Source organism: Anomaloglossus baeobatrachus, chromosome 3, assembly GCF_048569485.1.
Source record: "Anomaloglossus baeobatrachus isolate aAnoBae1 chromosome 3, aAnoBae1.hap1, whole genome shotgun sequence".
NCBI classification, from domain to species: Eukaryota; Metazoa; Chordata; class Amphibia; order Anura; family Aromobatidae; genus Anomaloglossus; species Anomaloglossus baeobatrachus.
In genome coordinates this window covers 355,378,573-355,522,751 of record NC_134355.1, presented here as the reverse complement: position 1 = coordinate 355,522,751, position 144,179 = coordinate 355,378,573, and positions in this window count along the sequence as shown.

Here is a 144,179-nt window from a genome sequence, read left to right as displayed (position 1 = left end):
GTGGCTTGAAATCCAAATGCTTTGGTTACTTGAGCAGGTCAATGGTGGTCTCAATACTGAGCTCAGATCTCATTTAAATTAATCACTTGTGGGCAGAGGTGAGGAAAATCTGTATACGTACCCACGTGAGTCAACCAATATGCACTAACAATTGGGACCTGGAATCAGATTTCAGTTGACACTTGCTTGAATCTGATGAAGAGATTGGCCAAAAAGATTCAAGCAGTGTTGAAAGTCAATGGTGGATTTGCAAATTACTAACAAATACTACAAACTAAAATTTAGATTTTTAGTTGCAAAACAGTAAAAATGAAGTGACATAATAAGGATCTGCATAAATAATCATATGCTAAATATATATATATATATATATATATATATATATATATATATATATAGTGAAATAACTAATGAACAAGTCACCATTTTTTTAAGTGCGAATACAGTCATGGCTGAAAATGTTAAAAAAAAAAAGTTGGCACCCTTAAAATTGTTCCAGAAAATGAAATATTTCTCTCAGAAATGTAATGCAGTTACACATGCTTTTGCATACATATGTTTGTTCCCTTTGTTTGTTTTGGGACAACACAAAAAATCTGAGGAAAGATGGCATTTTACTCATACACCAAAAAATTGGACAGACAAAATTGTTGGTACCTTTCCAAAATTGTGGGTAAACAAATTTGTTTCAAGTATGTGATGTTCATTCAAACTCACCTGTGGCAAGTAACTGGTGTGGGCAATATGAAAATCACATCCGAAGCCAGATAAAAGTTGACTCAATATGTTCATTGTATGTGTGTGTGTGTGTGTGTGTTTTTGTGTGTGTATGTGTGTGCGTGCATGCGCCACACTAAGCATGGAGAACAGAAATAGGAGAAAAAGTTGTATAAGGACTTGAGATCGCACTGTTAAAAAAAATATCAACATTCTCAAAGTTATAAGTCCATCTTCATAAATCTTTATGTTATTTTGTCTACGATGTACAATGTATTCAAAAACTTCACAACCCATTGCACTGCAGCTAATCTTCCTGGCTGTGGATGAGGGACAAACAATGATGAAAGGTTGCATTGCAGGATAGTCCAGATGGTGGATAAGCAGTTTAAATAAAGTTCCAAAGAAATTCAAGCTGCCCTGGAGACTTAGAATGCATAAGTGTCAGTGGAAAATATCTATAAACATTTTAATGAAATAGAACTCTATGGAAGGAGACCCATGAGGACCCCACTGCTGACACAGAATCATAAGAAAGCTTAATTGCAATTTGCCAAAATGTACATGAGTAAGCCAAAATATTTCAGAGAAAGCATCTTGTAGAAACATGAAAGCAAGATAGAGCTTTTTAGTATAGCACATCATTCTGCTCTTAACACAAGAATGTACACAGTACCTACAGTAAAATATTGTGGAGGTTCAAAAATGTTTTGAGGGTGTTTTGCAGCCTCTTGGGCGGGGTGCATTGACTGTTTGCAAGCTATCATGAAATCATAAAATCTGATGATTATCAAAGTATTTTATTTTGCAAATTAGTGCCCAGTGTCAGAAAGCTGGATTTACATCCTAGTTCATGAGTTTTCCAGCAGGACAGTGACCCCAAACATACTTCAAGAAGTACTGAACACCTGTGGAGAGATTTTAAAATTGCTGTTGGGAGAAGGCACCATTCAAATAAATAGCAGTTTGCAAAAGAAGAGTGAACCAAAATTCTAGTTGAGAGTTGTAAAAGCTTGTTGTTATGGTTATAGGAAGCGATTGATTTCAATTATTTATTCCAAAGGGTGTGCAACCAAATATTAAGTTGAGGGTGCCAATAATTTTGTCAAGCTCATTTTTGGGAGATTGAGTGAATCCAATTTGCCATTTTTTTGTGTTTTTTCCAATACACACAAAGAAAATAAACATGTGTAATTGCAATAGTTTTTTTGGAGAAACATTTAATTTTCTGGAACAATTTCTAGAATGACAACACTTTTGGTCATGACTAGAGTTGAGCGCGGTTCGCGGTTCGTGGTTCTCCAGTTCGTGGCTCGAGTGATTTTGGGGGCTGTTCTAGATCGAACTAGAACTCGAGCTTTTTTGCAAAAGCTCGATAGTTCTAGATACGTTCGAGAACGGTTCAAGCAGCAAAAAGCAGGGCTTTTTACAGCTACAGTGTGCAGGAGCCATCGCTGGCAGCCTGCCAGAAGCTGGTAACCAAGATAAACATCGGGTATCCAACCAAAGCGCTTTGGTTAGTAACCCGATGTTTATCCTAGTTACGTGCAGGAAGCCCACACTTCGCCGCTCAGCTCGCTCCGCCCCCTCCTGCCCGCGGCATGTACACACGTACACACACACACACTCTGCACACATGGCCCCGCTCGGCTTACCTGCGGTGATGAAGTCCCGCCATCCCGACCTCAGCGCTGTCACTGTCCTCCATGGCCGCCGCTTGTCACATCACCTTCTCTCGCTTCCGACACAAGACTGAATAGCGGGGACGTCACGGGCCTCTCGCGATACTTGGCTGTGAAGGCGGCGGTCATTGAACTCAGTGACTGGTGCTGTCGGCAGTGCAGGAGATCAGCGCAGGTAATGTACCTCGCTGACAGAAGCACTTTTCATGCCCTGCAGTGACCTGGGCTGACCTATTAATGTTAGCTCAGGTCACTGCACTGCTCTCCCAGCCAATGGGGAACATTCTGCTCTTCATTGACTGGGACAGTGTGGATCGTCATGGCAACCCCTTGGATTACACCAGACCTGTATTTGTTTTTCTTTCTAATAAATTGGTTAAAGAGGGAATGTTTTGGGGAGTGTTTTTTCAAATAAAAATGTGTTTGTCGTCTATTTTTTTTATTACTGACTGGGTTGGTGATGTCGGGTATCTGATAGACGCCTGACCTCACCAACCCCAGGGCTTGATGCCAGGTGACATTACACATCTGGTATTAACCCCATAAATTACCCTATTTGCCACCGCACCAGGGCAACGGGATGAGCTGGGGCGAAGCACCAGGATTGGCGCATCTAATGGATGCGCCACTTCTGGGGCGGCTGCGGCCTGCTATTTTTAGGCTGGGGAGAGTCCAATAACCATGGACCTCCCTAGTCTGAGAATATCAGACCCCAGCTGTCTGCTTTACCTTGGCTGGTGATCCAATTTTGGGGGGACCCCTACGTTTTTTTTAATTATTTATTTAATTTAAAATAACAGTGTTGGGTGCCCTCAGTTTTGGATTACCAGCCAAGGTGAGGTTGCCAGCTGTGGTCTGCAGGCTGCAGCCATCTGCTTTACCCTAGCTGGCTACAAAACTAGGGGGAACCCTACGTCATTTTTTTTTTCATTTTTTTGGCTAAATACAAAGCTAAGCACCCCTTAGTGCCACATGAAAGGCACCAAGGGGTGCAAAATTGCAAAATGCAGGAGAGTGGGACATTATGCGTCTTTCTGCCATTATAATGACAGAAAAGACTGATATGAAGTGCACAAGCACAGGAAAATCACCAGATCGCTCTACGCTGTGAAAACCAGTAGACAATGGCACTGGAGGGAACATGTGACCGCCTCATGTCGGATGAAGCTATGGATCCTGGGTAAATTTATGCATTTACCCTCCTTCAGTTTTTTTGCAGTACACAAAAAAAACGGAAGGCACACGGATGACAAACAGATGACATACGGACCGTCTACGGAACGGAAACGGATGCCACACGGATGCACCCGTGAAAAAAAACGGACTGTTTTTTGCAGACCGAAAAAATGTATCGGTCGTGTTAATGTAGCCTTATTCTGATCTGCCGTTTATAAACAGCAGGCAGAAATAAGTGAATAACGCCCCCCGGCGTCAGAAAATCTCCAGGGTTTCAGGGCTAGCTGAGACCCTGGAGATCATGATTCAGGACATTTTTTCCGGACCCCGCTCACGTGATCACATGTATACACAGTACACAGATGATCACGTTACAGTAAATGACAGCGCCGGTAAAAAATTATTTATCTCCCATCTGGCATGAAAAAACACTTCTTCTCCACTTCTTCACTTCTTCTCCACTTTTTCTCCACTTTTTCTCCACTTTTTCTCCACTTTTTCTCCACCTTTTCTCCACTTTTTCTCCATTTTTTCTCCACTTTTTCTCCATTTTTTTTCTCCATTTTTTTCTCCACTTTTTCTACATTTTTTTCTCCACTTTTTCTCCACTTTTTCTCCACTTTCTCTCCACTTTTTCTCCGTTCTTTTTCTATGGTCGGTCTACCCATTAGCTCTGCCATGCATAGTGTAGCTCTACACCTACTGCACATGTTACTTTATGATTGACATCTCTTTTGTACCAGAGCTGTCTAAGCCTACTCTGACCCCATATTTGTCATTACTATATGAAATGTATCTGTCTGTAATCTGTCTGTATGGAGAAGAGCAGACAGCAGCTGCAGAACTACAAGGCTCAGCATACTATATCCAGGACTGTATGCAGACGTTTTTTGCCCACCAAAAAAATGACGTGGGCTTCGCCATATTTTTGTATGCCATCCAGGTACAGCAAGCAGCCTCGGGCTTCCCCCAACCCCCAGTTGCCTATTTGTACCCGGCTGGGAACCAAAAATATAGGGAAGCCCGTTTTTTTTAATTATTTCACTTATTTCATGAAATAATTAAAAAACAAATGACGTGGGCTTCTCCCCATTTTTGTGTCCAGCCAGGTACAACTAGGCAGCTGGGGATTGGAATCCGCAGCACAGGTTAGCCCGAGGTTTCTGGGCGCCTCTTCTGCGAATTGCAGTCCGCAGCCGTCCCAGAAAATGGCGCTCTCATAGAAGCGCTATCATCTGGCGCTGTATCCAACTCTTCCAACAGCCCTGGAGCCGGGTGGCTTGTTGGGTAATCATGAGTTAATACTGAATTTGTTTTACTAGCCAGTATTAAGCCAGAGATTTTTAATGACACGCACGTTTGACCCGGCCATTAAGAATCTCCAATAAAGGGTTAAAAAAAAAGACACCACACAGAGAAAATATACTTTAATAGAAATAAATACACAGACACATTAGAGACTCCATCTTTATTACCCCCTGTCAGCCCTCCACGATCCATGGTCTTCTGTCTTTCTCGTTCAACAAATGCAGCTCTGCTACATCACTGCTGCATGGGGGAAGACGCTGCTTCCCGTGGAGCATTCACTCCGTGAAAGCTGCACGAGAAGCAGCGTGCAGCCTTCACTCCGTGAGTGATCAGTGCTGCTAGCGGTAACAGCGGTAATGCTGACAGACACGTTACCATAGCAACGGTGCTCCCGGAGCCGCGGTTAGCGGTGACGTCACCGCTAACTGCGTTGCTATGGCAACGGTGATCTCCGTTAATGACCACAGCCGGTCAGCCGGTCCCTAACGGAATGGGGAGTCGACCGTGTGCTAGAGCATGTCGCCGGTACACGGCGATACACAAATGTGCACCGTGTACCGGAGAGATGCACTCGCAGGTCCTACATGACGCGTCATAGTCATGTGACCAGTCTGTAGCCAATGAGATAATAGCCACGTGACTGGTCACATGGCTATTTTGACGTCACGATAGGTCCTGCATCTCTGCTGGCAGTGCCGGTCACTGGGAGGATTCAGCGATCATCGGATGGAATAGCGGCAGGAGACAGAGTGCAGGAGGGATCGCGGGGACCGGTAAGTGTTATGGCAATGTTTATTAACTGTATGTGTACATTTATAATGCATTTTTATGTGTTTGTGATTGCCTCCCATTATAGCCTATTGGTTCGAGTTCGGTTCGTCGAACCTTCGACGAACCGAACTCGAACGGGACCTCGGCTCGGCGAACCGACCTCGAGCCGAACCGCGACCGGTTCGCTCATCTCTAGTCATGACTGTATATGTAAAGGTTCCATTGACATTAATTTTACACTAGATGTTGGTAACACGCCACCAAATCCACACAGGCAAAGAAACCAAACCATACATGTCCATAAATTTAGCAATGTGTAATAATGAGAGATGACAGGGAAAAAATATTGAACAGGCTTCCTGAAATATGTTTAATTCTCTGTACAAAAGCCTTTGTTGGTGAAGACAGCTTCAAGACATTTCCTGTAAGGAGAAACTAATCACATGCATTGCTTAGGTCAGATTTTGGCCTATTCTTCCACATAAACACTTTTCAAATTCTGAAGGTTCCTTGGGTGCCTTCTATGATCTATGAGCTTCCATAAAATTTCTATTGGATTCAGGTCAAGTAATTGGCTGTCCATTCTAACAGCTTTATTTTCTTTCTCTGAAACCAGCTGAGAGTTTCTTTGGCTTTGTGTTTGTGATCATTGTCTTCCTGGAATGTTCACTCTCATTTCAGCTTCATCATCCTGGTACATGGCAAAAGATTTTTGTCAAGAATATTTTAGTACATTTGTTAATTCATCCTTCCCTCAATTACCGTAAATGAAGTTTCCAGTACCATATGCTGAAAAATTGCCCCAAACCATGATGCTCCCGCCTCCAATCTTTTATGTTAGTATTGTATTTTTCTGGTTTTATGCAGTTCCTTTTGGCCTAAAAACATGGTTTGTATTATAACATCCAAAGATTTAAATGTTTCTTTCATCTGACCAGCCAATATTGTCACAGAGAAAACCTTAAATGAGCTTGAACATGCTTTTTGCTCAGCAATGGAGTCTTGTGTAGTGAGCGTGCACACAGGTCTTGGAGGTTTAGTGCATTACTTATTGTTTTCTTTGAAACAATTGCACCTGTGGATTTCAAGTCATTCTGCATCTCTCCACAAGTGGTCCTTGGCTCTTGGACAACTGTTCTGATAATTCTTATCACTACTCTGTCTGAAATCTTTCAGGGAGCACCTGATCATGGCAGGTATTACGAATAGGCTCCGCCTCAGCCGCAAGCATCCTGCTGTGGTTCCAGTTGTGCCGAGGCGACGTCTGCCATTTTTGGCCGTGCTTCGGGTTGTCCAGCTGGCTGCTTCCTCTTCCACGTCTAAGTGTGGAGAGGCGGCTAGTGTGCATGCGCGTGCCGATTTACCCAGTCAGAGCCTAAGTCCAGTGTTTTGCCTAGTGAGCATGCTCAGCCTGATTGTGTCATTTCTGAGACTAAGGGGTACTTTTCACGCTGCGACATCGCTAGCAATTGCTAGCGATGTCGCATGCGATAGCACCTGCCTGGTTATTGTAACGATATGTGGTGATCGCTGCCGTAGCGAGCATTATCGCTACGGCAGCGTCACACGCAAATACCTGGTCAGCAACATCGCTGTGACTGCCGAACAATCCCTCCCTCAAGGGGGAGGTGCGTTCGGTGTCACCACGACATCACTGCAACGTCACTAAGTGGCCGGCCAATAGAAGCGGAGGGGCGTAGTGGAGCGTGACGTAACATCCCGCCCACCTCCTTCCTTCCTCATTGCCAGTGAAGGCAGGTAAGGAGATGTTCGTCACAAACGACGTGACCCCGATGATATATCGTTACCGATATCGCAGCGTTTAAAGCCCCCTTAAGTCCTCCGTTCAAGCTACTGAGCATACTCCCACACATGCAAAAAGCCTCTTTGCACAGGTACTTTGACTTCGTGCCGTGTCTAAGTCCTGTGTTGTGCCTACTGAGCATGCTCAGGCACTTAGTGTATCAGAGCCCGGGTCCGGTAAGGACCTCACTGGGCATGTCTGTGAGGTGGCAGGCCCTGATAGGCCGTCAGGCATCAGGTGTCCTGATGATGTGTCTACTCCGAACTGGCTCACAAAGGCCCGCCGCTATGACCTGGCACCTCACCATTGATCGTCAGACAATGACTGGTGAAGTGTTAGGGGTGTGGCTGCCATGAGGTCATCAGTGACATGGCAGTTCTGGATAGGCTGCTGGTGATGTCACTGATGATGTAGCACTCTGCTATTGGCTCCTGGTGGTGCCATTGTGGTCCATCCTGGGTTTGGGATGGACCTAGGTTATAAAAGGGGCTGAAGACTTCATGGAGGTGTGCAGTCTTCTCCTATGCTTGTGGTTAGCACACCTCCATGTATAGAGCCCATTGCAGCTACAGATTGTTAGATTGGAAGCAGTACGAAGGGATAGGCACCCGGTGCCAGCCACGTCAAGACACCCGTGGCTAGGCACGATAGGGTAAGGAGCCGCACTTCCCTCCTACTGTCTAGTTCTGCTAGTGCAGCGCAGTGGAGTTAACTGGGCTGCGGCTGCTGCACCATCTGTCCCTTTGTGACCCCTACGTGCACGGACAGAATACCCCAGGACCCCTGTGGCGTTAACAGGGAGTTCCTGGGCTGTGTGTGGACCCTGTGACACTAACAGGGTTCACAGTCTCCTAAGCCAAGTGTTTCTTAACTTGGATCAGGCTCCTATTTAGTTCAGAGCCACCCAGCTCTTTATTCTCTGCCAAACCTTCAGGTTTCCAGCAGCTCTTTTGTCATCTGGAGCACGGTGGACTCCAACTGGCGATTGGGATATACACCACCTTATCTTAATTTGCCAGTCCCCCCATAACAGCTGGTTTATGGTGAAATGCTCTCTGGATCCTTCAGTAGTTAAATTCTTCATTTACTGATGACTCTAGTATGTTTCACAACAATAAGGTTGCTAAAGTCTTTAGACAGCTCACTGGCTTTACTAAGCTTGAGATGTTTATTGTGTGGCCTTTTTATTTGTCATGAATTGAATCAACTGATATTATTTTTAATTAAGCGGCTGGATTGTTTTCTAATTTCTGATAGATTTCAGCTGGTGTCATGATTTTCCATGGCTTTTTATACCTATTTTTCTTCCTCTATTCAATTATGTTTCCCTGTGTCATTTCTCATTATTGCACATCACCAAATTTATGAACATCTATATTTTGATTTCTTTGCCTGTATGGATTAGATGGGTTATTACCAACATCTGGTGAGACATTCATATCAATACCATTAGAGATGAGTGAACCCGTTCAGTTTAGCTGGACTTTAGATAAAATTTGGTTTGGGACCCAGACTTGACCTGAACCTTAATGGAAGTCATTATTTGGGCGGTTCTTGTCTGCACGCACATGCAGCCAACCATGAACAAATGACATCAAGAAGCAGGTGGGCGGAGGTTTTCCATTTATTTTGCATGGTGTACACTACATCCAAACGTACTGCTGTTACCCTCACTGGGCTGAGAACTGAGCATAACTGAGCACAGCGATGAGTGGTGTGCATACGTAAAGCACCCAAACTCTATTTTTTGTAAAAATCTGTGTTTGGCACGAGCATCGAATGCTGAACCTCGGGTTTGCTCAACATATCTGTACTTAAAAAAATTGGTCACGTGTTCAATGCTTATTTCACCCACTAGATAGAAGTGAAGATAATAAATTGTATAATATATCTTTAAGAGAAGTATGCTTTTTTTTTTCTCCTGGACTGACTGTAGGGCATAATCTGTTTTCAGTAATGACAGATTTTTACATTATTGAGGTAAGAAATGACAGTTCCTGCTCATAAAATTCTATGGAGAAGGTAGAATGTGGAGGGAGGATCTAGTGTAGAGACATATATTCTGCTTCATATCTATCTGAAATTACTAATGTTTAAGTGATAGGACAAAAGCAAATTTTACAACATTCTGAAAATGTCAAAGATTATGTTTCATTACAATAGCTGGATGAGCCATCTCCATTGTTTTATTTACTACAGTATTTTTTAAAAGTCTGGGATAATAATCAAGGCTAATCATTGCCACTCCTGTCCTGTGTTAAGGCCCATATATATCCTTTCAAATATAATGATATAAAGTTGTTCTCATGATGAACTTTAGAAGTGAAATGCTCTTTTCTGCTGTGACAAGAGAAAAAAAATGTGATAATATAAAGGAAATGTGTGTATACTCTGACAAGTATGTGCTCCTGGATCCTTCAGCTGTGAAAGTGAATAAAAACTGTAAGTGGCTTACATCTCATCTATATAGAACTAGCAGCTTTGAGGTAAAGACAACCACCTGCGTCCAAAGTGTTTATATATTAGATTGATGTTGCGAATCAACATCCCAGTATTTTCTTATCATCTCTTGACATGCCTTTTTCTATTTACATCCCCTAATAATCAGTATTACGGAGCCTGTAACACTCTGCCTAAGCAATAAAATTAAAACAAATGGTTATAATCTGAATTATCCCCATAACTGAATTCACAGGTTTTAACATTTGTAATTGCCACCATTTAAAAAGCATCGTAAATAATACAAAATTGCTATAAAAGTAGGTATTGATAAATAGTTGGCCTAGCTTAGTAAAAAGCTACAAGATTTCAAAGTAATTCAACAGAATCACCTTTCAACTTTTTATGTTTAATGCATCAATCAAAAAGTCATTATAACAGTTTAGAAAATACTTTGTTACCCGGTTCTGCAAACCATGACTACACAGCATAAATTACATTTGCACTTGCTATAAATTTTCTTCCTTTCATATATATTTTTAGCTTCAAAAAAGATATTAACTTGGGACCAAATCAGGAGAATATGGTTGTTCATTGTTTTTCAGGGCAATATGAGACGTGTTGGTGGGTGCGTTATCCTGCAAAAACAAGCCAACTTTGAGAAGTTTTTGTTGTTGCACCAATCTTACCTGAAATTGTTATCTTTCATTAATCACAATTTTTTACATAGTTACATAGTTACTAAGGTTGAAAAAAGACCTAGGTCCATCTAGTTCAACCTTCCTCCACCAGTTCTACATTTGGTCACAAAGTCATTTATAACCAACAATGTTGTGTGTACTGGGGGAATCATCCAGCCCTTTTTTGAAAGCTGTTATAGTATCTGCCATTACTACCTCTTGTGGTAGGGCATTCCACGGTCTGACTGCTCTAACTGTAAAGAACCCTTTCCTATTTAGCTGTCGGAATCGCTTTTCTTCCACTCGCAGTGAATGCCCCCTGGTCCTTAGTATTGTCTTCGGAAGAAATAAGTCATGTGCCAGTCCTTTATATTGACCACACATGTATTTATACATATAAATGAGATCTCCTCTGAGACGTCTTTTTTCTAAGCTAAACATATCTAACTTTTTCAACCTGTCGTCATATGGGAGGCCTTCCATTCCTTGTAGTAGTCTAGTTGCCTGCCTTTGAACTGACTCTAACTTCTGAATGTCCTTTTTAAAATGTGGAGCCCAAAACTGAATCCCATATTCCAGATGTGGCCTTACAAGTGATTTATAGAGGGGTAACAATACGTTGGGATCATGGGAACTTATCTCTCTTTTTATACTCCCTAGAATCTTGTTTGCTTTTGCAGCTGCTGCTTGACAATGAGTGCTGCTGCTCAGCTTATTTGTAATGAGAATACCCAAGTCCTTCTCCTGTTTTGTAGTCCCGAGTTTACTTCCATTTAATGTATACGCAGTTATAGGATTACTCTGTCCTAGGTGCATTACTTTACATTTATCAACATTAAATCTCATTTGCCAAGTATCTGCCCATTCTGACATCTTATCCAGATCTTTTTGTAATATTATACTATCAAGGTAAGTTTTTAATATCCTACATAGTTTGGTGTCATCAGCAAAGACTGACACTTTACTATCAATCCCATCCACAAGGTCATTAATAAAGAGATTGAAAAGATTTGGTCCTAGCACAGATCCCTGCGGCACCCCACTGCTGACTATGGCCCATTTAGAGAATGTTCCATTTATGACTACTCTTTGTTTCCTATCTTTTAGCCAATTCCTTACCCAGTTGCATATAGTTTCCCCTAGTCCTTGCTTCTGGAGCTTTAGTATAAGGCTATTTTTTGGTTCAGTATCAAATGCCTTTGCAAAGTCCAAATAAATCACATCAGCTGCATTACCAATATCCAGGTTTGCACTTACCCCCTCATAGAACCCCAACAGGTTGGTTAGACACGATTTATCTTTCATGAATCCATGCTGTCTGTCAGTTATTATATTATTTTCTGCAACATATTTTTGCATGTCATCCCTTAAAATGCCCTCAAAAACTTTGCATTCTACTGATGTCAGGCTTACTGGATGATAGTTGCCTGGATCTAGCCTCTTACCTTTCTTAAATATCGGTACCACATCAGCAATCCTCCAATCCTGAGGCACCAACCCTGTTACAAGCGAGTCTAAAAAGATAAGATACAGCGGTCTTGTCAATTACGGAGCTCAATTCCCTCAATATTCGTGGATGAATGCCATCTGGCCCTGGGGATTTGTCAATGTTTAATTTACTCAGACGTAGGCGTACTTCTTCTTGTGTTAAATTAATTATATCGGGTGGTGAACTTTGATTTTTCACTTGTTGAATGATGCCTGGTACAGTCAGTTCCTTGGTGAACACAGAAGAGAAATGCCTATTTAATATCTCAGTCTTTTGTTTGTCCTCTATAACTAACTTGTTATTATATTTTAAGGGGCCAATACTATCCTTTGTTTTCCTTTTGGCATTAATGTATTTATAAAAGATTTTGGGATTTATTTTAATGTCATTGGCGATTTTTGTTTCAGTAGCTAGTTTTGCTTTTTTGATTTCTTTTTTGCATTGCCTATTGATATCTTTATACTCCTGAAATGCTATTTCTGTATTCTCAGCCTTCAAGATTTTAAACGCCCTTTGTTTTTGTTTTATTATACTTTGTACAGTCTTATTTATCCATAGTTGTTTCTTTTTATTCCGAGACGTTTTATTACCAAAGGGTATAGGTTTTTTACAGGACTCTAGCAGTATATCCTTAAACTTTCCCCATTTATGTTCAGTATCCCCAGTTACCATGACTTTGTCCCAATCTACACATTTAAGCTCTTCCCTTAATTTGTTGAAATCAGCTTTCCTAAAATTCCAGGTTTTAGCATTTCCCCTTTGAAATGTTTTATTGAATATTACGTTGAAGCTTACCATATTATGATCGCTGGTGCCCAAGTGCTCCCGGACCTGTAGATCTGAAATTGTATCCGGTCTACTTGACAGGACCAAATCTAGCAAATTATCTCCCCTCGTTGGTTCATCTACCATCTGAGAGAGGTAATTGTCTTGAATGGTAGATAAGAATTTACAGCTTTTAGCACAACCAGAAGTTTCTATGTCTCACTGTATGTCTGGATAGTTGAAATCCCTCATAATAAGAACTCGATTATTATTGTTAGCTGCCTTTTCAATTTGTTCCAGCATTTCACCCTCTATTTGTTCAGGTATGTTAGGAGGCTTATAGCAAACTCCAATTAGCATTTTTCCATTATTCCCCTCCCCATGTACATTTACCCATACTGACTCTACATTGTTGCAGTTCCTCCCAATGTCATCATTCAACACAGGTTTTAGGTTAGATTTGATAAATATACACACCCCACCACCTTTTTTGTCTTTCCTGTCCCTCCTAAATGTACTATAATCCTGTATGTTTGTCACCCAGTCATGGCTTTCATCCAGCCAGGTTTCCGTAATGCCGACCACATCATAATCCATGGTTGACATAAGAGTCTCCAATTCATTCATTTTGTTTGCAAGACTTCTTGCATTTGCCAGCAGACATTTAATCCTATTAACACCTTTATTACTCCTAGCCTCCCTATGTTCCTTGCATGTCCCATCCCCCCCTAATCCTTCATTGACCCCTACCATCTCACTGTCTCTATCTGCTCTATCTATCCCCTTTTTTTGCTCCACTACCCTCCCTCCCCCCAGATCCTAGTTTAAAAGCTCGTCCATCCGTCTGACTATTTTCTCCCCCAGCACAGCTGCACCTTCCCCATTGAGGTGCAGCCCGTCCCTACCGTAGAGCCTGTAGCCGACTGAGAAGTCAGCCCAGTTCTCCATGAACCCGAACCCTTCCTTCCTGCACCAATTTCTAAGCCACGTATTTATCTCCCTAAGCTCCCACTGTCTTTCTAGTGACACTCGTGGCACCGGTAGTATTTCTGAAAACACCACCTTGGACGTCCTGGACTTCAGCTTCTCTCCTAGTTCCCTGTAATCATTTTTAAGGACCTTCCACCTGCCTCTAACTTTGTCATTAGTACCAATGTGCACCATGACCGCTGGATTTTCCCCAGCCCCACCGAGCAATCTGTCTATCCGATCCGCAATATGCCGAACCCGAGCACCCGGCAGACAACACACTGTTCGGCATTCACGGTCTCGGTGGCAGATGACCCTGTCTGTCCGCCTAATTATAGAGTCCCCTACCACTAACATCTGTCTAGGCATTGCTGCACTCCTATTTCCCTCCTTCCTACAGCAGTTGTTTTCCTGGTTGCTAGGAGCAACATCCTGCTGTAGTGACCCTAGTCCTGGCCCTACATTCCTAATATCAGCCAAACAGGCATATTTACTAGGTTGTGCCAGGTCAGGACTAGGCTCCCTGACACTTTTCCCCCTACTTCTTCTTCTAACTGTTACCCAACTACCTACCTCTGGGTCCTGATCTTCTCCACCTCCACCCTCCTCCATATCACTGGCCCCAGCCAGAGATCACTGGCCCCAAAATGAGAAAACCTTTCCTGCTAAAGTTCAGCATGGTAAAATGTTTCTAGAGACGAGTGGATCTTTAGAAATTTTAATTTTCCATCTTTGGCTAATTTTCCTAAAAAATGTAATTTGCAGTCAATACATTTGCACAGATTTCAATAGTGGAAAGATTGTATTTTCTCGTAAAATACATGTGCATGGCAGAGCGAGAGAACCCCACTGACTGTAAGAGCTTCCACACTACAGAAGTACAGATTAATCATGTCAGGCATCTCTCCGAGATACCTTCCATGATTAATCTGTAAATTACAGTAAATAAACAACACACACACCTGAACAATCCTTTATTAGAAAAAAAAAACACTAACAAATTGCCTTGTTCACCAATTTAATAAACCCAAAAAAGCCCTCCATGTCCGGCATACTCCAGGATGGTCCAGCTTCCAGCTCTGCTGCATGGAGGTGACCGGAGCAGCAGAAGACACATCCACTCCTGTCAGCTCCACGCAGCTAATGAAGGGAATAGCATGATCAGCTGTATTCAGCGTTGGCCGCGAGTAACCTCAGTGACAGCTCAGCTGAGGTCCTGAGAATACCAGCCTTCAGCCGTATGGCTTTATCTGGCTGGTATTAAAATTGGGGGGGACCGCACGCCGGTTTTTTTAATTATTTATTTATTTATTTTACTGCACAGTATAGACACGCCCACCGGCTGCTGTGATTGGGTGCAGTGAGACAGCTGTCACTCAGAGAGGGGGGCGTGTCTGACTGCAACCAATCACAGGCGCCTATGGGTGGGGAAAGCAGGGAATAAGAGATTGATTAATGAGCGGCCGGCATATTCAAAGTAATTGTTGCCGCGTATTCTCTGCACAGCTGTTCCTCGCCGCGCTGGTGATCGGGGAGCGGTAAGTATGAGAGAGGGCTGTTCACTTCAGTCACTCGGGGGATTAGCGGTCACTGGTGAATCCTTCACAGGTGACCGCTAATCAGTACGCGGCACACAGACAGAGCCGCGGCATGACAATGAAGTCGGGTGAAGTTCACCCGAGTTCATTCTCATCGCGCAACTCTGTCTGCTGTCATCCGACATGTATCAACGACATTGTGCAACACACAAACGGACATTCCACACGGACATTCCACGTACACATACACGAGCATTTTACACACAAACACGGACATTTTACACGTGCACACGGCTCGCATACGCCATCACACGGATGCCATACGTACCGGAGAAACGCCCCAAAAAAACGGAACACGGACCCGAAAAACGGATTGTGTCACATGGACGTTTTTTTTGCGGAAGTGTGTTTTAGGCCTACAGGAGAGAATGTCCTCTGATCATCTGAGCTTACACGCTACAGGAGAGAGCGTGCCCTCTGATTAGAAGAACATACAATTTACAGGAGAGAAACTTACCCAGTGAACTTGGAGATAGAAGAAAACTCTGCTATGGAAACTACTCCTCATTTGGAAAGACTGATCTGTGATGGCAAAGATACTAACCACCACTATATAAAGGTCTGATAATCCACTGCATGTCATAGCTGCAGGAAATTACAGGGAACCCTATGTTGCCGCACAAAAAACCATTAGCTCCTGCTCTAATACTTAACAAAAGGCGGGAAATGGTGCAGAAGAAGATTTTTTTGCAAACTGCAACTTGAATCTCAAAGTGTTTGAATACTCAGGAAAACGTAAATTTCCCAAAAACTTGCTGAAACTTGATCCTCTGCCGATTGATCCACTCATCAGTAATGACGATACTGCAGGTGTCACCTTTGGTCATGGGAGGACTCCCAGCATGCAACACAACACAGGGGGAAAATCCAGGTACTGTGACCCCAGGGGAGGACTCCTGGTGAGCATCGCAACACAGAGGATACACCAGGAAAACAATACAATGGTAAGCTCTTGTGCTTGGTAGAGGAGAGTGAGGTCACCTCCTAACACTCTCCTGAGGCTTAACATGCACTCCCTAACGTCCCTAGATGAGTACTTAGCCCCGTATGCTGATCATGTGCCTATGCCCTCACTGACCCTAAAGGGCGCTAAAGTGGATTTTCAATCCACAATGCACTGTGAACTTCTGATTCCAAAACCCCCCGAGATCACATGAGGCTGTGACACATTCATGATATCATCTCTACTTTTTGTATGGCAATGGGATTTATTTTTGTCTGCTAGAAAGAATTAATACCTCTATTCACTCTAGACTTGATAAAAAGGGTTTCAGACCTTTAACAGGTTTCAATAGGTTAAAAAAATTCTAACATGCTTACCAATGAATTGCCATTCTACAATGCTGCTGCTCTCAGTGATCCAAAACTGCATTATGTTGTCTGCACAAGGCAATGAGGTAGTAGCTAACACTATATGGACTCTGCAGCAACTCTAAAGGCTACTTTACACACTGCGATATCGGTCCCGATATCGCTAGTGTGGGTACCCGCCCCCATCTGTTGCGCGACACGGGCATATCGCTGCCCGTTCCGCACAACATCGCCCACAGCCGTCACACATACTTACCTGTCCGGCGACGTCGCTGTGACGGGCGAACCGCCTCCTTTCTAAGGGGGCGGTCCATGCGGCGTCACAGCGACGTCACTGAAACGTCACTGAACCGCCGCCCAATCGCAGCGGAGGGGCGGAGATGAGCGGGACGTAACATCCCGCCCACCTCCTTCCTTCCTCATAGCGGCCGGGAGGCAGGTAGGGAGAGTTTCCTCGCTCCTGCGGTGTCACACGCAGCGATGTGTGCTGCCGCAGGAACGACGAACAACCTCGTTACTGCTGAAGTAACGATAATTGGGAATGGACCCCCGTGTCGCCGATTAGCGATTTTGCACTGTTTTGCAACGATGCAAAATCGCTAATTGATGTCACACGCAACGGCATCGCTAATGCGGCCGGATGTGCGTCACGAATTCCGTGACCCCAACGACTCCGCATTAGCGATGTCGTAGCGTGTAAAGCCCGCTTCAGGGTGTTTAATCATGTCAATAGCCAGCTGGTAAAAAGATTTAAGTTTATTAAAACCTATTTCTAGGGTTTAGATCCCTCCTTTAGAAGGTTATTCCACACTATCCACTGAAAAAAATGATATATGCAAACTCATAGAGGTTTGATATCACTATGCTTATCTGTTTTTGTTACTTAAATGTAACTGCTTGGTGCATGCTTTACTGCTGATCTATTCACACACCTCCTACCCACTGTCATGTCACTGTGGTCAATTAGGGACCTGTAGATGCCCAGTAGCAGTCTTTCCCCTAAGAGCTCTTCTCCACTTGCGATTTCTATGTGCGAGTGCGATCAGATAGAAAATCGGATCGCACTCACATCAGTGTTAATCAACAAGGCCGTGTCCTCTTGCTAAATGTTTTACGGCATGTCTTGTGATCTCGGTAAAATCGCAGCATGCTGCGATTTTACCGAGTCTCAGCTCTCGCACCACCATGCAATCCTATGGGAGCGAGCAAAAAATCAGAATCCGGGTGGCATGCGCATGTCATACAGATGGCATACGCATGTCAAATGGATCCTTGACACTTGCATACCGCGTAAGACTGGCTACCGGAGGAATCTCCAGTAATACAAGGCCTAGCCGTGGTTACATGCACTGAACTCCGGAGCTGTCACCTGAGCTCCAGAGTGCAGCCTGAACAGCGAGCACCGAGTGATTGATTCCCCGGCGACTGCTGTTCAGTTCAGCACAGCTGCAGACAGATCAGGCAGATTTCTGGAGCTCAGGTGACAGATTTGGGGTTCAGTGCAGGTAACCGTGGCCAGGCCTCGTATTAGTGGAGATTACTCCAGTAGCCAGTCCGACACGGTATGCATAAACACTCACATAGCACCCGCATGACGCTCGCATATCATACGGATGCTATGTGAGGAAAAAAACCACACACTATACGCAGGCCACACGCAGAACACTCGACTCACATTTGTAGCCGAGTGTCACTGGGAATTTGTAAACGCAAGTGGAGAAGAGCCCCAAGCTACATGCTCTGTAAAGGACATGGGTAAAACAGCCTACTTAGGTCACGTGCACATGTTGAGTATTTGGTGAGTTTTTTACCTCAGCATTTGTAAGCCAAAACCAGGAGTGGAACAATCAAAGGAAAAGTATAATAGAAACACAAGCACCACTGTTGCCCCTTCCTGATTTTGGCTTACAAATACTGAGGTAAAAACCTCACCAAATACTCAATGTATGCACGTGTCCTTACAAATACTGAGGTAAAAACCTCACCAAATACTCAATGTGTGCACATGGTATACAAATACTGAAGTAAGAAACTCACCAAATACTCAATGTGTGCACATGGCCATACTAGGACCAAAAAGCTCATGAGCAACTCTACCTATCTGCAGAATTTGGAATTTTTAACTTTATCACAGACATCTTACAATGAACAGCACCCAGCATCTAAGCCCCACATGTCTAGCATTATTACCTGTATAGTGGATATGTGATATCTATGTATCTGGGTAGAGATGAACGGATCAACAAAATTCGAATCCACATGTCCATGTGACTTTTTCTGGGAAAATCAAGTTGTTTTCTGTGAATTTAATGTCATGTATTATGCCCTGGATTTACAAAAATGGTGTCCACGGCCAGAAAAAGAAGCACATGACAAGAAATTATTTTTTGGGGGGTGAATGCGGATTTTTGTAACATTTCAGTGGAATTAAATTTTACTCAGTTTTTGTTTTCTAATACTTGAATATCACGTGTAAACTTTACCCTTCTGTGAAATCCAAAACTCATTATCAGTTTTTCATTCAATTACTTGATAGCTAGAATGTTTAACAGTGCTGTATAAATATGTATTTTTCGCATGAAAATAAATATTAGATGTAAATGTCTGATATTTCCTTCTTTAAATTAAAGTTAGACTTGGTTGTTTTATGCGTTAGTAGAGAAAGCCAAAACTTCTGATCATATTTCCTGAGCTAGTCTTTTTAAAGTCTAAAATTTGTGTAATCATATACTGCCAATAATATAAATAAATAGATGTATATACTGAAGTAACAGAAAAAAAAATCTATCTATCTATCTATATGTGTATATATATATATATATATATATATATATAGATAGATAGATAGATAGATAGATAGATATAATATATATATATATATATATATATGCACATATAAAAAAAGATGAAAACCCAACTGTAATTCCATGACTAATTTTGTTCGATATATTTTTTATAGTAAATAAACAGAAGTTTTTAAAAATGGCAAATATATTACATTGATTCAAATTGTTCAAATTTGTATGAATATTTAATTATTTATGGCTTAGGCACTCTCAAAGAATTATTCCTCTTTGATGTTCTAGAAAATATAAAGTTTCATTTGTTAAAATTCGAATTCTTAAACATTTATAATGCAATATCTGCGTCTAATTATTGTTCATTTAATTTGTAATAATAGGCTTCACAGTTTTTGCTATAGTGATATTAAGGAATATTCATTATTGTTTGCTATTAATATAAATTATCAGTGACTAACCCCTTCACGACCGGTCGATTTTTCGCTTTCCGTTTTTTTTCACCATTCTTCTGAGAGACGTAACTTTTATATTTTTCAGTCAATATGGTCATGTGAGGGCTCATCTTTTGCAGAACGAGCTGTACTTTTAAATGATACATTAGGTTTTACTATAAAATGTACTGAAAAACGGCAAAAAAATTCCAAATGCAGAAAAATTGCAAAAAAAGTGTGATAACACTATTGTTTTTGAGATATTTTATTAACTGTGCTCACTATATGGTAAAACTAATATGTGGGTGTGATGCCTCAGGTCAGTGCGAGTTTGTAGACATCAAACATGTATAGGTTTACTTTTATATAAGGGGTTAAACAAAATCGGAAGTTTGTCCGAAAAAAGTGGCGCATGTTTTATGCCATATTCCGTGACCCATAGTGTTCTCATTTTTCAGGATCTATGGCTCAGGGACAGCTTATTTTTTGCATCTCATGCTGACGTGTTTAACTGTACTATTTTTGCGCAGATGCTACATTTTGATCGCCTGTTATTGCATTTTGCGCAAAAGTTGTGGCGACAAAAAACCATCATTTTGGCGTTTGGAATTTTTCTGCCGCTTACTGATCAGATTAATTGATTTTATATTTTGATAGATTGGGCGTTTCTGAATGCGGCGATACCAAATGTGTGTATATTTTTTATTTTTTTAACCCTCTAATTTTCAATGGGGCGAAAGGGGGGTGATTTAAACTTTTAGGTTTTTTTGGTTTTCTTAATTTTTAAAACTTTTTTTTTACTTTTTTTTATTTTATTTTTCTAGTCCCCCTAGGGGGCTATAGCGATCAGCAATCCGATTGCTCTGCCCTATCTGCTGATCACAACTATACAGCTGTAAACAACAGGTCACTTTCTGATTCACTCGGTTCCGGGCCGAGTGAAACTGAAAGTAGCTCATGTCTAGCACAGGAGTCATCACATGACCCTTTGCTACCATGACAACAATCGGACATCACGTGATCATGTCACGTGACTTCTGGTATCGGGTGGTAAGTAAAAGTTTACCGCGATCGCGATTCTAATGGTGCTGTCACATATTGACAGCGCCATTTAAGGGGTTAAACGGCACGAGCAGATAACGATTCTGCTCTTGCCTAGCAGGCACACATCTCAGCTGTGAAAATCAGCTGAGATGTACACCGATCATGGCATGCTGACGACTGCAGACCGCGGGCAGTAACATTATGACCGCTAGGATGTAATATTACTGCCCATGGTCATTAAGGGGCTAATCTTGATCCTAAATCAAGTTGTTTTTTTCCTTACATTACCCCTTACTATTTATCTTCCCAATGAGGGTTGTAGATTCTTAAGCCATGTGCGCACGCTGCAGATTTACCCGCGGAATTGCTGCGGATTTTGCTGCAGAAATGCTGCAGAAAATGTTTAGAACATTTCTGCAGTCCTTCTCCAGAAAAATCTATGGGGTTTAAAAAAAGCTGTGCACACACTGCGTTTTTTTGGCCCTGCAGATTTACCCGTGGAATTTCCGCTGTGAAATTAATGTGCATGTCACTTCTTTTCTGCAGGATCCTGCAGTTTTGCCATTAATTATTGGTAAAAACTGCAGTGACCAACCTGCGACAAAACCGCGGCAAATCCGCACCAAATCCACACCAAAACGCGGCAAAATCACGCGTGGATTTCATTGCGTTTTTGGCACGTTTTTTTTACCGCAGGTGCGATATTCTTTCACAGGGCCGGATTTTTCTTAAGAAAAGGTCATTTTCTAGTGCACACATAGCCTTAAAGTATCGTAAAGAGCTATATATATACAGTGCCTACAAGTAGTATTCAACCCCCTGCAGATTTAGCAGGTTTGATAAGATGCAAATAAGTTATAGCCTGCAAACTTCAAACAAGAGCACGATTTATTAACAGATGCATAAATCTTACAAACCAACAAGTTACGTTGCTCAGTTAAATTTTAATAAATTTTCAACATAAAAGTGTGGGTCAATTATTATTCAACCCCTAGGTTTAATATTTTGTGGAATAACCCTTGTTTGCAATTACAGCTAATAATCGTCTTTTATAAGACCTGATCAGGCCGGCACAGGTCTCTGGAGTTATCTTGGCCCACTCTTCCATGCAGATCTTTTCCAAGTTATCTAGGTTCTTTGGGTGTCTCATGTGGACTTTAATCTTGAGCTCCTTCCACAAGTTTTCAATTGGGTTAAGGTCAGGAGACTGACTAGGCCACTGCAACACCTTGATTTTTTCCCTCTTGAACCAGGCCTTGGTTTTCTTGGCTGTGTGCTTTGGGTCGTTGTCTTGTTGGAAGATGAAATGATGACCCATCTTAAGATCCTTGATGGAGGAGCGGAGGTTCTTGGCCAAAATCTCCAGGTAGGCCGTGCTATCCATCTTCCCATGGATGCGGACCAGATGGCCAGGCACCTTGGCTGAGAAACAGCCCCACAGCATGATGCTGCCACCACCATGCTTGACTGTAGGGATGGGATTCTTGGGGTCGTATGCAGTGCCATCCAGTCTCCAAACGTCACGTGTGTGGTTGGCACCAAAGATCTCGATCTTGGTCTCATCAGACCAGAGAACCTTGAACCAGTCTGTCTCAGAGTCCTCCAAGTGATCATGAGCAAACTGTAGACGAGCCTTGACATGACGCTTTGAAAGTAAAGGTACCTTACGGGCTCGTCTGGAACGGAGACCATTGCGGTGGAGTACGTTACTTATGGTATTGACTGAAACCAATGTCCCCACTGCCATGAGATCTTCCCGGAGCTCCTTCCTTATTGTCCTTGGGTTAGCCTTGACTCTTCGGACAAGCCTGGCCTCGGCACGGGTGGAAACTTTCAAAGGCTGTCCAGGCCGTGGAAGGCTAACAGTAGTTCCATAAGCCTTCCACTTCCGGATGATGCTCCCAACAGTGGAGACAGGTAGGCCCAACTCCTTGGAAAGGGTTTTGTACCCCTTGCCAGCCTTGTGACCCTCCACGATCTTGTCTCTGATGGCCTTGGAATGCTCCTTTGTCTTTCCCATGTTGACCAAGTATGAGTGCTGTTCACAAGTTTGGGGAGGGTCTTAATTAGTCAGAAAAGGCTGGAAAAAGAGATAATTAATCCAAACATGTGAAGCTCATTGTAATTTGTGCCTGAAATACTTCTTAATACTTTAGGGGAACCAAACAGAATTCTGGTGGATTGAGGGGTTGAATAATAAGTGACACTCTGAATAAACTTTTCACAATTTAAAAAAAAAAAAAAAAAAAAAAGAAATAACATTCTTTTTTGCTGCAGTGCATTTCACACTTCCAGACTGATCTACAGTCCAAATGTCACAATGCCAAGTTAATTCCGAATGTGTAAACCTGCTAAATCTGCAGGGGGTTGAATACTACTTGTAGGCACTGTATATATATATATATATATATATATATATATATATATATATATATATATATATATAATATCACGCATTGTGTTAATTTTTTGGTATAGCTTGATTATTTATTTCTTGCATACATTGACTTGTATAATATGTGCTCACTATACATAGGGCAGCTCATTGGCCTATGTCAACTATTATATCACCCATTTAAAAAAAAAATTTTTCATGTGACTAAAAGGAAGCAAAACAGAAATCTATCAATATTCTCAATATTCACTAAGGTGTTCCTTTTCTGTAAAGATGACTTTTCACCAGTCAAAACCATTACAAGCAGGTTAACAATCATGGACATGATCTCTATATACAGTAAAAAACACAGGATCCACAGTTTACAATTGGGGATTGACACAGCTCACCTCCTCCCCGTTCCTAAGCAATGATCTTTTTTCTAGATCAGCACATGCCTAGAAATCTCTCCTGTAGAGGTTAATGAGTCAGAAGCATGTTATTGCTATCTACGTCCATGTTACTACTGAAAAGCAATTTCTATATCCAGTAGAAAACACAGGATCCACCATTAACAATAGGGGTTGTCACAGCTCACCTCCTCCCCCTTCCTAAACAATGATCTTTTTCTTAGATCAGCACATGCCTAGAAATCTCTCCTGTAGAGGTTAATGAGTCAGAAGCATGTTATTGCTACGTACGTCCATGTTACTACGGAAAAGTATTTCTATATACAGTAGAAAACACAGGATCCACCATTAACAATAGGGGGTTGTCACAGCTCACCTCCTCCCCCTTCCTACACAATGATCTTTTTCCTAAATGAGTACATGTCTAGAAATATTTCCTGTAGAGGTCAATGAGTCAGAAGCATTCTTTTGCTACCTACATTCTTGTCACTGCTGAAAAGTCATTTATAAAGAAGTATAAGAAGTTTGAATGTATGATTCTTGTATTATGAGAAGGGACAAATATGAGGTTTTTTTTCTGCACTGCTGTTGAAGACTTTAGAATTGAAGAGTCTAGGAAACATTAATGGATCAATTGCAAATTATTGTATGAAATTTGAAGCGATCTTGCTTCTTCCTCCCTCTATCATGGTAATCTTAAATTATGATCAGTGGCCAATATGAAACAGAATACATTTTTATTTATTACATAGAGTTTTCTAATTTAAAAAAAAATTGATGCCATGACAAGGTAAAGCAAACAGCTGAGGGTTGCTGCCCTGAGTTGCCTTCTTTACCTGCACTGGTCATCAAAAATAGGCGGAAGCCTATGTAATTTCTTTCCTTTACTGTTCACAGCAGCGTTCAGGAATCTTCTGCATGCAATAATGCTTGTTGATCGGCTGTGCTACAGCCCTTCAACAAACTCGATTAGCATATGAACAGCACCAACACTCTGCGAAAGGAAAAGTTTTGATTTTCCTTTTATAGGTATATTTTTGAGTAAAATGGAAATTATTTTATTCTATAAACTACTGACAAAATGTCTCCGAATTTCCAAGAAATAGATTTGTATTTATTTTCTGAAAAAGAGACATGGGAAAATAGCAAAAAAATGCATTGCTTTCAGACCTCAAATAATGCAAAGAAAACAAGTTTCTAATCATTTAGAAACAATAATACTAATGCTAATGTTTTATCTCAGGAACAGTTCAGAAATGTGTTTTGGCATGCTTTCCCCCAGTCTTTCACACTGCTTTTGGGTAACCTTGTGCCACTCCTGGCGCAAAAATTTAAGTAGTTATTGTTTGTTTGAGGGCTTATGACTATCCATCTTCCTTTTGATTAGATTCAAGAGGTTTTCAATGGGGTTCAGGTCTGGAGATCGGGCTGGCCATGACAAGGTTTTGATGTGGTGGTCCTTCATCCACATATTGATTGACCTAGCAGTACAATGCTCAGTACTCATAATCATAAGTGTACAATACAATGCTTGGGTGCTCGTTACTAGTGTTGAGTAGAGATGAGCGAACCGGTCGTGATTCGGCTCGAGTTCGGTTCGCCGAACGGACGTCTCGTTCGAGTTCGGTTCGGCGAACTGGTTCGGCGAACCACTCGAACCGCATAGGAAACAATGGGAGGCAATCACAAACACATAAAACCACCTAGAAAACACACTCAAAGGTGTCCAAAAGGTGACAAACAACTCACAATACAACACAAACACATTTGAAAGTGGCAAGAACAAATTCTCATGCGAAACCAAAACAGCGTTACGAGGAAAAAGAGGACGAGACACAGATATAGGCATGGCATGCCCTTCTAAAATCATCTAAAACACCGCAAGGTGACTCCAAGCGGAGTCTTCCTTTTTTTCCAAAAATTGGGCCACACAGACACCCACCCCTTCAGTGGCAGCACTTATGCCCCAGTTGTACACTTCCCAGGTAGATTTGCCTCAAGCACATTCAAAAATACGCCATCCTTAACTGTCCCCAGGATGACACCGGGGTAGGTAGCAAAGTCTTTGCTGAACCATGACTTGTTCATCTTGGCTCCTTTTTAAAAACACAGTAAGCAAGGATTACTCCAAGCGGAGTCTCCCTTTTTTCCAAAAATTGGGCCACACAGACACCCACCCCTTCAGTGGCAGCACTTATGCCCCAGTTGTACACTTCACAGGTAGATTTGCATCAAGCACATTCAAAAATACGCAATTCTTAACCATCCCCAGGATGACACCGGGGTAGGTAGCAAAGTCTTTGCTGAACCATGACTTGTTCATCTTGGCTCCTTTTTAAAAACACAGTAAGCAAGGATTACTCCAAGCGGAGTCTCCCTTTTTTCCAAAAATTGGGCCACACAGACACCCACCCCTTCAGTGGCAGCACTTGTGCCCCAGTTGTACACTTCACAGGTAGATTTGCATCAAGCACACTCAAAATACACAAGCATTTACTCTCCCCAGGATGACACAGGGGTAGTAAATTCCTTATGGATCCATGACTTGTTCATTTTGATGAACGTTAGTCTGTCCACATTGTCACTGGACAGATGCGTGCGCTTATCTGTCAGCACACACCCAGCAGCACTGAAGACACGTTCAGAGACAACGCTGGCAGCTGGACATGACAAGATCTCCAAGGCATAAGTGGAGAGCTCTGGCCATTTTTCAAGATTTGAAGCCCAAAATGAGCAAGGCTCCATTTGCAAAGTCATGGCATCGATGTTCATTTGGAGATACTCCTGGGAGATTCACTCTGTGCACCACGTGTGTTTTGTGGAAAAGCCGAGTTAAGATCGAGTAACAGATTTTGCTGATACTCCTGCATACGTGCGTCCCTTTCTATGGCTGGAATTATGTCACAATATTTGGACTTGTACCGGGGATCTAATAGTGTGGCAAGCCAGTACTCATCATCACTTCTAATTTTGACAATACGAGGGTCATCTTGGAGGTAGTGCAGCAAGAAGGCGCTCATGTGTCTGGCGCAGCCATGCGGACCAAGTCCACGCTGTGTTTATGTCATAGAGGTGCTAACCGTTCTTTCTTCCTCTGACATCTCCCCCCAACCTCTTTCAACTGAAATTTGACCAAGGTCTCCCTCATCCGCTGAGTCTTCCATGTCCATGAACAGTTCGTCCTCCAATTCTAAATGTTCTCCTGCACCTTCTTCAACATTTCGCCTGATACCATGCCCCTTGTTGATCCCTGTCCCCCATGGTCCCATGCCTGCCGCGTTGGTGATGATGAACGTCTGGACCTTGGTGATGTTGTTGTGTCTTGCGCATATGAATCCTTCTGTAGTTCCTCTCCTTCCTGTTGTCCCACCCCCTGAGTATGAATAGTGTTTAGCGTGTGCTCCAGCATGTAAATGACTGGAATTGTCATGCTGATAATGGCATAGTCAGCGCTAAACATATTCGTCGCAATGTCAAAACTGTGCAGAAGGGTGCATAGGTCCTTGATCTGAGACCACTCCATCAGGGTGATCTTCCCCACCTCTGCATCTCGTTGGCCCAGGCTATACGTCATGACGTATTGCACCAGGGCCCGGCGGTGCTGCCACAGTCGTTGTAACATGTGGAGAGTCGAATTCCAGTGTGTCGGCACATCGCATTTCAGGCGATGAACCAGCAGGCCGAAAGACTTCTGGAGCAATGCAAGTCGCTCAGCTGCGGCGGCTGAACGGTGGAGTGGAAGTGAGCAGATAGTTTTCGTGCCCTGTTCAGAAGGCCATCTAGGCCGGAATAGTGTGTTAAAAATTGCTGGACAACAAGGTTCAACACGTGAGCCATACAAGGCACGTGTGTCACCTCGCCCAGGTGAAGGGCCGCACCCAGGTTTGCAGCATTGTCGCACATGGCCTTACCAGGCTGCAGGTTGAGTGGAGACAACCATGTACCAAACTCAGTCTCCAGAGCTGCTCACAACTCAGCCGCTGTGTGACTGTTAGTTCAAAGACATTTCAAGACAAAGACCGCCTGATGCCATTGCGCTCTGCAGCCAGTATAGTAATGAGGGAAGCATGATTCCTTCTGCACAGTTACAATGCTGGTGGCCTGACCAGGCAGGCTTGGGGCGGAGGTGGAGGACCCAGACGAGGTTGAGGAGGCAGAAGCAGTGGAGGAACTTGGACAGACAGAGGATTGACACACAAGTCGTGGGGATGGCAAGACTTATGCAGCAGACCCTTCACCATCTATCACCATAGTTACCCAGTGCCCAGTCAGCGACATGTAACGTCCCTGTCCATGCTTACTGGTCCAAGTATCTGTGGTGAAATGCACCCGTTCACACACAAAGTTTCTCAACGAAGCGGTGATGTTGTGTACGATATGCTGGTGTAGCGCAGGCACACCTTTCTTAGAGAAGTAGTGGCGACTGGGCATCTGGTACTGGGGCACAGCGACAGACATAAGGTCTCTAAAATCCTGTGTGTCCACCAGGCAGAAAGGCAGCATTTCGGTAGCCAAGAGCTTACAGAGGGATTAATTCAACCTCTTAGCGTTGTCATGGGTCGCAGGAAATGGCCTTTTATTTGTCCACATCTGAGGGACAGAGATCTGGCTGCTGTGTGTAGACGGTGTTGAGTAGGGTGTCCCTGGAAAAATGCAGGTTTGTGAGGAAAGTGCAGGCATAGACATGATGTTGCCTTCATGCAACGTTGGTGCTATTGATGTTTGAGAGAGCTGTACACACGCACTTGTTTCCCCTTCCAAACCAACTGACGACCTACCAAGCAAACTGCCTGTTGCGGTTACAGTGGTGGAAGTTGTGCAAGGAAAACCAGGTGTGACAGCTGTCCCCACAGTCCTAGAAGATGAAGAGCGCGCGGATGCACTGGAAGGGGCAGGCGGTGGATGTTCCGCTCCGCTAGGCCGCATTGCAGCACGGTGAGCTTCCCACTTGGACATATGATATTTATTCATGTGACGATTCATGGAAGAAGTTGTCAAACTGCTGAGGTTTTGCCCTCTACTAACAGAATCACCACAAATTTTACATATCACATGATTTGGGCGATCTTTCGCTATGTCAAAAAAGGACCAGGCTAGGCAAGGCTTAAAGGGCATGTGACCTGCTGAGCCACCCCGACTATTGCTCAGAGGCAGAGTGGTGGCTGAGGATGCAGTTGTAGATGTGCTACCAGTACTTCTCCTCTGTCCAGGAAAGCGCAAGGTAATTTCGTCGTCAGTAGCATCCTCCTCCACCGCCTCTGTTGACCTCCTCGAGTGCCTGACTGTGGGTTGACAGTAGGTGGGATCTAGAAGTTCCTCATCAAGCGTTGTGTTTGCACACCCTTCCCCCTCAGACCGAGCCTCTTCCTGCCCTGACCGAATATTTAAGTTGTCATCCCAATCTGGTATCTGCATCTAATCATCATCAGTATGTTCCTCATTGTCTATTACTACAGGTGTTTCAGTTTGTGAATAAGGGTCAACATTATGCTCAGAAACTTGGTCATCACGGCCTGAATCTGAGTCACAAAGGTTCTGGGAATCACTGCAGACCATTTCCTGGGCTGTACTCACTGTAGCTTGGGAGCAGACCTCTGATTCCCAGGCTCTAGTGTGACTGAACAGCTCTGCAGACTCAGCCATGTCTGTTCCACCATACTGTGCAGGGCAGATGGAGACTTAAGATCTAGGAGAAAGCAAGTGTGATTGGGATGACAACTCAGAGGACTGGGTTTTTTTGGATGCGGTAGTTGAGGTGGAGGAGAGGGCACTTGTTGGACGACTTGAGATCCATTCAAGCATTTTCTTTTTTTGGGAAACATCTACCTTTGTTCCAGTTGTTCGTAAAAAAGGGAGCACATCCGATTGTCCACGGAAAGTAGTAGACATCTTACTTTTGCTGGAACATGGCCTATCTTCAGCAGATGTTAATGGAGCTTTGCCACCTTCCCCACGGACAAACCCTTTTTATCCTTTTCCAACACGCCTGTTCCCCTTTCCACCAGCATCTGTCATTTTTCCACTCATTTTGCTAGCAACAAGAATGTCCACTTAAAATGTGGTAGTAAAAATTGAGAAATGGTGTAGATTTCAGCGGTGGTCTACCTTTATTCACAGCAGAATAAACAACAATAACTATCCCGGACAATGAAACTATGGCCCTTAAAATGGCAGCGCAGTTTGCTAGTATAATAGCTTAGTAAAAATGAGTTTGAATGTGGAATGCAGAGGTGCTGCAAATAGATTTGCACCAGTGGGACACTAATGAAGTCCAACAGCCACTTTTAGGATGCCACTAAGTTTCCTCAGGGTTTGGTATTATAATGGCTTTGTAACAATGAGAGTGAGTGTGCAATCCAGAGGTGCTGCAAATAGATTTGCACCAGTGGGACAATAAATGAAGTCCAACAGCCACTTTTAGGATGCCACTAAGTTTCCTCAGTGTTTGGTAGTATAATGGCTTAGTAACAATGAGCTTGAGTGTGCAAAGGGCAGGAGTGTACAGTGGCCGGTTTGTGGGTCAGTGTAGTGGAAAGAAAGCCTCACTTTCTATCCCTCCTAATGGTGAAATGCAGCAAGGTACTCCCTGACCTTAGCTACACAGACGCTCTTATCTGTAGCTGTTAAAAACTCTTTCCACGGACCTGACTGTCACCTATGGCTTTGAGCCTACTGTAATTAGCCCTTACAAGGACTGAAAGAAACTTCTATCCCTATTCTGTATAGCGCTGTGTGTAGAGCGTAAACAGCAGAATCGGAGACAGGAGCTGCAGCTGCGGTGACTGACACCCAGACGCAAAAGGCAGATAATGGCGTCTAGACGGGCAGATGCCCGTATTTATAATGCAGGGACATGTGACATGGACATCCTATCACACATGTCGTTGCTTCTCTGGCTAAAAGTCCACTTAGCTGTGTGTGTGTCTGTGATTGGCTGACATGCTGGCCCGCCCCACTACACGTGTGCTTAGGGAGGGAAGGAAGAACAGAAAAATAAAATGGCGATCGCCATTATCCCAGCAGCAGTGATCTGAACGCGCTGTTCCTGCACACTATACGCTGAAATTTCATAATAGTGTGAGTCACAGAGTGACTTACACTACTACAGCGGAAAGCCAGCTAGTAATTAGCTTGGCTCTTTGCTACTAGAACCGTTCTCGAACGTAACTAGAACTATTGAGCTTTTAGCAAAAAGCTCGAGTTCTAGTTCAATCTAGAACAGCTCCCAAAATCACTCGAACCACGAACTGGAGAACCACGAACCACAAACCGCGCTCAACTCTAGTGTTGAGCATGTCAGATGCTCGGTTCGAGTGACAAGTATTATGGAAGTCAATGATTGGGCACCTCGGCTCTTCACAAACATACAGCCAGTTATAAACAGAGCATTTCAGGGGAGGAAGGACAGGGGTTTTTTTTGGACACACTGCATCCGAAAATGTTTTTACCCCCAGTGAGAGCCACTCAGAGACTTTAAATGGCTCTCTCTGGGGTCCCGGCACACATCATTCAGCGAAGCAAGACAGCACATTGTATTTGATGTTTTATGAACGACACATCCGAGCACCCGTTAAACGCAGCCAAGCAGCAACCAGTGCCGAGCACACTCGCTCATTATTAGTACTTGTTTCTCTAGAGATAACCTATGAGGTCAACTAATAACACAGGTATGCAAAATTTGGGTTTATTAATGGTATTTTGAATCCAATGATTGAATCTTATGCCCTAATTAAAAAAAAAAAATCAACAACATTTCCATTTTTAACCATTTGGCAGTGGATTTTGAACAAAACAAGCATGAAATTATGTACAAGCGAGATGATTCGGAAAATGTTTTATTGTAGCCAAAAATGTACACAATATTATATGTATAAATTTATTGAACATTCAGCTGGCAACTTCATTGGACATTAATTCTTGTGCCTTTTCCTTATTTTCTTCAAAGTTTATCTTGATCATTTTTCTCTTATAGAAGGCATGCAGATCTTTTCTGGGAAGCCTCAAACAGTAGAGATGAGACAACCTAAACTATAAAGGTAGGAGTTTATACTGAACATGAACTCAGTGTCCGTGTTCGGAGTTCAGGTGCTACTCATATGCTAACCACTTGACCAAGCATCGGGGTATTGGGTATGCTTGGTGGTCAGCCCAGTGGGAGCTGCTTGCATTCTCTGAATGGATCTCACTGGGAGTAAAAATGTTTTCAGATGATGTGCTGAAGAAAAAAAAAAAAAAAGCTTTTCCATCAGCCCAAGAACATCCCTGAAATACAATAGAGGACCGTCTTGAGAAACTTATGAAAGGATTTCCTTTTTTTCTATTTCTGTTCCGTGAAAAAAAGGTAGCATGATCTTTTCATTTAGTCTAGCTTAAGAATGTTTAGGAAGGTCTGAGCCCCTGACTAAATCATTTAATAAAAGCAGTCAAAAAGCTGTGGCATGTTGGTACTGGCATGAAAGTCTTCATCAGAATCCTGCTCTTCATGTTCTGAATCTTCTGAATTAGGTGTATCATCAAGTTTCTGTTGAGGTGAAGGAATGGGTATCCCTGGACTCTGATGCCTAGGGTGGAACACTGACTGGAGGTTTAGGTATATAATTTCCTTCTTATTTTTAAGGTTGAATCTCTCCATGTTGCATGTACAAAAATAGCAGTCATCACTAAGCACGCTAGATCATTGGCACAACAAAACAAAAGCTTTCTTTCTTCCATTTAGACCACTTTCATAGTTCTTCTATACAAACAGAACACACGACATGTAGCGCCCACAATTTGTCCTGATCACCGAGTTTTACACCGAAGTTTGCAAAATACACTTTTGTAAGGAAGTCCATAATATTACTTCATTGTTTTTCACTTCAAAACAACCGCAAATGTAGCAAAACTTGTTGCGAGAATTATGACACCCCCTTGTAGCAATTTTGATCATGTTGTTGGACACAGACACTTAATTTACCACAATCACTAAATACTGAAAGGAATTGTGGTAAGCACAAAACCACAATTTTATGAACACTGTGTAAAAGAATGTCATGTCCCCACCGGAGTCCGCTCCTGCGATTTCTGCTCTGATCACCAGGCGACGCCGTGTTCCCGCCATGGATAGTGCTGGGGATGGGAGAGGAGTCGGTGCCAGTGGCTCTGGTGGTCAAAAGTTCCGCTTATCCACTAAGCTGGGTTTCCCCGTGACTTGCTGTACCACTGGCTGACTGTAGGTGGCATGTGTCTTTCAGCTGAAGTTACCATATTTCAGCTATAGCGAAAGGGAAGACACCACACCCTTCTTATTCTCCCTGCTGTCTTCTGACCACTGCCAGAGATAGTTCTGTATTCCTGGTTCCTGTCCCGCCCTGTTCTGTTTAGTGATTCTGGTGTTCTGACTTCTGCTTGTTTCCTGACTACCCTCCTGCCTGCCGTTTATGTACCTTGCTGCCATCTCCGGTTTTGACCTCTTCCTGATTTCCTGACTACACTCTTGCCTCCTCAGTTTGTCCCTCTTTGTGTCTCCTGGTTTGGACTCTGCCTGACGACCACTCTTTCCTGGATTGCAGCCTTCCATAGGCAGCAATCTCCTGAACCTTGTGTAATTCCAAATCCCTATATAGGGTTGAAAGGGTTTCAGGGTTCATGAGGTCCTGCCGACTTGGTGGCTAGCCCTAATCTGTCCGTGACAGTCATCTTTAGTCTGTGGTCAAGGGAAGATGTTACAGAATATCAGCTTTTGCTCCCCATAGCAAAGTATAGTGCAAGAAAAATCCTATGGAGTCAGTGTTTATGAAATTACTGTATGTGATTGATTTTTTTTTATATTTTTACTGAGTTCACTGATCAAAAGTATATTAAAATCCCCTCATTCTTTTCAAACAATTTTACACTTTGCAGACCTGGGAATTGACAGTGACGGAAATGTACACCTACAAACACTTGGAGATGTTCCAAATGCAATTTCTTGTCAAAATTTCATATCAATTGGTTACATTGTGGTAATTACTTTATTACGTTTGCATTATCGTTTATGATAAAGACTCTTCATCTGACGTATAGGTGATTTTCACTGCATGTAGATCATGAGGATCCGGAGTGCAGGTGGAATTACCCCAAACAGGGACAACCTGGATCCATGGTTGTCTGTTTTTTAAATATTACTATATAAAAACTTTATTTCTTTATGATGTCCTTTCTGTGTTCTCATCATATATCATACAAAAATGAGACAATTATTTCTTTAATGTCTGCTTTATACCCTTTATGTTACATACTAGATTTGTTTAGAAACTTGATTTATATAGAAAAATAGTTACAGATAATAGAAAACAAGACTTTTCAAAAGCTGAATTCCCTCAAAGATGGAATTTTATTGGCTATAAATATATTGTAATATAGTAACATGACAGCATTGCCTTCATTGTTCATATCTAAGTGACATATAGTTACATTTTGCAGAAAATTTCATTTTACTGAACCATGAAACATGCCAATTACACAGCTTTAAAATATTGTCACAATGCATATCAGCAGTAGGTGACAGGAATAACTGCAGTACAATGAAACAGAGTGAAATGGGAACAACAATGGGAGGAGAAAGACAGTGGGAGACAGAAGACTTTTTAAGAAAGAAATCCTGTATAAAAGAGAAATAGAAAAGTTTTCAACTTAGTTAAAATCCTTAAAGTATGTGGGTGGTATTTACTTCTAGGAAGCTCTGGCAGGGGTATACAGGCGGTATTTAAAATGCCTGTTGTCAACATTAAAATGTTAAATGTGGGTTAAATTAGGTATTTACGTGTGTGGGCTAAGGTGATAAGAACTGACTTTCAGAGGGTAAATAGTGGACACAGGGTGGATATATATATATATATATATATATATATATATATATATATATGGAGTTCTGTATCCATTTGTAGCACCAAAGAATCTGAAACTTACCAAAACCGTTTGTAATCTAATAGCCTTGGAGGTGTTTAGTGGAAAGGAATTTTAACTAGATTTTTGCTATAGAAAAGCAATTTTACTTTATTGTGCTCTTCTGCTTGAATAAAATGTCATGTTCCAGAAGTGATACATGTCCAAAGTTTGCATTGGTGATTACACGTAATGGCTACAACAAAGTATCTATGGTATAGTATAGATCTAAGCCTTACAAAACTTCTTTAAAAAAATCTCTTCATTCAAGCGCATATTTCACCATTTTAATATACAAACTGCATCTGTTTAGGAAGCTCTAACAGACTTAAATTATAATTATATATTTATAATTATAATTTAATTTAATTTGCACTGAGGGGAGGAGCCGGACATCAGCTGTGAGACGCGGGACATACCTCTAAAATCGGAGCAGTTCAGAGAATGAGGCTGCATTGCTCTCTCCTCTCTCTCTCCTCTCTTTCTCTCTCTCTATCTCTTTTCTCTCTCTTTCTCTCTTTCTCTCTTTTTCGCTCTGTCTCTTTTTCTCTCTGTCTCCCAAGGAGAGGGAAGAAAGTGTTTCAGGGGGGGCTGAGAAAGCATACTACAGACAAGGAGAGGGAAGAAAGTGTTTCAGGGAGAGCTGAGAAAGCATACTACAGAGAGGGAGAGGGAAGAAAGTGTTTCAGGAAAGGCAGAGAAAACATACTATGGACAAGGAGAGGGAAGAAAGTGTTTCAGGGAGGGCTGAGACAGCATACTAAAGACAAGGAGAGGGAAGAAAGTGTTTCAGGGAGGGCAGAGAAAATATACTACAGACAAGGAGAATGAAGAAAGTATTTCAGGGGGGACAGAGATTTTCTCTCCCCCCCTGAAACACTTTCTTCCCTCTCCTTGTCTGTAGTATATTTTCTCTGCCCTCCCTGAAATACTACAGACAAGGAGAGGGAAGAAAGTGTTTCAGGGAGGGCAGAGAAAACATACTATGGACAAGGAGAGGGAAGAAAGTGTTTCAGGGAGGGCTGAGAAAGCATACTACAGACAAGGAGAGGGAAGAAAGTGTTTCAGGGAGGGCAGAGAAAATATATTACAGACAAGGAGAGTGAAGAAAGTGTTTCATGGAGGGCAGAGAAAACAAACTACGGACAAGAAGAGGGAAGAAAGTGTTTCAGGGAGGGCTGAGAAAGCATACTATAGACAAGGAGAGGGAAGAAAATATTTCAGGGAGGGCAGAGAAAACATACTATGGACAAGGAGAGGGAAGAAAGTGTTTCAGGGAGGGCTGAGAAAGCATACTGCAGACAAGGAGAGCGAAGAAAGTGTTTCAGGAGGGCAGAGAAAACATACTATATTATAATATAATTATTTATTTATAATGATATTTAATTTAATTATGCACTGAGGGGAGGAGCCGGACATCAGCTGTGAGCCGCGGGACACGCCTCTAAAATCGGAGCAGTTCACAGAATGAGGCTGCATTGCTCTCTCCTCTCTCTCTCCTCTCTATCTCTTTTCTCTCTCTTTCTTTCTTTCTCTCTTTTTCTCTCTGTCTCTTTTTCTCTCTGTCTCCCAAGGAGAGGGAAGAAAGTGTTTCAGGGAGGGCTGAGAAAGCATACTACAGACAAGGAGAGGGAAGAAAGTGTTTCAGGGAGAGCTGAGAAAGCATACTACAGAGAGGGAGAGGGAAGAAAGTGTTTCAGGAAGGGCAGAGAAAACATACTATGGACAAGGAGAGGGAAGAAAGTGTTTCAGGGAGGGCTGAGACAGCATACTACAGACAAGGAGAGGGAAGAAAGTGTTTAAGGGAGGGCTGAGAAAGCATACTACAGACAAGGAGAGGGAAGAAAGTGTTTCAGGGAGGGCAGAGAAAATATACTACAGACAAGGAGAGTGAAGAAAGTGTTTCAGGGAGGGCAGAGAAAACAAACTACGGACAAGAAGAGGGAAGAAAGTGTTTCAGGAGGGCAGAGAAAACATATTATGGACAAGGAGAGGAAAGAAAGTGTTTCAGAGAGGGCAGAGAAAACATACTATATTATAATATAATTATTATTTATTTATAATGATATTTAATTTAATTATGCACTGAGGGGAGGAGCCAGACATCAGCTGTGAGCCGTGGGACACACCTCTAATTTCGAAGCAGTTCACGGAATGAGGCTTCATTGCTCTCTCCTCTCTCCCTCTTCTCTTCTCTCTCTCTTCTCTCTCTCTCTCTTTTCTCTTTCTCTTTTTCTCTCTGTCTCCCTCTCTCTCTCTCCTCTCTCTTTTTCTCTCTCTCTCTCCTTTCTCTCTCTTCTCTCTCCCCTCTCTCTCTCTTCTCTCCTCTCTCCTCTCTCTCTTCTCTCCTCTCCTCTCTCTCTCTTCTCTCTCTTCTCTCTCTTTTCTATCTCTCCTCTCTCTCCTCTCTTTCTTCTCTCTTTCTCTCAGACCTGGCGAAGATCAGCTGATGCGGTCACCTGACGGAATCAGCTGGCACTATAAGTCAAGCAGTGAGGCTGGCTTTTTACCGCCCAGCCGGCTAAACTATCAGCTGCTGCTGTCGGACAGGAGTCTGCACTGAAGTGTGTAGTTTTTTGGGGGGTTTTTTGCACTAATGCATCAGCTGATTGTATAAAAGCTGTTTATACAATCAGCTGCTCTGTCATGTGATTCAGGCCCTTAAACCTGACACATCATCTGATCGCTTTGCCTTCCAGCAAACCGATCAGATGATATTGCATCCAGATTGGACAGTGCGAGACCCTTGACCCAGGATTACTGAGGAGGGGGGTTCTTTATTTTAATAAAGATGGAGTCACTAATTGTGTTGTGTTTTATTTGTAATAAAAATATTTTTTTGTGTTGTGTTTTTTTTATCTGTACTAGAAATTCATGGTGGCCATGTCTAATATTGGTGTGACACCATTAATTTCGGGCTTAGGGCCAGTTGATAATATACAGCTAGCCCTAACCCCATTATTACCCAGTGAGCCACCCGTCACCAGGGCAGCTGGAAGAGTTGGATACAGCGCCAGAAGATGGCGCTTCTATGAAAGCGCCATTTTCTGGGGCGGCTGCGGACTGCAATTCACAGCAGAGGTGCCCAGAAAGCTCGGGCTAACCTGTGCTGCGGATTCCAATCCCCAGCTGCCTAGTTGTACCCGGCTGGACACAAAACTGGGGCGAAGCCCACGTCATTTTTTTTTAATTGTTTCATGAAATTCATGAAATAATTAAAAAAAAGGGCTTCCCTATATTTTTGGTTCCCAGCTGGGTACAAATAGGCAGCTGGGGGTTGGGGGCAGCCCGTAGCTGCCTGCTGTACCTGGCAAGCATACAAAAACATGGCGAAGCCCACGTAATTTTTGGGGGGCAAAAAACTCCTGCATACAGTCCTGGATGGAGTATGCTGAGCCTTGTAGTTCTGCAGCTGCTGTCTGTCTGTATGGAGGAGAGCAGACAGCAGCTGCAGAGCTACAAGGCTCAGAATGCTCCATTCACTGGTGTATGCAGGAGAGCAGACAGCAGCTTATATCTGCCTGATGTCCTCATCTTGACCAACATTTTATCTGTGTTTCTATATTAAATAAAGTATACATACTTTAAGTTTGTGGTGTATCTGTAACACCTTCAGATGTAGGAATCTAATTGAATTTGGAGTTTCTGCCCTAAATGATTTATTGTATTCTTGTCTCTCACCTATATTTATAAGTGTGGTTGATCGTCTCAGTTCAGATGTTTTTGAAAATACCACTGTATATAGTAAAAATCATGGATTCACATTAATGCCAGCCAGAGGCTAGTCTTTATGTAGTGCCCCACGGGGCAGGTGTTTTAACCTACTCATTGGGCCGGGGGTGCAGATCCTCTGCATCGTCACCGGGTGGCCTGGCCCGATTCCGTTACCCCAAGGTGTACAGGAAGGAGGGTTGGAGGGTGGCATGGAGGATGGAGGTAGTAGTTGGAGGTTAGGAAAGTCTATTAGGATCGTGACGCCACCTGTGGTACGCGGCCAGCGATGGGGGCCGCCGCTGCAGGATCTCTCACTGGTGAAGATGTTAGGAGTTAAGTGCAGCCAGGATGGTGTCGCTCCCCACAGGTGGAATGGGATTACCCCGGGGAGGATGGCGGGGGTAGTGGTAGTCCACATTGGCGCTGCACCGCTGGGCGCTGGCGCCGGTAAAGGAGAGGCAGAGACAGGGGCTGCGGTTCCAGAATAGGACCATTCCCACAGCAGTCCCAGGTGGGTGTCCTCCGGTTGTCCGGTTGGAACCTCGACTCCCGGTTATCCACATGCTCCCGATTCAGTGCCAACAGGTCCCTCTGCTACCGATGCTCATGAAATGTGGCAGGCGGTCTGGTCGCCGGCAGCCTGTTCTGTGGCTATCTGGTAAGCAGTAGCTGGATCCGGGTCTGGGTAAGCAAACTGATGTTCCCCACTCTGGTAGTTGTCGGCCTTGGCGTTGGCTGCCAGGTTAAAAGCAGTGGGATCATCGGTCACCGAGATATCAGCTACCGGGTCCTCTGCCACCTGGTTGGCATTGGCCTGGGCATTGGTTGCCAGGTTCGAAGCAGTGGGGTCGTTGGCTACTGGGATGTTGGCGGCCGGGTCCCCAGCTGCTTTGTCATCGGCGGCCGGTTCCAAAGTTGGGTCACAGAGCTTCCGATCAAGGGCTGGAGCAGGCAGACAGATCGGTGGTTCCTGGTCGGCATCACTTTCGGCAGGGGCAACCAGGTCACTTGTCAAGTTTTCACCAATCCACTTTGCTCTTCCTCCAGTTGTAGTGGCCTTGGTTTAGCGTAGGCCCACATCACTGCCACTGAGACCATCATGGAAGCCTCCCATTCTTTGATATCATCCAGCTGCTGCTGTCTTAGCTGCTGAGTTAGGCGCAGCACCTTCGATCCAGATCCTCCTGTGTCCACATGCAAAGGTGCACGGGTTTGCCCCCTTGGCGGCCGGGTTCTGCCATCCTTGAAGCTCCTCAGCACTTGAAGCTAAAGTGCAATTACCTTCTTGGAGCTCCAGGGTCATCTCTCTTTTGGTCATCTCTAGTTTCGTTTCTTCTCTCTCTGCTGGCATCTGGAGGTGGAGCTTGACTTTTGCATCACTCCAGCCCGCCTGCCCACAAACAGCGGGAATTTTCCCGCCACTGGTATTCTGTAAAGTCCAAAGTTCAAATAAACAGTCTCTTTTCCAAAAGGCGCACAGTACCCGTTTGTTGCGGGCAACATTATCCTTTTCGTGACGACAAATGTAGTGCCCCACGGGGCAGGTGTTTTAACCTACTCATTACCGAGGGTGCAGATCCTCTGAATCATCATGGGGTGGCCTGGCCCAGTTCCATTACCCCGAGGTGTACAGGAAGGAGGATTGGAGGGTGGCAGGGAGGATGGAGGTAGTAGTTGGAGGTTAGGAAAGTCTATTAGGATTGTGACGCCACCTGTGGTACGCGGCCAGTGATGGGGACAGCTGCTGCAGGATCTCTTACCGGGGCAGATATAAGTGCACCCGGGATGGTGTCGCTCCCCACAAGTGGAGCGGGATTACCCCGGGGAGGATAGCGGGGGTAGTGATAGTCCCCATTGGCGCCACAGCACTGGGCGACGGCGCCGGTAAAGGAGAGGAAGAGACAGGGGCTGCGGTTTCAATTGTTTTTACTCACAAATCTTTCAGATGCTGCCAGAGATACCGTTCTCTGCCAAGATGGGCTCCAGCCGATCCCGGATCCATGAAAGGTCAAATCCCGTGTGTATGTCAGCCTGTGAGCTCTCTCCTCCTTTTATGCGCTAAGTATCGGACCCCCATGGCGTGAAGCACTTGAGGGTCCCGGTGTCAGTAAAGTGTGTCCCGTTCTGTATGCTGATAGCACGGTTACTTTATGGGGCCAGTCTTCAACACCAGATCCTATGTGCTATTTGCTGCACACAGACACATGGGACTCCCTACTGTGATCTGACCCTTGCCTGGTCCCCATTGAGGAGGGCAACCCATTAACTGTATGTTTGTATATGTGTAAACCGGCCTCGACCTTCCTCGGACACAGGATGAGTATTACACCCTAATGGGGGTGCAGTACCCTGTGCCACCTGAAGCCTCGGGGCGCCACATTTACATGAGTACTGTAATGGCATCTTCTGCAGACTCCCGGTTACCAAACCATTTGGGAATCCCAAGATCACATTGCTGAATTGTACATTCTACAGTAAGTACATGGAATGGCGTAGCCCCACAATTGCATGCATTTGATGCCATAATTGGAGATTGAAAGCAGCATTTAAGAGGTTAACAGCAGTGGGCAGAGATCATTTCCAAATGTTGCTGTTAGAAGCAGATAGCGACTGAATAACACAGCCACTGTCTGCTAACAATTATGCAAGCGCGGTTTCTGCCCCAACATATGGTGTACTACATATCATATTTCAGTAAGGCGTTAAAGCACCATTTCAGCATGTTTTTTTTCAGAGCTGGAGTGCCTCTTTAAATCATAGCCCGAACCCTGTCCTATACTCATCCTCCAGTGGCTTCATCCTTCTCTGGTGACACTTTTGTGCCCCTAGCTTTTGACTGTCTGGAAGTCTGATGTTACAACACAAATGCTGAATGAACTCCTATGAAAGCCAGAACAAGGCTCTCATTGACTTGCATTGAGTTGTGACCTCTGGCGCACTTCATGAAACACTGGAGCTACTGGAGACCGATAGGGACGATGCTGGAGAAAAATGAAGACAGTGGTAGGTGAGTATAACACAGAGGGCAGGGGACTTACATTTAAACGAGGAAAGAAACAAGTTCCATCGAGCTCTGCTATCGGTGAAAAAATAAAATGTTTTTCTTTATTTCAAATATGTCATAACATGACAATGATAATTGATAAAGGCATAACGTCGAAACGCGTCTTGCCATGCGTTTATAGCAGTTTATTATTTTTATCTCTGCCCAATTGATTTGTCATATGCTGCTCATGGACATTTTAGCATATTTGGAATAAAGAAAAACATTTTATTTTTTCACCGACTGCAGAGCTCGCTGGAATTTGTTTCTTTCCTCGTAACTTTTTCGGGCAGGAGCTCCTGCCCCTCAGTCTGATGCTGAGCTCTTCTATGAAAACAGCAGCATATACAAAGAATTCTTTGTATGGTAAGCTGGCTTTCCTTTTAGTTTTTCTGACTTACATTTAAAGTACCACCCCAGGGCTGAAATTAAAAAAATGCTAGAGAGGTGCTTTAATATGCATTATATAATGTAGGATAGTACAGCAAAAATATGTTATTCAGTTTAGTATGCTGATTACCAATAAGCTACAGTGAAGGAAATAGTTATTTGATCCTTTGATAATTTTGTAAGTTTGCCCACTGACAAAGACATGAACAGTCTATAATTTTAACCTCTTTACGACATATGACATACTGGGTATGTCATGGATCGTGTGAGTTTAATCCTTGCGGCATTCCGTGGGCAGTCCGTGGCGATCCGCACAAATATCAGCTGATTTAAACAGCTGACATGTGTGCCTGCTAGTCACAAGTGGAATCACGTTCCACCCGCGACTATTAACCCCTTACATCTTGCTGTCAAAATCTGGCAGCGAGATGTATATGCACGCAACCATAATGATGACTTACCCGTCCCCATCGGAAGTCATGTGACGTGATCACGTGACTTCCGGGGGTTGCCATGGTAGAACATGTGATGACGCCTGTAGCTATCACGAGTCACTTCATCTTAGGCCTGAAACACACATCCGTGAAAAACACGCACGTGTAATACGGGCCGTTTTTTCAGGTCCGTGATCCGCTTTTATGTCCGTTTTCATGGTCCGTGTGACATTCGTGTGAACGGTGTATGCTAACCGCGTGTGCGTGTGTAATGCCCGTGTGCGTGAGATTCGTAACTGACATGTGAGTGTGATGTCCGTGTGCAATGTTCCGTGTGTGATGCTAAATGATATTGATGCATGCCCGCAGACAGCAGACAGAGTCGCACGCTGAGAATGAACTCGGGTGAACTTCACCCGACTTCATTGTCATACAGCGGCTCTGTCTGTGTCGCGTACTGATTAGCGGTCACCTGTGAAGGACTCACCGGTGACCACTAATCCCCTGTGTGACAGAAGTGAGCAGCGCGATTAGCGCTGCTGTCACTCAGGCTTCCCCCGGCTAGCTGGATCCTCCACCCGAGACCGCAACTCAACTGTGACTTCATCGCTGTCACTCGGGCGTCACAGTTGGAGGATCCAGCGGTGACCGCGAGTAACCTCAGTGACAGCACAGCTGATCGCGCGGCTCACCTCAGTTGCTGCGTGGAGCTATCAGGAGCGGCGGTGTTTTTCTGCAGTTCCTGTCACCTTCATGTAGCAGAGCTGGAAGCGACGCGGGACCTCCGTGGATTACGCCGGACATGGATGGGTTTTTGGGGCTTAATAAATTGGTGAACGAGGGTATTTGTTAGTGTTAATGATTGTAAATAAAGGTTTTTTTCGGGTGTATATGTTTATTTACTGTAACTTACAGATTAATCATGGAAGGTATCTCGGGGAGACGCTTGACATGATTAATCTTGGACTTAGTGGCAGCTATGAGCTACCATTAACTCTTTATTACCCCAATTGCCAACACACCAGGGCAATTTGGGAAGAGCCTGGGTAGAGTCCCAGAACTGTCGCATCTAATGGATGAGGCAATTCTGGGCGGCTGCTGGCTGATATTGTTAGGTTGGGGGGCTCCCCATAACGTGGAGCTCCCCATCCTGAGAATACCAGCTTTCAGCCGTGTGACTTTACCCTGGCTGGTATCAAAATGGGGGGGACCGCACGTCGTTTTTTTTTAATTATTTAATTTATTTTTACTGCACAGTATAGACCCGCCCAACGGGTGGCTATGATTGGTTGCAGTGAGACAGCTGTCACTCAGTATGGGGGCGTGTCTCACTGCAACCAATAATAGGCACGGGTGGGCGGGGAAAGCAGAGAATACGAGATTGATTAATGAGCGGCCGGCTTTTTCAAAATAGTAAAAGCCGCCAGAGTTTAACAGCCGTGCAGCGCCGCGCCGGTGATCGGGGATCGGTAAGTATGAGAAAGGGGGGAGAATGACCGACATGGACAGAGAGAGAGAGTGACAGACAAGACAGAGAGACCGACCGACAGACTGAGGGAGATTGACCGACATACACAGAAAAAGAAAGAATGACTGACATCGCTAGAAAAAAGCAACAAACGGACTTGGACCATAGGGAGATGCATATGTGTTTACTAACGTGTGCGCACATACCCATAGACTTTCATTGGGTTTGTTTGTGCGTGCTCCGTGCAGAAAACGGACATGCTTCTGTGCAACACGGAAACACATACGGATCACGGACACACGGTCCTTATGGAATAACGCATGGGTGACCTCAAATATAGATTAACATTTGTCCGTATCTCCGGAATATACGGAAACGGACCAAACACGCACGTGTTTAACGGAAGTGTGTTTCAGGCCTTACACCCGGCAGAATGCTGTTTGTAATAGGAGAGCTCCTTTTCTGCAGATCTCAGCTGTATAGCTGTGATCTGTAGATATGGAAGAGTGATCAGATTGCTGATCGTTACAGTCCTCTAGGGGGACTAGTAAAATAAAAAAAAAGTTCAAAAAAGTTTTAAAAAATTAAAAAAAAATAAAAAAATCTAAAAGTTCCAATCACACCCCATTCGCTCCATTGAAAATTAAAGAGTTACAAAATATGTGTATATTATTTTATTTTTTTATCACCGGGTTCAGAAATGCCCGACCTATCAAAATATAAAATCAATTATTCTGATCGGTAAACGGCGTAACAAAAAAACTATATTCCAAACGCCAAAATTACATTTTTTGGTTGCACAAATTTTGCGCAAAATGCAATAACAGGCAATCAAAATGTAGCATCTGCGCAAAAATGGTACCGTTAAAAAACGTCAGCTCAAGACGCAAAACATAAGCCATCACTGAGCCATAGATCCAGAAAAATTTGAACTTTACAGGTTTTGGAATATGGCGCAAAATGTGCGACACTTTTTTGGACAAACTTATGATTTTTTTTTAACTCTTTAGATACAAGTAACCCTATACTTGTTTGGTGCCTACAAACTCGCACCAAGCTCAGGCATCACAGCGACACATTGTTTTTACCATAAAGTATTCACCATGGTGAATAAAATATCCCAAAAACTATTGGCACACTTTTTTGCAGTTTTTCCACACTTGAAATTTTTTTGCTGCTTTCCAGTACAAGATATGGTAAAACCAATAGTTTCATTTAAAAGTACAACTCATCCTGCAAAAAACAAGCCCTAATATGGTAAGACTGATGAAAAAAAAAAAAGTTTTGGCTCTCGGAATAAAGAGAGGAAAAAAAACGGAAAAATGCAAAAACGCCTGGGGGTGAAAGGGTTAAGGATAGGTTAATTTTACCAGTGACAGAATATCCAAAATAAAATCCAGAAAATCACATTGTATAAATAATATAAATTTATTTGCATTTTGCAGAGAGAAATAGGTATTTGATACCCTACCAACCATTAAGAGTTTTGACCACGTAGACGCTCCTAATAAACTTGATACCTGCATTAAAGACAGCTGTCTTAAATTGTCACCTGTATAAAATACTCTTGTCCACACACAATTAATCAGTCAGACTCTAATCTCTACAACATGGGCAAGACCACAGAGCTTTCTAAAGGGTACTTTACACGCTGCAATATCGGTACCGATATTGCTAGCGAGCGTACCCACCCCCGTCGGTGGTGCGTTATGAGCAAATTGCTGCCCGTGGTGTACAACATTGCTAACACCTGTCACACAGACTTACCTTCCCTGCAACGTCGCTCTGGCCGGCAAACTGCCTCCTTTCTAAAGGGGCGGTTCGTGTGGCGTCAGAGCGACTTTACATGGCAGCCGTCCAATAGCAGAGGAGGGGTGGAGATGAGCGGCTGGAACATGCCACCCACCTCCTTCCTTCCTCATTGCCGGTGGATGCAGGTAAAGAAGGAGGAAGATAAATGCTGTCTATGACCCAAAGAACACCTTCCTCACTGTCAAGCATGGAAGTATAAACATTATGTTTTGCAGGTGTTTCTCTACTAAGGGCACAGGACTACATCACCGCATCAATGGGACAGTGGATGGAGCCATGTACTGTAAAATCTTGAGTGACAACCTCCTTCCCTCCACTAGGACATTAAAAATGGGTCATGGCTCGGTCTTCCAGCATGACAATGACCCAAAACATCAAGTAAAAACAATAAAGGAGTGTCTCAAAAAGAAGAAAATTAATGTTATGACCTAGTCAGTCTCCAGACTTTAATTACATAGAAAAATTATGGAGGGACCTGAATCTCTGAGTGGCCAAGCACCAGCCTCAAAATTTTACTGATTTAGAAATGATCTGCAAAGAGGCGTGGACCAAAAATCTTCTTGACATGTGCGCAAACCACAACCTCATCATCAACTACAAAAAAAGGTGCTGTGCTTGCCAACAAGGGTTTTGCAACCAAATATTAAATCTTGTTTGCCAGATGGATCAAATACTTATTTCTCTCTACAAAATGAAAATAAATTTATATAATTTAAACAATGTTCTTTTCTGGATTTTATTTTGGATATTCTCTCACTGTTAAAATTAACCTACTCTTAAAATTATAGACTGTTCATATTTCCTTCACTGTAAGTAGCAACCTTTGACAAATGCTAATTTTATTTCTGATTTTTTCTGTAATATATTTCTGCAAATTATGAAACTCTATGACCTCATTTCAAGCATTGCACCAATGTGCAAAGCAGATATATACAAAATCAACAAAATTACATCACGTGAAGTCACTGATATTAAGAATAACCTTAATTGCTTTTCTGTTTATAATTTTATAGGATGTGAACAGGAAGGTCACTTTTTCTTAAAAAATCTCAACTATTTTGTCATTGTGTCACTGTTATTTATTACAGATGTTAACATTATATTTGTGCATGTATTTATAGGTAAAATATTATGACTTCAACTAAAATGAAATGTTATTTACTTAATCACAACTGTCTCAGTTTCATCCCTAATGTATTGTTAAAATTAAGTGACAATTAATCTAATACTTTAATTTAACATGATAAACAGAAATAAAAAATACATGACAGCATCATCATAAGAGTGCTTAGAGCTATATTCCCAGTCAAATTTAATGATAGCTTTAATAATAGGTATTACTAGTGATGAGCGAGTATTAAAATAGACAAGTGCTTTGCACTCGAATCAAGCATATTGGAATGCTCGGGTGCTCGTCTTGAATAATGAGTATAGTGTAAGACAATAGGAATTTCAAGTATTTTTCTCGTAGACCCTCCCTAAAGGTCTGGGGGGGCAGTAAAATTGCTGAAAGGAATGGAAAAAGTGCTCAAGTGGAATGGAAACAGCATCCGAAGATGTCTGGACACATCTGACTCCAAGGTCGCTGCTGGGCACAATTTTGTCAGAGTATTATGTCACCTTAAGGGACTGAAAATAAAAACTTATTAAGCCAACGTTAACATGGATTTTCCAGGGAAAAGATTTTTAGGAAACATTCTCTCCTGTGTAATAATTGAATATAAGTCAAAATAAAAAAAAGAGAAAAAAACTCCTTCACCCCTTAGGCTATGTTCACACATAGCATTTTTGCACTCTCTCTGCTTTCAGTGGTGAAAAAAACACTACAAAACCACTGAAAGAATTAACATTCTCTTTTTTTCAAAAACGCAGACGTTTTCTATTTCAGTCAGGAAAAAAAATGAATCATGTGCATGAGATTTCTCAATTTTTTTTCCCATTTGAAAGAAGTAGGACTCCTAGACTGGTGGAGCCTATGCACTAACTGCAAGGCCTATCAAGAATTTAATGGGGGGATTGCAATACACCCTAGAATACACATACAGGATTCCCAATTTGCAAGTAGTGGGACTCCTAGACTGGTAAAGCATATGCACTATGCGCAAGGGCTTCCAAAAATTAGAAGATGGCAATCCAATACACCATGGAACACACATAGAATAGGGCCTCAGAAAACATGTTCATTTAGAAGGAGTGGGATTTCTGTGGCCAACAACAAGGAGTTACGAATTCAAGGCCAATTCTCAGCGTACAAATGGCACAAGGACATTGAGGCATCCAATTCCTATTTTGCTCAAGCTAAGGTGGGTGGCAGTTCCTTTTGTGCTGACTCAGGGCATCAGGCAGCTCCAAGTCTTCAAATAGCTTGAAAAGGGGTTTCTAAACACCTTGGAGACCTTTGTCCATTTATTCACAGAAGAGGTGCATTTGGGTCTTTCTCCCATTATATGAATGCATCTGTATTTTTTTTTACATGGAATTGATGCAAATCTGAGGCTCAATGGCTGTAGTCACTGCTCCCTCTTTGCTTAAGTTGATTCCATGGGTTTTTATTGCTGTCGGGGGCATAATAACTAATAGGCTAATCAACAATTGTTGTTTTTTCTGATATATTCCCATGCACCCCTTCCCACCCAAAAAAGGTACACGGTTCATAGTTTATTATTTTTCTTGTTCCCCTCCTTCTCCTACTACACCATAGCAACAGGGTTATTATGTGTCCTCCGCTCCAAATTTTTCATTTCATTCACCTGAGTCATCAGGTGGCCCTTAGACATAATTTTACTCACCACAGACTTGACCCAAATTAGAGTCTCGCAGTTTGTGTTCATAGCTCCCTCCATGCTTACATTGATTCCATGGATTTTTGTGCCTCTGGGGCAAAATTAACTGATAGTGTGCATTCCTCTGTCAATGGACAATTCTGACAGACTCAATGTTCTCAAAATGAACAAGGTTTGCTTTGTGTCCAACTTCGCAACCCCAGTGGATGACATTAGTGAAACATAAAGCCTATTCATGTTATTTTTTTTTTCCTGGTGAATACCCTTGCACCTCTTCCCTCCCCACCAATGGTATACAATTAATGTTTTATTATTTATCTTGTCTTCATCCTGTGCCACCATAATCACAGAGTCATCAGGCGGAACTCTCTCATAAGTTTTAGAAGGGCATCAGGTGGCCCTCATTCATACTATTTAGAGGGTCATCAGGCGGCTCTCAGTCAAGTTTTAGAGGGCCATTAGGCAGCCTTCAATCAATATTTAGAGAGCCATAAGGTGGCTCTCAATACGTTTTTATAGTGCTATCAGACAGCCTTCACTGAATTTTGAGAGGGCCATCAGAGGCAGTGGGGTGGCAAGGGGGAGAAGATGGACAACTGTTCTCCAGAGCACCCACATAAGGTAAATTCCAAGGCCAAGGGTTAGGTGTTCCCCATTCTGGCACTTTTTTATCATCTCAATACACTAACCTAATTTCTAACACGTATCACATATGGACATAATGACTGAATTGATATGTGCAATACTGTGGAGAAATAACAATGTAGGGTCTTACACAATAAAAGAAATGGGGAAAGGGAGAGAATATTATTATTATTATTTTTATTATTATTATAAGGCTGCTCAGCTTGTGTGGTTGTGTGACACACAACCAGTATAGAAGCAAAAACACAGCTGTTACAAGATCCATGAGCCCTAAGACTGTAGGTAACTGATGAAAGCTAGAAGAATAATGGAAAGATTTGAGCTGTTGTAGATAAACCAATGGTCCAGTCTGTGAAGTGCTTTATTTATGTGTTTTGGGGAGAAACCTCACTCCATCAAAAAAGGTGCAAAATTTCAGTGCCTCTTCTAATGAAGAGTGGGTCTTCACTACAAAAAACGTAAATAAAGCAATGTTTCATCGCTTTCATGGACTGGACCATCAGTTTATCTACAGCAGATTGTTACACTCTCCTTCCAGCTTTCATCAGTTTGAATCCACGCATGGCATTGATGCATGAGCTACATACAGTTGAAACCTGAAGTTTACATACACTATCTAAAAAGACAAATATGCATTTTTTTTTCACTATCTAACATAAATTCAGAATAAAATCAGAATAAACCTTTCCTATTTTATTTCAATTAGGAACCAAACTTATTTATATTTGCCAAATGCCAGAAAAATGAGAGAGAAACTTTTACGGTTAGGTTTAAGTCTTTGGAAGCTTCTGATAGGTTTATTGGCAACATCTGAGTTAATTAGAGACTAGAGATGAGCCAGCCTCTAGAGGCTCGAGTTCGGTTCGGTTCGTCGAACGGAGGCCGCGCTCGAGTTCGGTTCAGAGAGCCGGTCGACGAACCTCTGGAACCCCATTGAAAACAATCGGAGACAATCACAAACACATGAAAACACATTATAAATGTACACATACAGTTAATAAACATTGCCATTACACTTACCGGTCCCCACGACGCGTCCTGCACTCTGTCTACTGCCGCTTTTCCTTCTGATAATCGCTGCATCCTCCCGTTAAGCAGCACTGATGAAAGGACCTTCCGTGACATCAAAATAGCCATGTGACCAGTCATGTGTCTATTATCTCATTGGCTACAGACTGGTCACATGACTATGACGTCATGCTAGGTCCTGTCAGTGCATTTCTCCAGTAAGCGATGCTCATTTGAGCATGTCCTTTTACTGGCGAGATGCTCTGGCACATGATGGGCTTCCCCATCCATGCATGTCGGCGCTTTTTACAGAGTCAGCCCACATGCAGGGACTAGCTGTCACACCCGGTAAATAGCAGCTCTGGGAATCACGTGATCGGAGCAACATTGCTATGGTAACCCGTCTGTCAGCGGTGATGTCACCGCTTACAGCCAGCAGCTTCTGATCACTCACGGAGTGAAAAGACTGCACGGAGCAGCAGAGTCTTCCTCCCATGCAGTGCTGTCTGATGTAGCAGAGCTGCATGGGTTGAAAGGGAAAAAAGGGAGGAGAGCAGGATCGTGGAGGGCTGACATGGAGTAATAAACATGGAGTCTCTAAGTGTGTCTGTGTATTTATTTCTATTAAAGTATTTCTTCTCTGTGTGGTGTCTTTTTTTAACCCTTTATTGGAGATTCTTAATGGCCGGGTCAAACTTGCCTGACATTAAGAATCTCTGGCTTAATACTAGCTAGTAAAACAAAGCTAGTATTAACTCATCATTAACCAGCGAGCCACCGTCACCAAGGCAGCTAGAAGGGTTGGATACAGCGCCAGATGATGGCGCTTCTATAAAAGCGTCATTTTCTGGAGTGGCTGCGGACTGCAATTCGCAGCAGAGGCACCCATAAAGCTCGGGCTAACCTGTGCTGCGGATTCCAATCCCCAGCTGCCTAGTTGTACCCGGCTGGACACAAAGATGGGGTGAAGCCCACGTCGTTTTTTTTTTTTAAACTATTTCATGAAACTCATGAAATAATTAAAAAAAGGGCTTCACTATATTTTTAGTTCCCAGCCGGGTACAAATAGGCAGCTGGGGGTTGAGGGCAGCCGTACCTGCCTGCTGTACCTGGCTAGCATACAAAATAAGGCAAAGCCCACGTCATTTTTTTTTTTAGTTTTTTGGCAAAAAAAAATAAAAAATGCTTCCCTGGACTTCCCATTGCCAGTGAAGGTAACACCAAGCAGAGTGGGGGTTAGCAGCCAGTAGCTGCTTGGATTACCCTTAGCTAGCAATACAAAAAATGCAGTGGGAGCCCATATATTTGTTTTTGTTAATTATTTATTTAAATAACTAAAAAAAATGGGCTTTCCTGTATTTTCATTGCCTGACATCACAGTACTGTAAAAATAAAATCATTTAAAAAAAATGACGTAGCGCTCTGCGGTATTTTTGATTCTCAGCGCAGATAAAGCAGACAGCTACGTGTTGCCACCCCCATCTGCCTGACGTTACCTTAGCTGGCAATCAAAATACAGGGAAGCCCACTAATTTTTTTGTTATTTAAAAAAATAGTTTAAAAAAAATGACGTGGAGTCCCCCATTTTTGATAGCCAGCTAGGGTAAGGTAGATGGTTGTAGCCTGAATTCCACAGCTGGCAGCTTTACCGTGGTTGGTGATCCAATGTGGAGATCACCCCAGGCTCTTTTTTTATAATTATTTTATAAATAATAATAATTACAAAAAAAGTAGGGTCCCCCCAAATTGGATCACCAGCCAAGGTAAAGCAGACAGCTGTGGTCTGGTATTCTCAGGGTGGGAAGGTCCATAGTTATTGGCCCTTCACAACCTAAAAATTACAGGCCGCAGGCGCCCAAGAAGTGGTGCATCCACTAGATGCGCCAATCCTGGCGCTTCACCACAGCTCATCCCATGCCCTAGTGCAGTGGCACACAGGGTAATAAATGGGGTTGATACTAGCTGTAAGGTCACCTGACATCAAGCCCAGCAGTTGTGATGTCACGGCGTCTATCAGATACCCGACATCACAAACTGTCAGTACTAACCAAAAAAATAGACAAAAAAATGTATTTGAAAAAACACTCCCCAAAACATTCCCTCTTTCACCAATTTATTGTAAGGGAAAAAAAATAAGGGGGTCCCACGACAACTCTGGACCGTCTAGAATATGGGGTGACACACGCTCAGGGAATGTATCCCCTATTTTCTAGGAGCGCAGACCCTCCATGTGAGGAGTGTGGGTGCAATGAATCTGCACCCACTCTCCCCAGGTCCATAGCAGAAAAGTCCATGTCGTAACTGTTGCTATCAAAGCTGCAATGCCCTGCTCATGAGGTAAGGGCATGCCTAATCAGGAGAACTATTCTACATTTCCAAATATTGGTATTTGCTGATATTATTGCTATTCCACCTACTATATATTGGGGACAGGATCTTGGAGATGGAATACCCCTTTAAGTCCAGTTATCCAGCTGAATGAATACTAAACAACAGAGCTCGATATTTAGACATGTTTTCTTGTGGCGTATAACGGACTCTCATGTTTGGTAGTCGTTCAGCAGGGCAACTCTAAAATGAAATACCTCCAGTTGGAGATGTAGTATAGCTCTCCTGATCAACTATGTTCCTTACCTAATGAGCATGGCATTGCAGTAGCTTACAGATGCATGGTTACCGCCACTCACTGTGTCTGAACAGAGGAAGCTGAGCTGACAGCCGCTCTGTGCATGCGGCAGGGTCTATTGTGAAGGAGGGGGCTGTGGGGGATCAACGCTGCACAGGTACCGTGGGACACCGGGGAACACCGGTGGCGTTATAGGAGGTGACCTGGCAGGGCCTGGGGAGGAGTTTTCTGTCGCATGTGTCATGGCACATGCGACAGAAATCAGAGGAATAGGGTGAATGCTGCCGGCATGCTGCTGTGCGCGTGGCCATCTTGGATTTCCGGGAGGGGGTCGGGGGGGGCACTTTGGCGACATCGGGGGACCGGAAAGGAGATTTATCTCCCATCTGACATGTTTGTTCGTGCCAGATGGGAGATAAATAATTTTTTACCGGTGCTGTTATATACTGTAACGTGATCATCGGTATATGGTGTATACCGGTGATCACGTGAGCGGGGCCTGGAAAAACGGCCTGAATCATGATCTCCAGGGTCTCAGCTACCCCCTTAAACCCCAGAGATTTTCTGACGCTAGGGGGTGCTATTCACTTATTTCTGCCTGCTGTTTATAAACAGCAGATCAGAATAAGGCTACATTCACATGACCGATCCGTTTTTGCGGTCCGCAAAAAGTGGTTCGTTTTTTCACGGATGCACCCAGCGTGGCATCCGTTTCCATTCCGTATATGGTCCGTATGTCATCCGTTTGTCATCCATGTGCCTTACATTTTTTTGCGTACTGCAAAAAAACTGAAGGAGGGAAAAATACATAAATTTACCCAGGATCCATAGCTTCAACCTACATGAGGCGGTCACATGTTCACTCCAGTGCCATTTTCTACTGCTTTTCACAGCGTAGAGCGCTCTGGTGATTTTCTTGTGCTTGTACACTTCATATCAGTCTTTTCTGTCATTATAATGGCAGAAAGACACATAATGTCCCACTCTCCTGCATTTTATAATTTTGCACCCTTTGGGCTAAGGGGTGCTTAGCCTTGTATTTACCAAAAAAAAAATAGAGGGGTCCCCCCAAAATTGGATCACCAGCCAAGTTAAAGCGGACAGCTTGGGTCTGATATTCTCAGACTAGGGAGGTCCATGGTAATTGGACTCTCCCCAGCCTAAAAATAGCAGGCCGCAGCCGCCCCAGAAGTGGCGCAACCATTAGACGTGCCAATCCTGGTCCTGGTGCTTTGCTCCAGTTCATCCCGTTGCCCTGATGCGGTGGCAAATGGGGTAATATATTGGGTTAATACCAGATGTGTAATGTCACCTGGCATCAAGCCCTGGGGTTCGTTATGTCAGGCGTCTATCAGATACCCGACATCACCAACCCAGTCAGTAATAAAACAAAAAATTGACGATAGACACATTTTTATTTGAAAAAACACTCCCCAAAACATTCCATCTTTTACCAATTTATTAGAAAGAAAAACAAATCCAGGTCTGGTGTAATCCAAGGAGTTCCCATGACGATCCATACCATAGTTAATGTCCCAGTCAATGAAGAACAGAATGTTCGATATTGACTGGGAGAGCGATGCAGTGACCTGAGCTAACATCAATAGTTCAGCCCAGGTCACTGAAGGGCATGACAAGTGCTGCTGTCAGGAGGATAGCGAGGTACATTACCTGCGGTGATCGCTGCACTGCTGATAGCAGCGCTGTCATTGAGTTCAATGACCGCAAACACACCAAGTATCGTGGGAGCCTGTGACGTCACGGCTAATGACAGTCTCGGGTCGGCAGCGAGAGGAGATGTGATAAGCGGCGGCCATGGAGAACAGTGACAGCGCTGACATCGGGAGAGCAGGACTTCATCATCGCAGGTAAGGCTAGGTTCACATTTCCATTGTTTTGCATCAGTCACATGCGTTGCTTGACACTTGTGACTGATGCGTTGTATAACGGATGACAAGAATATAATTCATTGTCGGACTCCGTTGTAAAAGAGAGAACAATCAGCTGATCGCTCTCATTAGCCGGCCGGCTTTTGAGAATGAACAGATGATCTCCTGGCGGCCGGCTAATTTAGAGCGATCAGCTGATCATTCCCAATAGCCAGCCGCCGAGAATGTGTGTGGTCGGCGGTGTGCCGGGTGGGTGGAGCCGAGTGGGTCCATGTGTGCGGGCGGCGGAGTGCGATGTGGGTGGAGATGAGCGGGGCCATGTGTGCGGGTGGCGAAGTGCGAGGTTGGTGGAGCCGAGCGGGGCCATGTGTGGGGGCGGCGGAGTGCGAGGTGGGTGGAGCCAAGTGGGCCATGTTTGCGGATAGTGGAGTGCGAGGTGGGTAGAGCCGAACAGAACCATGTGGCGCTGAGGACGTCAGTGCCGAGGACTGCATGGCTTTGGACAGGTGAGTGTGAGTGTGAGTGTATACATGCCGAATGCAGGAGGGGGCGGAGCCGAGTGGGGAAATGTCGGCTCCCTGCACACGTAGCCAGGGTAAATATCGGGTTACTAAGCAAAGCGTTTTGCTTGGATACCCGATATTTACCCTGGTTACCAGCTTACCGCAGGCTGCCAGCGATGGCTCCCTGCACACTGTAGATGTAAAAAGCCACGCTTTTGGTGATTGAACCGTTCTCGAACATAACTCGAGTTCGATCTCTAGCACCCCCAAAATCACTCGAACATGAAATTGGCGAACCTCGAAACTTGAACATCGCTCAACTCTATTAGAGACACACCTGTGCTTGTATTTTAATGCACACCGGAAACACACTGCTTCTTTGTGTAGCATCATGGGAAAGTCAAAAGAAATCAGCCAAGATCTCAGGAAGATAATTGTGGACTTGCACAAGCCTGGTTCATCCTTGTGTGCAATTTCCAAAAACCTGAAGGTACCATGTTCAGCTGTACAAACAATTACACTCAAGTACAAACAATGATTATCAAAATGACCCCTGTGGAAGGGTGAAAGGCAAATCCCCATCCCAGAGGGTCAAAGAGTTACACAAAGGAAAAAGTAATATAATTTAAAAATATGTATATTTTATTTCAAAATTTTAAAAAAATATTATACATCCAGGGTAAATGTGCAAAAACAGGGTAAATTCCATTGGAGGCTATACAAAAAATGATCAAAAACATGAGGCCAAGCAGGTTTGTATAATTTCATAAATAGCAAGATATAGGATTAAAGTTCAAATTTCAAATTGTGACGCTGTAGATATTTGAAGAAATAAATATTTATCAAAATGCCAGATATGAAATATTGCTCAAAAAATAATACTATATGAAATATAAATACATTTATAAAAAATACACTATACAAATAAATTCAAAAGTGCCTATTGCAAAATATCCATAAATTTATCATAAATACATGTGACAATAAATAATATGATATAAAAAAGCTCAGTGGCATGTCATTCATAAAAATGTAAACATATACACTGTGCGTAGAATTATCAGGCAAGTTTTATTTTAGAGAATTTTTTTTATTATTGATCAACAACTATGTTCTCAATCAACCCAAAAGACTCATACATATCAAAGCTTGATATTTTTGGGAGTTGGAGTGGGTTTTTTTAGATTTGGCTATATTAGGAGGATATCTGTTTTTGCAGGTAACTATTACTGAGCAGAATTATTAGGCAACTTAATAAAAACCAAATATATTCCCATCTCACTTGTTTATTTTCACTAGCTAAACAAATATAACTGCACAAAATTTAGAAATAGACATTTCTGACATACAAAACCCCCAAAAATTAGTGACCAATATAGCCACCTTTCTTTATGATGACACTCAACTGCCTACCATCCATACATTCTGTCAGTTGCTTGATCTGTTTACGATCAACATTGCGTGCAGCAGCCATCAAAGCCTCCCAGACACTGTTCCGAGAGATGTACTATTTTCCCTGCCTGTAGATCTCACATTTTATGAGGGACCACAGGTTCTCTATGGGGTTCAGATCAGGTGAACAAGGGGGCCATGTCATTATTGTTTCATCTTTAAAACCTTTACTGGCCAGCCACGCTGTGGAGTAGTTGGATGCATGTGATGGAGCATTGTCCTGCATGCAAATCATGTTTTTCTTAAACAATACCAACTTCTTCCTGTACCACTGCTTGAAGAAGTTGTCTTTCAGAAACTGGCAGTAGGTATGGGAGTTGAGTTTCACTCCATCCTCAACCTGAAATGGTCCCACAACTTCATCTTTGATGATACCAGCCGATACCAGTACCCCACCTCCACCTTGCTGGCGTCTGAGTCGGAGTGGAGCTCTCTGCCCTTTACTGATCCAGCCTCTGGCCCATCCATCTGGCCCATCAAGAGTCACTCTCATTTCATCAGTTCATAAAACCTTTGAAAAATCAGTCTTAAGATATTTCTAGGCCCAGTCTTGACATTTTATATTATGTTTCTTGTTCAAAGGTGGTCGTTTTTCAGCCTTCCTTACCCTGGCCATGTCCCTCAGTATGACACACCTTGTGCTTTTTGATACTCCAATAACGTTGAAGCTCTGAAATATGGCCAAACTGGTGGCAAAAGGCATCTTGGCAGCTTCTCACTTGATTCTCCTCAAATCAGGGGCAGTTATTTTGCGCCTTTTTTGCCCAATACGCTTCTTGCGACCCTGTTGGCTATTTGCCATGAAACACTTGATCACACTTCAAAGGTTTTTCAATTTCAAGACTGCTGCATCCCTCTGCAAGACCTCTCACAATTTTGGACTTTTCAGAGCAAATCTCTCTTCTGACCCATTTTGCCGAAGTAAAGGAAGTTGCCTAATAATTAAGCACACCTTATATAGGGTGTTGATGTCATTACACCACACCCCTCCTCATTACAGAGATGCACATCACCTGATTTACTTAATTGGTAGTTGGCTCTCAAGCCTATACAGCTTGGAGTAGGACAACATGTATAAAAAGTATCATGTGATCAAAATACTCATTTGCCTAATAATTCTGCACACAGTGTATGGAGATACATAAATAGATCATTCAATAAATAGTCAAAAAAGCTGTAAAACCCCCCTGAGGAAGTCCATAAATGATGAAACACATGTCGGAAACGGAGGCTTGCAAACACAATAGCCTTGCAGCAAGTAATATTGCTGTTTTTTTGAAGCTTTATACTTCATTGCAGCTATTTATTGATTGTTCTATTTGTCTATTTATCTCCATACATGTTTACACTCTTATGAACGACTTGCCATTGAGCTTTTTTGACTATTTATTGATTGCTCTATTTATGTATCTCCATATATGTTTACTTTTTTATGAATGACATGCCACTGAGCTTTTTTTTATATCATATTTATGTATTGTCACATGTATTTCTGATAAATTTATGGATATTTTGCACTAGGCACTTTTGAATTTATTTGTATAGTATACTTTTTATTAATTTATTTATATTTGATATATTATTATTTCTTGAGCAATATTTCATATTTGCCATTTTAATCATTGTAATTTTTGATAAATATTTAATACTTCAAATATCTACAGCGTCACAATATGAAATTTGAACTTTAATCTTATATCTTGCTATTTATGAATTTTTACAGACCTGCTTGGCTTCATATTTTCGATCATTTTTTGTAAAGCCTCTGTGGGAATTTACCCTGTTTTTGCACATTTACCCTGGTTGTATAATTTTTTTTTTCAATTTTGAAATAAAATATACATATTTTTACATGATATTATTGTTTCCTTTGTGTCACTCTTCGACCCTCTGGGATGGGGATTTGCCTTTCCCATGAAGATTCTGGCACTGCTACCAGGGCCGGACTGGGACTAAAATTCAGCCCTGGCATTTGGGGGTACACAGGCCCACTTGTCGTGTTGTGAATGTGTAATATATTTGTGCACTTGTAGGTTGTAAAACGACTGTATAGTCATATGAAAAACTTTGGGCTCCCCTATTAATGTTAACCTTTTTTCTTTATAACAATTTGGGTTTTTGCAACAGCTATTTCAGTTTCATATATCTAATAAATGATGGACTCAGTAATATTTCTGAATTAAAATGAGGTTTATTGTACTAACAGAAAATGTGCAATCTGCAATTAAACTAAATTTGACCGGTGCATAGGTATGGGCACCTCAACATAAAAGTGACATTAATATTTTGTAGATCCTCCTTTTGCAAAAATAACAGCCTTTAGTCGCTTTCTATAGCTTTTAATGAGTTCCTGGATCCTGGATGAAGGTATATTTGACCATTCCTGTGTACAAAACAATTCCAGTTCAGTTAAGTTTGATGGTCGCCGAGCATGGACAGCACGCTTCAAATCATCCCACAGATGTTCAATGATATTCAGGTCTGGGGACTGGGATGACCATTCCAGAACATTGTAATTGTTCCTCTGCATGAATGCCTGAGTAGAATTGGAGCGGTGCTTTGGATCATTGTCTTGCTGAAATATCCATCCCCTGCGTAACTTCAACTTCGTCACTGATTCTTGCACATTATTGTCAAGAATCTGCTGATACTGAGTTGAATCCATGCGACCCTCAACTTTAACAAGATTCCCGCTGCCAGCATTGGCCACACAGCCCCAAAGCATGATGGAACCTCCACCAAATTTTACTGTGGTTAGCAAGTGCTTTTCTTGGAATGCCGTGTTTTTTTGCCTCCATGTATAACGCCTTTTTGTATGACCAAACAACTTAATCTTTGTTTCATCAGTCCACAGGATCTCTTCAAAAATGTAACTGGCTTGTCCAAATGTGCTTTTACATACCTCAGGCGACTCTGTTTGTGGCGTGCTTGCAGAAATGGCTTTTTTCGCATCACTCTCCCATACAGCTTTTCCTTGTGCAACGTGCGCTGTATTGTTGACTGATGCACAGTGACACCATCTGCGGCAAGATGATGCTGCAGGTCTTTTGAGGTGGTCTGTGGATTGTCCTTGACTGCTCTCACCATTCTTCTTCTCTGCCTTATGATATTTTTCTTGGCCTGCCACTTCTGGGCTTAACAAGAACTGTACCTGTGTTCTTCCATTTCCTTACTATGTTCCTCACAGTCGAAACTGACAGTTTAAATCTCTGAGACAACTTTTTGTATCCTTCCCCTAAACAACTATGTTGAATAATCTTTGTTTTCAGATCATTTAAGAGTTGTTTTGAGGAACCCATGATGCCACTCTTCATAGGAGATTCAAATAGAACTACTTGCAAATGGCCACCTTAAATACCTTTTCTCAGGATTTGATACACCTGCCTATGAAGTTCAAAGCTCAATGAGGTTACAAAACCAATTTAGTGCTTCAGTAAGTCAGTAAAAAAGTAGTTAGGAGTGTTTAAAACAAGAAATTGACAAGGGTGCCAATACTTATGCAACTGTCAAATTTAGTTTAAATGCAGATTGCACATTTTCTGTTAGTACAATAAACCTCATTTCAATTTACAAATATTACTGAGTCCATCAATTCTTAGATATATGAAACTGAAATAGCTGGTGCAAAAACCCAAATTGTTATAAAGAAAAAAGGTTAACATTAATAGGGGTGCCCAAACTTTTTCATATGACTGTATAACATGCAGTCACGGCTGCATCCAGTACTACAGCTCAGGCCTATTTATTGCTTCTAGTTGCAGGACCTGGTGAAGCTGCTATTTTACCTACAGAGCTGGGTCTCGTAGCCCAGTGTTCCCCAATTCCAGTTCTCAAGGCCCACCAACAGTGCATGTTTTCAGGGTTTTCTTAGTACTGCACAGGTATTGAAATCATCACCTGTGCAATACAAATGAAATTCTGAAAACATGCACTGCTGGTGAGCTTTGAGAACTGCAGTTGAGGAACACTGTCGTAGATAATGAAGAGGATGCTGTGCGGTCCATATAGTGCTGCAACCTCTTCATATAGCTGATGGACATGGATATAATGAGTCCAATGCCCACTGAACTTATATTGATGATCAATCCTACAGATGAGCCATCAGTATCAAGTAATTGGTAATCACTTTAATCAGTGGGTTAATTTAATGAAATATAACATATCTATAACATAACATCTGAATGCATCAAAACCACACCAGATAACATGTTTTTATTATTTTTTTACAAAGTAATAAATTAAAAGAGTTTTCCCACAAACAATGTTCATTTTAAAGTTGATTTTAATCAATAGATCTTGGAATAATAATAAATTCCACAATTGGACGTTATATAACATGTTCCTGTGCTGAGATAATCTTATATTTGCGTCCCTGCTATGCACTGTGTAATGGCTGTTTCTGACCGTATAGGGACATGGTCTGATTATACCACAGCTCCTGTTCAGGTGAGGAAGTAATAAAATATACAGACATTACAGCCTGGGACTCTTTTTGTAAGGTAAACCATTTCCCTGCTTATTTTTAAGCAACAATTTACCTCACAAAAAGAATCAGCTGTTATTCTGTGCAGTAATGTTTATATACTCTTGCGTCCTCCCCTGCCCAGGTGCTATGGTATGATCAGACCATGTCCCTGTACGGTCAGACACAGCCATTACACAGTACACAGCAGGGACACATATATAAGATTATCTCCGCACAGGAACATTTTATATAAACACATCCAATTGTGGAAATTATTATTCTTCCAAGATCTATTCATTAAAATCAACATTGTTTGTGGGGAAAAGCCCCTTTACTTTGAAAAGTACAACAGTGTAAAGAACAGTTATAAATAAAAATGAAGTCCTTAGCTTCATTCACATGAATATGTTTTCACTTTTTTTTCACTTTTCTTCCCAAAAACTGTAATGCATCACAGGATAAACACAACATTTTTCAACCAATGATGCCTAACTTATACTTCAAATGGTCAAACAAAACAAAATTATTTTGCAGCTAATCACAAATATACCACAAGTAGGTACAAGAGGATTTTCTTGCAAAACGTCTTTGCAGAACTATTTGTTTTTCTTAAGGAATGAAAAGTCTTTGCAGAACTTCACTCTTTTCTGCAACTTTTTTAATAACACAATCCACATCAAGATTCATAGCTTTTGAGCTGAGGTTTTTAGTTATGCCATTTTTGCGCAGATACAACGTTTTGATCACCTGTTATTGCATTTTAATTCAATGCTGTGATGAGCAAAAATCGTAATTTTGGCGTTTGGAATATTTTTTCTCACTACAACATGTACCGATCATCTTAATGGATTTTATATTTTGATAGATCGGGCATTTCTGTATGTGACGATACCAAATATGTGTTTGTTTCTTTTTCATTCTTAATAGTGCAAAAGAGGGGTGATTTAAACTTTTTTTATTTCATTTTGAAAATTTTTTATTTATTGATTTTTTTAATTTAATTTTACTAGTACCCTTAGGGAACTTTATGAATGTACAGTCAAATCATAACCACTGAGGAAGGATTCTCCGGTCATGATGGTTTACTATACCCCCGAACTTAGCCCTAATAAATAACATACCGACTGCATGCGACTTGGTTAAACAAATTGGCCACAGCAGCCTTTATTACATATTATTAACATTCAAACACAAGGGGGCGCCGTCCAACGGGCGACCCCCAAACAAATAATAATAGGTAACACATAAATAATAACTGTGCATGTAACCCTATGTAGGCCCTGTCCAGAAACACTTCCTACACCAATATCCCTGGCCGCAACACTCCGACCCAGAGATGAGGTATTAATCACCCCACGGATTAATACCCCCCAAACTTTGCAGAACTCCATGCCTGCAATTTACTGGAACCCGAAGACACCATACCAAGACAGTGCCTCTCGGTCCAGCCACCAATCCCTTACAACCGCCTCTGGACCAGACCTACCCCCGCCACAGGACAGGACACGTGACACCTTACGTGGCCTGGACCCGCCACACACCCAAGGCTTGCTCCACACCATCACGCAAACCCAAGGCCCATAGATCGGAACCAATCTCATTAAGGTGAACCCCATCACTCCTCCTAAACTGCCCCTTTGGCGACTCCAGGTCCACATGCCGCACCACAATACCACTGTTTCTCTGCACAAAACGCGCAACCACCCTGTTCACTTGAGCCCGAGCACGATTAAGCTTCTCAACTGACCGCGCCCCCGTCCACACCAATCTGGCCACAATATCCGACTATACCACTATCAAACCCGGATATCTGGTCCATAAACGCAATAGATCCATCTTGATGTCCCTGATCAAATCACGTGATGCCCGCGCGCCCAAGTAATTCCCCCCCGCGTGCAAAAGCAACACGTTCGGAGGTCTATTCACCCTGCAATAATATTCAAACTCCGGTACGACCCTGCTCCATTCCATGCCCCGCACACCGATCCACTTCACCGATGCCAGCGATCTGTCCACACCCAACTGCCGACCATTCGGGCGAGCGTCGGCCCGACGGGCCCCCCAGATCACAAAGGAGTGCCCCAGAATCCATGTCAGGCAGATTCCTACAACAAAAGAAACAACTTTAATAAACAAAACACCACCAATTCCAAATTGCAGCAAGGAACCACAACCAACGGCAAAACCAACAAACTCTACAAAACCCTCAATGAGACAACAACTGTGGGCGCACATAACCCCGAAAACGAGAAGACTCTCACCAACCAATCCGTCTCACCAAGTCATCTCCAAGGCCCCAACGCGAAGCCTCCGTAGCCGCCCAGATCCTGAAGGAATGGGACCCGTAATCCTCCGGGCACTCCCCTACCCAGCGCAAACAAATCCTCAGCACTGCTACAAACCGGTAACGAGACAACCAAGTCCCGTCCTTGTGATGTAACAGCGGGCCTGGAAGACCACCCCGCAAGCTGCAAACTTACTCACCATCTGCACCGGGCACAACTCATCCCCTTGCACCGCATACAGCACCACCAACCTGCCTCGACCCATCTGGTCCATTTTGGACCGCCGAAGCTGACACTCCACTCTCTGTCCCACCACTGCCACATCCTCGGACAGCAAACCACCCCCCTAACCTTAGAAGGGCTCACCAATTCCCCGAGCCAAAAAGCCCCAAAAAAGGCTAACACAAAAGCCGTTTCAAAAATCACCCTCTCATAAACACAAATTACCCGCAAACCATCCACCAATCGCCGTAACAAAACCAAAGAATTGGGCCGCTTAGTGTCCCGTTCCTTCACCCCTTTACGAAAATCTTTCAAGGCCTGCCACACCCGAAAATCCCGCGACATGTCTCGCTCACCCCTAACCTTCAACCAAAAGGCCACAGCTGCCACCCTAAGTGCCACTGCCGATGCTGACCTCCCAGCCCTAAAATCCTCACTTACCAATGCCAGTAGCGCCAACAAATAATCCACTCGCCCGTTACCAAACATCGCTCCCAGCACTGCCTGCCACTCAACCCACACTTTAGCATAATGGCACCAAGTCACCTCGGTCACCGAATTCCTAATCAAACCCGCAATCACTGCCTCACCAGGCTCCACAAGTCCTCTGGACACACCGCTTCGATCTCGTCCGCCCCTGGCATCAACTCCCGAAACCTGCGGAACTAGAAATGAGATAAAGCGTCAGCCACCCCGTTGTCAACCCCCGGCACATGTTTTGCAACCACATGAATATTCAACAGCAAACACTTGAGCACCAAATGCCGCAGATATGCCACTACCGGTCCAGGCTTCGCTGACAAGCTGTTTATTGCATGCATGACCGCCTGATTATCGCAATGAAAGCACACTTTACGTCCCGAAAATTGCGACCCCCACAACTCCACCACCACCACGATTGGAAACAACTCCAGCACAGCCAGATTTTTTACCAGGCCACCCTGCCGCCATTCCTCAGACCACCTCCCAACGCACCAATGTCCCTGAAAAATGGCACCGAAACCCGCCGACCTGGCCGCATCTGTATACAGTTCCAGCGCACCGTTGGGCACCACCTTCTTCAACCACAAAGCTCGGCCGTTAAAACGCCGCAAGAAGACATCCCAAACCAACAAATCTTCCTTGATCTCCCGCGTGACCCGCACAAAGTGCCCACGGGCTCCACTACTCTGCTAACTGCACCCGACCCCACCGGTGCCTTCTCGCTGCTGGCCGCTGCTGCACCAACCTCCGCCGACCCCGTCCAGGCTGCTGCTGCCGCCGGCACTTGCGCTAAACCCTGCAAAAGCCCCAGCAACTGACTAAGCAAATCTGACCCCTCTGGCACTGCCGTGCCCGCAGCCGCCTCCCCAACACCAGCACCCTGCACCGCAAGCAATGCCGAATCCATGGCTAGCTCACCCGACCGTGATGCAGAGATGGAAATTGGTACTGCGACGTCCTCTGCCATCTGCTCCTCTGATTCGTCCCCCGACCTGAGGGTTCCCTCTACTTCCTCACTGTAGCCGTCCTCCACTGTCCCAGCTCCAGAGGACGCAGCCGATGTGTCCCCTCCACTATGGCCGCCCCCTTGGGCCGCCGCGTGGGCACTGGCAGCCGGGGTCCTCTGCTTTCTGTTCGGCGACAGCGCACGAGACCGTCCTGTCCCCTGGGCCGCCGCCGACTGAGTCCTCTTCCTGGAGGAGCCTCTCCCCGAGCTCAGGGGGCTCCCCACCATCGTTTCCTGCCCTCCAGGGCCTCCGACTGGGACCTCCCGCTGGGTCCTTCCCTGCCCGAGGGAGACCGCGGCCGCCGGGTGTAGTGCTGCTGACCTGAGGTACCTATCAGTCACCTCAGGGCTCCCGCCGTCCTTCCTGCTCTCGGCAGCCTCACAGGTATCCGGGTGGCGCCTGCCCACACCGGTCCCCCTGCTGGCTGCCTGCGCCTGGCTCCCCCACCATCCTCTGGGGGTACTGCTGGCCTCCTTCAACAGCCGGGCCTGCTCATGTGCAGAAGCTGCCGTCGGGACATGCCCCACCGCGGGGGCCCGGCGTCCAGAGCAGGCCCCAAGCAGGACATGCCCCCTCTCCGTGCCTCCATTCCTCGCTGGGCACGCCCTGGATCCCGGGCTGCCGCTGGTCTGCCAAATTGAGCCCAAGGCCTGGGACCAGAAGTAGGACCTAGGCCGGACCCACCTCCATCCGGTCGCCGCTGGCCTCAGTTCGTTGCCGGGCTCGCTCCCGGCCGGGAGACGTCGCTGGGCTCCGTACCCCAGCCCGAGGCCCGAGACCGGAAGAAGGCCCCGGGCTGGCCATGCCCCTTTCTCGTCCACTCCGGCCGCCGGGAGGAATCTCCGGAGAGGCCGCGGCGGCCGGAGCGGACGCAGGGAGCTGCCGCTGCCCCACCCGCCGTGGAGGTTCCCGAGGGGGGCTCTCACTGGACCTCCTCACTCTCCCTGTGCCCGGAGAGTACCTGACAGGGGGCCTGGAATGCCGCACACGGCTAGGGAGGGAGCAAGGGGCAGATGCCGACGGGGAAACCCAGGCAGCCCTGAAGTGGGACTGCACTGCCTGGGCCCCGTGCATCGCCATTGCCGCTCGCATCATACAATTGAGTTCTTGGAGGTCCGCCATGTTCCCCGCTGCTGGCTACTCGGTCCTGGTCCTGGTCCTGGCTCTGGTCAGAATCCTTTGCTGTCCGGAGTCACAAGGGAGGTAAGACCCCCTCCCCTACTGCTTATATACCCCCCCTCCTTACCCTACAGGGACCCTTTTCCACCAATCCCCTATAATGGCCCATAATGCCCTTTAATTTCACTTTGTTAACCCCCTCACTCCCTCCCTTCCCTCTGGTCATGTCACCCCTCCCCCCTATGGGGTCCATGGCTTTTCTCTTCTCCTGACCAGAGTGATTCTGCAGCACCGCTCTGATCAGAACTAATACTGTTCTCCTTTGATCTCCAGCCCTCTGTTGACTCTCACAGGAAACATATCATGGCAGCATCAGGGGTCATTATCTGATTCCGCACTGCCATGGCAACCCATTGACACCCCGGGATCGCATTATGGGCCTGCTGATGGTGACGAGGAACAGCTTGACCCCTGCCTCTTCACATCAGCGGTATTCTGCTGCAATACCGGATCCGGCACAAATGCGTTTCACTTCAAAGCATTTCCCATGAACTCACGGTAAGTTCCAGTCACATGCGGTTGCATGCGTCATACACAACCGCATGTGACCGGAACTTACCGTGAGTTCATGGGATGCTTTGAAGTGAAACGCATTTGTGCCGGTCCGGTATTGCGGCAGAATACCGCTGATGTGAAGCCCGTTTAGCTCCACAAGTCTGCTGCTGATAATTGTCAAGGGGTCTGCATGCCTGTGGAGAAGCAGCCCCAGGGGCTGCATACCACCTGTGGGTCGTGTGTTTTTGAGAACTGTGATTTATCCAGTATCCAGAGCCGCAGCATGTATATTTATTCTTGCTGAGATGCTAGCATTCTGGGTGGGAGAACACAGTGAAAATTCTGACGGACACTGCATTCTCCCACAGAGAACAGTAGTGTTTCTGCAAGAAAAACACACTGCACTGCATTTACCCTAACTCCCAACATGTGCAGCAACTTCAGTGGCATTTTGGGAGCTATGGTTCACCCCCGGACTGGCACAGTGCTTTTATTTACTTTTTATTACTTTTTTTTATTTATTATAACACTTAATAGTACAGTACTAATGCTTGCCTTACTGCCTCTTAAAAGCTTCTCTCCCAGTCCCACGTGAACTTGGTCTAGACATCAGGAGGTGGGAGGGGGACTTAAAGAAAACACTGCAGCCGCGCTACACATGAGGATGTTGATGGTGATGAATTTGGCAGTGATATATTGAAATCACAGCATCCGCGCGCTATGCAGGAGAAGGTGGGCGGTCTTCTCTCCACTCCGATCACACGCTGCAGTGACGTAATGAACAGACAAAGCCAGCCGAGCACAGAACACCACTTTCAGTCCCCTGGCAATGCCTTACATCACTGCAGCATGTGATCTGAGTGGAGAGAAGACCGCCCACCTTCTCCTGCATAGCGTGCTAGAGCGGTTGAACAGTAACAGAGTTAATGACCGCGGCGCCGACTGAGTAGAGGGACCCGAGTGGCCCACTGCAGGGACCAGCCCCTCTGGCATTTGCCAGAATTGCCCTATGCCCAGTCCGGCCCTGACTGCTACATCTGAAGTGACAGCGCACAGGCATAGAACAGGACCGCTCAGTGTGAGCTTCATGCAGAGACTGAACTGCGCAATGAGCGGCAATGTCACTCAGTTTATTTGTGGTAACAGCTGGAGGTCCTCCACATTTGATCACATGTAACCTGACCTTGGATGACCTCATTGAACTAGTGAGATCACTTAGTTCAATGGGGTCACCTGAGGTCAGGTTAGCTGCTTTCATAGGAGGAGGACTGTGGGAACCTCCAGACATCACCGCTCATCGCTGTGGCTCAGTCTCTACCTACAGCTCACAGCGGGCAGTCATGTTCTATGCCCATGTGCTGTCCCTTCAGATGTAGCAGAGCTGGCTGGAATCATCGTGGGACTTCATGTGGATTATGTCAGATTTGGGTGTTTTTGGGGACCAGCGTCCGGCCAGATATCCGGGATGAGTTGTACTTTTGATTGATACTTTTTCTATTTTATCATAGGACATACTGGAATACAGAAAACAATTAAAGTTTGGCAAATTTAAAAGTAAAGTGCAATGCTGCAAAGGTTTTTTGGATTTTGTTTTTACAGAATTCATTGTACGAAAAATGATTAGAAATATGAAAATATGATTCTCAAGGTAAGTACTGTTGCATTGATACCAAATATACATTTTGTATTTAACTAGTAAAAACAATTCAGAAATTGGTAACAAAAAAAAAATGGATTTTTTGGGATCCATAATGTTTTCAATGTTCAGTCAACAAAGCTTTGAGAGCTTTGATAATTTACTTTTGTTTGTATCCATCCCATTTTTATCCATCCCATTATGGGTTAGACAAGTTGCTTTGATTACACGTTATTGGATTTTTTGCAGTGATGCTGTGGCCCAAAAAATTGCTATTTTGCCATTTTTATTTTTTCTCTCATTACAGTATTTACCAATAGGATAATTAATTTTATATTTTGATAGATTGGATATGGAGATATAGTATTTATTTATTTTAGTGGGAAAAAGGGATAATGCAAAAAAAAATTTTTTCTTCATATTTTCAAAACTTTTCTTTTGACTGTTTACTTTATTTTGTGGCCCATTTAGGGGACTTGAACCTATATCACTTGAACGATATGTAGCAATCACAATCTGCTATGAACACTAACTATTGTCTGGCTTTCATAAGCATACCATCATGACAGGCCCTCTGGTGATCAGACCACCAGACATCAAGGCAAAATATTGGAATCCACAAATTTTGTTGTGGGAGCCAATGGATGGTTAGAACATCATGCCTCCTGGGCCATGTACTGTAAGTGCTGCTGTCAGGGAATGATAGAGGCATTTAACAGGTTAGTAGCCACACGAGGAACTCTACATCCGTTGCTGTTAGAGACAGATGTTGGAAAAATAATACAGCCATCACTGCCAGCAAATATGCAAACATAAGCTCCTGAGCCATTTTAAAGCTAGGGAGTCAACATGTGATGTACCAGTATCTCATATATTGGTAAGAAGTTAAACTGTAATTATTTGAATTGTGCCCGTACTCAATCATCAATCACTATGAACTCACTGATAGTAAAATAAGCCATGGTAACAATAATTTTCACCTCTCTGCTCATCTCAACTACTTTTTTTACTACTTTTTTCCAATTGATTTATGAAAGGTTTGTCACTTAAGGACATTTCCAATAAAGAATAAATTGAATTTGAGTAATTCCTAAATCTGAAGAACATCTTTTATAATAATTAGCTTTGTGCCACAATTTATGAATGAATAATTTATCATTGCGATAATGACCATATAAAGTTGAAGTCAGATAACTTTGACCATTTTATTCTTATCTCAAGAACCTTAAATACAAAAAGAGAACATTAATATGCCTTTATGGTTATGTCTCTAAGGTTACTAAAAGATAGATTGATACACTCTATGACAACCATATAGGATGACAGCTGTATGGTGAAAAATACTGTATTCTCGTGAAGACTATGTCCTGCAAGCAGAAATTGTACGGGCTCTAAGACAGAATTAAAATGGCACATACTTTTGACCAACAATGCTTTGAAAAAATATTCATACTCCTTAAACATTTACACCTTTTTTCATGTTACACGCGCAAACCTAAATATATTTTATGTGATATAACAACATTAAGTGTCAAGCATTTGTGAAGTGGGAAGAAAATTACGCAAGGTTTTCTCAATATTTAAAATATTATAAGTCTTAAAGTGACATGAGTTTGTACTCAACACCCCAGGGTCAAGACTTTGTACAACCACTGTTTGCTGAAATTGCAGCTGCAAGTCATTTAAGATATGTCTCTATCAGCTTTGCATATCCAGTTGCTGAAATTTTTGCTCATCCTTCTTTGCAAAATGGCTCTAGCTGAGGGAGATTGGATGGAGGACATCTGTGAACAGCAATTTTCAAGTCTTGCCTCAGATTGTCAATGTAATTTAGGTCTAGTTTTTAATATGGCCATACAACATCATGAATATGCTTTGACCTAAACCAGTCCATTGTAGCTCTAGCAGTACACTTAGGGTGGTTGTCCTGATGGAAGGTGAACCTATTCTCCAGTCTCAAATCTATTGCAGCCTCAAACAGAATTTCCTCTAGAACTACCCTATTTTTAGCTCCATCCATCTTTCCATCAACTGCCACCAACTTCCCTGTCCCTGCTGAAGAAAAGCATCCACACAGAATGATGCTATCACTACCTTGTTTGATGTTAGAGATGGTATTTTCAGGGTGATGAGCAATGTTACTTTCCCACAAGCATTCTTCATTTAGGCCAAAAATATCTATTTTGATCTAATCTGACAAAAGTACCTTCATTGACATGCCAGATTTGTTGAGTACACAACTTATAGTTGTCTTGTGGACAGATTCTTCCAACTGAGCTTTGGATCTCTGCAGCTCTTTCAGAGTGAACCTGGAAGTCTTCACTGCTACTCTAATTAGTGCTCCCTTGCTTGGGATGTCTGTTTAGGTTATATTGAGAATATATTACACAGGGTTGAACTCACTTTACCAATTAGGTAACTGCTGGAAGCAAATCATCATTCATTTAATTTAGGGGTATCAGACTACAGGGGGTTTAATACAAATGCACATAAAAATTTTCATATTTATTTTGCAAAGTATTTAAAAAAACATGTTTCATTTCCTTTAGATCTCACAAATACTTTTCTGTGTTGGTATATCACAAAAAATCCCAATAAAATGCATATGCAAATTACCTCTATAGATGAAGAGGACTTGAACTATAATGCTCCCTTTTGGAAGTAGTAATTAGGGATGATCGAAAATCACAAATATTCGGCAATATTCGGCTTTGCGAATATCTGACGAATAGTTCTCTGCTATGCGAATATTCAATGCGCAATGTAAGTCTATGGGAAGCCCGAATATTTTCTATTCGGCAACTATTCGGGTATCCCATAGACTTACATTGCGCATCAAATATTTGCAAATAGTCGAATTGTGGTGGCCTATTTGGCGAATATGGGCATTGCGAATATTTGCTGTAGTAATCCTAAAAGTCAAAATTTACCCTTTGTCAATATTGACTTTTATGATTGCTATGTCCAGTAGGTATTACTAGAGTGCAAGTTCTATTCCATTGAAGAATCAATTTGCATATATAATTTGTTTCTTTTAACTGTTTAACTTTTTCTGTTTATTTCTTAAAGCATTTTTCATATATACATAAAACTGCAAAATACATCATTTTGGTAAGAATAGACGAGACATCAGGTGGGGAAAGACATTAGGAAAGATGAGGTAAGGGAGAACAGGGGGGATGACAAACATGTGATATGTGTCATTCATTTGCGCAGGTCTTAAGGCACACAAACTCCCTACTTAGATGACCGGCTATCAACTGTCCCCAAAAAGGTCCCATGGTGACCATATATGCTGAAATTTGTCCAGTTGATTGTTGATGCACACTGTAATGTACTTCATCCATCTCATTTCTCTGATTTTTGATAACAGCTCCTGGAGAGTGGGGGGAAGTGTTTGTTTCCAAAATGAGGCTATCAGACATATTGTTGAGGTCCATACATGGAGGAACAACCTGGTTGAATCTTTTGTAATCCCCAGAGTGCATATATAATTTCTAAGAGGAGCATTGCATGGCTTACAAACCTCCTTACTCTTAAATGTAAGGCATGTCACTCTCCCCAAGGAGAAGCACTACCTCTTAACCAATAATATACATTTTAAATTGTGGGTAGTGATGATTGAGCACTAAAATGTTCAAGTACTCGGTACTCAAATCAAGCTGGTTGGACTCTCAGATGGGCTTGACTCAAGTAAGGAGTATAATTGAAACTCAAACATTTTTCCAGAAGATAGGAAGGCTGTGGGTGCTGGAAAATGACTGAAATGGATGGAAACAGCACTATTTCTGATGAAATGCTTTAATCTGATCGATGCCGTTTTGAAAGCTAAAGGTGGATTTAAAAAATACCAACAAAATAATTCAAAAGGAAATTTAGATTTTTAGGAGGAAAATTGTAAAATTACAGTAGCATGACAAGAATCTGCATAACTTATCATATGCTAAATAGATGCAAGTCAAATTTATATGTGAGATAGCCAAAAAGATTGTCTATAAAATAAACGTAGTCTCACTCTCATTGCTGTAATGGATGGTGAAATATGGTTCCTTTACATCAAAAGTTCAAAACATTGTTGCACTTTTGCTCATCACTATAAATATGGTAACATAGCCAAGCTTACTGCATATACAGTACACGAGTGGTCAAAATTGTTGGTACGCCTCGATTAATGAAAGAAAAACACACAATGGTCACAGAAATAACTTGAATCTGACAAAAATAATAATAAATAAAATATCTATGAAAATGAACAAATGAAAGTCAGACACGCTTCCACAGAATTTTTTTTAAAAGAATAAAACTCATGAAATAGGCCTGGACAGAAATTATGGTACCCCTGAAAATAATGTGATAAAAGGGACATGTTAAATCAAGATGTGTCAACTAATTAGTATCACAGATGAGTACAATCTTGTAATCAGTCAGTGGGCCTGTATATAGTGTATATAGATTGTGAGTTTTTCTCTCATTAAACAAGTGGTACCAACAATTTTGACCACGTGTGTATATGGTAAATATTCAGCTATGAAGAATTAAAATATACCTTTTAATACATAAATTTAAAATATGCAGCAACCAGAACACAGTGTAAATACAGTGCAATAAGACGCTGTGAGGGCCGGGGAGGACTGGTAGGCCCAGGAGGTGGATCCACTGGACCGAGCACCCCACCTGGAGGGCAGGGTACACGGTAGCTGGAGCACTAGCGTGGCAGGAATGGGAAGAACCAGGTCACCAGGGTCATGGAGTCCCATAGGACAGTACAGGAACAGGTGCAGGTATCAGGAAGCAAAGACAGGACCAGGTCACTAGGGTCACAGTGTACTTTAAGGCAGTAATACAGGGAACAAGAACAAAAGGACCTGAGCACCTAGCTCACAAGACAAAGCAAAGAAACACAAGCGATGATCAGGCCCTGCCCACATGGAAAGGCCAGTCTTATATACCCAGCACAGCCTCAGGTCATTCCCTGTTGCAGCAGTGCTGGGCCTATAAGACCAGGTGAGTGGGTGCGGCCCGGTCCTATACAGAACATTAGTCAGAGTCAGACTCCTGAGACCTGGAACAGGACTCAGGAGAGCAAGAGCGAGAGCGGCAGGCATGACCGGTGGACGCATGGACTGGACCAGTGAGGAAGGAGCGGTAATGGGATAGCAAGACTGGATCAGTGAGCACGGAGCGGTGCAATGCAGGTGCGACCGGATCAGTGGGTACGGAGCGGTGCCTGGATGGTGAAACCGGCTCAGTAGGTAAGGAGCGCTGCTCGGACATCGGGAGCATGACAGACGCAAACATACAAAAGCATATATATATATATATATATATATATATATATAAAAAAAAATGTTTAATCTCACCCAGTTAGTGGTTAAGATTTTCATAGGTGTCCAGATGGAAGCTGCAGAGCAGGTATACATTAAATCATGTCATGCCCATGTATCACCCCTGCCCTGACAGTACCCAAGTGTGGGAATAAATTACCTGTCACAGTCGTCTCCCTGTTTTTGGAGACTAGTGGCAGCTTGAGTTGTGGAGACCCTTATTTCTATTTGGAACTCTACATTTAAAGTCGTTTTGTTTACTTTGGCTCTTAAGTAGTTAAATGTCTGTCCTTCTTCCAGCAGCTATGCTGCAGTTTAAGGTCATCTGCAGCTGCTCTGTAGACACACCTCCTTGTGCTTAAATAGCCAGGAATCCCAGCAAGCTTTGCTGATTATACAAAGCCTATTGTGTCTTAGCCTCTGTTGGTGAAGGAGCTGCTAAGGACTTATCCTGAAGCTGCATCTTCTCCATTCTCTGCTAAGGATTCATCCTGATGATTAATCTTCTCTGTATTCCCCTGTTTGTCGCAGCTATCCTCTTGTTGTATTAGTGCAGTGGTGGGCCTAGTGTGCCTCACTGCTCCACTCTACAACTAGTTCTACAGTAGGGATTTTTTAGGGCTTCAGGTATTTCTGCTTGGCGACAGGTGCAGAGCCTGTATAGGGTCTGGCGAGGATTGCAGGGTACAGCACCAGGTGAAGCCAGGAGGTGTCCATCTACCCTCTTACTAGTCATAGGGTCCACCATTGTTGTTGTGTTCCTGGTGTTTTCCCCTTGTTTGTGGTGTTTTTAGGTGTGTTTTTTGTTGTGCGTCAGACCTCGGTTGGTCGAAAGGCACTCGCCACACGTGTTGCGTGACACTACCCCAAAACAAACAGACCCTCCCTACGCATTTCTTCCACAATAATTTTGATTCCTCAGGGAAATGAAAATAGGGGAACAAAAAAAGAGAGACAGGCGTTACAGGGTTGACAGGTAAATGCTTCAACCTCCATTTTTAATTTTCCATCAGTGTAAGGACTTATTTTAATGGGACAACTTTTAGTTTTGACTAAAGGGTGCTTTACACACTGCGACATCGCTAGCGATTGCTAGCAATGTCGAGCGCGATAGCACCCGCCGCCGTCGTACATGCGACATTTGGTGATCGCTGCCATAGTGAACATTATCGCTACAGCAGCGTCACACGCACATACCTGTGCAGCAACGTCGCTGTGAGCGCCGAACAATCCCTCCCTCAGGGGGGAGGTGTGTTCGGCGTCATAGCGACGTCACTGAGACGTCACTAAGCGGCCAGCCAATAGAAGTGGAGGGGCGGAGATGAGCAAGACGTAACATCCCGCCCACCTCTTTCCTTCCGCATTGCTGGTGGATGCAGGTAAGAGGAAGAGATGAGCGAACCGGTCGCGGTTCGGCTCGAGCTTGGTTCGACGAACGGAGGTCGAGTTCGGTTCGGCGAACCGGTTCAGCGAACCACTCGAACCCCATAGGAAACAATGGGAGGCAATCACAAACACATAAGAACACCTAGAAAACACCCTGCAAAGGTGTCCAAAAGGTGACAAACAACTCACAACACAAACACATGGGAAAGTGACAAGGACATATACTCATTCGAAAACAAAAGAGCTGGACAAAGAAAAAGAGGAGGAGACACAGATATATGAGTATATGCAAGGGAACATCGATGCCATTACTGTGCAACTTGAGCCCTGCTCATTTCAGGCTTCCAATCTGGATAAATTGCCTGAGCTCACCACGTATGTCTTGGGGATCTTGTTGTGTCCCGCAGCCAGCGATCTCTCGGAACGTGTCCTCAGTGCTGCTGGGGGTGTGCTGACAGATAAGCACACGCGTCTGTCCACTGACAATGTGGACATACTAACGTTCACCAAGATGAGGAAGTCATGGCTCTCAGAGGACTTTTCTTCCCCTGGGTCATCCAGGGGAGGTGAAAGGCACGTGTATTTTTGAGTGCTTCATGCAAAGCATCTTTTTCATTTTGAAAATGGGGGTCAACTGATGCCAGTCAAGTGGGGTGTGTGTGGCCCAATTAGTGAAAACGAGGGAGACTGTGGTTGGAGTCCCATCGCTGTGTTTCTAAAAGAACCACGATGAACAAGTCATGCCTCACAGAGGACTTTTCTTCCCCTGGGTAATCCAGGGGAGGCGAAAGGCACGTGTATTTTTGAGAGTGCTTCATGCCAAGCATCTTTTTCATCTTGAAAATGGGGGTCAACTGAAGACAGTCAAGTGGGGTGTGTGTGGCCCAATTAGTGGAAACGAGGGAGACTGTAATTGGAGTCCCCTCACTGTGTTTCACATGCTTTTAGAAGGGCATAACATGGCTTAGAGGTTGACTTTCAGCATCTGCAAACTGTTGGCTACCGAAATGCTGCCTTTCCAACCTTTTTAACCGAGGATTTTCAAGACCTTATGCCCATTGCAGTGCCCCAAGAGCCGATGCCCAGGTGCCACTCCTTCTTTAACAAAGGCGTGCCCGCGCTACACCACCATGTCGCACAAAACATCACTGATTCTTAGAGATACTGTGTGTGACAGGGTGCATTTCACCACAGATACTTGGCCCAGTAAGCATGGACAGGGGCGTTACATGTTGCTGACTGGGCAATGGGTTGCTATGGGGAGAGATGGAGAAGGGTCTGCTGTACAAGTCTTGCCGTCCACACGAGTTGTGTCAATCCTTCCTCTGTATGTAGAAGTTAATACACTGCTTCTGCCTCCTCAACCTCGTCTGGGTCCTCCACCCCGGCCCAAACCCTGTGTGGTCAGGCCACCCTTCCTTGTAACTGCGCACAAGGAATCCCACACACCTCCTTACTATGCTGGCAGCAGAGCTCAATGCCATCAGGCGGTCAAATGTTTACTTTGAAATGTATGGGAAATGTGAGTCACACTGCTAAGTGGTTGTGGATGGTTAGCTGTGGAGACCGAGTTTCATCAATGGTTGTCTCCATTCAACTAGCAGCCAGGGAAGGCCGGGTGCGACAATGATGCAAACATGGGTGCAGCCCTTCGCCGTGACAATGGGACACACGTGCCTTGTGTGGCTTACGTGTTGAACCTGGTTGTCCAGCAATTTTTAAAGCACTATCCTGGCCTACATGGCCTTCTGCAGAGAGCACGGTGTAACGCCTTCCTTGATCCACACACTCAGATGGGCTGTAAAGGATAGGCTAGAGAAAAGCCACTCACAGAGCAGGAGTCCCAGAACCCTGAAACCCTTTAACCCCTATACAGGGATTTGGAATTACACAAGTCCCAAGTTGATCAATACCTGTGGAAGGCTGCAGTTCCAGAGAATAGTAGTCAGGCAGGGTCAAAACATTAATTGAGGAAGAGGAACAGAATGGGAGGGCCAGGACTTAATCAGAAAACAAGCAGAGGTGAAATGCGGATTGGCCAATGAGGTACATAAACAGCAAGTAGGAAAAGTAGTCAGGTAACAAGCACACAAAATCATAAAACTGAACTGGAGATATTAGTAACCAGAGGTTCATAGCTATGTCTGGCAGTGGTCTGCAGACAGGATGGGCCTAAAAAAGGGTGTGGTGTATTCCCATTGGTTGTAGCTGAATGATGGTACTTCATCTGTGAGATACCCACCACCTACATTCAGCCTGTGGTTCTGCATCTGTCAAGGTAACGCAGCCCAGTGGGTGAGCATAACCTGCGTCCACCTGCGCCGCTGGCCTCGACTCCTCTTACATCATCAGCACTATGCACGAAAGGAACACATTGTCACCTGGCGACCGGAGTACAAATTGATGGAGCGGACTCCGGTGGTGACTTAACAGCCGTGTGCGGCAATGATGCAAACCTGGCTGCGGGCCTTCGGCAATGTGACACACGTGCCTTGTATGGCTCATGTGTGGAATCTGATTCTCCAGCAATTTTTAAACCACCATCCCGGCCTACATGGCCTTGTGCAGCGGGCACGCTCGCTATGTGCTCACTTCCATCGTTCGCATCCAGCAGCTCAACAACTTTCATCGCTCCCGAAGTCTTTTGGTCTGACGGTTCAACGCCTGAAATGCGATGTGCGGACACACATGAATTTGAAACAGCACATGTTGCAGCGTCTGTGGCAGCACCGCCGAGCCCTGCTGAAATACGTTATGACGTATACCCTGGGCTAACTTGATCCAGAGGTGGTGCAGATCACGCTGCTGGAGTGGTGTCAGATCAAGGACCTATGCACCCTGCTACACAGTTTACAAATGTCGACAAAGATGTTTAGCACTGGCGATGCCATTCTCAGCATGACAATTCTGGTCATCTAAATGATGGAGCACACTGTAAGCACTATTCAGAGTCAGGTGTTGGGACAAGAGGAAGGGGAGAAAGTACAGGAGGAGTCATATGCAGAAGGGATAACAAGATCTCCAAGGTCCAGATGGTGAGCGGCACCTAAGCAGCAGTCATGGGACGGTGGGGGAGATGGATTAACAAGGGCGCATAGAATCAGCAAAACTGTTGCGGAAGGTGCAGGAGCCCATGAAGAAATGTTGGACGAACTAGCGATGGGCATGGAAGACTCAGCAGATGAGTGAGAGCTTGCTTACATTTCGGTTGTGTGAGGTTGTGGGGAGAGGGCAGAGGAAGGAGGCACGATTTTCACCTTTCCGCCACCAACACACCAAGGATTTTTTCCTCCTGGATGCTCAAGATACATGAGCGCCTTCTTGCTGGACTACCTACAACATGACCCTCGGATTGTACGAATTCCAAGTAATGCTGACTACTGGGTTGCCACACTGTTAGATCCCCGGTACAACAGAAAATTTTGTGAAATAATTCCGGCCATAGAAAGGGACTCACGTATTCAGGAGTATCAGCAGAAGGTGGTACGCAATCTTAGATTTGCTTTTCCACTAAACACCAGTGCTGCACAGAATGAATCTCAACGCTTTGTCACGGATAGGAGGAAATGGTCTTTTACTTGTCCACATCTGAGGGAGCGAGGGCTGGCTGCTGTGCTGAGAAGGTGTTGAGTACGGTGTCGCCGCAGAGTTGCACTTTTGGTCATATACAAAATGAGTTGAAAAAGGACATATGCTTTTGGAAAGGGGAACCTGTGTGTTGTAAATGGGAAAAAAGTTTGTGTCCGTGGGTTTGGTGGTTAAGCAACAGTAACATTTGCTGAAGAAACAACATCTGTTATGGTGGGAATGGCAGATTTGGATAAGGTGGTATATACTATGTTACCGCTATATAAAAAAATTAAGAAGAAAAGAAAAATAAAGGTATATATCCCCATCGCCAGTAGGTGTCCACCGTGCTACCAAATGGAAAAGGAGAGGTTTGACACTGGAAGGTTAGGTGGAGGATACAGAGCTGGGTGACTCTGAAACTAATAGTAGCCTGAACCGAGTTGGACGACACTCGAACCTGGAGACTGGGAGACCTGTTAGTATCACAGGGTCCACACGCCCACTGTTAACAACACAGGGGCCATTGGGTACGCTGTCCGTGTGCGTAGGCACCACACCTGTGGACAGCAGGTGCATCAGTAGCAGCAGGCCTGTTAATACCACTGGGCTGCACTAGCAGGACTGGTAGGACAGGATCTGGTCTTAACCGTTCTGCGTTACCAACGGTGGGGGCGGCCTGCATCGACGCCCTATCCCTGCCTACCTCTGGCCTAAAGCCGCAATGAGTTCAACACATGGAGGTGTGCTCTTTCGGAGAATAACAGAAGACTGCACACCTCCTTGTTGGCTCCAGCCACTTTTATAACCTGGTTCCGCCCCAAACCAGGGTGGACCACAGTGCACCTCCTGGAGACAAAAGCAGAGTGCCACGTCATGAGTGGCATAACTAGCGTCCTATTCGAAACCTCCACTTCAATGATGACCTCATGGCAGCCACGACCCAAACACCTCACCAGTCATCGTCTGACCAAGAATAATGAGGTGACAAGTCATAGGGGTGGGCCTCTGCAAGCTAGTTGGGAGTGGCCTGGCCACATCGTCAGGACACCTGATGCCCTGTGGTCTATATGGGCCCCCACATCAGGGTCAGGGCCAAAGACTTAATTACCGGACCTAGCCTCTGATGCAGTAATTGCCTGAGCATGCTCAATAGCATGAAATACAGTCTCCGAAAAAAGAGCTTCAGCATGCTGTCTAGGCACAACACAGGACTTAGAACCGGCACGGAGTGCAAGTACCTGTGCAAAGTGGCTTTTCGCACTAAGTGTGGGAGCATGCGCTGTAGCCCAAAAAGAAGACTAAAGCCTGCTTTACACATTACGATTAAGCATACGATATCGTATGCGATCATAACCGCCCCCATCGTATGTACCGCACGTTCAATTTGTGGAACGTGTCGCACAATCGAGTAACCCTCTGTCACATGATAAGGGGGTTACATACAGAATACATATACAAGTAAAAATAGACAGACTGGTACAGAGGGAAGAGGGCCCTGCCCTTGTGGGATTACATTCTAAGGGATTTTTGGGAGGAGATAGTAGGTGTGGTGTAGGTTGGGCGTCAGGTACGCACGGTGGTGTCATTGAAGGTTATAGTCATTTCTGAACAGATGAGTTTTCAGATTCCATTTGAAGCTTGCGGGTGTAGCAGATAATCTGACGTGTTGAGGTAGCGAGATACAGGAGACAGGGGAAATGATCTGCACAGATGGCCAGAAGCTTTGTGAGTCAGATCCAGGCCCCGATGAAGAAGGTGCTGAGCCTAACCTACACCCTCATTTCCAAACAGTAAATCCTCCTGGTAGAGACAATTGGGAACATGATGAGGAGACACAGATACCTGATTGGAACGACAACTTTACTATTTGGTCAGGGCAGGAAGAGGTTGTCTCGGAGGACTCAGGACAAAGGGAATGAAAACACACAGGGTGATTGATGAGGTTGGAGACCACACTTACTGTCAAACCAAAGTCAGCCAGTTGATGAGGTCAGCAGAGGAGGTGGAGGAGGATGCTACTGACGACAAGGTTACGTTGCGTCTTCCTGGACAGAGACAAAGTACTGGAAGCACGTCAACAACTGAATCCTGGGCCACAACTTTGCCTCTGAGCAGAAGTCGTGTTGGCTATGCAGGTCGCATGGGCTGTAAGCCTTGCCTAGCCTGGGACTTTTTGGACATCGCAAAGGATCACCCAAGTCATGTAATCTGTAAGATTTGTCAACAATCTCTAAGTAGAAGGCAAAAACTCACACCTTTGACTACTTCCTCCATGAAGTGTCACATGGATATGAATTGATAGCGTGAAGGTGTATTGCTCAGCTTTAGCCACTGTCAATGCAACATGCTTATTTGCCGTTCATTGCATGCATTGTTGCAGACTACACACAAGGGGCTGCTGTTTTTTTTGATCTGCCTTTGTCTGTTTGGTCACTATAGCAAAAGCAAATTGGTCTTCAGGTGTGGACTTGGAGATGCTGTCTATGAACAGAAGGAAAAGCTAAAGGTGTGTGTTACAGCAAAAAGCCACCGCGGAAACACTTCGTTCAATTGTGAGGGGAGTTGTGTTGTACTTTGGTGAGGAGCACCGTAATGCCAGTGAGCAGTATCCAGTGCCACAGACCAACATTCTTCCGGTGCTGTCTATACTGTTTACCATGAGAGAAGCATAAAGTCTGTATTTTTGGCAACTGGACATCACAGTACCCGGACAGTAATGTATGCACGCAACACTTTGTTTTATTATCAAAACACATATCTGTTTTGGGTAGGCTGACTATATTGACAATAAAACTTGCTGCCTCTGCACTGTAAAATTGTCACATACAGTTTAAATCATAGAGGGACAGCGACACATGTTTGCATTGACTGCTGCGTTTCAATATTTACATGACTGTGTTGCAGAGCTGTGTGGTTTGCATTCACACTGTTATCATCTGCCTTATCCATGAGGCTTCAGCTAACAAGGGTATTCAGGGGGTAATCGGATTTGTCTATGTTTAGGTAGATAACTTGGAAGCTATTGTGATGCGCCACTGGTAAGTCGTGTTCGCACACACACACACACACGCACAAACACACAATTACTGCTGCTACGCAGAGGGATTAGCAGGTAGTGGGCAACAGAATAGATTGCTCTATTATTTCAATTGTATGCATGGTTCTTATTGCTTGTTTTGGGAAAGTTAAATAATCATTTATCAACCCAACTGCCTAGAGTCCTTTTCCTGTTGCGTGGATTTGCTGCATACTGGGGAGCCCACCCTGTGCACGACTTAAAATGAAGCATAAGTCGCAATAGGAATTTAACAATGCTACAATGCGGCCTAGCGTGCCTGTGCAGCCACCGCCTTTCCCATCAAGTGCATCTGCATGCTCTTCATCCTCTGTGACTGAGGGGACAGCAGTCACACATGCTTTTTCACACTGAACTTCCACCCCTTTACCCGTAAGCGGGAGTGTGATTGGCAGGTCGTCACTTGTTTTGGAAGTGGAAACAGATGGTATTGTTGAGCTGTCAGACATCGAGAGAACCACCATTGGATGAAGGCAACATTATATCCACGCCTGCATCTTCGTCACAGATTGGCTGGACTACCTGCAGTTAATAATTGCGTTCCAGAAATGGAAAGGAGTGTAGAATGCACATGTGTTGTACCTTGCTTGGCAGCAAAGGAACACTAGCTTAGTATTCCAGACAATTTTAGCATGGCAGAAAAAGAGTCAGCTCTTTGGGCAAATTAAATAGCATGGCAAAAGTGGGCAGGTGGGTACAGTGGCCGTGTTCTGTGGGTACCAGGACAGTCTAGGAAGCCTCACTTTCTATCCCTCCTAATGATCAAATGCAGCAAGGAATTCCCTGAGTTTGCTTAAAAATTAGCATAGCAAAATGTGCATGAGGATAGAATGCAGAGGTGGTGGGACTTGCTTGGCAAAAGTGGCACAATAATGGAGTACAGCAGCCACTCTTTGGATGGCACTACCTGCCAGCACTCTTTTCAATTAAAATGGTTTGGCAAAATGTGCATGAGGGTAGAATGCAGAGGTGCTGGAAATTGCTTGGCATCAGTGGGACACTAATGGAGTACAACAGCCATTTTTTGGATGCCACTAACTGGCAGCACTCTTTTCAATTAACCCCTTCACGACCGGCCGATTTTTTGCTTTCCGTTTTTGTTTTTTCGCCAATCTTTTTCTGAGAGACGTAACTTTTATATTTTTCAGTCAATATGGTCATGTGAGGGCTCATTTCTTGCGGAACGAGCTGTACTTTTAAATGAAACCATAAGTTTTACCATATAGTGTACGGAAAACGGCAAAAAAATTCCAAATGCAGAAAAATTGCAAAAAAAGTGCGATAGCATTATTGTTTTTGAGATTATTCACTGTGTTCACTACATGGTAAAACTGATGTGTTGGTGTGATGCCTCAGGTCAGTGCGAGTTCGTTGACACCAAACATGTATAGGTTTACTTTTATATAAGGGGTTAAAAAAATCAGAAGTTTGACCGAAAAAAGTGGCACAGGTTTTACGCCATATTCCGTGACCCATAGCGTTCTCATTTTTCGGGATCTATGGCTCAATGATGGCTTATTTTTTGCATCTCGAGCTGACGTTTTTAAAGGTACCATATTTGCGCAGATGCTACATTTTGATCGCCTCTTATAGCATTTTGCGCAAAAGTTGTGGCGACAAAAAAATGTTGTTTTGGCGTTTGGAATTTTTTTTGCCGCTACGCCGTATACTGATCAGATTAATTGATTTTATATTTTGATAGATCGGGCGTTTCTGAACGCGGCGATACCAAATGTGTGTATATTTTTTTAACCCTTTAATTTTCAATGGGGCGAATGGGGGGTGATTTGAACTTTTAGGTTTTTTTGTTTTTTTTTAATTTTTTAAAACTTTTTTTTTAACTTTTTTTTTTATTTTACTAGTCCCCCTAGGGGGCTATTGCGATCAGCATTTTAATCGCTCTGCACTATCTGCTGATCACAGCTATACAGCTGTAAACAGCAGATACGCTCGCTTTCTCTTTTGCTGTGCCGCTGGCACAGCGAAAGTTAAAGCAATTCATGTGTAGTACAGGAGTCTTCACATGACAATGACAACTAACGGAAGTCACGTGATCGCGTCACGTGACTTCCGGTATCGGGCAGTAAGTAAAAGTTTACCGCGATCGCGCTTATAATGGCGCTGTCACATATTGAGAGCGCCATTTAAGGGGTTAAACGGCATGAGCAGAAGACGATTCTGCTCGTGCCTAGCAGGCACACATCTCAGCTTTGAAAATCAGCCGATCGAGGCATGCTGCTGCCAGCAGACCGCGGGCAGTAACATTATGGCCGCTAGGACGTAATTTTACGGCCCGCGGTCGTTAAGGGGTTAAAATGGCTTTGCAAAAATGTGCAGGAGGGGAGAATGCAGAGGTGGTGGGACTTGCTTGGCATAATAATGGAGTACAACAGCCACTTTTTGGATGCCACTAAGTTTCAGCAGTGTTTGCTACTATAATAGCTTAGTAAAAATGAGCAGGAGGGTGTAATGCAGAGGTGCTGGAAATTGCTTGGCACCAGTGGGACACTAATGGAGTACAACAGCCACTTTTTGGATGCCACTAACTGACAGCACTCTTTTCAATTAAAATGGCTTTGCAAAAATGTGCAGGAGGGGAGAATGCAGAGGTGGTGGTACTTGCTTGGCACAAGTGGCACAATAATGGAGTACAGCAGCCACTCTTTGGATGCCACTAACTGGCAGCACTCTTTTCAATTAAAATGGCTTTGCAAAAATGTGCAGGAGGGGAGAATGCAGAGGTGGTGGGACTTGCTTGGCACAAGTGGCACAATAATGGAGTACAACAGCAACTTTTTGGATGCCACTAACTGGCAGCACTCTTTTCAATTAAAATGGCTTTGCAAAAATGTGCAGGAGGGGAGAATGCAGAGGTGGTGGGACTTGCTTGGCACAAGTGGCACAATAATGGAGTACAGCAGCCACTCTTTGGATGCCACTAACTGGCAGCACTCTTTTCAATTAAAATGGCTTTGCAAAAATGTGCAGGAGGGGAGAATGCAGAGGTGGTGGGACTTGCTTGGCACAAGTGGCACAATAATGGAGTACAGCAGCCACTCTTTGGATGCCACTAACTGGCAGCACTCTTTTCAATTAAAATGGCTTTGCAAAAATTTGCAGGAGGGGAGAATGCAGAGGTGGTGGGACTTGCTTAGCAGAAGTGTCACAATAATGGAGTACAACAGCCACTTTTTGGATGCCACTAACTGGCAGCACTCTTTTCAATTAAAATGGCTTTGGAAAAATGGGCAGGTGGGTACAGTGGCTGGGTTGTGGGTAAGTGTAGAGGAAAGGAAGCCTCACTTTCTATCCCTCCTAATGGTGAAATGCAGCAAGGAATTCCCTGAGCTTAGGTACACACACGCTGTTATCTGAAGCTGTATACAGCGTTTACACGGACCTGATTGTCACCTATGGCTCTGAGCCTGATGAAATTAGCCCTGAAAAGGGCTGAAATAAACTTCTGTCCTTAATCTGTAGAGCGCTGTGTGTATAGCGTACACAGCAGGACCGGCGACAATAGCTGCGTGAGCGGTGACTGTCACCCAGACGCAGAAGGCAGATAATGGCTTCCTGAGGGAAAATGTTCGTATTTATAATGCAAAGACATGTGACATGGACAGACTATGTCATATGCCCTTGCTTGTCTGGCAAAAAGTCCACTTAGCCATGTGTGTGTGTCTGGGATTGGCTGACATGCTTGCCCGCCCCACTACACGCGCGCATAGAAAAAAAAAAATGTCGATTGGCATTTTCTCAGCACCACAGATCTAAAACCCATCCCCCCCGCAAACTATATGCTGAAATTTGATAATAGTGTGAATCACAGAGTGACTCACACTATTACAGTGAAAATCCAGCTAGTAATTAGCTAGGCTTTTTGCTGATAGAACCGTTCTCGAACGTAACTCGAGCTGCCGAACTTTTAGCAAAAAGCTCGAGTTCTAGTTCTATCTAGAACACCCCCCAAAATCACTCGAACAGCGAACTGGTGAACCGCGAACCACGAATCGCGCTCAACTCTAGTAAGGAGATGTTCGTCGTTCCTGCGGTGTCACACATAGCAATGTGTGCTGCCGCAGGAACGACGAACAACATCATATCTGTGGCAGCAGCGATATTAAGGAAAGGAGCGACGTGTCAACGATCACCGTTTTCAAATGAGTTTGCGATCATTGATCGTCGATCCTTGGTTCGGTGCGCTGCGGTGTCGCTACTGGCGCCGGATGTGCGTCACTAACGACGTGACCCCGACGATATATCGGTAGCTATGTCGCAGTGTGTAAAGCACCCTTAACACTGTTCATTTTATAAAATGATGTACTGAAAAAATGGGGAAAAAAGTCCAAGAGGTGGAAAATAGATGTAGCAGTATGACTCTCCAGGTCAGTTTAAATATGGTAATATGACACGCATAATGATCCATTTTATCTTACTGGTGTAAAAATAATCCAGAAGCTCGACAAATCTTTTTTTTTTAATTTAAAAGGTGACACCAAAAATGAGGGGATAAAGATAATTATCTCTTAAATATATATCTATTTTTTCACATTTTCCTTTGTAAACTGCACTGCACAACAAGGTTCGGTGGCTGAAGGACATTTAACTCACTACAATAATTAAATATCTTAGCAGGTATTTGCTTTAATGGAGCTGAAAAGAATGTCATGTCTTCCGTAATTCGACAGAGTTATTAAATTGAGATAAATTAAATCACAAGGTCTATGCTCACATTTACAGAAACAAATGTGAGGTATTGTCTGGAATGGGTTTCATTTTTCATTGTGATTAATGAAATCACAGTTTGTAATCATATCTGTAATTGTAAATAGCTTGCTTTTGTATAAAACTTTACATAAGGATGATATAATTCTTTTAATGTTTCTACCATCAGAATTACTGGAGCTATGTTACAATAGTTCTTCATTTTAAATTATATAAAAGGGAATCTGTCAGAAGGTTTTTACTATGTAATCTGAAAATTGCATGACGTAGGGGCTGAGACACTAATTTCAGGGATCTATACCTTATTAGGCTGTGTACTGTTGTTTCAATACAATGAGTGTTTTATCAGCAGGAAATTATCAATGAGACCTGGTCCAATCATGCTCCCAGCATTGATTGGCAAGTTCCTTTCAGTACAATGTACACATAACACTATGGTCAGGGCAGGTTTGGCTTTTGAGCTGTGCTACATGCTACATTTAAAAACTGTGTCAGAACTGCTGTGTCCAGTACATTAAGTAATATATTGTTGGAATCAGGATCTCTTCCTACATTATGTTGCTCTCAGATGAGGTAGCAAAAACCCAGTCACAGATTCCCTTTAACATCACATCTTGTTTTATATAATAATAGTTACATAGTTACATAGTTACTTAGGTTGAAAAAAGACCTAGGTCCATCTAGTTCAACCTAAGTTTGCAAATAGTATTGTAAGAGAAGGGGTAAGCTATGTACATCTTTGCCCAATAATAAAATACCATATGTGTTTATTTTGTTTCTCTCTTTCCAGTCTGTTTTACTTGATAGTCCATATTTTTTTATGGATGGCACTCATACCTATGATAGTGTATGGGATAGTTCACATGTCTAGTTTTTTCCTTAGAGCGAATAGTATGGAAAAAAATCATGACATATCCGATATTGATCTGTCAGATCAGACTCATCAATGCAAACCTATGGGTCTGTGAAAAAAATCAGACACAAATGTCTTCCTTCTGTGTCCATTTTACATAAACTGTTTGATAGTGGAAGCTTGAGAAACACCTTTATCATTTTTTTTTTCATCTGAGGAAAGCTGATGACTCTTTGGCCATAATCTGATTACATTAACTGACAGATGAGGTAGGGGCAGTGTCAGCATATGCCCACACTGTAGTGTGTCCGCAGCTGCCCACACTGCAGTGTCAGCATATGCCCACACTGTACGGTGTCCGCAGCTGCCCACACTGCAGTGACAGCAGCCGCGGGGATGACAAGCACTGCCGTCAGGAGGTTAGTGAAGTTCCTTACCTGCAGTGATGAAGTCCTGCCCTCCCGACGTCAGCGCTGTCACTGTTCTCCATGGCCACCGCTTGTCACATCTCCTACACTGCCGACCCGAGACTGTGACTAGCGGTAACGTCACAGGCACCCGCGATACTTGGTTGTGAAGGCGGTGGTCATTGAACTCAGTGACAGCGCTGCTATCAGAAGTGCAGCGATCACCGCAGGTAATGTACCTCGCTATCCTCCTGACAGCAGCACTTGTCATGCCCTGCAGTGACCGCTCTGCTATCAGCAGTGCAGCGATCACTGCAGGTAATGTATCTCGCTATCCTCCTGACAGCCACACTTGTCATGCCCTGCTGTGACCTGGGCTGACCTATTGATGTTAGCTCAGGTCACTGCATTGCTCTCCCAGCCAATATGGAACATTCTGTTCTATATTGACTGGGACATTGACTATGGTATGAATCGTCGTGGGATCTCCTTGGATTACACCAGACCTGGATTTGTTTTTCTTTCTAATAAATTGGTGAAAGAGGGAATGTTTTGGGGAGTGTTTTTTCAAATAAAAATGTGTTTGTCGTCGATTTTTTTTTATTACTGACTGGGTTGGTGATGTCGGGTATCTGATAGACGCCTGACATCAAGAACCCCAGGGCTTGATGCCAGGTGACATTACACATCTGGTATTAACCCCATATATATCCCCGTTTGCCACCGCATCAGCGCAATGGGATGAGCTGGAACGAAGTACCAGAATTGGCGCATCTAATGGATGCGCCACTTCTGGGGCGGTTGTGGCCTGCAATTTTTAGGCTGGGGAGAGTCCAATACCATGGACCACCCTAGTCTGAGAATATCAGACCACAGCTGTCCGCTTTACCTTGGCTGGTGATGCAATTTTGTGAGGACCTTCATGTGTTTTTTTTTTAATTATTTATTTAATGTAAAATAACAGCATGGGGTGCCCTCAGTTTTGGATTACCAGCCAAGGTGAAGCTGCCAGCTGTGGTCTGCAGGCTGCAGCCATCTGCTGTACGCTATCTAGCTATCAAAAAGAGGGGGAACCCCACATCATTTTTTAAAAAATTTTTTTTTTTTGGCTAAATACAAGGCTAATCACCGCTTAGTGCCATATGAAAGGCACCAAAGGGTGCAAAATTACAAAATGCAGGAGAGTGGGACATTATGTGTCTTTCTGCCTATATTATGACAGAAAAGACTGATATGAAGTGTACAGGCACAAGAAAATCCCCAGAGTGCTCTTCACTGTGAAAAGCAGTAGAAAATGGCACTGGAGTGAACATGTGACCGCCTCATGTAGGTTGAAGCTATGGATCCTGGGTAAATTTATGTATTTTCCCTCCTTCAGTTTTTTTGCAGTACGCAAAAAAATGGAAGGCACACGGATGACAAACAGATGACATACGGACCGTATACGGAACGGAAACAGATGCCACACTGGGTGCATCCGTGAAAAAAACGGACCGTTTTTTGCGAACCGCACAAACGGATAGGTCGTGTGTAGAGTTGAGCGCGGTTCGTGGTTCGAGGTTCTCCAGTTCGGGGCTCGAGTGATTTTTGGGGCTGTTCGAGATCGAACTAGAACTCGAGCTTTTTGCAAAAGTTCGATAGTTCTAGATATGTTCGAGAACGGTTCTAGCAGCAAAAAGCAGGGCTTTTTACAGCTACAGTGTGCAGGAGCCATCGCTGGCAGCCTGCCAGAAGCTGGTAACCAAGATAAGCATCGGGTATCCAAGCAAAGCGCTTAGGTTAGTAACCCGATGTTTATCTTAGTTACGTGCAGGAAGCCCACACTTCCCCGCTCAGCTCGCTCCGCCCCCTCCTGCCCGTGGCATGTACACATACATACACACACACACACACACACACACACACACACACACGGTCCCGCTCGGCTAACCTGCGGTGATGAAGTCCCGCCATCCCGACCTCAGCGCTGTCACTGTCCTCCATGGCCGCCGCTTGTCACATCACCTCTCGCTTCCGACCCGAGACGTCACGGACCTCTCGTGATACTTGATGTGAAGGCGCCGGTCATTGACCTCAGTGACAGGGGCTGTCGGCAGTGCTGGAGATCAGCGCAGGTAATGTACCTCGCTGACAGCAGCACTTGTCACGCCCTGCAGTGACCTGGGCTGACCCATTGATGTTAGCTCAGGTCACTGCATTGCTCTCCCAGCCAATGGGGAACATCCTGCTCTTCATTGACTGGGACAGTGTGGATCGTCATGGCAACCCCTTGGATTACAGCAGACCTGGATTTGTTTTTCATTCTAATAAATTGGTTAAAGAGGGAATGTTTTGGGGAGTGTTTTTTCAAATAAAAATGTTGTCTATTTTTTTTTTAATACTGACTGGGTTGGTGATGTCGGGTATCTGATAGACGCCTGACCTCACCAACCCCAGGGCTTGATGCCAGGTGACATTACACATCTGGTATTAACCCCATATATTACCCCGTTTGCCACCGCAGCAGGGCGCGTTATGAGCTGGGGCGAAGCACCAGGATTGGCGCATCTAATGGATGCGCCACTTCTGGGGCGGCTGCGGCCTGCTATTTTTAGGCTGGGGAGAGTCCAATAACCATGGACCTCCCTAGTCTGAGAATATCAGGCCCCAGCTGTCTGCTTTACCTTGGCTGGTAATCCAATTTTGGGGGACCCCTACGTGTTTTTTTTTTTAATTATTTATTTAATTTAAAATTACAGCGTGGGGTGCCCTCAGTTTTGGATTACCAGCCAAGGTGAGGTTGCCAGCTGTGGTCTGCAGGCTGCAGCCGTCTGCTTTACCCTAGCTGGCTACAAAACTAGGGGGAACCCTACGTCATTTTTTTTTTCATTTTTTTGGCTAAATACAAAGCTAAGCACCCCTTAGTGCAACATGAAAGGCACCAAAGGGTGCTCCACTTTTTTCTCCACTTGAGAAAAAATGGAGAAAAAATGGAGAAAAAGTGGAGAAAAAGTGGAGAAAAAGTGGAGAAAAAGTGGAGAAAAAGTGGAGAAAAAAATGGAGAAAAAATGGAGAAACAGTGGAGAAACAGTGGAGAAAAAGTGGAGAAAAAGTGGAGAAAAAGTGGAGAAAAAATGGAGAAACAGTGGAGAAAAAGTGGAGAAAAAGTGGAGAAAAAAATGGAGAAACAGTGGAGAAAAAGTGGAGAAAAAATGGAGAAAAAGTGGAGAAAAAGTGGAGAAAAAATGGAGAAAAAGTGGAGAAAAAGTGGAGAAAAAGTGGAGAAACAGTGGAGAAAAAGTGGAGAATAAATGGAGAAAAAGTGGAGAATTTTTTTCTCCACTTTTTCTCCACCTTTTCTCCACTTTTTCTCCACTTTTTCTCCACTTTTTCTCCATTTTTTTCTCCACTTTTTCTCCACTTTTTCTCCACTTTTTCTCCATTTTTTTCTCCACTTTTTCTCCACTTATTCTCCACTTTTTCTCCACTTTTCTCCACCTTTTCTCCACTTTTTCTCCACTTTTTCTCCATTTTTTTCTCCACTTTTTCTCCACTTTTTCTCCATTTTTTCTCCACTTTTTCTCCACTTATTCTCCACTTTTTCTCCACTTTTTCTCCACCTTTTCTCCACTTTTTCTCCACTTATTCTCCACTTTTTCTCCACTTTTTCTCCACTTTTTCTCCACTTTTTCTCCACTTATTCTCCACTTTTTCTCCACTTTTTCTCCACTTTTTCTCCACTTTTTCTCCACTTTTTTTCCACTTTTTCTCCATTTATTCTCCACTTTTTCTCCACTTTTTCTCCATTTTTTTCCTCCACTTTTTCTCCACTTATTCAACACTTTTTCTCCACTTTTTCTCCATTTTTTTCTCCACTTTTTCTCCACTTTTTCCCCATTTATTCTCCACTTTTTCTCCACTTTTTCTCCACTTTTTCTCCACTTTTTCTCCACTTTTTCTCCACTTATTCTCCACTTTTTCTCCACTTATTCTCCACTTATTCTCCACTTTTTCTCCACTTTTTCTCCACTTTTTCTCCATTTTTTTCTCCACTTTTTCTCCACTTTTTCTCCACTTTTTCTCCACTTATTCTCCACTTATTCTCCACTTTTTCTCCACTTTTTCTCCACTTTTTCTCCAATTATTCTCCACTTTTTCTCCACTTTTTCTCCATTATTTTCTCCACTTTTTCTCCACTTATTCTCCACTTTTTCTCCACTTTTTCTCCATTTTTTTTTCCAATTTTTCTCCACTTTTTCCCCATTTATTCTCCACTTTTTCTCCACTTTTTCTCCATTTTTTTCTCCACTTTTTCTCCACTTTTTCTCCACTTATTCTCCACTTATTCTCCACTTTTTCTCCACTTTTTCAACACTTTTTCTCCACTTTTTCTCCATTTTTTTCTACACTTTTTCTCCACTTATTCTCCACTTATTCTCCACTTTTTCTCCACTTTTTCTCCACTTTTTCCCCATTTATTCTCCACTTTTTCTCCACTTTTTCTCCATTTTTTTCTCCACTTTTTCTCCACTTTTTCTCCACTTTTTCTCCATTTATTCTCCACTTTTTCTCCACTTTTTCTCCATTTTTTTCTCCACTTTTTCTCCACTTTTTCTCCACTTATTCTCCACTTTTTCTCCATTTTTTTCTCCACTTTTTCTCCACTTTTTCTCCACTTTTTCTCCACTTTTTCTCCACTTATTCTCTACTTTTTCTCCACTTATTCTCCACTTTTTCTCCACTTTTTCTCCACTTTTTCTCCATTTTTTTCTCCACTTTTTCTCCACTTTTTCTCCACTTTTTCTCCACTTTTTCTCCATTTATTCTCCACTTTTTCTCCACTTTTTCTCCATTTTTTTCTCCACTTTTTCTCTACTTATTCTCCACTTATTCTCCACTTTTTCTCCACTTTTTCCCCATTTATTCTCCACTTTTTCTCCATTTTTTTCTCCACTTTTTCTCCACTTTTTCTCCACTTTTTCTCCATTTATTCTCCACTTTTTCTCCACTTTTTCTCCATTTTTTTCTCTACTTTTTCTCCACTTTTTCTCCACTTATTCTCCACTTTTTCTCCACTTTTTCTCCACTTATTCTCCACTTTTTCTCCATTTTTTTCCACTTTTTCTCCACTTTTTCTCCATTTATTCTCCACTTTTTCTCCACTTTTTCTCCACTTTTTTCCATTTATTCTCCACTTTTTCTCTAGTTTTTTTCTCCACTTTTTCTCCACTTATTCTCCACTTTTTCTCCACTTTTTCTCCACTTTTTCTCCCCTTTTTCTCCACTTATTCTCCACTTTTTCTCCACTTTTTCTCCACTTTTTCTCCACTTATTCTCCACTTTTTCTCCACTTTTTCTCCACTTTTTCTCCACTTTTTCTCCACTTTTTCTCCACTTTTTCTCCACTTTTTCTCTACTTATTCTCCACTTTTTCTCCACTTTTTCTCCACTTTTTCTCCACTTATTCTCCACTTTTTCTCCACTTTTTCTCCACTTTTTTTCCACTTTTTCTCCACTTTTTCTCCATTTTTTTCTCCACTTTTTCTCCACTTTTTCTCCATTTTTTCTCCACTTTTTCTCCACTTATTCTCCACTTTTTCTCCACTTTTTCTCCACCTTTTCTCCACTTTTTCTCCACTTATTCTCCACTTTTTCTCCACTTTTTCTCCACTTTTTCTCTACTTATTCTCCACTTTTTCTCCACTTATTCTCCACTTATTCTCCACTTTTTCTCCACTTATTCTCCACTTTTTCTCCACTTTTTCTCCACTTATTCTCCACTTTTTCTCCACTTTTTCTCCACTTTTTCTCCACTTTTTCTCCACTTATTCTCCACTTTTTCTCCACTTTTTCTCCACTTTTTCTCCACTTATTCTCCACTTTTTCTCCACTTTTTCTCCACTTTTTCTCCACTTTTTCTCCACTTTTTCTCCACTTTTTCTCTACTTATTCTCCACTTTTTCTCCACTTTTTCTCCACTTTTTCTCCACTTATTCTCCACTTTTTCTCCACTTTTTCTCCACTTTTTCTCCACTTTTTCTCCACTTTTTCTCCACTTTTTCTCCACTTTTTCTCTACTTATTCTCCACTTTTTCTCCACTTATTCTCCACTTATTCTCCACTTTTTCTCCACTTATTCTCCACTTTTTCTCCACTTTTTCTCCACTTATTCTCCACTTTTTCTCCACTTTTTCTCCACTTTTTCTCCACTTTTTCTCCACTTATTCTCCACTTTTTCTCCACTTTTTCTCCACTTATTCTCCACTTTTTCTCCACTTTTTCTCCACTTTTTCTCCACTTTTTCTCCACTTATTCTCCACTTTTTCTCCACTTTTTCTCCACTTTTTCTCCACTTATTCTCCACTTTTTCTCCACTTTTTCTCCACTTTTTCTCCACTTTTTCTCCACTTTTTCTCTACTTATTCTCCACTTTTTCTCCACTTTTTCTCCACTTTTTCTCCACTTATTCTCCACTTTTTCTCCACTTTTTCTCCACTTTTTCTCCACTTTTTCTCCACTTTTTCTCCACTTTTTCTCCACTTTTTCTCTACTTATTCTCCACTTTTTCTCCACTTATTCTCCACTTATTCTCCACTTTTTCTCCACTTATTCTCCACTTTTTCTCCACTTTTTCTCCACTTATTCTCCACTTTTTCTCCACTTTTTCTCCACTTTTTCTCCACTTTTTCTCCACTTATTCTCCACTTTTTCTTCACTTTTTCTCCACTTATTCTCCACTTTTTCTCCACTTTTTCTCCACTTTTTCTCCACTTTTTCTCCACTTATTCTCCACTTTTTCTCCACTTTTTCTCCACTTATTCTCCACTTTTTCTCCACTTTTTCTCCACTTTTTCTCCACTTTTTCTCCATTTTTTCTCCACTTTTTCTCCACTTTTTCTCCACTTTTTCTCCACTTTTTCTCCGTTCTTTTTCTATGGTCGGTCTACCCATTAGCTCTGCCATGCATACTGTAGCTCTACACCTACTGCACATGTTACTTTATGATTGACATCTCTTTCGTACCACAGCTGTCTAAGCCTACTCTGACCCCATATTTGTCATTACTATATTGTCCTTGTACTGTATTATGACATTTGTATCATGTGTTTCATTTCTTGCTGTGTTGCAATTTTTTTGCTGCATCCCAATTGTACCTCTACATTGTTCGAGTTTATGTTATTGTTCTCTCACTCTTATGTGATACTGATTATTGTCATTTTTCATGATTACATGCAGATAAGTCCAATCTGACGAAGGCTCAGGCCGAAACGTCATTTGTAACTTGTTTTGGACAAAAACATATATGCTTATGAAAAAAAAATTTTCTTAATACGGACCAATAAAGAGTGATTTTGCATTACTATCCATTGTGACTTACTGACTTAGTCTGGGAGATATAGAGTGCCGAGGTTACTCACTAATTTTATCTATTATTACCTCTGAGCACCTATATAGCAGTGAGCAGAGCTTCCTCTACAGTAGTTCTCCTGATTAGGCATGCCCTTACCTCATGAGCAGGGCATTGCAGCTTTGGTAGCAACCATTACGACATGGACTCTGCTGCTGTGGACCCGGGGAGAGTGAGTGCAGATTCATTGCACCCACACTCCTCACATGAAGGGTCCGAACTCCCAGAAAATGGGGGATACGTTCCCTGAGTGTCTCCCCCCCATATTCTAGACGGTCCAGAGTCGTCGTGGGACCCCTTTATTTTTTTTCTTACAATAAATTGGTGAAAGAGGAAATGTTTTGGGGACTGTTTTTTCAAATAAATTTCTTTTGTCGATTTTTTGTTTTTGTTAGTACTGACAGTTTATGATGTTGGGTATCTAATAGACGCCATGACATCACAAACTGCTGGTCTTGATCTCAGGTGACTTTACAGCTAGTATCAACCCGATTTATTACCCCGTTTGCCACTGCACCAGGGCACGGGATGAGCTGGGGTGAAGCGCCAGGATTGGCGCATATAGTGGATGCGCCACGTCTGGGGTGCCTGCGGCCTGCTATTTTTAGGCTGTGAAGGCCCAATAACTATGGACCTTCCCACCCTGAGAATACCAGACCACAGCTGTCCGCTTTACCTTGGCTGGTGATCCAATTTGGGGGGGACCCTACTTTTATTGTGTAATTATTAATATTTATAAAATAATTATAAAAAAGAGCCTGAGGGGACCTCCACATTGGATCCCCAACCACGGTAAAGCTGCCAGCTGTGGTTTTCAGGCTACAGCCGTCTGCTTTACCCTAGCTGGCTATCAAAAATGGGGGGATCCAACGTCATTTTTTTTTTAACTATTTTTTAAATAGAAAAAATTAATGGGCTTCCCTGTATTTTGATTGCCAACCAAGGTAACGGCAGGCAGATGGGGGTGGCAACCCATAGCTGTCTGCTTTATCTGCGCTGAGAATCAAAAATACCGCGGAGCGCTACGTCATTTTTTTAAAGATTTATTTTTACAGCACTGTGATGTCCAGCAATCAAAATACAGGGAAGCCCATTTTATTTTTAGTTATTTAAATAAATAATTAAAAAAAATATATATGGGCTCCCGCTGCATTTTTTGTATTGCTAGCTAAGGGTAATCCAAGCAGCTACTGGCTGCTAACCCCCACTGCTTGGTGTTACCTTCACTGGCAATGGAAAATCCAGGGAAGCATTTTTTATTTTTTTTGCCAAAAAACTACAAAAAAAGGACGTGAGCTTCGCCATATTTTTGTATGCTAGCCAGGTATATGGCGCTTCTATGAAAATGCCATTTTCTGAGGCGGCTACAGACTGCAATTCGCAGCAGTGGGGCCCAGAAAGCTCAGGCCAACCTGTGGTGCGGATTCCAATCCCCAGCTGCCTAGTTGTACCTGGCTGGACACAAAAATGGGGCAAAGCCTACGTCATTTGTTTTCTAATTATTTCATGAAATTCATGAAATAATAAAAAAGGGCTTCCCTTTATTTTTGGTTCCCAGCCGGGTACAAATAGGCAACTGGGGGTTGGGGGCAGCCGTACCTGCCTGCTGTACCTGGCTAGCATACAAAAATATGGCGAAGCCCACATAATTTTTTCAGGGGGCAAAAAACTTCTGCATACAGTCCTGGATGGAGTATGCTGAGCCTTGTAGTTCTGCAGCTGCTGTCTGTCTGTATGGAGAAGAGCAGACAGCAGCTGCAGAACTACAAGGCTCAGCATACTCCATCCAGGACTGTATGCAGAAGTTTTTTGCCCACCAAAAAAATGACGTGGGCTTCGCCGTATTTTTGTATGCTAGCCAGGTACAGCAGGCAGCCACGGGCTGCCTCCAACCCCCAGTTGCCTATTTGTACCTGGCTGGGAACCAAAAATATAGGGAAGCCCGTTTTTTTTTAATTATTTCACTTATTTCATGAAATAATTAAAAAACAAATGACGTGGGCTTCGCCCCATTTTTGTGTCCAGCCGGGTACAACTAGGCAGCTGGGGATTGGAATCCGCAGCACAGGTTAGCCCGAGGTTTGTGGGCGCCTCTGCTGCAGATTTCAGTCCGCAGCCGTCCCAGAAAATGGCGCTCTCATAGAAGCGCCATCATCTGGCGCTGTATCCAACTCTTCCAACAGCCCTGGAGCCGGGTGGCTTGTTGGGTAATCATGAGTTAATACTGGCTTTGTTTTACCAGCCAGTATTAAGCCAGAGATTCTTAATGTCAGGCACGTTTGACCCGGCCATTAAGAATCTCCAATAAAGGGTTAAAAAGACACCACACAGAGAAAAAATACTTTAATAGAAATAAATACACAGACACATTAGAGACTCCATCTTTATTACCCCCTGTCAGCCCTCCACGATCCTGCTCTTCTGTCTTCTTTCTTTCTAGTGTAGTAGTAGTGACGATTGTAGTGAGGATGAGATTCACCAGCCCATCACTTGGGGCTGGGGAACCTCATCCTCACTACAATCCTCACTAGTGTAGTAGTAGTGACGATTATAGTGAGGATGAGGTTCACCAGCCCATCACTTGGGGCTGGAGAACCTCATCCTCACTACAATCCTCACTAGTGTAGTAGTAGTGACGATTGTAGTGAGGATGAGTTTACCCAGCTCATCACTTGGGGCTGGGGAACCTCCATCCTCACTACAATCATCATTAGTGTAGTAGTAGTGACGATTGTAGTGAGGATGAGTTTACCCAGCTCATCACTTGGGGCTGGGGAACCTCCATCCTCACTACAATCATCACTAGTGTAGTAGTAGTGACGATTGTAGTGAGGATGAGGTTCACCAGCTCATCACTTGGGGCTGGGGAACCTCCATCCTCACTACAATCATCACTACAATCGGGAAGCAGCGTGCAGCCTTCACTCCGTGAGTGATCAGTGCTGGCTGCTAGCGGTAACGCTGACAGACGCGTTACCATAGCAACGGTGCTCTCGGAGCCGCGGTTAGCGGTGACGTCACCGCTAACTGCGTTGCTATGGCAACGGTGATCTCCGTTAATGACCGGCTGTGTCAGCCGGTCCCTTACGGAAGGGGGAGTCGACCGTGTGCTAGAGCATGTCGCCGGTACACGGCGATACACATATGTGCACCGTGTACCGGAGAGATGCACTCGCAGGTCCTACATGACGTGTCATAGTCATGTGACCAGTCTGTAGCCAATGAGATAATAGCCACGTGACTGGTCACATGGCTATTTTGACGTCACGATAGGTCCTGCATCTCTGCTGGCAGTGCAGGTCACCGGGAGGATTCAGCGATCATCGGATGGAATAGCAGCAGGAGACAGAGTGCAGAAGGGATTGCGAGGACCGGTAAGTGTTATGGCAATGTTTATTAACTGTTTGTGTACATTTATAATGCATTTTTATGTGTTTGTGATTGCCTCCCATTATAGCCTATACGTTCGAGTTCGGTTCGTCGAACGTTCGACGAACCGAACTCGAACGGGACCCCCGTTCGGCGAACCGGCCTCGAGCCGAACCGGGACCAGTTCGCTCATCTCTAGTCGTGTGAATGTAGCCTTATTCTGATCTGCCGTTTATAAACAGCAGGCAGAAATAAGTGAATAGCGCCCCCCAGGGTCAGAAAATCTCCGGGGTTTCAGGGGGTAGCTGAGACCCTGGAGATCATGATTCAGGCCAGCTTTTCTGGTCCCCGCTCACGTTTTCACCGGTATACACTGTATATCAATGATCACATTACAGTAAATGACAGCGCCGGTAAAAAATTATTTATCTCCCATCTGACATGAACAAACATGTCAGATGGGAGATAAATCTCCTCCCCGGTTCCCTCCGGTCCCCCGATGTCGCCAAAGTGCCCCCCCGACTCCCTCCCGGAAATCCAAGATGGCCACGCACACAGCAGCGCGCCGGCTGCATTGACCCCACTCTGATTTGTGTCGCATGTGCCATGACACATGCGACAGAAAACTCCTCCCCAGGCCCGGCCAGGTCACCCCCTATAACCCCACCGGTGTTCCCGGGTGTCCCACGGTACCTGTGCAGCATTGATCCCCTCGGCCCCCTCCTTCACAATAGATGCTGCCGCATGCACATAGCGGCTGTCAGCTCAGCTTCCTGTGTTCAGACACAGTGAGTGGTGGTAACCATATATATGAAAGCTACCGCAATGCCCTGCTCATGAGGTAAGGAACATAGTTGATCAGGAGAGCTATACTACATTTCCGAATGGAGGTATTTGATTTTATAGTTGCCCTGCTAAACGACTACCAAACATGAGAGTCCGTTATTCGCCACAAGAAAACATGTCTAAATAGCGAGCTCTGTTGTTTAGTATTCATTCAGCTGGATAACTGGACTTAAAGGGGTATTCCATCTCCAAGATCCTATCCCCAATATATAGTAGGTGGAATAGTATTAATGTTAGGACATACCTTTATTAGCAAATTTAGTATAGTTCTTCTTATTATTCGTGCCATTACATCGTGAGCAGGGCATTCAGCTTTGGTAGCAACAGTTACGACATGGACTCTGCTGCTGTGTACCCGAGGAGAGTGGGGGCAGATTCATTGCACCCACACTCCTCACATGGAGGGTCTGCACTCCTAGGAAATGGAAGATACGTTCCCTGAGCATGTCCCTCCATTTTCTAGACGGTCCATATTCGTCATGGGACCCCCTTATTTTTTTTCCTTACAATAAATTGGTGAAAGAGGGAATGTTTTGGTGAGTGTTTTTTCAAATACAATTTTTTTTGTCTATTTTTTTGTTAGTACTGACAGTTTGTGATGTCGGGTATCTGATAGATGCCATGACATCACAACTGCTGGGCTTGATGTCAGGTGACCTTACAGCTAATATTAACCCCATTTATTACCCCGTTTGCCACTGCACCAGGGCACGGGATGAGCTGGGGTGAAGCACCAGGATTGGCGCATCTAGTGGATGCGCCACTTCTGGGGCGCCTGCAGCCTGCTATTTTTAGGCTGTGACGGGCCAATAACTATGGACCTTCCCACCCTGAGAATACCAGACCACAGCTGTCCGCTTTACTTTGGCTAGTGATCCAGTTTGGGGGGGACCCTACTTTTTTTTTTGTAATTATTATTATTTATAAAATAATTATAAAAAAAGAGCCTGGGGTGACCTCCACATTGGATCACCAACCACAGTAAAGTTGCTAGCTGTGGTTTCCAGGCTACAGCCGTCTGCTTTACCCTAGCTGGCTATCAAAAATAGGAGGACCCCATGTCATTTTTTTTTTTTAAACTATTTTTTTTAAATAAAAAAAATTAATGGGCTTTACTGTATTTTGATTGCCAGCCAAGGTAACACCAGGCAGATGGGGGTGGCAACCCATAGCTGTCTGCTTTATCTGCGCTGAGAATCAAAAATACCGCAGAGCGCTACGTCATTATTTTAAATGATTTTATTTTTACAGTACTGTGATGTCAGGCAATCAAAATACAGGGAAGCCCATTTTTTTTTTTAGTTATTTAAATAAATAATAAAAAAAATATATATGGGCTCTTACTGCATTTTTTGTATTGCTAGCTAAGGGTAATCCAAGCAGCTACTGGCTGCTAACCCCCACTGCGTGGTGTTACCTTCACTGGCAATGGAAAATCCAGGCAAGCATTTTTTATTTTTTTTGCCAAAAAACTATAAAAAAAATGACGTGAGCTTCGCCATATTTTTGTATGCTAGCCAGGTACAGCAGGCAGGTACGGCTGCCCTCAACCCCCAGCTGCCTATTTGTACTCGACTGGGAACTAAAAATATAGGGAAGCCCTTTTTTTAATTATTTCATGAATTTCATGAAATAATTTTAAAAAAAAAACAAACGACGTGGGCTTCGCCCCTTTTTTTTGTCCAGCCAGGTACAATTAGGCAGCTGGGGATTGGAATCCACAGCACAGGTTAGCCCGAGGTTTCTGGGCCCCTCTGCTGCGAATTGCAGTCCACAGCCACCCCAGAAAATGGCGCTTTCATAGAAGCGCCATCATCTGGCGCTGTATCCAACTCTTCCAGCAGTCCCAAAGCCGAGTGGCTTGCTGGGTAATAATGAGTTAATACTAGCTTTGTTTTACTAGCTAGTATTAAGCCAGAGATTCTTAATGTCAGTCAAGTTTAACCTGGCCATTAAGAATCTCCAATAAGGGGTTAAAAAAAAAGACACCACACAGAGAAAAAATACTTTAATAGAAATAAATACACAGACACATTAGAGACTCCATGTTTATTACTCCCTGTCAGCCCTCCACGATCCTGGTCTTCTGTCTTCTTTCTCCTTCAATCCATGCAGCTCTGCTACATCAGACAGCACTGCATTGGAGGAAGAACGCTGCTGCTCCCCGTGCAGTCTAATCACTCAGTGAGTGAGTGAGCAAAGCTGCGTGCTTTAAGCGGTGATGTCACCGCTGACAGATGGGTTACCCTAGAAACGGTGTTCCAATCCTGTGATTCCCGATGCCGCTATTTACCGGCTGTGACAGCTAGTCCCTGCATGTGGGCTGACTCTGAAGAGAGCACACATTCAGGAACGGGGAGTCAACCATGTGCCAGAGCATTTCGCCGGTACACGGACATGCTCAAACGAGCACCGCATACCAGAGAGTTGCACTGACAGGACCTAGCAATGACGTTTAGCCATGTGACCAGTCTGTAGCCAATGAGATAATAGACACGTGACTGATCACATGCTATTTTGACGTCACGATAGGTCCTATCATTAGTGCTGGTTACCGGGAGGACGCAGCGATTATCGGAAGGAAAAGCGGCGGGAGACAGAGTGCAGGATGCGTCGCGGGGACCAGTAAGTGTTTTGGCAATGTTTATTAACTGTATGTGTACATGTATAATGTGTTTTTATGTGTTTGTGTTTGCCTCCCATTGTTTTCAGTGGGGTTCGAGTGATTCTTCGAACGTTCATCGAACGGGGCCTCCATTCGACGAACCGAACCGAACTCGAGCCTTCAGAGGTTTGCTCATCTCTACTCATTACCAAAATTGCAATAGCGATAAAGGATATTGTACATTTCTCAAACTATATATATGTATATATATATATATATATATATATATATATATATATATATATATATATCAAGATTAAAGCACCATGCCAGAATTTTTTTTCTTTTTCTTTTCTTTTATCTTACCACTGGAGTGCTGCACCTAATCTTTGGCTATTGACCATAAACTTATGCACACCGCTGCTATCTTCACCTTCTATCAGCGCTGCTCAGGTCAGTTTTCCCAAGGTTGTGGTCTGCTGGATTTCTCCAGTTTTTGCTTGAATGATCCAGAAGTCACAACTCAATATAAGTTTATGAGAGCCTTACTCTGGCGCTCATAGAGTTATATTAACACTTGTTACCGATACCGATAACTGCCGGCCGTCAAAAGTTGCGGTCACAAGATGGCGCCAATAATTGGTGAAGATGGCAGCAGGTGAGTATATTACATACAACATTGAAAGTTATCATATTATGGTCACTGGTGCTCAAGTGCTCTCGGACCTTTAGATCTGAAATTGTATCTAGTCTACTTGACAGGACCAGATCTAGCAAATTATCTCCCCTGGTCGGTTCATCTACCATCTGAGAGAGGAAATTGACTTGAATTGTAGATAAGAATTTACAGCTTTTATCACAACCAGAAGATTCTATGTCCCACTGAATGTCTGGATAGTTGAAATCCCACATAATAAGAACCCTATTATTATTAATATTATTAGCTGCCTTTTCAATTTGTTGCAGCATTTCACCCTCTACCTGTTCAGGATGTTAGCAGACTTATAGCAAATGCCAATTAGCAGCTTTCTATTATTGCCCTCCCCATGTGCATTTACCCATACTGACTCTACATTGTTGCAGCTCCCCCAATGTCATTACCAAGCAGTGGTCTTAGGGGTACTTTGCACGCTGCGACATCGCTACCTGATTGTAGTGATACCAAGCACAATAGTCCCCGCCCCCATTGCAGATGCGATCTCTTGTGATAGCTGCCATAGCAAACATTATCGCTACGGCAGCTTCACATGTACTTACCTGCCCTGCGACGTCGCTCTGGCCCACGACCCGCCTCCTTCCTAAGGGGCCGGGTCGTGTGGCGTCACAGCGACGTCACACGGTAGGCGGCCAATAGAAGCGGAGGGGCGGAGATGAGCGGGACGTAAATATCCCGCCCACCTCCTTCCTTCCTCATTGCAGGTGGGACGCAGGTAAGGAGATGTTCCTTGCTCCTGTGGCTTCATACACAGCGATGTGTGCTACCGCAGGAATGAAGAACAACATCGTACCTGTCGCTGCAGCGAAATTATGGAAATGACCGACACTACACAGATCACCGATTTATGACGCTTTTGCAATTATTTATCGGTGCATCTAGGCTTTACACATTGCGACGTCATTACTGGCGCCAGATGTGCGTCCCTTTCGATTTGACCCCGACGACATCGCAGTAGCGATGTCGCAATGTGCAAAGTACCCCTTAGGGCTCGTGCGCACGTTGAGTAATTGTATGCATTTACGCTACGCATTGCACTGCAGCGTAAATGCATGAATCCTGCATCCCCTGCACAACTATGAAGATTGTGAATGCAGCAATTTGGATGCTAAAATTTTTACCTAAAGCCGTGCGTTCATAAAATGAGCATGTCAAATATTCCGTATGCTATGGATGCAGCTCCCACTCTGTCTATGGTGGGGGCAGCAGCCAGAGCGAATTAAATCGGCTTTTTACTACAAAAATACTGCATCATGCAGTGTTCATGCAGCGATTTGAAGCGCACATGTGCTGTCAAATCACTGCAGAATATTCAACAGTTACGTGCGCATGAGCCCTTAAGTTTGATTTAATAAATATACACTGGAGATCAAAATTAGAGCACAATGAATGATCACTTGTTTTTTTCAGAAATAGTGTAATCTACATTGATTAACATTTGAAGGATTTTTTGTAAGGGGTACACTATGCTACTAGAACAGGGTTTTACAAAAGAACGAAAGTGTATCATTATAAAACTTTTATTTTGCCCAAAACCTGAGGATCATAATTTGAGAACATCAATGTTTGTAACAGAGAGAAAGAGTATAACTCCATTTTCTGAAGGTAACAACAGTCACCAATCAGTAGGAAGTGTACAATCCTTTGCTTTGAATGACTTCAAAACATCTGCGACCACAGGACATCACTAGTCTCTCACAGTGCTCTGGTGTGATTTTGGTCCACTCTTCTCCAAGTCTCTTCCACAATTCTTTGACTGCTGTGGGTTTCTTGGCCATAACTTTGTCACCAAGGATTTTAAGATTTTCCAGAAGTTTTCTATTGGGTTTAGATCAGGACTCTGGGCTGGCCATTTCATTGTTTCAATGTTTTCTGTTTCAAGGAATTGCTTTACCTCTTTGCTGTGTGACAGGGGGGCATTGTCCTGCATGCAAATTGCTGGCTGATTGAGTGATGAATGCAAGTAAGCAACCATGTGTTGTTGAAGAAGGTTCTGATCCACACTTGCATTCACTCTGTCATTTAGCTGTATGAGAGGTCCAATTCCTGCTGCAGAACACATTCCCCAAATCGGGACATTCCTCCACCATCTTTCACTGACTTCTTAACACACTTTGGGTTTAGTCTTTCCTCAGTTTGTGAATGAACATGATGTTTCCCATCAGACCCAAATAAATTAAACTTGCTTTCATCAGTAAAATGAACTGTAGACCACTTCTCCTCTGTCATGTCATGTCAACATACTCCTCACCAAAGGTCAGTCTAGCCTTTTGATTATTTCTGCTAATGAGAGTTTTGGTCACTGTAGAGTGGGCTTTCAGTCTAAATACTCAACAATAGAAAAAATTGTAATAATAGGCAATCAAAACATTCTATGTACTCCAAAATAAAATCAATAAAAACACCAGCTTGGGATTCAAAAATAAAGCCCTCAAACAGCTCAACATTCCAAAAAAAAAACCCCACAGAGTTCATGAATATGCTGGACTATCTGCAGCACGCCAAGTTGTCCTCTAATGATGACCTACTGCTGATTAATCAGTGATTTTATCAAAACTGCACTCAGCAACCCAGTAAGGGACACACCACTAGAATCAGGATCTCTGCCCCTACATTATAATTGTCTCAGATTAGGTGGCAAAAACCTGGTTACAAATTCCCAATAAAGGGTTAAATCTTAAACTATGGGCACTAGGACTAGTAGGATTAATGTATATTTTTTATACATACCACACTGAGCTTTTATAGATTATTTGTATTATATGTAAGTGGTTTTACTGATATGTTCTACACATTTGTTTAGTCATTTTAAGGTGTGTTAATAAAGTTTTGTACTTTTTAAGGAAGAAATGTCTGTAAGTATGCTGAAGCCCTGATGAGTAGAGTTGAGCGCGGTTCGTGGTTCGTGGTTCTCCAGTTCGTGGCTCGAGTGATTTTGGGGCTGTTCTAGATCGAACTAGAACTCAAGCTTTTTTGCAAAAGCTCGATAGTTCTAGATACGTTCGAGAACGGTTCTAGCAGCAAAAAGCAGGGCTTTTTACAGCTACAGTGTGCAGGAGCCATCGCTGGCAGCCTGCCACAAGCTGGTAACCAAGATAAACATCGGGTATCCAAGCAAAGCGCTTTGGTTAGTAACCCGATGTTTATCCTAGTTACGTGCAGGAAGCCCACACTTCCCCGCTCAGCTCGCTCCACCCCCTCCTGCCCGCGGCATGTACACACGTACACACACACACACACACACCCTGCACACATGGCCCCGCTCGGCTTACCTGCGGTGATGAAGTCCCGCCATCCCGACCTCAGCGCTGTCACTGTCCTCCATGGCCGCCGCTTGTCACATCACCTTCTCTCGCTTCCGACCCGAGACTGACTAGCGGTGACGTCACGGGCCTCTCGCGATACTTGGCTGTGAAGGCGGCGGTCATTGAACTCAGTGACAGGTGCTGTCGGCAGTGCAGGAGATCAGCGCAGGTAATGTACCTCGCTGACAGCAGCACTTGTCATGCCCTGCAGTGACCTGGGCTGACCTATTGATGTTAGCTCAGGTCACTGCACTGCTCTCCCAGCCAATGGGGAACATTCTGCTTTTCATTGACTGGGACAGTGTGGATCGACATGGCAACCCCTTGGATTACACCAGACCTGGATTTGTTTTTCTTTCTAATAAATTGGTTAAAGAGGGAATGTTTTGGGGAGTGTTTTTTCAAAAAAAAATTTGTTTGTCGTCTATTTTTTTTATTACTGACTGGGTTGGTGATGTCGGGTATCTGATAGACGCCTGACCTCACCAACCCCAGGGCTTGATGCCAGGTGACATTACACATCTGGTATTAACCCCATATATTACCCCGTTTGCCACCACACCAGGGCACGGGATGAGCTGGGGCGAAGCACCAGGATTGGCGCATCTAATGGATGCGCCACTTCTGGGGCGGCTGCGGCCTGCTATTTTTAGGCTGGGGAGAGTCCAATAACCATGGACCTCCCTAGTCTGAGAATATCAGGCCCCAGCTGTCTGCTTTACCTTGGCTGGTGATCCAATTTTGGGGGGACCCCTACGTGTTTTTTTTATTTATTTATTTAATTTAAAATAACAGCGTGGGGTGCCCTCAGTTTTGGATTACCAGCCAAGGTGAGGTTGCAAGCTGTGGTCTGCAGGCTGCAGCCGTCTGCTTTACCCTAGCTGGCTACAAAACTAGGGGGAACCCTACGTCATTTTTTTTTTCATTTTTTTGGCTAAATACAAAGCTAAGCACCCTTTAGTGCCACATGAAAGGCACCAAAGGGTGCAAAATTACAAAATGCACGAGAGTGGGACATTATGTGTCTTTCTGCCATTATAATGACAGAAAAGACTGATATGAAGTGCACAAGCACAGGAAAATCACCAGAGCGCTCTACGCTGTGAAAACCAGTAGAAAATGGCACTGGAGGGAACATGTGACCGCCTCATGTAGGATGAAGCTATGGATCCTGGGTAAATTTATGCATTTACCCTCCTTCAGTTTTTTTGCAGTACACAAAAAAAACGGAAGGCACACGGATGACAAACAGATGACATACGGACCGTCTACGGAACGGAAACGGATGCCACACGGATGCTCCCGTGAAAAAAAACGGACTGTTTTTTGCAGACCGCAAAAATGGATCGGTCGTGTTAATGTAGTCTTATTCTGATCTGCCGTTTATAAACAGCAGGCAGAAATAAGTGAATAACGCCCCCCAGCATCAGAAAATCTCCGGGGTTTCAGGGCTAGCTGAGACCCTGGAGATCATGATTCAGGACGGTTTTTCCGGTCCCTGCTCACGTGAACACAGGTATACACCGTACACCGATGATCACGTTACAGTAAATGACAGCGCCGGTAAAAAATTATTTATCTCCCATCTGGCATGAACAAACACTTCTTCTCCACTTCTCCACTTCTTCTCCACTTCTTCTCCACTTCTTTTCCACTTCTCCACTTCTCCACTTTTTCTCCACTTTTTCTCCACTTTTTCTCCACTTTTTCTTCACTTTTTCTCCTCTTCTTCTCCATTTTTTCTCCACATTTTCTCCACTTTTTCTGCATTTTTTCTAAATTTTTTTCTCCACTTTTTCTCCACTTTTTCCTCCACTTTTTCTCCATTTTTTCTCCACTTTTTCTCCACCTTTTCTCCACTTTTTCTCCATTTTTTCTCCACTTTTTCTACATTTTTTTCTCCACTTTTTCTACATTTTTTCTCCATTTTTTCTCCACTTTTTCTCCACTTTTTTTCAACTTTTTCTACATTTTTTCTCCACTTTTTCTCCACTTTTTCTCCACTTTTTCTCCATTTTTTCTCCACTTTTTCTCCACTTTTTCTCCACTTCTTCTGCACCTTTTCTCCACTTTTTCTACATTTTTCTCCCCTTTTTCTACATTTTTTTCTCCACTTTTTCTCCACTTCTTCTCCACTTTTTCTCCACCTTTTCTCCACTTTTTCTACATTTTTTCTCCACTTTTTCTCCACTTTTTCTCCTATTTTTCTCCATTTTTTATCCACTTTTTTTCAACTTTTTCTCCATTTTTTCTCCACTTTTTCTCCACTTTTTTTTCAACTTTTTCTCCATTTTTTCTCCATTTTTCTACATTTTTTCTCCACTTTTTTCCCACTTTTTCTCCACTTCTTCTCCACTTCTCCACTTCTTCTCCACTTTTTCTCCACCTTTTCTCCACTCTTTCTCCACTTTTTCTCCACTTTTTCTCCATTTTTTTCTCCATTTTTTTCTCCACTTTTTCTCCACTTTTTCTCCACTTTTTCTCCACTTTTTCTCCATTTTTTTCTCCATTTTTTTCTCCACTTTTTCTCCACTTTTTCTCCACCTTTTCTCCACTTTTTCTCCATTTTTTCTCCACTTTTTCTACATTTTTTTCTCCACTTTTTCTCCACTTTTTCTCCATTTTTTTCTCAATTTTTTTCTCCATTTTTTCTTCACTTTTTCTCCACTTTTTCTCCGTTCTTTTTCTATGGTCGGTCTACTCATTAGCTCTGCCATGCATAGTGTAGCTCTACACCTACTGCACATGTTACTTTATGATTGGCATCTCTTTCGTAGTAGAGCTGTCTAAGCCTACTCTGACCCCATATTTGTCATTACTATATTGTCCTTGTACTGTATTATGACATTTGTATCATGTGTTTCATTTTTTGCTGTGTTGCAATTTTTTTGCTGCATCCCAATTGTACCTCTACATTGTTCGAGTTTATGTTATTGTTCTCTCACTCTTATGTGATACTGATTATTGTCATTTTTCATGATTACATGCAGATAAATCCAATCTGACGAAGGCTCAGGCCGAAACATCATTTGTAACTTGTTTTGGACAAAAACATATATGCTTATGAAAAAAACATTTTTCTTAATACGGACCAATAAAGAGTGATTTTGCATTACTATCCGTTGTAACTTACTGACTTAGTCTGGGAGATTTAGAGTTCCGAGGTTACTCACTAATTTTATCTATTATTACCTCTGAGCACCTATATAGCAGTGAGCAGAGCTTCCTCTACAGTAGTTCTCCTGATTAGGCATGCCCTTACCTCATGAGCAGGGCATTGCAGCTTTGGTAGCAACCATTACGACATGGACTCTGCTGCTGTGGACCTGGGGAGAGTGAGTGCAGATTCATTGCAGTGAAAAAACAATCCCTTTAAATTTTTTTTATTTTTATTAAATATGTCTTAAAAATTCCCAAGTGATTCACCTATCTAGAATTTATCAAGGGTAGTATAGATATACACCAGGGTAGCCACCCCTATACAAAATACAATCAGAGGCAGAAAAACGGGGTATGGGATCCCAAATGGGATTAAACTGGCCAGGGCCAGTTTAATCCCATTTGGGATCCCATACCCCATTTTTCTGCCTCTGATTGTATTTTGTATAGGGGTGGCTACCCTGGTGTATATCTATACTACCCTTGATAAATTCTAGATAGGTGAATCACTTGGGAATTTTTAAGACATATTTAATAAAAATAAAAATTTTTTAAAGGGATTGTTTTTTCACTATATATGTACCTTTTGACTATCCTGAAATTATTTTGATTGTTAGCAGATTCATTGCACCCACACTCCTCACATGAAGGGTCCGCACTCCTAGAAAATGGGGGATACATTCCCTGAGTGTCTCCCACCCATATTCTAGATGGTCCAGAGTCGTTGTGGGACCCCTTTATTTTTTTCTTACAATAAATTGGTGAAAGAGGAAATGTTTTGGGGACTGTTTTTTCAAATAAATTTCTTTTGTCGATTTTTTTTTTTGTTAGTACTGACAGTTTATGATGTTGGGTATCTAATAGACGCCATGATATGACAAACTGCTGGGCTTGATCTCAGGTGACTTTACAGCTAGTATCAACCCGATTTATTACCCCGTTTGCCACTGCACCAGGGCACAGGATGAGCTGGGGTGAAGCGCCAGGATTGGCACATCTAGTGGATGCGCCACGTCTGGGGTGCCTGCGGCCTGCTATTTTTAGGCTGTGAAGGCCCAATAACTATGGACCTTCCCACCCTGAGAATACCAGACCACAGCTGTCCACTTTACCTTGGCTGGTGATCCAATTTGGGGGGGACCCTACTTTTATTGTGTAATTATTAATATTTATAAAATAATTATAAAAAAGAGCCTGAGGGGAGGGGACCTCCACATTGGATCCCCAACCACGGTAAAGCTGCCAGCTGTGGTTTTCAGGCTACAGCCGTCTGCTTTACCCTAGCTGGCTATCAAAAATGGGGGGACCCAACGTCATTTTTTTTTTAACTATTTTTTAAATAGAAAAAATTAATGGGCTTCCCTGTATTTTGATTGCCAACCAAGATAACGGCAGGCAGATGAGAGTGGCAACCCATAGCTGTCTGCTTTATCTGCGCTGAGAATCAAAAATATCGCGGAGCGCTACGTCATTTTTTTAAAGATTTATTTTTACAGCACTGTGATGTCCAGCAATCAAAATACAGGGAAGCCCATTTTGTTTTTAGTTATTTAAATAAATAATTAAAAAAAATATATATGGGCTCCCGCTGCATTTTTTGTATTGCTAGCTAAGGGTAATCCAAGCAGCTACTGGCTGCTAACCCCCACTGCTTGGTGTTACCTTCACTGGCAATGGAAAATCCAGGGAAGCATTTTTTATTTTTTTTGCCAAAAAACTACAAAAAAAGGACGTGAGCTTCGCCATATTTTTGTATGCTAGCCAGGTATAGCAGGCAGGTGCTGGAAGAGTTGGATACAGCGCCAGAAGATGGCGTTTCTATGAAAATGCCATTTTCTGAGGCGGCTGCAGACTGCAATTCGCAGCAGTGGGGCCCAGAAAGCTCAGGCCAACCTGTGCTGCGGATTCCAATCCCCAGCTGCCTAGTTGTACCTGGCTGGACACAAAAATGGACACGTCATTTGTTTTCTAATTATTTCATGAAATTCATGAAATAATAAAAAAAGGGTTTCCCTTTATTTTTGGTACCCAGCCGGGTATAAATAGGCAACTGGGGTTGGGGGCAGCCGTACCTGCCTGCTGTACCTGGCTAGCATACAAAAATATGGCGAAGCCCACATAATTTTTTCAGGGGGCAAAAAACTTCTGCATACAGTCCTGGATGGAGTAGGCTGAGCCTTGTAGTTCTGCAGCTGCTGTCTGTCTGTATGGAGAAGAGCAGACAGCAGCTGCAGAACTACAAGGCTCAGCATACTCCATGCAGGACTGTATGCAGACGTTTTTTGCCCGCCAAAAAAATGACGTGGGCTTCGCCATATTTTTGTATGCTAGCCAGGTACAGCAGGCAGCCACGGGCTGCCTCCAACCCCCAGTTGCCTATTTGTACCCGGCTGGGAACCAAAAATATAGGGAAGCCCATTTTTTTTAATTATTTCACTTATTTCATGAAATAATTAAAAAACAAATGACGTGGGCTTCGCCCCATTTTTGTGTCCAGCCAGGTACAGCTAGACAGCTGGGGATTGGAATCCGCAGCACAGGTTAGCCCGAGGTTTCTGGGCGCCTCTGCTGCGAATTGCAGTCCGCAGCCATCCCAGAAAATGGCGCTCTCATAGAAGCGCCATCATCTGGCGCTGTATCCAACTCTTCCAACAGCCCTGGAGCCGGGTGGCTTGTTGGGTAATCATGAGTTAATACTTGCTTTGTTTTACTAGCCAGTATTAAGCCAGAGATTCTTAATGTCAGGCACGTTTGACCCGGCTATTAAGAATCTCCAATAAAGGGTTAAAAAAAAGACACCACACAGAGAAAAAATACTTTAATAGAAATAAATACACAGAAACATTAGAGACTCCATCTTTATTACCCCCTGTCAGCCCTCCACGATCCATGGTCTTCTGTCTTTCCCGTTCAACAAATGCAGCTCTGCTACATCACTGCTGCATGGGGGAAGACGCTGCTTCCCATGGAGCATTCACTCCGTGAAAGCTGCACGAGAAGCAGCGTGCAGCCTTCACTCCGTGAGTGATCAGTGCTGCTAGCGGTAACAGCGGTAACGCTGACAGACGCGTTACCATAGCAACGGTGCTCCCGGAGCCGTGGTTAGCGGTGACGTCACCGCTAACTGCGTTGCTATGGCAACGGTGATCTCCGTTAATGACCGGCTGTGTCAGCCGGTCCCTAACGGAGCGGGGAGTCGACCGTGTGCTAGAGCATGTCACCGGTACACGGCGATACACAAATGTGCACCGTGTACCGGAGAGATGCACTCACAGGTCCTACATGACGCGTCATAGTCATGTGACCAGTCTGTAGCCAATGAGATAATAGCCACGTGACTGGTCACATGGCTATTTTGACGTCACGATAGGTCCTGCATCTCTGCTGGTAGTGCCGGTCACCGGGAGGATTCAGCGATCATCGGATGGAATAGCAGCAGGAGACAGAGTGCAGGAGGGATCACGGGGACCGGTAAGTGTTATGGAAATGTTTATTAACTGTATGTGTACATTTATAAGGCATTTTTATGTGTTTGTGATTGCCTCCCATTATAGCCTATTGGTTCGAGTTCGGTTCGTCGAACGTTCGACGAACCGAACTCGAACGGGACCTCGGCTCGGCGAACCGACCTCGAGCCGAACCGCGACCGGTTCGCTCCTCTCTACTGATGAGCCATTTTAGGTACGCAAAACAGCTGTAGGCTTAAGGCTACTTTACACACTGCGATATCGGTCCCGATATTGCTAGTGTGGGTACCCGCCCCCATCTGTTGCGCGACACGGGCAAATCGCTGCCCGTGCCGTACAACATCACCCACATCCGTCACACATACTTACTTGTCCGGCGACGTCGCTGTGACCGGCGAATCGCCTCCTTTCTAAGGGGGCAGTCCGTGCGGCGTCACAGCGACGTCACTGAAGTGTCACTGAACCGCCGCCCAATAGCAGCGGAGGGGCGGAGATGAGCGGGACGTAACATCCCGCCCACCTCCTTCCTTCCTCATAGCGGCCGGTAGGCAGGTAAGGGGAGCTTCCTCGTTCCTGCGGCGTCACACGCAGCGATGTGTGCTGCCGCAGGAACGAGGAACAACTTCGTTACTGCTGCAGTAACGATTTTTAAGAATGGACCCCCATGTCGCCGATTAGCGATTTTGCACGTTTTTGCAATGATGCAAAATCGCTTATCGGTGTCACACGCAACGACATCGCTAATGCGGCCGGATGTGCGTCACAAATTCCGTGACCCCAACGACTCCGCATTAGCGATGTCGCAGCGTGTAAAGCCCCCTTTATTTCATCCCATTCTTATACATCTTATGGAATAAACTACTTTAATATAAATTGTAGTGAGTGCTGTGATATTTATGCCTTTGAATTATTTAATATGTTGACTGTATCTATTACCAATTGCGCCCCACCTAAAGACGCAGCAACCGATCCAGGTACATGTGAGTTTATGAGAGTCATGTTGTGATAGTTTGTAAATGTGCTGTTCCTCTTCTTTTGCTTTGCACATTAGATGGATTTTTTGTGGATCAGAGCACGCTTCATTGCTCTTGTGGATTATGACCATATGCCCAATTTAGTGGCAAGTTAGCCTGTTGATGTCGATGTGGCTGTATTAACTATGGGTCATGAGAATATGGTAGATTTTATGCAATGTCTGAGTATTGGGTGAGATTGTTTTAGACTGTCAATTCACTTCCAATCTTATGTGGACAGTTATTGTTCACCAAGACGTTTACGTTCCTACAAAGAAATCTTGCAATTCTGGGAAGTCGTTAAGTTTGTAACATAATGGAAAGAGGCACATATACAGCATGTATTGAAATTAGAGTTAGTTAATATTTCAAAGATCTATGAGAGTATGGTCTGGTAAAAGATGAATTAAATAAAACCAAAACACAGTTGAAAGCTAGATTTACAAAGGCACAATTTCCAGGGGTTATTAAAAAAACTAAATAAGAGGATTATCCCTATTCAAGTGGAGATTAAAGAAAAGAAAAATTTCTGAGGGATAAGCAGGATTTTGACATTGGCCATATTTTTCAGTGGAAACAATGGAGAACCAGAAATATAAAACGAGTAAGAGAAAGAAGTATTGAACTACAGAATCTGGTTCCCACATCAGCCAAAGTGAGTATGAAAGCTACATGGAGTCAGCTATGTACATTGGGCTATGAAGTTGGTCAGGGCGTATCCCTTTTTGGAGTAAGAAAACTAGGAAATCAAATGAATACTGGTGCAAAAAAACAGGATTTGTCACAGATAGAAATGAGTGAACTTTCATTCTTGAGGCTCAGGGTGCGGGATTTGAAAATTAGGTGAAACTCCCCGTGGTGAGTATCGTGCTGTGCTATTGTCTGAGTGATGCACAGCATTGTGCGCGATGCAGGAAGTGTGTGGTCGACTCAAATTTGACTTACATTTTGTGTTCTAAGATGTTTTGTTCATGTAAAAAAATTAAAAAAAAACAAAAAAAACCTCTGCCCACCCACCTCTGGAAGTGTTTTGCTGTGGGTTAAGAGTTTTTTTTTGCATTTCTCCATGAACAAAACATCTTAGAACACAGAATGTAAGTCAAATTTGAACCTATCACACACTTCTCACAGCATGCACAATGCTGCGCATCACTCAGACAAGAGCACAGCGCGATACTCACCATGGGTATTTCCCATCATTTTCTGAACCCAAACCCTGAGTCTCGAGAATGAAGGTTCACTCATCTCTAGTTACAGAGGCTGAATGTCTTACCCTTGAGAATTCCATAGACTGTTTGCCAAATAATGATATTAACATTGTTACTGTCAGTGATATAACTATCTATGAATGGAAGTCTGTATTATCTAGGGGTTTACATTTTTGTATCAAATCTGAGTTTAATATAGCTGAATTTATAGTTGATGTATTTAAGCAATAGGTAGAATGAATTACATAAATGATATTCTAGAAAAAAAAATAATTTTGATAAATTAATTGGTAAGATGCAATTTAACATAGGACCACTTAATTATATGATTAACCCTCACTTTTCAGATCATGATCGTAGAATCTTAGCTCATTTGATGATTTTTTCAGAGGAAATGGTTTATGAAAGTGGCAAACAGCAGAGATTTACTGGAGGCAATCCCTCTTCTTTTAATTCCTCTTACCCGGATTGCTCGGCTATAAATCTATTTTGCGAACAGATGATGAAAGACATAAAAGATTTGGTTTATTCCAAGGTGTCCCCTAACCTTACTGTAGCCAAGGAGGTTGCTTTAAATTGGTTAAGTACATAAAAAGAGCTTATAAAATAGCTGAACATCAAGGGGGAAATATAGTTCTAATGACTCAACATTATTAATATATGGATGGAATATGTCAGCTAAATGAAAGATCACTTTATGAAAAACTCAATTTGGACCTTACTTCTAAATATCTGAATTTGTCAAAAAGTATTCTAAGAAAGGGGGAGGAACAGAGATTTTTTTACTAATGTTTCTCTGTAAAAATATTTAGGGCATATCCTAAAACACCTTATTGGTATTTTATACCTAAAATCCACAAATCTTTTGATTGTTTAACTGGATGTCTGATTGTGGCAGGGTTAAGCTTGGTAACAGAGGTTTTATCTGAATACATTGATTGGATTTTAAGATCATTTGTGACTAATATTCATTCATTAGCTATTCATTTGTTTTGAAGGAATTTTCATGGAACTGGGATTTAAGCATGTCAGCATTGACATTGAGAGCCTGTAGAGCCACATACCTACAGATGCGAGTGTGCAAGCTGTAAAGCATTGATTGCTGAAGCTTAACAGAGATGTGCCCTTTGCAGAGTATATCTGTGAGTGTCTCATCTTCATACTGGGACATGATACATTTCCATTAATGGTGAGTAGGTATGCCAAATAGACAGAACCACGATGGGTACGCCAGTTACTTCAACTTTCATAAATTTATTTCTGGCATAATTAGAAGATGGGATTACTTCCCTTTGCCAAGCATATTAATTTGTACCTGAGATATATAGATGATCTATTCATAGTCAATTTCAACTTCAATAAAAGAGTTTGGGTGTTTTATGACTTATCTAAATTACAAAACCAAAACTGTGCATTTCACCAGTAAGTACTATATGGGAAATAATTAGATTGCATTTCTTGGATATGCTAGTTAAAGTGTGTGAGAGAAAAATACTAGTGGTTACCATAAACTCATTGCAATAAACTCTTATACCCTTTAATAGTAACCATCCATAACGATATCAAAAAGTCATTGCCTTATGGTCAATTCTTACAGTTGAGGAGAAACAAGAGAGATGTGCAGATATTTTTGGTCATGGAAGAGTATGTAAAAAGATATTTGAGCTTATGGGGTACCCAAAACTTTTAGTAATGAATACCTTCAAGAGAGAATGACAAAAAATATGGTTGATGTATTAAATAATAAAACTAAGAGAAAAAAATAAAAAGTCCAATGGAAGAAATAGTAAGATCGACATCATAAAAATTGGCATATAGTGGTAAATTATTCTGTGCTGTTGAAGGTAATCCTTTAGATGGTCCCAAAAAATTGGGATATTTTGGTGTAGGGATGTTGTATACAAAATAAAAACCAGAAAATGTGGCTTACTAAGAATATTTAAAAACAGAACTATATATATATATATATATATATATATATATATATATATATATATGCAAAAAGGAGGGGAGCCAGCACTGCCTATGAGTGGCATGCAACAATGAGAAAGTAAAAAGTGTAATATTCACAAATTCATTCCTACTGTGACAGTTCAATGAGATTTTTGGCAAATAATTGATCAATGATTTGAGCCCCCCTGCCCCGTCACGGCAAATCTCTATAAGGGGGGTCCCTACACTATATTTATAATTTATATACGTACCCTAAGGTCTCGTGTAATGCGCAGGACCGTATAAGAACATCACCTACCTGAGAAGTGTCAGAACCGCTCCCATGCTGCAAGGGCTGACAACTGCGAGTAAAAGGGCAGTCCAGGTGCCAGCGTGTGTGGCAGAACCACACACACCAGCACAATGTCAGAACTGGCCCCCACAGTGCCAGACCAGCAAACATGGATGAAGGGCGGAACAGCCCCAGGCAGGTGGTGCTTAAGTAATAATGCCTATGGAACAGGAGGCGGTGGCTGTGTGTGAACAGGCACCAACATAAATTTTGATGGTAACAGAAGGAATTTGCAAACCCCACTGGGTGTGCACGGCAAGGTGGCGGTCAACCACCGACCATCTAAACGCAAAAAGGAGGGGAGCCAGCACTGCCTATATATATATATATATATATTACAGTCACTGTCACTTTTATAGTCAATATATTCGTCTAAAGCAAGCTGTACGTTAGAGATAAACTGGGTGATTACTTGATAGACAAATTTTGTTGTATATCTACTCACATTTCCATGTGAAATATTTTATATTAGTAAAATATCAGATCTATGGTTAAGAGATTTGGAGAGCATTTAAGAACACAGGCGTGTAATCACCTAGGCTAAAAAGAAATGTAAAAGGATCTCATAAGGTAAAAGTCTAATCCCTTCATTTTGCCAGTCTTTGACAGGTTTTTCATGTAATAGCAGTTGGTGATAGGCATAATGCACAATTATGAAAAAAATCTGAATTATTTCTGAATCTTGGGACACTAGGATGAAACGATCTTAATAATATCACTCCTTTTCTGATTAAATGAAATATGTGATGCTTTACAAATATTGCATTGAGCTTTGATAGATTTGGTTTATGTACTATGTGTAAGTGGTTTTATGATATTTTCTATGTTTGTTTAGTAATTTTAATGAGTATTAATAAAGTTTTGTACTATGTAAGTGTCTGTACTATGTAAGGGTCTGCTGAAGCCTTGATGAGGTGAAACAGCAGTATGTTTATTTGATCATATTCCTCTACCACTTATGGAAGTAACTAATTTTCATTGTGAAGAGAGAGTGCTGTGGAATTTTGCTTGAAATAAATGTTTGCCTTTTGTGCCTAGCCTTCCACAGTGACCAAATCCCATGCATGGTTCTATGGGGAAATTCTCCTCATCTAATGCACAAATATATGGCTTTTTACAAAAGTGAGAATGATAGTAAAGAAAATTGAAATCAATTCCTGGGATTTTTTTTTTAAAGTTTTCCTTTTATGCTCAGCCTTGTGCAGGGATAGACCTTTGGTAGTGGTACTTCTGCTTGTACTATTTAATGTGGTGGGGTCTGAGAGTAGAGATGAGCGAATCTGTAGTTTGAGGTTCGACGTTCGGGTTCGGAAACCGACTTCCAAAAAAACCAAGGTTCAGGTTCGAAGTTTTGAGTGAGTTACGAGTGATGGCTTCACTCTTCCCTCCTTTGGATGAATTGAACATCAAGAAGAAGTCAGAGTTGTGGAAGGCCACTCAATTCTTTTTGATGTATGTTTCATCTGCAGGTGGGGAGAGTGAAGTCAGGACTGATTGTGCTCAAGGTGCGTGACATTTCTATGTCACTTGATAGTCGGGAGAGTCAGTTGTTATTTTAATGGGAACAAATATGGTGGTTGAGAAGGGGTTATCCACTACTTGGAGAACCAATTTTATAAAAAGAACTGATTAAAGAGTTGTCATTATATATTTTCAATCACTCAATGGGAATCTGACAGCAGCATGAGGTACAGACAAAGACCCTGATTTCATTGATGCCTTAGTGTACTGGGTGCCACAGTTACAATAGTCATATATTTCTTTGCCGTATTTCTAACATAGCTCAGTTGTTGACCCCAACTACCAATAACCCCACTAACAACACTGATTAGTGTGACACTAGTGACTACAGTAACAAGGTGCCACAGGATGTGCAGAGTTACGACAAACATAATAAGTTGATACAGTCACAACTTACTGGGATAGAGACAAGAGAGTGGTCAGGCAATCTGTGGTCAGTTCCAGAGAGGTCACAGTTAGTGATGAACAGACTTGGAATTTAAAAATCCAGATCCAATAGGTTTCAAACATAACCAAGTGTTGTGCCTGGAGTTTTCAGTAAGCTCTAATAAATGATCCATATCCGGTAGCTCGAGACACAAAAAATAAAAGAACAGAAAAATAAAGAAAATAAGAATCAAGCAAACGCGTTATACTTACTGAGTCTCCGGCATGGCTGTAACTGCTCCGGGGTCGTTCATTGTGCTTCCGGGGCAACTTATTATTGTTCATCCATATTTACCCACCCACTTACCCCACCCACCAGATGTCCGGGCATCTGTGATTTGTTGCAGTCAGACACGCCCCCAAACTTTGTGACAGGGTCTGACTGCTTGTAATCACAGACCCTGTTTGCAAGTCTGTATTGTGGTATAAAAATAAATAAATTGGCATAGGTTCCCCTCGCATTATGATACCCAGCACAGATAAAGCATACAGCTCCCAGCCATGCGCTTATCTTGGCTGTGTATCATAACAGGACCCACCTGCTTTTTTTTAAATTATTTAAATAAATTATATTAAAAAAATGCTGAGGGGACCCTACACCAATTTATTTAATTTTATAGCATGATAGGGACCTACAGACAGGGTCTGTGATTGCAAGCAGTCAGGCTGGGATCACATCCAAGTGCAACCAGTCACAGATGCTAGGCCTGCCAGTGGGTGGAGGAAGCAGTCAAAAAAGATGAGCAATAATGAGCTGCCATAGATGAAGAGTGAGCGGCCTGAAAGTAGTTACAGCTGTGCCGGAGACTCGGAAAGTATAGTGAGCTTGCTCCTATCCCTTCCACCGCCATCTTTAAGTGCCGGATTCTGGCCCCCATAGACTTATATGCCAGATATCCAGGATCAATTCAAGGCCGAAATCATTTTTTTTTTCAAATCAGATAAGAGCTGCCGATTCTGGTTATCTTAGTCCACCCATCACTAGTCACAGTATAGCTAGAGAATACAAAGACATGGTCAAAAGACTATCAAAAAATAAGGAAGAGAGTACCCAAGGTCAGTCCCGGTCATATAGCAAAGTTTAGGAAGCACAATAGCCCACACAGCACTTAATACAAGATGTACAATTGACACCAAACTGGGGAAAGCGGCATACTAAAGAAACAGTGTAATCACCGGGGAGAAGCAATACCTGAGTGATTCCACCTTTCCCAGAAAAAGGATGGAGAATAACTCAGAACATAACCAGACTGACAACTCAACCACACCCAGATACCAGAAACAGCATACAAAAAATTCAAAACAGTGCATTTTGGAGATTGTGATATTTAGCAAATTTCTGTCTAAATTGTATAGAGAGAGAAAGCTGCTAATCACTGTTGGAGGCGTACTAATAAAAGATTGCAGGAGGCCAGTTGTCCTGTAATGCTAATCTCCTGCTTATAAAACATTGATTGCATTTAAACAGCAAAACACTGTAAGTGATACATTCCTGTAATCAAGGTCCCCTCCACTAACAGATTAAACAGCGAAAACCTGGTGACAGTTTTGCTTAAAAAAATGATATAACCAGCTTCAGAAGGGATAATATAAAGAATATAATAGACAGTACATGTGTGCATTCACCTATGATAGCTGTATTTCAATGAGCATATTATATACTGCAATAGCATTGAGTATGGAAAATTTGAGGTCCAGGTTAAATAGGAGCTCAAGTGATATTCACTGATTGACATGGATGTTACTTTGCAATACTATAATATTCTGCTCTTTTCCAGCAGTGTGGAAGTACCATGCAATTTTGCCACCTCAGAATAGGTAAGAGATACTATTTGCACAGTGTGCATCAGTATACAGCACATTTTCTTATTTACATCTGATTTTCAAGCTTGGTTTCTAGCTCCAACATTTCTTTCACTTGTCGTCTTTACTGTTAAGAATAATTCTTAGTATGAAAAATGTGGAAGAACATAGGTAGGAAATATTTTTTTTCGAAATATTAAATTATAATTTCAGAAGGGATACAGAATAATTAGATTAGAATAATAAAAATATTTTAACAATTGTCAGAACTCTAACAGTAGTCTGCAATTCTATATACATTGTGAAAATTATAAAATTCTAACTATCTTCACCCACCACTAGACAGATTATATGCCCTTACAGTAAATTGTTTGTAAGCTGGATCCTTCCACCTCTCTTAAGCTACGTGTGCATGTTGCGTAGTTTCCATGCTGAACAATCTGCAGCGATTTGGCAGTGATGTGCGCTTTAAATCGCTGCAGAAACACTGCGTAATGGATGCGATGTGTCTGCAGAATAGATGCCGATTTCATGCACTCTGGATGCTGCCTCTTCCATAGGCCTCTGTCACACTCACGTGAAAATCACGCACGTGAAGAGAGACACGTATTTCCCCTGCGTGTTGTGTGCAGGGAAGTACGTGTCTCTGGTACATGCGGGCCACGTGTGTTCTACGTGTGTTATCCGCGATAGCATACGTAGAACCGGTAATTTACATACTCCCGTGGTCCTTCCTGCTGTCCGCGCTGCTGTCCATGGTGCTGATCCTCGGTCTCCAGCCCTCCCGTCTCCCCGCTGCTGCTGCTGCCAGGCAGTGAAGTGAATATTAAATGAGAATAATGAGCGGCGGTCGGCAGCAAGAGGCAGCAGCAGCAGAGACAGGAGGGCTGGAGAAGGTGAGTAAATGTTTTGGGTTTTATTCACTGACACTTGTGTTTTCTCCGGCGCGTGTAACACGGGACCGCATCCACACTACACCCGTGTGGTACGGGTGCGGGCCATGTGGCACCCGTGCTGCCGGAGAAAACACTGACATGTCAGCATTTAGAAAAACGCACACACGTACAAATGCACACGGACACACGTTCCGTGTGGTTTTACGTGTGTGTGCCTACTACAATAGGGTGGCATTGTTTAACGTGTCACTGTGCCGCCGGTACGTGCAAAAAATGACAAACACGTGCCGGCGACACGGATGTGTGTCGCAGGCCATAGACAGAGTGGGAGCAGCATCCAAAGCGCATGAAAGAAGTGACATGTTGCTTTTTTGAGCGCAGCGATTTGGATCAAAATTTCAGCATGCAAATCGCTGCGCTCTCAAACACAACGTGCGGATGGATTATGCACAATCTTCATAGATTGTGCTGGGGATGCAGGATGCATGCATTTACGTTGCAGTGCAATATGCAGCGGAAACAAATGAAATACGCAATGTTTTATGATCGAGAGATATGCTTCTGCTAGACATTGCACATCAGATTTGTTAGACAAACTAAAATAATAAAGACCAATATAGAAAAGAAAATGTGAGTGGAAATATAAATATTTCCATAAAATGTTTTATATTTATTGCATAATCATTAATCACCCCTGACAAAGCACTAGTGAAATGCACATCGGGTGTTTGGTGGGTGTGCCCTATGAAGCCCTTATTCTGATTTCCACTATTTGTAGTATATATTATACAATGTTCAGTTGGGAAAGTAAATATTTGATACAGTCCACAACTACAAAGAGGGCCTGGTCACTGGCCTGAAGAAAGCTGGGACCACAGTCTCAAAGATTATTGTTAGTATAACACATTACGTCATCATGGATTAAAATCCTACAGGGCATGCAAAGGTCCCCCTGCTTCCACCAGCACATGTCCATGCACCTTTGAAGCTTGCAAATAACCATCTGGATGATCCAGAGGAGGTATGGGAGAAAGTCATGTGGTCAGATGAGATGAAAGTTGAACTTTTTGTATCAACTCCACTCGCCATGTTTGGAGGTGAAGAAGGATGACTACAACCCCAAGGTACCGTCTTAGCAATCATGGTGGTGAATCCATTATACTTTGGAAGTGTTTTTAAGCAAAAGGCGACAAGATGACTGCTCTCTATTGAAAAGAGGATGGATGCGATCATATAGTTAGGCCAACAGCTTCCTTCTCTCAGTAAGAGCATTGATGATGGGTCGTGGTTGGGTCTTCCAGCATGACTATGACCCAAAACACACAGCCAGGGCAACTAAGGAGTGTCTTCATAGAAAGCTTTTCAAGGTCCTGGAGTGGTCTAGCCAATCTCCGAACCTGAATCTAATAGAAAATCTTTGGAGGGAGCTGAAATTCAATGATGCCCAGTGACAGCCCCGAAGCCTGAAAGATGTGGAAAATATCTATATGGAGATGTGGGCTAATATCTCTGTCGCAGTGTGGGAAAACTTGCAAAATCGGTAGTATCAAATACTTTTTTTTCCCACTATAAAGGCTTTATTGTTATTGGCACCCCAAATCGGAATATTTTCTGTTATGATTATTTGTGTTTTCTATCTGCTGATGTTGCAGTGTTATGCATACCACATAAATTATTTATAATTTGATTTTCTACTTGTTTATCTTTTGACATACATGAATATTCATGTGTTATCTATGTGTGGATATTAGTTTATGGTGCCTTCATGAGCTTTTCGACTCACTCACCATTTTAATCTGTCTGTTAAGTTGGAGTTTATGTCTTTTTAAAGATTATGCAATAAAAAAAATATATTTTTAGATAAATATATATTTCCTGCACATTTTTTTTACTATTTTGGTCTTCTATCTAGGTTCTGCTTTTGGGAAACTTTACCCTGTTGGCACTACAATTTTAGTTTCAAACTAGAATATTAAGTCTCATTTAAAGTCTATAAAAACTACTTTTATTTATAGATAATTGTAAAGCAGTGACATAACTGATGGAAAAAGCAAATATTTCCAGTGCCTGCTGGAGTTTATTAAATTGATTTAACTTGTATTTTTGAAATGTTTGTAATACAATCCAAATGTTATAGGCTAAAAGCTAAATAACCAAGCTTCCTATCCAGAATATTATTTTCAACAGTTTACTGTTAATACAGTATACAAAGTATGCTACCATATTTTCTGCTATATTATTGTTACACGGTGCCTCAGTAATTAGCACTACAGTCTTGCAGAACTGGGGTCCTGGGTTCAAATCCCACCAAGGACATCATCTGCAGAAAGTCTGCATTTTCTCCTTGTGTTTGTGTGCGTTTCCTCTGGGTTCTCCGCTTTCCCCCCACACTACAAAGACATATTGATAGCGAGTTTAAATAGTGAGCCCCAATTGGGACATTATTGCTGATGTATGTAAAGCGCTATGGAATTAATGGCGCTATACAAATGAATAAATAGTATTATTATTAGTAGGCTGTGTGCACATGCTGAGTTTTTCAATGCAGATTTGGTGCAGTTTATCATGCAGATTGTTACCCAAACCTGCATGTCTATTCTTAAGCCAGCAAAGTCAATGAGAATTCTGAAGCGCTATGTGCACAGTACTTCTTTTTTGCTTGCAGTTTTGGGTGCAGAAAAAAATTATCTGCATTTTTTAGCTCTTCCAGGCATTAATTTTACAAAAAAAAACCAAGTGTACAAAAAAAGCACCAAAAAACGCACCAGAAAATGCATAAACAAAGCATGCGGTTTTGTAGTCTTTCTGCCACAAGGTGCATTTTTTGGTGCAGAAACATTTTCCACTACAACAGCGTGTGCACATACACTTATATTATATTGTTATCTATGTCTTACATATCTATTTACATTTATTCTAGATCCCATAATGTCACTGTGTAACCCTTTTTAAGCATTTTTTTTGTCATTGGATGTCTATATTATTAGATCGGAATCAATGGTATTATATTAGAATCAAAGTTGCTCTATAAATAAATTATTAATAATAATAATAATGCTAATAATGCTAATATTAATATACTGACAGTATCCTATACTTTGTTGAGTTGACTTGATGTGTTTTTATACTTTTATCTAAATGTCATTTGTTTAATTACAATGACCCTTGACCCTATAATGTCATTGGTAAACTATTACATTTTGACACTGGATGTCTATATTGCATACTTTCAATATTGTATATCTATAATGTGTTGGCATTATGTGTTATTTTATTGCTTTATTTTTTATTTTTTTTATTTTAGCTATGTCTCTTTTGTTTATTTGCACTCTTGCCCCACAACGTCATTGTGTAACCATTTTTCCTGTCTTTTTTGCCTATTTCTGTTGTACTGCTAACATACATACCTGCCCTGCGAAAGACATCTGTCCAATGCTGAACACATAACATTGTATTCATTATTAATTCCTATGAATATACTACCTGTCTACCTGTCATACCCAGCAGTGCTATACATCCCCCTTTTTTCTATATATGTCTTCTAATAACATTGTAGAGTAAAGTAAGGGCTGCGCATACAGTCATTTTTCATTGCTTATTTAATGCTATCCCTTTACATATGCTCATTATGCTTACATCTGGCACATAACCTATACAGCTCATTACCTACAGTGATTTTTCCTTTAGATCTACAATATAATATATATTTTTTAATGGTTTTAAATATTTGTAAAACAAGACAAAACCTTGGCAAGAGATGAATGGGTTTCCCATATCCTAACCTAGCAATTATACACCTGCCGAGAGGATTGTTCTTTCACATAAGCTCTATAATGTCTTATTATATTTATGTTATGCAGGTAGAAAACTGTGACACTAATAAACCAAAGGCTGCAAGGTCTAATATTTATTATTAAATTTTATTTCTGGAAATGCAATGTTTAGACATAATGTTGCTCTAGCCCTCTCTACTTTTATTATGGTCTTTTATTAGAAAATAAGGCACAGATGAAGGTCTTACGTCTTAGCTGTAGATTGACAATCTCCTTCATTGTATGACTTACGATCAGTCACCCATAGTAATTTGCTAACCTAGGAAAAGCCACTTATACTAGGTGGTCATATCATGCATTTTTTTCTCTAGGGGATTATATATTATCCTAGGAATCATTACTGAGCCAAACATAATACCTTATCCTGCTGGCTCAAGTAGGTTTTCATTTAATGTTCTTTACACAACAATGCTTTTCATCTTGTCTTCTTATAATGACAGTGTTCAGCCATTAAATAAATTGTAGAAGTTGAAAGGCAGAATTATCCCTTGAACCCCACAGCATTCCTATAGTGCAACTCCAGAAATATTTGCGGTGAAAGAATCACTGATAAGCCAGATTGCCAACTGCCATTTGAGTTCCATGGCGTCCACTAATCTTTCTTGATGTTTTATATAAAGCTTCTTTTTTTTTTTTTAGAGAGAGGGTAAAACTTGAAAAGGGGCTTCCAAACATATTAAGGGCTAGATTTACTAAAGAGGATTATGCTATTGAATGCGACATTACAAATCTAATGTGACATTATTGTAAGTTAACAAATATCTGACTGTTTTCTATAGAAAACACCATGTGAGCCTTTGGTAAAGTTTTCAAACTAAAAATCGGAATTTTTATCATACCGTACCATATTTGAATGGACAATACACTGTAATGTACTATTGTAATTAGTGTACTTGTAGGAAACAAGTTTAATATATCAATAAACCATTGGAATTATACAATTGCAGTTTTCCTAATAGTTGTTAATGTCTTGCTTTCATCTGTTGATTATGAATCTCACCTTGTGAGTCTTTGGTGAGCTTAACGAATGAAAAATTGGAATTTTTATCACATCATGCCATATTTCAGTAGACAATTGACAATAAATGCCCTTGTAATTAAAAAAAGGTGTAGAAAACTTCTTTCTCTAAACAAATTGATACCATAACTCAATCTGATCCTAAATTTTAGTTGTTACTGTCTAGTTTCAGTCTCTTATTACTGTTACATATTACATTATTACATATTATTATTTGATATTACATATCAAACCGATGATATTAAGACATAGTAATAAACAATGAGCAAAAGTACACTACTGTATACTAAGGTTGACTCATCTCTCTGGTGTGAGTAGAATACAAATAGTTACATAAGGAATGATTATAGTTAAAAATAGTTCAACCTTGTAGAGCAGGGTCTGTCTAGGGAGATAGTGGCGTATTCAAGGTAACGTTAGAAAGAAAGATTTCCACTGACAAAACTAGTGTGGATACAGAATGAGTCTCTTCTAGTGGATTCATATTTTTTTGGTTTACTTTATTTTGTTCTCTTAAATTTTTGGTATGACATTACATTTTTATCTTTACTTTATATCAGTTTATGTAACATCAGACCTTCAAATACTGTCTACAGACAACTCAATGGCTGTCAAAATATTAGAATATATTGCCTTTAGCTTGAGTACTACATAGAGAATTTTTGGGGATCAATTTTTCAGTCATTGTCCATAGAAGTGAACCCCAAGCCACAAAAAAATTAGACTTCAACATTACAATACTTGATTTGCATATATATGCTAATATATTTTGATTTTTAATAACATATGTTGTGTTAACTATATAAGTTGTTAATAACATCACATTTTTTAAATATATGAAGATTAATGTATAAGTATAGAGCTATATAATTATAGTACAGCAAGTCTGCTCTTCATTTATTGGTTTGCATGCAAATTATTTTTACAGCTCCCAAACTTAAACATATTCTCTTTTACCAATACATTATAAACTGATTTTATAAACCATATTATTAAGTGCTAAACGATTTTTGAAAAATACGACTTAAGCCCATGATTACACAAAGAAGGGTTTAAGCTATAAATCCTGTCACTTTAAAAAGTAAATGCCATAGCACCACCTAGTGAGAAGCACCGTGGCATTAACACTGTCTATTGTAACATGCTCAATGTCTGGATATCATTGAGCATGTGTTAGGAGCATGACTACTCACTTTAAATTAACTCTTATTTACCCTACTTGGGATTTTGATTTAATCAAAATATAGTAGTCCTTTAAAATTACAGCAATGCTGTGCAATTGATAACTAGATATATTGTCTGAATCATTACTTTATGCTGTTTAAGTGATTATTTATGATCAGACTCCTATCTTTTGCAATTGCTACAAGAAACAACATCTAGATCCCTGTGGAGATTTCTTTCCATACCGGTACTGTAAATATCATCTTAAAGTATCTAAAAGTGTTTAAGACTTCTGCTTTTTGAGGCAAAATTAGAAGAGGTAAATTACTTTAAAATGACTTTACTATTAGAACATAACATCATACAATTAAGCACAGAGTTTAGGAATGTGTCATTATGTCAACACTTGTCTGCAGCAATCAACATGTATTGCATACATAATTCTTTAATTAAATAGGGACAAGATGGAGAAAAAAAATCTGATTAATTGTACATATGGTGTAGAAGAAATGTTAAAAATGAGATATTTTGACTTATTCTCCTTTTAGGTAATATAAATAAATCACATCAGCTATAAAGACTTTTATTGAATGCTGTAATTAATATGTGTCTGTAAAAAATTAAAGATTCAACAGTGAAAATGGAAATAAAGTAAAAAGTAAAAAATAATGAAATTCCCATTTCACACAGGTAGTAATGACACACAATATTAGCTCATGAATTTGTTGTTATATCTAAAAGAATGGAATATTAAAATAATAAGTAGCAAATGTAAAAAAATCTAATTGGATATTTCAAATTAACAGTTTCACTAAAGTATAGTTGCTTAAAACTGGAGCTTAGTTTACACTCCATTGCACCGATATAACATTTTACTTATGTATAGTGTAATCCTAAAATACCTAGAAAATGTTATTATCCAAACATGTTCCATGACGTCCTTTTAGTTTTGAAAATGGTAATTAACTTTTGCCTGGTTAACCTCTTACACTTTTCACTTCTGCTATTTTGATGCCTGCACAATCCAACAAATAAAGGTATGTCACCAGATGGGGAGAAATTTACTTAAAAATAAATTTAAAATTCAATTTAAACATTTTATGTATATTTAGTGGAAATACAATCAGCATGTTTCTTATACAGATAGCCTACGTCCACCTATGATGACTAATCACTGTCACTGACTTTCTCATCTCTTGTCCTTTGTCACTTATTGTTCATTACACATTGTTCATCACTCATCACTTGCTATTATTCATTATAAGTCACATCCAATCATTCTCAATACACTTGCATGTGAATGACAAATGATTCCTTCAGTCTAATTCTGATGCTGAAAGATGACATACACTACAGGATAAGTATACACCATTATGACTACATGCCTGGGTTCTCATGAAGGAAAACCAATGGGTATAATATGTACTTGCAATGGATATGTCCATGCAAGGAGTCTACCTAAGTAGCACATACCTCAATTTCTCTACCATATCCAAAACTGTATTTAATTTGCATTACTTCGGAATTTACAGAGAACCTAATTCCCTCTTTATATGCCAATTTGATAACTGACTCAGCTGTGAATTGTCTTTCATTACATTCCTTGAATTGGGCATTTTACTAAAATTAAGCAATATCCTTTGCAAAAAAGACACTTGCTTGCTACTTATTGTAAGATTTTCATTTTCATACTTCTGCATATACATTTTTACTTTATTTATTTCATTTCTTATTTCATAAAAAAAGAAAAAAGTAATTTTACTTTCGTGTGTTTTATGATATACAAAAAACATCACAAATAATGCAGATTTATTTATTGAGCTGTACAAGTTCTAATGGTCATTAAAATAGCAAATATGTGCATAGTTTTATATTATCACCATTATTATTATTATTATTATTATTATTACTATTGCTAATAGTTTTTTTGGGATTACCTTTAATTAGACTTATTTTTTGTAGAACATAATACTTTAAGGTTATTTTTTATTACATTTGTTTTATCCAATAGTGACATTTTTCATTTTAATTTTTTAATTACTTTTAATAATATATATATATATATATATATATATATATATATATATATATATATATATATATATATATATATATATATATATATATATATATATATATATATATATATATTATAATTTCTGTATAAATAAAAAACAATATATATATAGTTGTTCCCCAACAGGGAATGTAATCAGACAGCTTTAGGGTCCTTCAATGGACCTTGAACTGTCTAACTAAAGAAATTATAGGCCTCAGTTGCAGTGAAAGATATGATCTGTGGAAGGTTCCCCTCAGGCTCTCCCTTTAAATGCATGCACAGAATGTAGGACTCAAAGGGTTAATCAGAGATGAGAGAATTCTCCAAACTGTACTGTTATGACTGCTGATGTGTATGACAGCTGTTGCTTAGCTTCTCTTCACACAGGAACACATTACCTGCACTATCAGCAAGACGAATATCCTCATCACAAAGTTGCAACTATTTCCCAAGTATATACAAAAATTTTATTTGTGGTACGATAAGAAATTATCCTTAACTGCGAACTTAATGGTTTAACAGTGATGAAAAAGCATGTTAAAAAACTCTCACAAAAACACAATGACAAACGCAAAAAAACTTATTTAAATAATAGGTACAGAAATGGTTCAGAGATTCTGCAACAAACTCAGCAAAAGCTCAATGTAGCCTAAGAGGTGAATCTAATGTTATCTCTGCAGCCAACAATATACTGCTATATATGTATATATATAAATATAGTTTGGAAAAATCTATGTATTTCTCTTCCTGGTCGGATCCTTAATTCGTAATTCATCCGTAAAATCTATCTTCGGTAAAAGACAGAATTTCACACTATTAAGGTAGAAGATGGCAGTAGCTGCTGATAAAGTTCTTCTCTGGAGAATGATGGGTGGAGTAGGAAGGAGGAGATAGATGAAGACAAAGACATTCTGCTGCAAGTTATGCTGCAAGTTCTCCTGAAACATTAGTTACACTTTGACTACAGTGTTGCTATCTAAGTACACAATATTCAACTATACAATAAACGGGTGTAGAAAACACACATAAAATATCCTATTCATATAAACATATCAACTTTCTTTTTGAAATTACATAAATCACATAATGTATAAAGGTTAGTCATCAAAAACACATGGTACAAATGATGGCCCATAAGACCAATAGCAGCAACTCAAAAAACAGCTTTTATGAGATATGATGCATATTTAATAACATGCATCATAAAAGCTAATACAACTGACAAGGCTAGATGTATATATGATATCTATCCAGTCATTGATTTTCTACACTGCAGACTAAAAGAACACATTAGCATACTGGCATGATCACCTACCTTAATAAATATATAAAGACTGCTTACCCATAGTAAATAAAATATATCAGCTGCCAGAGGTCAATAGAGCAAATAATTTCCAAATCCCGGATGCGTATATTGCGTTAGCTTCCTCAGCGGGGGGAGGCGGGTGTCAAATGTATGTTTTTTCTTCTTTATGCTATTTCTGTTCCTATGAGAAGTCACTGCATGTGCCTCTGGGACAACTGAAAAGAAAGCTGTTGATACAGGCTCAAAACTCTGAAAAGTTTTGGCTACAGGGCAACAGACATGATAATAAAAGCTCTTTTTCATTATAGTGGGTGGGATGAAACTGAACATATTCGGCCTCAGATATTCTGCATCTCCCACACTTTGTTTTGGGGGATTTTTTAAATAAGGGAATACCATTAAAATAGTGTGACCATTACCTCATGCTCCATTGAGAGAGATACACATAAAACCATAATAATGATACACTTTAGTCTTCCTTTATATCCTTCTGAACAAAGTTTTTGCAAAAAGCACTCACAGAGGGTTAACATGCAATTTTCGTAGTTCTTATCTGTTGCTACAGTAACAAAACCTAGAATGTGATCCTGAAATTAAGGGTTTAGGAAAGCGGTGTGATATCTTCCCGGTGTCCATTCGTTTTGTGAAGAAACACTGTGCTAATGCACGTCTCCTTTCTCAATCCCGTGTGGACTGTGCGAGTCTTATATCTGTCTGTTATAGAGACTAATTTATGATCGTAAACAGTGACAGTTATTCTTCATGACATTGAGTTAAACATAGCAGAAAACTCATTTGATAATATATATAAATATATATATAATATATGCACTTTTATTTTTGCAGATTATTGAATATCAGACAAATGTTATAGGACATCATAAAACAAAATGATGGGATAAATGGGAATAAAATAAGGGAGCTGGACATTCAATTAGAGCACTGTCTATAGTACATGTATAAAAGTAAGATAATATATTTGAAATACTTTATTTTCTAATCTTTGCTCAAAGCTGTTCACTCCTTCATATATTGTATTGCTGTTTTTTAAAAAAATATAAAATTGAAAAGCACATCCAGAAATCACAATGTAGAGAAAATATTTATTGTTTAGGTAGTTAAAATGCTTTAGATGGTATTGGAAATTGGTAACAGACTGGCTGAGCAGTTGGTTTATTTCTTACTTTACACTGTGATGAAGTACTATTATATCAGACTATAGGTTGGACTTTACTGATAACATATTTATATAGAGTTACCCATCTCCTAATTGTTGATATTTTGCTCAAGAAATATGAATAATGAATACATTGTTAAAGTATATGTGTACATGGAAGCATAGAATCACATTTCAAATTAAGGATAGCAAGATTTGCACATGGATTTTGGGTAGAATAAGTGAAATCCATCTAAAAAATCATGTGAGGGTATTCTAGAGCAGGGTTCCCCAACTCCAGTCCTCAAGGCCCACCAACAGTGCATGTTTTCAGGATTTCCTTAGCATTGCACTGCTGTTGGAACCAGCACCTGGGCAGGTAATTACATTAACACCTGTGCAATACTAAGGAAATCCCAAAAACCTGCACTGTTGGTGGGCCTTGAGGACTGGAGTTAGGGACCTCTGTTCTAGAGAATGCACAAGGAGTAGAGGAAAAAAACAGCACCTACTCAGGAGATCCAAAAAAACCTTCTTTATAGCAAAAACCACGCATATAAAAACATAGTGCAATATTAAATGTAGACTACGTCTATGCGTTTCAGGCCCCAAAAACTTGGCCCTTAATCGTGACTAAGAGCCACGTTTTTGGGGCCTGAAACGCGTAACATGGTCTACTTTTAATATTGCACTATGTTTTTATATGCATGGTTTTTGCAATAAAGAAGGGTTTTTTGGATCTCCTGAGTAGGTGCTGGTTTTTTACTCTACTCCTTGTGCATGCTTTTCAGCAGGATACGGCCTGTCTTGGAACCGGGCATCTAATCTTTTCACCACATGAATTGCAAGGTTTAGGTGAGCTGCTGGATTTTTATTTTCTATGTTTGTCTTTTCCAGGCAGATCCTTCCTGAAATCTCATATTGTTGTGAATAAATGCAGTATCTTTAAAGCGGGTAAAAGAAGTGACCTGTCCGTTCTTCAGCCAGTTTATGTTTGTAAGCCATTAGCTGGTTTATATTTACAGTTTTAAAAATAACTGCTGCAAAAAGACCATGAAGGACACCAAAGAATATACCTCAGAAAAAACACCAGCATCTAAAGGACATGTATACATAGAAAAAAAATGAGAAAAACTCACCAGAAAAAAAGCCACCAGCCAACTTAGGTCAAAATGGCAAATGCACTCGCAGGATGCAGCCGGGCCCCAATGATAACAGTGTGGGCAACACAGATGGAGAATATCAATGAAACAGCCACTCTTAACCTACTTTCTCATGGAGGGGGTGGTTGCTGGCATTAATACATTTTTTTTTACTTTAAAGTGGAATGCTCAATCAATAAGGTGCATAGAAAAATTACATTATGTGTTATTTTAATACTACATTACCTAGACAAGGCACTTTTCATCGGTGCTCACCAAGGAACTGACTGTTTCAGGGATCATTCAACAAGATAAAATTTACACAAGTGAAGTATGCCTGCATCTGAGTAAATGAAACATTGACATATCCCAGAGTCAAATAGTATTCATCCACGGATATTGATATAATAGAGCAGGGGTGGGGAACCTTTTTACTGCTGAGGGACATTTGGAATTTTCAACCAACCTTCGGGGGCTGCACCAAATTATCAACTTGAAAACGACCAGGCTATATTTGGTCAAACAATTAATTAACTCACCCCTAATGTGGTGGCTGGAGCGGCTGTAATGTTCAGTGATTTTGATCATTTTGTTTCTCACAATTGCTTTTCCAGGTTTGTCTTGGTCTGGAGAGGCTGGGGGCATACACATCACAGGAGAAGCTGGGGCATATACATCACAGGAGACACTGAGGCATATACATCCCAGAAGAGGCTGGGGCGTATACATCACAGGAGGAGTGTATAGATCACAGGAGGGGTGTATACATCACAGGAGATACTGAGCATGGACAGCACTAGTGGCAGGCACAGACAGCACTAGGTGGCAGCACAAACAGCACTAGGCGGCACAATGGACAGCACTAGGCGGCACAACTGACAGCACCAGTTGGCAGCACAGACAGTGCTAATTGGCAGCACAGAGCACTAGGTGGCAGCACAGAGAGCACTAGGTGGCAGCACAGAGAGGACTAGGTGGCAGCACAGAGAGGACTAGGTGTCAGCATGGACAGAACTAGGTGGCAGCACGGACAGAACTAGGTGGCAGCATGGACAGAACTAGCTGGCAGCACAAAGAGCACTAGGTGGCAGCACAACGAGCACTAGGTGGCAGCACAGAGAGCTCTAGGTGGCAGCACAAAGAGCACTAGGTGGCAGCACAAAGAGCTCTAGGTGGCAGCACAAAGAGCACTAGGTGGCAGCACAAAGAGCACTAGGTGGCAGCACAGAGAGCTCTAGGTGGCAGCAGGGAGAGCACTAGGTGGCAGCACAAAGAGCACTGACAGTGACAGCACTAGAAGGCAGCACAGAGAGCATTAGGTGACAGCACTAGGAGGCAGCAGGGAGAGCACTATGTGGCAGCACTGTCAGCACTAGGAGGCTGCACAGATTACACAGCACTGAGGGGTTACACACAGTACTAGGGGGTACACAGCACTAGGGGGTACACAGCACTGAGGGGGTACACAGCACTTGGGGTTACACACAGTATCAGGGGGTACACAGCACTGGATGGGGGGGCAGCAATGGGTTGCATATTCACAGTGCAAGGGGAGGAGTCACAAAGGACAGGTACGGGAGGCATGTACACCAGGGAAGCATCAGCTGCACCTCTTCTGCTGTGACTGGAGCACAGCGTGCTGTTTATCCCACCCTCAAGGTAAACCCTCAGCACTCGAGCACAGTCCCGGGTTCAGTCTAGAATGTACGGGCTGTAGTCAGGTCCCAAAAAGAGCCCGTACATTTTAGTACGGGCTGCAATCAGGATCTGAAAATAGCCCATACATTCTAGCATCTACCCAGAATGCACGGGGATTTTAAAAGGCCGGCGGCTGGCAAACGCGCGAGTGCCACTCGGGCACTGGGGTAACCTGGATTGTGCCCAGGGGCCGCATTAAATGTCATGGCGGGCTGCATACGGCCCGCGGGCTGGAGGTTCCCCACCCCTGTAATAGAGCTAAGTAATTGACAGACCACTGAATTTTATCTTCTTAGACTCTCTTCTAACAGGGTTGGCACCTCAGGATTGGAGATTGGCTGACGTGGTACCGATATTTAAGAAAGGTAAGAGGGTGGATCCATGTAACTACCATCGGGTAAGTCTGACATCAGTAGTCTGCAAGGTTGACAACAAAGAGTTGTCATAAATAGTACACTCTCTAATTGGGCTATAGTCTGCATTGGGGAACCTCAAGGATCTGTGCTAGGACCAATTCTTTTTAAACTCTTTAATAATGACCTTGTGCATGGGATAGATAGTAAAGTGTCAGTCTTTGCTGATGACACCAAACTATGTAGGATATTAAAAACTGACCTTGATAGTACAACGTTACAAAATGATCTGGATAAGATGTCAGAATGGGCAGATACTTGGCAAATGAGATTTAATGTTGATAAATATAAAGTAATGCACCTAGGACGGAGTAATCTTATTGCTGCATTTTCATTAAATGGAAGTAAACTTGGGACTACAGAACAGGAGAAGGACTTGGGTATTCTGATTACAAGTAAGCTGAGCTGTAGTACTCAATGTCAAGCAGCAGCTGCAAAAGCAAATGAGATTTTAGGGTGTCTAAAAAGAGAGATTCGATCCCGTAATCCCAATGTATTGTTACCTCTCTATAAAAAGAAAACAGTTGTGTCACACTGCACTCTAAAATGTCCTATAGCAGTACAGCGCAGTAATGTGGTACAGAGAAGATTCCTGAAACTACTTGAGCAGGTAGTTAGCAGGTAAACCATTAGAGGGTTGTAGAGTGGAGAAAACATATGAGTAGAGTATTCCTTAGCAGAGGTAATACTAGTCAAGCCCACCAGATGGCAGTAGAATTGTCAGAACGCCGGATCACAATATGAGGTCTTGTAAATACAAAGGGGAAAGTCAAAACATAGTCAGGTGGAAGCAAGGAGTATGTTGTGGGGAACTTAGAACTCAGAAGCGGAGAAGAATGGGAAGAGGACAGGAACGGAATCAAGGTAAACAGACAAGGAACGAACAGGGAGACAGCGGAAATTACACTAACAGGACGGGAATAGAGGTCAACAACAGGTCAGGTGAACACGGAAGTCAGGAGGGGGCAGGGCAGACAACAGGTCACTCACAAGCAGAACACAGCAGACCCGGAAATATCACTAATGTAGTTCGAGAGAAGCTGTGCCCTAATATAGTGGCGTCACCTCCAGAACGAGGCAGGAAAGATTAACCCCTAACGTGACCTGTATCAGATGTGAAGCTAAAAAAAGGCTCAGCTGCAGATGACAAGTTGAATTTGTTTAGCTTAGAAAAAAGACATCTCAGAGAACATCTTATTTATATGTATAAATACATGTGTGATCAATACAAAGGATTAAAACATGACTTATTCCTTCCAAAGGCAATACTAAGGGCCAGGGGACACTCACTGCGAGTGGAAGAAAAGAGATTCCGGCAGCTAAATAAGAAAGGGTTCTTTACAGTTAGAGCAGTCAGGGTGTGGAATGTCCTACCACAAGAGGTAGTAATGGCAGACACTATAACAGCTTTTACAAAAGGGCTGGATGATTTCCTCAGTACACACAACATTGTCGTTTATAAGTGACTTAGTGCCAAAATGTATAATTGAATTAGATTGACACAGGTCTTTTTTCAATCTATGCAACTAAATAACTATGAAAGTGCTCATTGGATGATATTTTAGGTTCTTTCCAACATTCAAAGATCATCACTGTTAATTTCTGTGGCATGAATTCTGCCTCTATCCTCTTAAAATCTATGAAACTGTTGGCATGTATACCCAGCATTAAAGCTTAGCATGAAAAGTTCTAGTTGAAAGATTTATTTGGAAAGAAAAGTATCATTTGCTTACTACACCTGCATATCCATTAGAGTACATTTAGAACAGGCTCTCTTCCAGAAGTCAGTACTGAAACAAAGCACTGAGTGTACAGTTTTCTGTGTACAGTTACAATATTGTGTCAGGTCCATTAGAAAATGAATATTGAATATTTAAATTATTCTTTTTGCAGTTTTAATTTTCTGAATTTAAGTATTATGATAGTGACAGATGGTGTTTAAATTTCACAATAAATTGTTGGCTTTAGCCTGACTCTCACACCTGCAGGTTATACTTGCTTTGTAAAAAAAAAATATTCTGGCTAATTCTGGCCATGTTTCTAAACTAAAAAAATGTACAGTTGTATTGTCTCATATTTTCAACTAGTGAATTAATGTATACGTCATATATCACATTAATCGATTCACACTTTTTTATTTCTACTAATAAATTATAAATAAGATTGACACTTAGGCGGGCTTTGCACACTACGACATCGCAGGTGCGATGTCGGTGGGGTCAAATTGAAAATGACGCACTTCCGGCATCGCATGCGACATCGTAGTGTGTAAAGGCTCGATGATACGATTAACGAGCGCAAAAGCATCGTAATCGTATCATCGGTGCAGTGTCGGCGTAATCCATAATTACGCTGACGCGACAGTCCGATGTTGTTCCTCGCTCCTGTGGCAGCACACATCACTGTGTGTGAAGCCGCAGGAGCGAGGAATATCTCCTACCGGCGTCACTGCGGCTTCCGTAGGATATGCGGAAGGAAGGAGGTGGGCGGGATGTTTACATCCTGCTCATCTCCGCCCCTCCGCTCCTATTGGCCGCCTGCCGTGTGACGTCGCAGTGATGCCGCACGACCCGCCCCCTTAACAAGGAGGCGGATCGCCGGCCAGAGCGACGGTCGCAGGACAGGTGAGTCCATGTGAAGCTGCCGTAGCGATAATGTTTGCTACTGCAGCTATCACAAGGATATCGCTGCTGCGACGGGGGCGGGGACTATCGCGCTCGGCATCGGAGCATCGGCCTGCGATGTCGCAGCATGCAAAGTACCCCTTAATCTCATTAACATATCATATAAGTGGAGATACTGTGCAGATTGTTCTGGATGTGAAGTACTTGGTAGGAGGGAGAGGATAGGGGTTGGGGTATAGTGAGATCTCTATCAATGGAAATCTTCAAGTGGAGGCTGGATAAACATATAGTTGGGATTATTGTCATTATTACATCTTATTACTATGTTTAACTACATGGCAACAGGTTTATTTGTCCTCTAATGATAATGTCCTGCTGATCAAAGTGATTGTATGGATACTATAATAGGCAGCTCAGTAAGTGACACATCTCTGGAATCATGTTCTCTGTATCCATATCACACTATTCTCAGAAAAGGTGGCAAAAACACATAGATGAATCTGGTGTGGCTTCAGTCAACTACTTAGTACATATTGAGAGGTGTCTTAAAGCACACCTTGGCACGTTGACTGACAGTTGACGCTGCAATGTATCAGTGCAGAGTCAGCTGTCAGTCAATGTGCTGAAGTATGCTTACAGCAGCTGCTCACTGTTTACTAAGTGTTGACTGACACCACACCAGCATGCCTCTATGCCTCTATGACTAAAAGCCGAAGGATGTTGGACGAAATATATTATGCACATACCTATTTTAAAATGGGTAAAACAGTAATTAAAGACTATATCAAAGCAGCCACACCTACACTCTTCTTGTTCCTATACAGACTAACATTTCTTGCTTCATAACCCCTAATGGCTCCTGCACAGGCTGTAATAACTCTAGCCATCGAGCTGGTCCTCCTGCCTTCTAAGGAACCAAAGGGGACGTTGCTGTGCACTACTAAACAAGATAGGAAAAGCAGGTCATGCAAGATAAGGAGATGTAAATCAAGTGCACAAGTGGAAAATGTTAAAAAGCAGATGCAAGCAATGATATCCTCCTACTAGCAAGCTGCTAACAGGAAAAATATGTTTTCTAGATAATTGCGAAAGCACAGAGCAAGTATTGCTCTTATCTCTGTCTAACAGCTTATTGATCTCTGGTAGTACAGCTGGAAACCATTAGCATTTTTCACATAGGAATATAGCCAGCAGAGAAGGCTAGTATCAGAGTAGAATTAGCCCCACCCAGGATGTGATAGGACAGAGAACTGTCAACACCTGATAACTGACCAGGCTGTGGCTTCGCAGGAAGGAAAACTAACCATGCAGCACAAGGTCACTGAATCGAGTCCTGGACCCAAGGCATGACAGTACTCTCCTTCCACAAGGGGCCACTGGACCTTAAAAGAACCCCATCCTCTGATGGAACTCTCTCATCAGGCAATCATCATGAAGATCCTCTACATTAAGCCAGGAGTTATCTTCTGGATGATAACCCTTGCACTTGATGAGAAACTGCAAGCATCATCTGGCACTACTGAAACCCAGAACTCATTCCACCTCATACTTCTGATCCTCCTCCAAATGCACCACAGATATGTCACAAAAACCAGGTATCTCAAACTTTTTAAGAAGGAAAGAATGGAAAGAGTTATTGTTCTTAGAAGTCAGAGGGAGGTAAATTTTAACTTTGACAGGATTCACGATTTTAATAACTTTATGAGAACCTACAAATTTGGGAGCAAATTTCTTAGATGTCCCTTTAAGATGTAAAATTATGAGGACAACCAAACAGATTGGCCCACCATAAAGATATAAGCCCTTCTATGTTTGTGAGTGCTCATTGCAATAAACTGTGGTGAACTCATGAGTTCAACTCAATTCACTGCCCGTGGTTCTCACACAAACTATCAGAAGTGGATTCTTGCAATACTTTGTGTGACAACTGTGGGCAGTGAACTCAGCCTGTGGTTGCTCACACACTACTTTGTTACCCTCTGCTGTGACTCGGGGTGACCTCATGAGGTCATCTCAATTCACTGCAGTGGTTCTCACCCAGATCAGTGCGTGAGCCGACAGTGACTGCTCTCCTAGCCCATGGAGGAACGTTATGTGCTTCATAGGCTGGGGCAGTGAGTATGGGATCATTGGGGTACATCCTTTTTGGATTATAACGGACCTGGATTAAGGTTTTGCAGGAAAATAAATTGTTGAAGGAGGGTGTCCCTTGTCTTTATTTCTTCACTAATTTTCTCTTTTTATGTCTCTCAGGATTGCTTTTGGGGAACATCGTGGGACTTCACTATGGATTAAGGTGGACCCTTTTTTGCATAAGTTGATAAACAAAGGCTGTAGTTAGGGGGTGTTTGCTCAAATCTAAAATGTTCTTGCATTACAAATTACTGTATTAGTAATGGGGATGTCTGTTTGATGCCCACCCATTACTATTACCAGGGCTTGATGCCAGCTGGAAATTCACAGCTGGCATCAACTCCATATATTACCCAATTGTCACTACACCAGGGCAACGGGAAGAGCCAAGTACAGCATCATATTGGATACATCTAATAGATATGCCACTTCTGTGACGACTGCGGGCTGCTATTTTTAGGCTGAAAAGGGTCAAATAACCATGGCCCTTCCCACCCTAACAATATCAGCCCCCAGTTGTCTGCTGTTCCTTGGATGTTTTTTTTTTTAAAAAAAAGGGGGACCATCTAGATAGCTAGATGGATGGCTAGATGAATAGATGGATAGATAAAAAAGGATAGATGTGTCCCACCCCACTGCATATTGTAAGCTTGCACCTTTTAGTGCCTTTCATGTGGCACAAAATGATGTTTAGCCTTGTTTTTAGCCCCAAATTCATTATTCTATTAAAGAAAATAATGTGGAGCCCCCCTTTTTTGGTAGCCAGCTAAGGTAAAGCAGCTTTACCTTGGGTGATAATCTAAAACAGAGGTCACCCCATGCTGTTAATTAAATTATTTATTTAAAATTCAATAAATAATTTTTAAAAATGTGTGATCCTCATCAAATTGGATCACCAGCCAAGGTAAAGCATACAACTGGGGTCTTGTATTCTCAGGCTGGGAAGGGCAAGGGTTATTGCACCCTCCACAGCCTAAAAATAGCAGGCCACAGCCATGCCAGAAGTGGCACATCCATTAGATGGCAAATGGGGTACTATATGAGGTTAATACCAGCTGTGAAGTGCCAGCTGGCATCAAGCCCTGGTATTAATAATAGGTGGGCATCTAATAGGCACCCCCATTGCTAATACAGTATTTGTAAATGGAAAAAATACAAAAAATTTGTTTTATTTATATTAAAACCCTCTAATAGTAGCCCTCATTCACCAATTTATTAGAAAAAACTCCTTTCAGGCCCACTGTGATCCATAAAAAGGTCCCACGATATTCCTACAAAGCAAACCTGAAAGACATAAAAAGAGAGAAATATTAAAGAAAAAAGACACCTTTTCACCAACTTACAGTATTACCCTTCAAAACCCTAATCCATGTCCTCCACAATTCAGTAAGGAAGAACAGATTCACTGTTCCAGCCTATTTAGAACAGAATGTTCCCCATTGGCTGGAACAGCAGCCACTGAAGCCTCACACACTTCTGTGTGAAAACCACACCTGTGAACTGTGATGCCCTCATGGGGTAACCCCAGGTCACAGCAGCTGGTCACACAGTAAGCGTTGACATGCGGTGACATCATGACTTCACTGCAGGTCAGTGCACTTGGCGGGTCTCACACAAAGTAGCGCAAGAGCATCGATGCATTCCACCGCAGGTCCTCAACGCGTTCCACCACATTTCCATTGATTCCACAGCATTCCAGGTCATCAGAGGTATATGGTATCACCAGATGTGTGTGCGTATCTGTGTGTGTGTATGCGCGCTCCATCACAAGTTCTTGATGTGATCCACTGCAGGTCCTCAGACTGACCAGGCTGTGACTCAACAGGAAAGAAAACCGAGCAGAAAGCAAAAGGTCATCGGATGTTTTGCAGTTGTTAGACAGCCAAAATGATTGATTGCTCTCAGTAAAACAAAATTATAATTTTGTAGTTGTGATACCTTTTAATGGCTAACTAAAATAAAATAGTGTTACAAAGCAAACTTTAAGGCCACGTCACACTAAGCAACATCGCTAGCAGCATCGCTGCTAAGGAACGACTTTTGTGACGTAGCAGTGATGTTGCTAGTGATGTCGCTGTGTGTGACATCCAGCAACAACCTGGCCCCTGCTGTGAGGTCACTGGTTGTTGCTGAATGTCCTGGACTATATTTTAGTTGTTGCTCTCCTGCTGTGAAGCACATATCGCTGTGTGTGACAGCGACAGAGCAAGAACTAAATGTGCAGGCAGCAAGAGCCGCATTCGCGGACGCCGGTAACCACGGTAAACATTGGGTAACCAAGAAGCCCTTACCTTGGTTACCCGATATTTACCTTCGTTACCAGTGTCCACTGCTCTCAGCTGTCAGTGCCGGCTCCCTGCTCTCTGCACACGTAGCCGGAGTACACATCGGGTAATTAACCCGGTGTGTACTGTGGCTAGGAGTACCGGGAGCAGGGAGCCGGCACTGGCAGTGTGAGAGCGGCGGACGCTGGTAACGAAGGTAAATATCGGGTAACCAAGGTAAGGGCTTCTTGGTTACCCGATGTTTTCCGTGGTTACCAGCGTCCGCAGAAGCCGGCTCCCTGCTGCCTGCATACGTAGCAGAGTACACATCGGGTAATTAACCCGATGTGTACTGTGGCTAGGTGTGCAGGGAGCCAGCGCTAAGTGGTGTGTGCTGGTAACCAAGGTAAATATCGGGTTGGTTACCCCGATATTTACCTTAGTTACCAAGCGCAGCATGCTTCCATGCGTCGCTGGGGGCTGGTCACTGGTTGCTGGTGAGATCTGCCTGTGTGACAGCTCACCAGCAACCCGTGTAGGGACGCTCCAGCGACCCCTGCCAGGTCAGGTTGCTGGTGGGATCGCTGGAGCGTCGCTTACTGTGACATCTCACCAGTGACCTCCTAGCAACTTACCAGCGATCCCTATCAGGTTGTATCGTTGTAGGGATCACTGGTAAGTTGTTTAGTGTGACTGGGCCTTTAGAGACATCTCTGGTCCCTTCATCAGGCATTGTATGACAAAATATCTGAAGAAACACAATATATACACAAACAGAGAAGAGAGATGGCATAATAAAAGGACATTTAAATAAACAAACACTGAGACTAGAGAGTGAATCCTTAATTAGCTTTGATTAGTGGTGTGAAAGGTTTATTGTCCCAATATCCATTTAGGATCAGAGGCATGGTGCCCTAGCAGTCTCTGGAACAGAAGATATCACAACTACAAAATTATAATTTTGTTTCTCTCACTGAGAACATTCAATCATTTTTCAACTGGCTAACACGGTACCAAAACTTTTTCTCTTGTAACTTAGACAGCCAATAAACATGTAGGGATTGCCTGCCATACACAGTAATGCTGTATCCATTTTGGCTACTAACATTAACTCGATTGGCTGGCCACATCAAATTATTGGGTCTTATATGAAGGAGCATGATTTTCAGCACACTCTCCTCTGGAAGCAATTGGGGAAGAGTCGTTCTAGGAAGGACATATTCGATTAGAGCAGACATATACACAGTGTTTAATTTCTGTTGCAGTACATTGTACATTGTACACTTTCACACCCTTTCAGTACTAAAGGGTGTTTCAATCCTTGTTTAACCTAACAAATAAATAAATAAATAAATAAATAAAAAATATATTTGGTCCCACCTATTTTGATAACCAATCAAGGTGAAGGAGACAGCTGCATGTTGGTATTATCATGCTTGGAAGGCCATGTTTATTGGACTCTTCCCAGCCTAAAGGTCCAGTCACACTAAGCAACTTACCAGCGATCCCAACAACGATAGGGATCGCTGGTAAGTTGCTAGGAGGTTGCTGGTGAGATGTCACACTGCGACGCTCCAGCGATCCCACCAGCAACCTGACCTGGCAGGGATCGCTGGAGCGTCGCTACACGGGTTGCTGGTGAGCTCACCAGCAACCAGTGACCAGCCCCCAGCGCCGCGTGGAAGATGCTGCGCTTGGTAACTAAGGTAAATATTGGGTAACCAACCCGATATTTACCTTAGTTACCAGTGCACGGAGCTACACGTGCAGAGAACAGGGAGCAGCGCACACTGAGCGCTGGCTCCCTGCTC